Raw genomic sequence first — 144,179 nt, 5'->3', positions numbered from 1 at the left:
GCATGTGGGGCGCGGTCTTTCCTGATACCTCGGGCGGGACCGTGGGCAGAGGGATGATCGGGTGGGGAGGCAGGGAACATCGCTAAGGACGGAGAGTCTCCGGGGTGACCGGGTGAGCCTCGTGGGCACTGAGGACGGATCAGAAGAGTGAGGCCTGAGAGAACACTGAGTGTACCACGGGAGGAAAGCGTTCACAGGCGGGGGATGGGAGGGAGGAGAATGGGCAGGAGACTTGTAACGTCCCCGCACGTGGGGGGCTTCGGCAGTGGGCGACAGGACCCGGACGTCACGACCGGTCAGGTTCTTCAGTGAAGAGTTCCAAACAAGGTCCCAAACAAAACTCCCAGCCGACCAGGGCCAAGAGACTGGCACGGGCCTCACTGGGTGGCTGCGCGCCTGCCCAGAGCAAGCCAATCGGAGTGCAGCCCCGCCCGCCAAGCTCCGGATCATCCCGGACACCCTGACTTCCTGCCCGTGTTGCTATGGTCCCGCGGAGGGCTCCGTGTCCAGGGGTGGTTTGGCCGGACCCCGTCGAGAGATTCCCTTCCTTTCTCTGGTCCTTACGGGCATCCCCCTTAACTTTCGCATCGACGCTGTCCAGTCCTCTGCGCGAAAACCCAGCAGAAACGATGAATTTTCTTCCGGGCTTGCGGCGTTTTGGTTTCTGTGGCGTGCAGGTGGCAGTGTTGCTCCACAGTGTCGCCGGGACGGTTTTTCCTCTGCTCTCGCGCTTTAATAAAATGACAGGAAGCCTTTAGCCACAAGAAGCAGCCAGTTTGGTTTGGTTTTGTTTTCCTCCGCTAGTGCCGGTTGGCTGATTCAAACTGCATCTGAGCCCTTCTGAGAGCCCGTTGTGAGAACTTTCGCCGGACCCACTGACACTTAAAAATCCAATAAAATAATATAAGCTGACATAGTGAATGGTAGTGGAGGGAGTGGTTACCCTTGTCTTGCTTCCGATCGTTGAGGAATTCTTGTATGTTTAAAGAGAACTTTATTATGACAGTGAGTTTTGACTTCAAAATCATTACGTGAAGTGGAAGTGAAAGTGGCTCAGACGTGTCTGATTCTTTAAGACCCCTTGGACTGTAGCCTGCCAGGTTCCTCTGCCCATGGGATTCTCCAGGCAAGAATAATGGAGTGGTTGCCATTTCCTTCTCCAGAGGATCTTCCCAACCCAGCGATTGAATCTGGCTATCCTGCACTGCAGGCTGACTCCTTACCATCTGAGCCACCTACAATAATAACATAACATGCACAAGTGCCGAGCTAAGATCCTGCTGGGTAATTGACGCTGGACACCACCCAAGAAGCAAATGCTACTACTGCTCTTATTTTATGCCTTTGGGACCTGGGGCACACAGAGGAAGAGTCAGCTCTCCAGGTTCTCAGGGTTCCTCAGAGAGTGTCCCTATGTTCAGGTCTCAAGGCTGTCAGATTGTAGCTTGCACACTGGTTTGCAGGATACATTCCCCTCCCCAGTGGAAGAGTGAAAGAAAATGCTCACTGGGATCGAGGGTAAGACAGCCTGCAATGCTGCGAAAGACGGACTGCAGGAGGAGAAGGGGATGACAGAGGACAAGATGGTTGGATGGCATCACTGACTCAATGGACAGGAGTCTGAGCAAGCTCCGGGAGGTGGTGAAGGGCAGGGAAGCCTCTTGACGTGCTGCATGCAGTCCATGGGGTGGCAAAGAGTCGGACACGGCCGACGGACTGAAAACCAACAATAACGTATTTATTACAATGAGATACTAAACGAAAGGGGGCGGGGAGGGAAACTACATAGAAAACGACTCATCCACTCTATCAAGATTATGACATGATAACACATTTATAATGCAAAGCACCTGGAAGTAATCAGCTGTTACAGAGTACAAGTTGCTCAGCTCCCTGCAAGGTGAATTAGGAAGGGACTTTAATCCGGAGTCGACTGACAGAGAAGAGGGCAAGCTAGTGACCCAAAATAACCATCTTGTTGGGGCCAGGTTGGACAGGACTCGGACATCACGGATCAAGTCCTTCAGTGGAGAGTTCCAAGCAGTTTCAGGGAGAAATCTCCCAGCGGACGCAGGCTGGGAGACTGGCACTGACCTCAGTGCTCCCCGGGGCAGGCCCAGAACCAGCCCTCAGCAACTCCGGATCTTCCTGGACGTCCTGACTTCTTGCCCGCCTCGCTGTGGTTCTGTGGGCGGGTCGAGCGGAACTCGCGCGGTCCAGGGGTGGTTGGCCCGAGCCCCTTCGAGAGGTTCCCTTTCTTTCTCTGGTCCTCAAGGGCATCCCCCATTAAGTCCTCTGCCCGAAAACCCAGCGGGAAGGATCGATTTTCTTCCGGGCTTGCTGGCATTTTGGTTTCTGTGGTCTGCAGGGGGCAGTGTTGCTCCGCGGAGCCGCTTGCTCGTTTCTCCCCCGCCAGTCCTGTTTGAAATGAAGGTCTCAAAGCTTTTTGTGGTAATCAGCGGCGGGTTTTCTTTCTGTGCTTGTGCGGGTTGGCTGGCGGAAGTGCTGAGGAAAATGCTGAGACACATATTAAGCAAACTGAAAAATTAACAACAGAGAGAAAATATTAAGCAGGTCAAGGGAAAAGTAGCAAATAACATAGGAGGGAATCCTCATAAGATTATGAGCTGATTTCTCAGCAGAAACTCTGCAAGCCAGAAGAGAGTAGCATGATATATTTAAAGTGGTGAAAGGGAAAAACCTACAACCAAAAATACTCTACCAAGCAAGGCTCTTCTTTCAGATTCAACAGAGAAATCAAAAGACAGGCAAAGGCTCAGAGAATTCAACAGTACCACATTACAACAAAGACTCATGTAACATCTCTAGGCAAGAACAAAAAGAAAGACCAATGGAACACAATAGGAAGCCCAGAGATAGACCCATGCACCTCTGGGGCACTTCAGCTATACCCAAGGAGGTAAGAATGTACAATGGAGAAAAGACAGCATCTTCAATAAGTGGTGCTGTGAAAATTAGACAGTAAATTGTGTAAATACTGTAAGTATAATTAGGTCCCATTTATTTATTTTTATTTTATTTCCATTAATGGAAAGAGGATATTGCTAAATTTTTTTTGTTAGAGTGTTCTGCCCATTTGTTCCCCTAAGAGTGAAATTAGAATACTTCCTAACACCAAGGTGGGGGCGTGGGGGGGAGGGGAGGGACACACGACTCAGAATCAATTAAAGACCAAATGTAAGGCCAGATACTATAAAATTCTTGGGGGAACAAATAGGCAGAACACTCTAACAAAAAAATTAGCAATATCCTCTTTTCATGTATTTTACACAGCAAGTTCAGTTCAGTCGGTTAGTCGAGTCTAACTCTTTTACACAGTACCACACTAAACTGAATTCTCTAAGCCTTTCCTATATTTTCCTATGTTTTCCTCTAAGAATTTTATAGTATCTGGCCTTACATTTGGTCTTTAATTGATTTTGAGTTTTTTTTCCCCCTGTGGTGTTAGGAAGTATTCTAATTTCATGAGCCTTTGCTTGTCTTTTGATTACTCTGTTGAATCTGAAAGAGCCTTGCTTGGTAGAGTATGTTTGGTTCTAGATTTTTCCCTTTCACCACTTTAAATATATCATGCCACTCCCTTCTGGCCTGCAGAGTTTCTGCTGAGAAATCAGCTCATAATCTTATGAGGATTCCGTCCTATGTTATTTGCTACTTTTCCCTTGACCTGCTTAATATTTTCTCTCTGTTGTTAATTTTTCAGTTTGCTTAATATGTGTCTCAGCATTTTCCTCAGCACTTCCGCCAGCCAACCCGCACAAGCACAGAAAGAAAACCCGCCGCTGATTACCACAAAATGCTTTGAGACCTTTATTTCAAACAGGACTGGCGGGGAAGAAACGGGCAAGCGGCTCCGCGGAGCAACACTGCCCCCTGCAGACCACAGAAACCAAAATGCCAGCAAGCCCGGAAGAAAATCGATCCTTCCCGCTGGGTTTTCGGGCAGAGGACTTAATGGGGGATGCCCTTGAGGACCAGAGAAAGAAAGGGAACCTCTCGAAGGGGCTCGGGCCAACCACCCCTGGACCGCGCGAGTTCCGCTCGACCCGCCCACAGAACCACAGCGAGGCGGGCAAGAAGTCAGGACGTCCAGGAAGATCCGGAGTTGCTGAGGGCTGGTTCTGGGCCTGCCCCGGGGAGCACTGAGGTCAGTGCCAGTCTCCCAGCCTGCGTCCGCTGGGAGATTTCTCCCTGAAACTGCTTAGAACTCTCCAGTGCGGGACCTGATTCGTGATGTCCGGGTCCTGTCAACCTGGCCCCAACAAGATGGTTATTTTGGGTCACTAGCTTGCCCTCTTCTCTGTCAGTCGACTCCGGATTAAAGTCCCTTCCTAATTCACCTTGCAGGGAGCTGAGCAACTTGTACTCTGTAACAGCTGATTACTTCCAGGTGCTTTGCATTATAAATGTGTTATCATGTCATAATCTTGATAGAGTGGATGAGTCGTTTTCTATGTAGTTTCCCTCCCCGCCCCCTTTCGTTTAGTATCTCATTGTAATAAATACGTTATTGTTGGTTTTCAGTCCGTCGGCCGTGTCCGACACTTTGCCACCCCATGGACTGCATGCAGCACGTCAAGAGGCTTCCCTGCCCTTCACCACCTCCCGGAGCTTGCTCAGACTCCTGTCCATTGAGTCAGTGATGCCATCCAACCATCTTGTCCTCTGTCATCCCCTTCTCCTCCTGCAGTCCGTCTTTCGCAGCATTGCAGGCTGTCTTACCCTCGATCCCAGTGAGCATTTTCTTTCACTCTTCCACTGGGGAGGGGAATGTATCCTGCAAACCAGTGTGCAAGCTACAATCTGACAGCCTTGAGACCTGAACATAGGGACACTCTCTGAGGAACCCTGAGAACCTGGAGAGCTGACTCTTCCTCTGTGTGCCCCAGGTCCCAAAGGCATAAAATAAGAGCAGTAGTAGCATTTGCTTCTTGGGTGGTGTCCAGCGTCAATTACCCAGCAGGATCTTAGCTCGGCACTTGTGAATGTTATGTTATTATTGTAGGTGGCTCAGATGGTAAGGAGTCAGCCTGCAGTGCAGGATAGCCAGATTCAATCGCTGGGTTGGGAAGATCCTCTGGAGAAGGAAATGGCAACCACTCCATTATTCTTGCCTGGAGAATCCCATGGGCAGAGGAACCTGGCAGGCTACAGTCCAAGGGGTCTTAAAGAATCAGACACGTCTGAGCCACTTTCACTTCCACTTCACGTAATGATTTTGAAGTCAAAACTCACTGTCATAATAAAGTTCTCTTTAAACATACAAGAATTCCTCAACGATCGGAAGCAAGACAAGGGTAACCACTCCCTCCACTACCATTCACTATGTCAGCTTATATTATTTTATTGGATTTTTAAGTGTCAGTGGGTCCGGCGAAAGTTCTCACAACGGGCTCTCAGAAGGGCTCAGATGCAGTTTGAATCAGCCAACCGGCACTAGCGGAGGAAAACAAAACCAAACCAAACTGGCTGCTTCTTGTGGCTAAAGGCTTCCTGTCATTTTATTAAAGCGCGAGAGCAGAGGAAAAACCGTCCCGGCGACACTGTGGAGCAACACTGCCACCTGCAGGCCACAGAAACCAAAACGCCGCAAGCCCGGAAGAAAATTCATCGTTTCTGCTAGGTTTTCGCGCAGAGGACTGGACAGTGTGGTTGCGAAAGTTAAGGGGGATGCCCGTAAGGACCAGAGAAAGGAAGGTAATCTCTCGACGGGGTCCGGCCAAACCACCCCTGAACCGGGAGCCCTCCGCGGAACCATAGCAACACGGACAGGAAGTCAGGGTGTCTGGGAAGATCCGGAGCTTGGCGGGCGGGGCTGCACTCCGATTGGCTTGCTCTGGGCCGGCGCGCAGCCACCCAGTGAGGCCCGTGCCAGTGTCTTGGCTCTGGTCGGCTGGGAGTTTTCTCCGGACAGTGTCTCGAACTCTCCACTGACTTCCGGGTCCTGTCGCTCACTGCCGAAGCCCCCCACGTGCGGGAACCTTAAAAGTCCCCTATCCATACTCCTCCCTCCCACCCCCGGCCTGTGAACGCGTTCCTCCCGTGGTACACTCACTGTTCTCTCAGGCCTCACTCTTCTGATCTGTCCTCAGTGCCCACGAGGCTCACCGTTCTCACCCGAGCATCCCTCTGCCCACGGTCCCGCCCCGGGAATCAGGAAAGGCCGCGCCCCTCATGCTGTCCTGTTTCCAGCCTTCCTCCCTGTCACCACGCTAAACATGACCTCCTGTCCTCCAGCTCCCTCGCACTACTGCCAGTGCACTGATGCCACAACCTCCTGGAGACCCAGCTCACCGACCACGCGTCCTTTCCCAGCATGCACCAGGCCCCTCCTGGATAGGCTGAGCCAGGGCTGGAAGCTGTCCCCCGCAAACACACCTCTCCCCGACAAACACACCTGTTGGGCTCCTTGCACCCTCCTGGCTGCCCACTCTCTGCCTGTGTCTGAGCACCTGAGCATCCAGGAGAAAACTTTACAACTTTACAGAAATGTTTTATCTTGAATCCATGGCCGGAGTAGATCGCTGTTCAGTTTCACGGTCACCTAGCTACACTCCTACACTACACACTAGTAACCTTCCTCCATGCTAATGACCACCAGCCCCAACCGCCAATAATTCGTGGAGAATGCGGAAGCAATCCCGTAGGATTTCTCAAGTCTTCCAGTCCCAATCTGCATGTTTCTGCCCTGGCACTCTGCTGCCCCTCTCCACGCCTGCTCCTGACTGCACCCAGCCCCTCACCTCTGCCCGGGATCCCATGCCTTGCACCTTCTCAGGGCCTTTGCACCTGCAGTTATCATTGCTCTCTCCTGAACCAGCACCTGCTCCCTCTACATCGGAGCATTCCTCAGCACAGAGGGAAACCCACCGTCTTCCACCACCCTATTCTGCAGCTACTGGCACATTACCGGTTGCCCTTCAAAACAAAACTGCTTCAAATTCTGCTGAGATATTCTCTCCTCAGCCCCCTTCCATGGAGCTTTTGTCCCAGTCACTCCCCTGTAACTGGCCTCCTCATGGCCATCATTAATATCCATACTTCCTGATCCCACAGACACTCTTCAGTGCTCATCTTAGCCAACATCTCAGGTACCTTTGGCCTATTTGACTCTTGTGTTCTTTATCCCTCTGTTTTTTTATATTTCGGGGTCGTGGGGCTTATGTGACAACAGCGTCTCCTAGATGTACTCGACAAGGTACACAGTCTACACCTGGATATTGTATGGGAAGTCTTGGGTCAAATGAAAGACAAGCCAAAGGAAAAGAGCGTCCCAGTCACTGCGCGGGAATGGCCCACAGAGGCAGTGGCAGGCAGAGGTGAGAGAGCTCAAACAAGGGAGGTGTGACAAGAAATGAAGAGGAACACCAGGGAAAGGAGGGTTCCACCCCATTCACACTTGGGACTCACAGGAGGCACACTGTACAACGACCCAGCGCAGGCTTTGGGCAGAAGGGTGGCTGCAGTTTAGGAATTTCATTTTCTGGAGTTGATCTTGGTTCCTGCTGCGGTGCAGGTGAAATCCAAGGGAGGGCTCTGCAACACCCGAGGGAGAAATGTGGAAAGGAACTGAATCCAGACGAAGCCTAAGCAGGCAATGGGCTAGGAGACCTTGCGGCTGAGGCTGAGGAGTGGACGTCCCTGCCCGGGGATGGGCTGGACGATCAGACCCAGATTCAGAAGGGTCTGCAGATGCCAACAGGGTGGCTGAGGCTCAGTCAGCCGGGAAGGACCGGGCCCACAGCAAGAGGAGGGAGACAAAAATGCAAGTTTCACCACCCCCACCCACGGGCGGTGCAGGTCAGCATCACCAGGGGGAACCAGGAGAGGAGAGCACACCCTGTGAGCACACAGCCCGCTACTTCCAATACCATGTATCTTTGGTTCCTTTCAAGCCATGCTTCTTGAAAGTATAGACACCAGGACCGTCCTTATCTGGTTACCTCTCGATTCCTCCGCCATGTGCCCATCCACAGAACATCCCCTTGCTAACGTCTCCCAAGAGCTTCGTGGGCCAAACCATAGTACCCAGTGCTGTATTGGCCACGGACACATTCCATTTTCAAAACCACTTTTCCTTGGTCAGAGTCTGTGACAGCAGCCCACCCTGGCTTTCCCCAAACCTCTCAGTCCATTACTTCTAAGTCTCCTTGTCTGTCCACTTACTTTGATCCTAAATCTTGGGATTTGTTTTCCTCTGGTTTCCAACCTCTGCCCTGTGCTCTTCCACTTGACACATGATCCTTGGGTGACCACGTCACCCCCCAGAGCTTTTACCCATCTGACTTGTTTTCATCAGTATCCCCCTGTATGCTGTTGGCTTTTCCTATCACTAAATCTACGTAGGACATCTCAGCTGGGCCCCAGATTCCCCACAGGCCGAGACGTATGGGGCATCTGCACTCAGTTGTCCCATAAGCCCTGCAGGCCTGCTAGTAGCCCCAGGCCAACGTTTCCTGTCTCATGGATGGGCACTGCCATCCACCCAGTTCCTTAATCCACAATCCCGGGCATGCTGCTGGGTGTGATCTTCACTGTGCCATGACTCCCCTGGAGCTGCTCTGGAAAAGGCTGACCCGGGATCTTCTGTTGCCACAGGTGGGGATGGGTTCCTCTGAGAGGCCCTGTTCCTGCAGACACGCTCTGAAGGTGTCCTGAGCTTGGGCCTTCACCCTCTTTTGGATCTCTGAGAGAACCTGGGCGCTGTAATGCACCTGAGAGGTTGAAAGCCCTGTCTTTAACAAGACGATGAGTCAGGACACAGCAGTGCAAGCCCATCACTGGGGAATGTGCCAAAGAATATCTGGAAGAGATCCCTAAAGAACGTTTAGGGAGGTGGGTCTTCATGGGTGTGCACCAAACAAGGGATTGCTTAACTGTATTTTTCCCAATAAGCCTCCTGTTCCAATTTGGTCTTCGTCTGAGCGCGCGAGTTAATTTGATAACACAGGAAACAGGTTAAAACGGCAACTGAGCACAGGCAGCAGATAGGCTGACAGCCGATCCTCGTACATCAACATCAGCAGCTACAATTCTCAGCCATCTTTAATCTTTGATGCACTATTCTGATCTGTCAAATGAAGTTATCTCCACAGTGTTTTAGAAATGTATTCAACTAACTAGGCAGAAGGGATCCTGACAAGAACTAAAACGTACTGAGTTTCACTAACAACAGCAGGGTTTTAACTGTAAAACTTTGGATTCAGGAACACGCAGCAGAGCAAGCACAAGGTCAGTTTTCAAACCAGTGTTAATTTGGGCAAGTTGTCCCTTTCCTCAGCCTAAGATACCTGTCTAGCATAGTGGGTCATGATGAAAACATGCTTTCGCTGTAGAGAGGAGTCGCAAATTTTTGATCTTCCATTTCCTCCTGGAAGAATGGGTTCTGTTTCCACAGCTGCAAGCTCGGTTTCATAAGAGAACTTTTTCAGATAATGCTCACGCCAGGGCCACATTCCAGACCTACTACTTCAGACCCTCTGGGAATGTCCTGCCAGCATCAGCTCTCCTAAAGCCGCTCCAGGGGAGATTTGATGCACAGTTTAGGTTGAGAAGCACAATCGCATGATGCTTCACCCTTTCTGCTTTTAAATAGAATCCTGAACTGAAGAGCCATGTTTGCTACTAAAGACGTTAAAATATTTTTTTAATTATGTGTCTTCCCTTCTGAGTGGTATTTTGACATATTTATTCACAGCCATATTTAGAACAATTTCAATGACTCAGTGGTGTATTATGCCCCCAAGTCCCCTTCCTTACCAGACACTCAGGCAAATGGAGGGGAGGCACGCACCGCAGTCCTGGCGGCAGAAGGAGGATGGATGGAGTTCCGTTGTCTTGGTTACTGCTTGGCTGAGCATCCCTCCTGGGTTGCTGAGGTCAGGAAGGGGCCCTCGCACCAGGTTAACAGGTATTCCTGTGACCAGAGGTTGGAGCTAAGGCCAAGATCCATTACTAAATCTGGGAAACGGAAGCTGGGTCCACGTGATTTGAGAAGACTGGGAAAACAACTAAGTAGAATTTCAGATGCAGGGTGGGTTCTGGGAGCCTGTCCAGAGCCACTGACTTGTGGTCACACAACGGGCGCCTGTGAGTAAACAAAGAGACACACTAGACGTGTGCTCACTGGGGATTCCGTCCTGACGTGCACAGAGACTATCTCTGGAGGGAGCATCTAGCACATGTGGAGGAGGCCGGACCCAGAACGTGGAAGGAGCAGGGGCACTCCTCGCTGTTACAAAAGCAATGGCCTATCTTTTCCCACATGTCTCACGTGGACATCTGCATTACCTTCCTAAACTGCTTTACTGAGGTATACTTACACACCACAAATCACACCCATCACTTCCAGGGCAGTGACTTTTAGTAACTTCACACAGTGGTGCAGCCACCTCCACAGTGCAGTTGTGCAACACTGCCAACACCACTAAAAGGTTCCGTGTACCCATCAGCAGTCGATCCCCAGCAGGACCTGCAGGCCCAGGCATCCTCTCATCTAATTTCTGTCTCTGTAGATTTGCCCTTTGTGGGCATTTCATATCAACGGACTCCTGCAGGAAGTGGCCTTTTGTGTCTGGGTTCTTTCACTTAGCACAGTGCTTTGGAGGCTGACCCATGTGGCAGCAGAAAGCAGAAGTTCATCACTTTTCATCCATCTGTGTTCCACTGTATGGCTACAGAATAAATACTCTGTTTACCACTCTCCAGCTGACAGACTTTTAGGCTGTTCCACTATTTGGAGATTACAGACAGTGCTGCTGTGAAAGACATGTAAGGACACGTATTTGTGTGGACATGGGTTTCATTTCTCATTTCTCCATGATTTCATTTCTTCTTTGCACGGTGCACAGGCTAGACCCTTCAGTCAGTGTGGAATAGAGGTGGTTGAAGCAGACCTCCTATCCTGGTCTGGACCTCAAGAGGCAAGCATTCACTCAGACTCTACTAGATGTGATGTGACGAGAGCCGGATGTTTCTCGGGGATGTTCTTCAGCGTGGCAATGACGATCCCTTCTATCACGAGATGGTTGACCGTGTTTATTGATTTAGTTATTTACTTATTGGTCATGAACGGGTCTTGAACTGTGTCAAAATGCTTTTTCTTTGTCTGTCAAGATGGCAGGTGGTTTACGTCCTTCATTATATCAATACACTGTTTCCCATAACTGAAGTTGAGTGTTGATCCAATACTGCAGTCCTGGGAAAGATCTCGCACAGCCCTTTGCAAAATGTTTTTCGATTTGGTTTGCTGATACTGTGTTGAGGGTGTATGCATCGCTGTTCATGATAGATATGGGTCTGTAGCTTTCTGATGATAACAAGTCTGGCTTTGGTACTGGGATAATAGTGGGCTTACAGGATGAATTAGGAAATGTTTCCTCCTCCCTCCTGTCTATTCAGGAAGAATCTGTGAAGGATGGGTGCTATTTGTTCTTCAAACATTTGATAGAATTCACTGAGGAAACCAGGAGGCCCAGGACGTCCCTCTGTGGGAAGGTCTTTAAATGAATGGTTCAGTATCGTTGCTTGCTACAGGTACATTCAGATTTGTTATTTGGCCACTGCCTTTAAGGCAACTCCCATCCAGTATTCTCTGGCCTGTTGGTTCCTATGGCTCGGTCTCTGGCCTAGGATTTGACGTGCTGGACATCTCTGCACATCACAGGATTCTGGCTCCTAGTCTGTAACTGGGGAGAGTATGCTGTCTCAGAAGTGACCCCCAGATCACCAACACCCAATAGGCAGGTTGGGGATACAGACTTTGAGGTGGGGAGGGGGTGGCACTGCTGATATCCTCATTTACAACCGCCTATCCATCCTCCGGGCGCCCTCATGCAGGCCGTGGGTAATTCTGCAGTTGGGACTGGCACAGCAAGGACCCAGAGTACCCTGTCCCCTCCCCCGCCACGTCCACTTCATCTACCCTGATCCTTGTCAGTCTTCTCATCTCCTAGCAACGCAGCCTCACAGGGGATCAGTGACGCACTTGTCACCACATCTAAGGGTGTCAGATCTCCTCTCTGCTCAATGAGTCAACTCTCAAGGACAGGGACTGGCCATGCATTTCCTCCTCACCTCCCCGTCTCAATAGCCAGCCTGGCACGGCATGGAGGGGATGTAACATATACAGTGAAAACCTTCATGATTGGCTAAATGAGGGACTGTGGATGGCACGATCGACCTGGGTTGGCTGCTGGAGTGAGCCCATCGCATCCCACACTGGGGACCTTGTGCCAGGCGGGGATGACCATCCCTGCCCCAGTGCCCTGTGGCTAGCATCAGGGACGCACCTCATCCAGACTTGGTGTGCCACCAGCTGTGGACGGACACTGAAGTCACCGGGTCTTCTTACTTCACCCCAGCCTTTACAGAGGGTACAGTTGGGGATGCTCTGTCAGAAATAAACCTGCGCTCACATGGCCTATTAGTCTATGACAAAGGAGCCCAGAACATCCATCACGGAAAATGCTGTCTCTTCAATAAATGGTTATGGAAACCTGGACCCCTTTCTTACACAACATTCAAAAATAAACAACAAGAGAAGATTAAAGGCGAAATTGTTAGACCTTGAACCATAAAGCTCCTAGAAGAAGACGTAGGCAGTACGCTCTTTGACATAGGTCTTAGCAATAGTTTTTTTGACATGTCTCCTCAGGCAAGAGCAACAAAAGCAAAAATAAACAAATGGGAGTTCATCGAACTAAAAAGCTTTTACACAGCAAGGGAAACCGTCAACAAAAGAAAAAGGCAACCTGCTGAGTGGGAGAAGATATAAGCAAGTGATACACATCGGAAAAGAGGTAGATATCCAAAACAGCTAAAAGACTCATAGAATGTATTGGGAAAAACACCCAAAACCTGATTTTAAAATGGGGCAAAGCACTGAAAAGACATTTCTGCAAAGAAGAGATACAGATGGCTAATAGACATATGAAAAGATGCTGAACATCTCCTCATCAGGGATTAGAAAATCAAGACCACAGTTGAAGTACTTCCTCATACCTGTCAAGTAAGAAATGTTGGGGAGGATGTAGAGAAAAGGAAACCCTCCTGAGGGAAACCCTCCTGAGGTGTCGGTGGAAATGTATATCGGTGCAGCCACTATGGAGACAATGAAGGTTTCCTCAAAAACTGAAAACAAGAACTACCATATGATCCAGCAGTTCCACTTCTCGGTATTTTTCTCAAGAACAGAAGAAACACTAGTCACAAAAGATATACGCGCTCTTCTGTTCACTGCAGCGTTATTTATAGCCAAGGGGAGCCAAGATATGGAAGGAACCTAAGTGCCCATCAATAGATGAGTCAAAACGGAAGAAATGGTGTACACACACACACCCACAGTGGAATATTACTCAGCAATATAAAAAAAAACAATGAAATCTTGTCATTGTCGACAACATGGATGGACCTAGAGGGTGTTATGCCAAGTAAAACTAGACACACAGAGAAAGACAAATACCACACCATTTTATTTACATGTGGAACCTCAGAAATAAAATAAGAGAACACAGGAAACAAGACAGAAATAGATTCAGAGACACAGAGAACAAATTGGTGGTTACCAGAGGAGGAGGGAGTAGGGAGATGTGTAAAACAGGGAAGGGATTAGGAGCTACAAACTTCCAGTTATAAAATAAGTCATGGGAATGGAATGTACATACAGGGAATATAGTCAATAATCTTGTAAGAAATCTCTGTGGTGACACATGGTAACCAAACTTATCCTAGCAATTCATTTCATAATGTTTAACAATATGGAATCACTCTGTTGTGCACTTGAAACAAATATACTATCATATGTGAAATTTGGGCCTCCCCAGTGGCTCAGCGGTAAAGCATCCTCCTGCAGTGCTGGAGCTGCAGGAGGCGTGGGTTGGACTCCTGGGTCGGGAAGATCCCCTGGAGGAGGGCATGGCAACCCACTCCAGTATTCTTGCCTGGAGAATCCCATGGACAGAGGAGCCTGGCGGGCTACAGTCATGTGGTCGCAAAGAGTTGGACATGGCTGATGTGACACCATGCACACACGCATGGCAACTTTACTGAAGAAATAAAGAGCGGGGGCTCTGAATGGAGGATGCCGAGGACTGTGGGTCACTTTTCCTCTGGCGGCCTATGTGACTCTGAGCAATCCCCCTAACTTCCCTGTCCTCTGGTTTCTCACCTCATCAATTAGGATTGAAATCTTCCAAAATGATGGGTCTTTGAAGGAGGAGTAACTAAGGTACAGAAAGAAATATTTGAATGTGGTCTGATACCTGGTAAAGGATGAACAACCTTGAAATGCCATGTTAGCCCTGCTAAACGTGCCCACACTGACTAAATTCATGCCTCTGAGTTTCAAGAAGAAAAGGTCCCTTGGAGCTGGGAGACAAGTCCTGCAAGATGGGCTGAGCTCTGAAGCTCTCTGATGAGATCACAAGTTCAGACTCCAATAAATATACCTGTTCTCAAGCGCCTCTGTCTGCAGAAGACTCGTGGATTTCTGCAGAAATATAGCTCTGGAGGCTATCTGAGAGCACAGACTGACAGAGAGCAGAATTTATTGTCACTTCTGAAGAATCTCACAGGCACTTGCTGGCTACACAGCATTGGGCTCTGAGTGTGGGGAGGAAAAGTACATTTCATCACTCATGTCTCCTGTAATGAAAAGGGAAGCTATTTGTTATTAGGGGAAAGACGTTTGTGAAGCACAGATCTGAGAAAGGTCTTCTATTCAGAATACGTAAGGAATTTTAAAATTGCAGAGGACAAAATGTAGTGAAGGAGGACAGATCCTTGTGCCAGGGGTTGGGGTGTGGGAGGGGAAACCAGAAAGGGGCAGCACCTGGGCGTTTTTAGGGTGATGGACATGGCCTGTGTCCTGGTCGTGGTGGTGATCACTGGAATCTCTCCGTGTGTCACAGCTCAGAGAGCTGCACATCCAAAGACAAGCAGGCCAGGAATTCCATGGTGGTCCAGTGGTTCAGAATGTGCCTGCCATACAAAATTAATACACAGAAATCCCTTGCATTCCTATATACTAATAAGGAAAAATCAGAAAGAGTAATTAAGGAAACAATCCCATTCACCATTGCAATGAAAAGAATAAAATACTTAGGAATAAATTTACATAAGGAAACAAAAGACCTGTATACAGAGACCTATAAAAAAAAAAACTGACGAAAGTAACCAACAATGACACAAATGGATGGAGAAATGACCACATTCTTGGATTGGAAGAATCAGTACAGTGAAAATGCCTCTACTACCCAAAGCAATCTATAGATTCATCACAATCCCGATCAAACTACCAAAGGTATTTTTTACAGAACTAGAACAAATAATTTCATAGTTTGTATGGAAACACTAAAGACTCCAAATACCCAAAGCAATCTTGAGAAAGAAGAATGGAACTGAAGGAATCAACCTTCCTGACTTCAGACTATACTACAAAGCTACGGTCATCAAGACAGTATGGTACTGCCACAAAGACAGAAGTATAGATCAATGGAACAAAATAGAGAACCCAGAGATAAATCCACACACCTATGCACAGGTTATCTTTGACAAAGGAGGCACACATACACAATGGCATAAACAAAGTCTCTTCAACACGTGATGCTGGGGAAGATGCTCAACTATGTGTAAGAGAATGAAACTGGAACCCTTTCTAACATCAAACACAAAAATAAACTCAAAATGGATTAAAGATCTAAATGTAAGACCAAAAACTATAAAACTCTTAAGAGGAAACCATAGGCAGAACATGCTCTGACATAAATCACAGCAAGATCCTCTATGACCCACCTCCCAGAGTAATGCAAATAAAAACACAAATAAACAAAAGGGACCAAATTTAACTTAAATGCTTTTGCACAATGAAGGAAACTATAAGCAAGGTGATAAGACAGCCCTCAGAATGGGAAAAAATAATAGCAAATGAAACAACTGACAAAGAATGAATCTCCAAAATATACAAGCAGCTCATGCGGCTCAATACCAGAAAAACGAACAACCCCATAAAAAGTGCACAAGAGACCTGAACAGACATGTCTCCAAAGACACACAGATGGCTACCAAACACATGAAGAGATGCTCAACATCACTCATTATTAGAAAACTGCAAATCAAAACCACAATGAGGTATCATCTCACACAGGTCAGAACGGCCATCATCAAAAAGTCTACAAACAATAAATGCTGGAGATGGTGTGGAGAAAAGGGAACCTTCTTCCACTGTTGGTGGGAATGCAAACTGGTACAGCCACTATGGAGAAGAGAGTGGAGAGTCCTTAAAAAACTGGGACTAGAACTGCCACACGACCCAGCAATCCCACTGCTGGGCATACACCTCAAGGAAACCAGAAGCGAAACAGACACATGTACCCCAATGTTCACAGCAGCACTATTTACAATAGCTCGGACAGGGAAGGAACCTACATGTCCAAAGGCAGATGAATGGATAAGGAAGTTGTGGTACATATACACAATGGAACATTACTCAGCTATAAAAAGGAATGCATTTGAATCAGTGCTAATGAGGTGGATGAACCTGGAGACTGTTATACAGAAAGAAGTAAGTCAGAAAGAGAAAGACAAATACTTATATTAATGCCTATATATGGAATTTAAAAAGACGGTAGCAACGATTCTACATGCAAGGAAGCAAAGGAGACAGAGACGTACAGAACATACTTTTCAACTCAGTGAAAGAAGGTGAGGGAGGGAAGATTTGAGAGAATAGCAGTGAAACATGTACATTACCACATGTAAAACAGATGACCAGTGCAAGTTCAATGCATGAAGCAGGGCACCCAAAGCCGGTGCTCCGGGATAACCCAGAGGGATAGGGTCGGGAGGGAGGTGGGAGGGGGGTTCAGGAGGGGAGGACATATGTATACCTGCGGCCGATTCGTGTTGATATATGACAAAACCCATCACAATATCGTATAGTAATTATTCTCCAATTAAAATAAATTAACGATTAAAAAAAAAAAAAAGAATCTACCTGCCAATGCAACAGGCAGGCGTTCGGTCCCTAGTCCAGGAAGACTCCACGTGCCGCAGGGCAACGAAGACTGTGTGTCACAACTACTGAACCCACCTGCTCCGACTACGGAAGCCCTCGAGCCTAGAGCCCATGGTCCGCAACAAGAGAAGTCTCTGAGATGAGAAGCGTATGCACCCCCACTAGAGACTGGTCCTCCTTCTCCACAACTAGAGAAAGCCCTCGTGCAGCAACAAAGACGCAGTGCAGCCAACAATGAATAAATAAATAAGAAGAAAGAAAACCGGGTCAATCTTACTGTATGTTCATTTGAAAGATCCAATGGTAGATACAGAAGCAGGTGCATCTCTCTATATCCTTTGAATGATCATATCTTGGGTGAAGCTAACAAAAATTACATCACAGGCTTTATTAAAATTTTAGATCAGCTTCCCAGGCACTGCTCTTTTCTAGACAGCTGCTTTTCTCAGAGAACTGTTACCTAGGAACTTTAGTCACCAGAACTGAGGCCTCCACCACATTCCAGGGCAGAAAGCAAAAGACATTAGGAAGACACGGTTCAAATCCTATGAGCTTATGAGTTGCCTGTGACCACAGGCTAGGATGAACACACATCCCAGAAAGAGTCTCCTCACATTTCAGTAACTGATCCTGTATTTCTACCACTTAGTTCAGTTCCTGTAGGCCACTGCTGTCCCCTTAAACAAACACTTGGTGTGAAACACTTGGAACGACGGTAACCCAATTCACTCCCAATCTCTTTTCACATGTCACAAGGAGTCTCTCACAATGATATTTCCTCACCTCGAAAGCCAATTCTCAGATAAAAAAAAGAATTCACACACACACACCTTGTGAAGAAATACTGAGATTTTAGAAAGTGACTCACAGCTAACCCATAGTTCATCATTCTTTTCTCTCTTCTCCCTCCATCCACTCTGAGAAAGGAATATTTGGCCATGCTGTCTGATTTGCCCACCAAGTTGCTCATACCACACACAGGATGTTGTTACAAGTGAGCCTATACACAAGGCATTGACACCAGCCAGCCCTACTGAAGTCGGCTACCTGGGAGGCAGGGAGGTGGCCGGGGCAATAAATTAATCATCTCATTTCCTTCATCACCCTACCCCACTTCATTCCCTGCAGTCACTTGGCCCAAACAAATAACAATCTCGCACCAAATCGCTGCTTAAAGCACCACCACCTCAAGTTTCCTTCGTCATCTCACGTGGCTTCTGAGGCCAGGGAACAGATTTTACTTGAGATGAGTAAAGCTAGAGAGACAGCCCATTGGCCAGAGATTCTGTTTGGGAGGTGACATCTCTCAGTGTACTCTTTATGACCCCATGGACCAAGGCTCCTCTATCCAGGGGATTCTCCAGACCAGAATACTGGAGTGGGTTGCCATGCCCTCCTCCAGGGAACCTTCCCGACCCAGGGATTGAACCCAGGTGTCCTAATTCCCCTGCATTGCAGACAGATTCTCTACCCCTGAGCCCCCGGGAAACCCATGACGAACCTAGACAGCATATTAAAAAGCTGAGACATCACTTTGCTGACAAAGGTCTGCAGAGTCAAAACTATGGTTTTTCCAGTAGTCGTGTACAGATGTGTGAGTTGGATCATTAAGAAGGTTGAGTAATGCTTTCCAATTGTGGTGCTAGAGAGATGACCTTTTAGAATCCCTTGGACAGTAAGGAGAACAACCCGGCCAATCCTAAAGGAAATGAATACTGAACTCTGAATACTCACTGGAAGGACTGATGCTGAAACTGCAATACTTTGGCCACCTGATGAGAATAGCTGACTCATTGGAAAACACCCTAATGCTGGAAAAGATCGAAGGCAGGAGGAGAAAGGAAGAGACAGAGGGTGAGATGGTTAGATAGGATCACCAACACAATGGACATTACTTTGTTCAAACTCAGGGAGCTAGTGTAGGACAGAGGAGCCTGGCGTGCTGCAGGCCATGGGCTCGTTAATAGTCAGACACGACTGAGTGACTGAACCACCGCCACCACCACCCTACCTTTGAGCTTCCCTAAGGTGCCACAGCCCCACTCTCAGCAGGGCTAAGAAGCTTTCTGTGTCTGTCAGTGGTAAAGGCTGAGACTCAATGTCTTCACACTCTCAGCGCCCCCTGCTTAGGGTTGATGGCGGGTCCTTAGAACGCTCATCACTCCCTCCCAGAGCTCAGACCAGGAAGCCTTCTCACAACAGTAATGGAGCACCCTACCCTGGTACAGAATTGGGAGTTGGAGCTGTTTACCCTCTCAATGTGTTTTCTCTCTTTACATTCACTTCCACATTTCTTCCTGAGTCACCGAATCCAACTCTGCTCATCCCCAACGGGTTCCTGTAACAAGCTGCACCTGCATCTCTAGCACATCTCTAGCACCACATGCACAGGGTGGGTGCATGTACCCCCTGCGCTATGTATCTTCTTTCTCCTTTCTCTTCGGAATCTGTCGATTCCCAGATATCATAAAAAAGGCTCCAGATCGCCCACAAAGCGGGCAGTGCTGCAGGGGAGGCTGAGACTCTCATCCACCGTCTGGGTCAAAGCAGGACTGTGTTATAAGCATCACAAGCTGCCCCACTGCATCATGGGAGCCAAAAGAGCAAAGGTCTGACAGTCCTAACACGGACATTTCTGTGCATAGAACACCAGTGTCTACCTTGGGACCTGGGAGCTGTTGTTTGGTCGGGGCCTATAGCGTCAGTGACCTTTTTCACAACGCTTGCAGGCTCAGCCAGCCCTCCATCAGGACCTCTCTACTCCCCACAGCCCCCCACCTACTGTACCAAAGATATTACTTCTGACTTCAGTGCGCCGATTGGGTTTTCACCTGGTAGGGATACCAACACAACTTTTTTATGCTGAAACCTCAAGATACCTGAGGAGAATGAGTCTTCAGAAAGTCCATTTTTCAATTATAATAGAAAAACTGCCTATGTAACAATGAAGATACAACACATTAAAATACTAATAAAATGTTATTTGGAAATTATCTAGAATGTCACACTTAAGAGAAAAAAAACTTAGTATGTGGTCTATTGCCTTCCAGGTTTTGTTCTCTGCATTTAAGAAAATTACGAGATGGGGGAGGTAATGTCTTCATGATATTGTATCTGTGGTTCTATCTGTTTATCACGATGGTTATGCTACTTTCCACGATGATGAGGGTGCTCCACTAGTGTTGGTCAGAGGAAACGCTGTTTGGACCTCGGTATGGACCAGGAACTGTTCTCTGTGACGTGTGCATGTTGACATGACACCCCATGGCCTTTCAGGCACCTAGGAGACACTGTGTTCTATCCATACACAGATGCATAGTAATGTTTCATGCGGGTGGACAGGTTGATCTGCCTTTTGATCCAGACTACACCAGACACTGCACTGTATTCCAGATTGGGGGTCAGATACCACACCTGGCTGTTTCTGTCTGGCCTGGGCACCAATCTGACTCTGCTCTTGCCAGCTAGGTGACTTTGTGCAGATTCACTCACCCATTAACGTCTATGTGTCTCTGCTCCTCAGCTGCCGAAAGGGATGATAGCACTAAAGATGCTTACCTCACAGTGTTGCTATGAGCGCTCAAAGACTTCATTACGCGTATATGTACGGAGAGCTAAGCACGGTCCAGAGGGGAGCTCTTCTTCTTGTGTCTTCACTTCTGTTTCCGCTTGTACTAGTAGCCCCCTGTCCCTGCCCCCACGCTTTCACCTCCCCCGCCCCTACTCTGCTCTCTCTCCCCTGTGCCCCTGTCTTCAGACTCTCCCTCCCAAAACAGCTGAACACCTCCTCACGATTTATGCCAGAAAATACCCATACCATCACCCTTGGATTAAACAATCACGAATATTAGCAGAAAAGATAAGAAACACAATATACGGGCAATGCTAAAACTACACAAGAAATAAGGCATTACTGATGAAAGTCTGACTCCTAATATTTTCATATCTTCATCAGAGTCAGATCTTCAGAATTTGATATACGAGAATTAGACTTGATAAAACAATGGCAGAAAAGGTAATGCAACGTGGTTCCTTAAATAAGACCTAACAAAATGGGGGCACACGGTGTGTTCACGGGTTGAGAAATTCAATATAATTAGGATGTCAGTAGTCCGCATACAGATTCATCAATTTCATACAATTCCAGTCAGAAATTCCAGCAGGACTTTTTTGTACATATAGACTAACTGATGATAAAATTTCTGTGGTAAGGCAAACGAACTAGAATAGCCAAATGATTCGGAAAAACAATGTTGGAGGATTAACACTAACCTGAAATTTACTTTGCACCTTCAAGCAAAAGTTGTAAGCAGCTAAGTATCTATGAAGGGATGAATGGATATAGAAAACGTGGTGACACCGGTCAGAACGGCCACCATCAAAAAGTCTACAAACAACAAATGCTGGATAGGGTGTGGAGGAAGGGGAACGCTCTCACTCAGTTGATGGGAATGCAAACTGGTATAGCCACTGCGGAGAACAGTGTGGGAATCCTTTAAAAACTGGGAATAGAACTGCCATGTGACCCAGCAATCCCACTGCTGGGCAGACACCCCGAGGAAACCAGAAGTGAAACAGACACATGTACCCCAACGTTCACTGCAGCACTGTTTACAATAGCTAGGACATGGAAGCAACCTGGATGTCCGTTGGCAGACGAACGGATAAGGAAGTTGTGGTACATATACAATGGAATATTACTCAAGTATAAAAAGGAATGCCCTTGAGTCAGTTCTAATGAGGTGGATGAACCTGGAGCCTGTTATACAGAGTGAAGTAAGTCAGAAAAAGAGAAATACTGTATATTAACGCATATATATGGAATTTAGAAAGACGGTACCAACAACTCTACATGCAGGGCAGCAAAGGAAACACAGATGTAATGAACTCTGGGACTCAGTGGGAGGAGTGGGTGGGATGATTTGAGAGAATAGCATTGAATCACCATATGTAAAATAGATGACTGGTGTTAAGTTCCATGCGTGACACAGGGCACCCAAAGCCGGTACTCTGGGATGACCCCGAGGGATAGGGTAGGGAGGGAGGTGGGAGGGGGGTTCAGGATGGGGGGACACGTGAATCCCTATGGCCGATTCATGTTGATGTATGACAAAAACATCACAATATTGTAAAGTAATTACCCTCCAATTAAAATAAATTAATTTTAAAGGAGGAAATGTGGTGATATATACAATGGAATATTATTCAGTCACAAAGAAGAAAATTATGCCTTTTGCAACAACATGAATGGACTTCAGAGGCTTTATGCTAAGTGAAAAAGGTGAAAGAGAGAAAGACATATATTGTATGTTCTCACTTATATGCAGAATCTAAAAAAGTCAAACTTACAGAAGTAAGAGTTTAGAATGGTGGTTTCCAGGCCCTGGGGAAAATATTGAATACAGGGTACAAACTTACAGGTATGAGATGAATAAGTTACGTGGATCCAATGTATAGCATGGTGAGTATAATTAACAAAACTGTATAATACAGTGAAAGCTAAGAGGGTAGATCTGAGATGTTATTTCCTCAACGTTTTTTTTAAAGGATTATGTGAGGGGATAGAGTGCCAACCCTGCCATGGTAATTGTTTTGCCAAATATGTGTGTACCAAATCATCACATTGGCATCTTAAACTTACAGGTTATATGTCAATAATACCTCAAAAAGGGTGGAAAAAATAAGAGAGTCCTGAGTGTTTCTGGCGGGAGAGCCCTCAAGGTTTATTCTGTGGCACTCTGCCATCTCCCCATCATTCTTGAACTTTCCCTTGTTACTGACATGAGAAGGTGAACCAGGCTCATTGAACCTTTTCTTCGTCAGCCTGGGAACCCATCATTTAGTGGAGAAAGGTGTTCAGAATCTAGGATCTGGGGACTGGTGTAATTATTGCCATTGGAATGTTGCTGTTTCCAGTAACTTGGGAATACATGTGTGTACACAATCACACACACAAACACGTAGACACACATCGATAGTTATATATCAGTCTAGCCACATATGCACACCTATCGAATACAAGAAGTTTGCACGGAGACCTTTAATTCCAGTAGAATTCCTCAGAATTTGTTCTAGTTTACTTCCTTTCCATATTGGAAATTCCCTTTTCCAAAATTGACAGACGTGGCTCTCAGCATTCTTATGTATTTGCCGAGTTGATGAATGCCAGTGCATATAAGTGATCCTTCCTCCACAAAAAGGTCCTCCTCCCAATCTATGCAGAACCATCCCTGGCCCTTGACTTCCACACCTCACTCAAGCTTGAATCCATGAAGCAGTCCCTTCCCACCCAATCCCCAGGAATATCCTTCTTTCCGTCTTGGGCTCTGACTCCCCAGGCAGGGATGCCCCTTTACACATACACATGCCTTGCCTGGCAACACCTAATGGCTTTAGGACTGACTTGCTCAGGCACAAAAAAAGGGAAAGGAAAGAAAGGGTAGGGACAGGAAAAGGTGAATATGTCCTAATACAGTCAGCCAATCAACGTGAACTGGGCCAAACCCAAGCAATGTGATGAAGCCAGCCGTGTTTTTCTTTTTCCCTCATTGTCCTCCAGCTTCCCTTCCTGCCTCTGTCCTTTGCCCCAGTTTCTTTTCCTTCTTAAGTCCTGCCCTCCATCAAGAGTACCAATGTTATGAGGCATGATTCCCACATTATAACTGACCTCTGCTGCTTGGCTGACATTCAGCGTGACATCCCTGCAGCTAGGACACTCAAACTCTCTCTCTCTCTCTCTCATGATGGACCAGAAGGCTTCACTCCTAATTTCAGGGATAGGTAGGAGAGAAGGTGCAGGGCACATGTTGGAGCCTTCAGTCCTTCACCTGTGAAATGCAGATGATCACAAATTGTGGGAGAAACAGAGACAGCAGCAACCAGACCCCTTTCAATGAGTGCTACATGCCAAACCCAGTGCATCACAGGACTGCTTGACATTCAGGAGCACGCCAAGTAGATTTACATGCCACGACAGTTGCATTTGTTGCTCCTTCTGCCTGGAATGCTCTTCCCTTAGATAACCCGAAGGCCTGCTCCCTCACTTCCTCCAGATCTCTGCTTAATTGCCATCTTTCAGAGAGACTTTCCCTCATTGCCTTGTATAAAAGAATAACATCATACCTACATATACCCTTTCCCCTGATCTAGCATTATCTTTCTTCATAGTGCCTGCCACCCTTGATTTATTTACTGACCACCAATTCTACGAAAGGAGAGACTTGGTCAGTTCTGTCCTGTCACAAACTCCTCCAATAGTGCTCAGGTATATGGCAGGTGCTCAGAAAACATTTGCGGAAGGACAGTCCAGAGCCAGGCAACACACACTGCTAACATGCACAGGTACCCTGCAAGACGCGCACTGGCCGCACTGTATTAATTATGATACATACTGAGATTCCAGGAGACAACTGATACGCTCAACAACACACAGTCAGCATGTCAGGTTCAAGGCCTCGGAATCATGTCTGCCAGCTTCCAAACCCTCAGTTCCCGGACAGAGACCTCACAGCCAAGAACATAAGAGGTTTTATTTCTGACACAAAGACTCCAAGCAGCTCAGAGAGATACCCAGAGACACCAAAAAGAGCTCACTGAATTGCACAGAGAACACACAACTCGTCTCAGACCTTCAAACACAACTGAGACCATAACCATACACACTGTGACAAAGACCCTCCAAACAGACCAAAGTCTTCAAGACAGAAACAAATGAGAACTGCACAGATACTTCACATCATGGAGACTGACTCCCAAACCACTCGACACTTACCAATCTAATACAAAAACCCGAAACAGAAAGACAGAACTTTTAATATCTCAAGAACATCATATAACCTTTAGATAAAGTCCCCAGACAAATGGAAACCCTGCACCCTGTGCACAGATCCCCAAGCAGCTGATAGTTTACACCTTTAGACAAACCCATCCTTAAAGCAGCTCAGAGACATCACAACTTGGGACCCTGAATCAAAAACTCAAGAGATCTCACAATCTGGGGTGCACATGCCTACACAGAGATCTCACACCAAGGGACTGAAATGCCAGAAAGCTCCAAAAATGCATACCCCGGAATACAGGCACACACTTCCTAGAGGCTTTGTACTATGGCTCACAAAATCCACTCAGATCAAATATTCCATCACTCACAATTCCGCCCAAAGGGTCAAGGAGATCAAATGTACCCAAGCAGCACCTGTGTAGTCACACGTAGCGATACACAATCCCAAGCTGCCAGATACAGTTTACTCTCCAGGGAGAGACACCAAACTCAGAGACCTCTCCCTGGACAAGAACTGCATTCATTTGTGCAAATGACCGTGCGTGGCCACACGATACAGACTGAGCGAGAGCTAAACAAGACTGAAACGCCGTCAGCATGCTCCTCTAGCGACAGCGCCAAACCTCGCCACTAACCAGGGCAGCTATTCAACCCCTTCGGGAAAAGCAATAAAACTCAGAGAAAAATTGTATGCTCTGAAAAGTCGCGCACTGCAACGCAGGCACACGCGTACACACAGGCCTGTGGCCCTCAGTTCCAGCTCTGCGATCCCAGTGCCTGTACCAGCCAGCCAGCCAAATCGAAGGGGGCCGATCAAGGAAAGCGGGAGTCGCGGGATTTCCGGCGCCTATTCGCGCCCCATAAGAGCTAATTCCGGCAAGCACGCGGTGACCAATCAATGCCCAGAACACTTCCTGACGCCATACCCCCAACTGGCAGCCTATCTCGCTCCGTAGCCGTCCCCCTTGGATGTAACCATGTAGAAACGAAGGGGTGAAGATGGAAAAGAGACGAAGAAAGTTGCAGCTTAATACCGGTGTCCACTCAGACTCGAATGCCACGGGAAGACGGAATGGAGCGAATGGGTATGGACCCATGGCGCCACGAGTGCCTCCGCTGGGAAGTGTGGCTGATCCCCGACGTGGTGTAAAGGGGCTCTCTGCGCTGTCACACGCCCTCTTCCGATGGTACCTTCCAGAGTGGGTGGTCTTACCGCTACCCCTCAGTGGTACGTTCCAGGACAAAAGTGTTTCATCTCGCGCGCCCCTTGGTGGTGAGACTGAGGAACAGCCGATCTAGATGCCGGTGGACCATTAGAGGATGATCCTCCTCCAAGGGTGGAAAGGCAAAGTTAGGATGAAAACCCCACCGATTGCTGCTATCTTGGACCCAGAAAAAAGTCTTCGTAAACTGAAGATTACTTCTCTGTAGGGGCCACTATCGTAACAGGAAGCATTGAAAACATTTTCTCTGTGGTTGTTTGTGTTTTCCTGTTTAGTACAGAATCGGTTTCATCGGGAAAGCCAGCCACAGTCCGGAGAAAGCTTCCGACTGGGATCTGAAGGCCTGGCATGGGGAAGGCCTCTGTCGTTGACTGCGAGTAATACTGAAAAAGACAACAGGACATTCCATTCTGTTAGGAAAGGGGTTGTCTCCAAGGGGACCCAAGGATACCGTGCAGATAAAATAAAGACCACAGCTTTATCACCATCTTGTCATCCCTGAATATGTTCCCTGGCAGAATCCTCAGCCTGTCTAGCTACGCCTCTCTCAACAAGTTCAAGTTTGTTTATTCATTCCGTCATTCTTTCATTCTCTCCACAGTTTGTGTCAAGCACATCTATGTGTGGAAAGAGAAAATCAACTTTGGCTTCATGAAACATATTGTGTTGGGGTCATACAGCCCCAAAAGATAAGTAATTTTCATGTGTTCATAACTGCTGTGATTAACATTAAACCGGGATAGTGAAGTAGGGGGGATGATACCTAGAAAGAGTGGCCAGGGAAGTTCTTTCTAAGATTGTGACATTTGAGTAAAAGCCTAGAGGAGATGCCTATCTGGGAGAAAAGTATCCCAGAGAGAGTTAAGGCCAGTTGAGAAATTGGGGCGTGGAACTCAGTGTGCTGCTGCTGCTGCTGCTAAATCGCTTTAATCGTGTCTGACTCTGTGCGGCCCCATAGATGGCAGCCTACCAGGCTCCTCTGTCCCTGGGATTCTCCAGGCAAGAATACTGGAGTGGGTTGCCATTTCCTTCTCCAATGCATGCATGCATGCTAAGTCACTTCAGTCATGTCCGACTCTGTGCGACCCCATGGACAGCAGCCCACCAGGCTCCTCTGTCCACGGGATTCTCTAGGCAAGAATACCGGAGTGGGTTGCCATTTCCTTCTCCAGGAACTCAGTGTAGTGTGTATGAAAAGAGTGAGGAGGCCTATGTGACTGTCACAGCGTGATGGAGGGAGAGCCAGGAGATCTGATGAGAGGGGTAATGAGGGTCAGGTCCCATAGGGCTTTCTGGCCATAGGGAGGACTTTGACTTGAGCCACAGGAGGTTTCTTACCAGAGGAACCCCTAGGCTTCTCTCAGAGACCCAGATCACACAATGATTTTTGAGGAGCTCTTTATTTACCCCAGAAAAACCACAGGCCATCTGCAATTGAACACACCTTTCCTGGAATCCCCTACACTCAAGGAGAATCCCCCCTACCGCTCCCAGTGAACATCCGTGTCAATTGAAGATACCCTCAGGAGAGACAAAGCCAAGGAACCTCTTGGTGTGAGGGAGGTCACACTGAGTCTTGCAAAGGCAAAGAGGATGATATAACAAGCACAGAGATGGCAGAGAAAAAGACAAATATAGAGCATTAGACAGGGACAGAGAGACTACTTCTGGCAGCAAACTGTCCCCACTTAGTTAGCACCCACCTACAGGCCCCCAGCCCTGCTACTGGATGATGTACAGTACATTTTCTCTATAGGAGAAAAGAAGCTCCTCCCCAGGAACTGTCTCTAGGGAATGACTCAGTTGCCCATGGCCTGGGCTTTAATCATGCTCCCTTAACACACATCCGGGGCCTCTGCCTATCCTCATAAGGACATGTACCAGTCATAGTGAGGCTCATCTGTATATAGGGTCCCTCACAATTTGTCCAGCCCAGCCTTCCCTCCTGCTGATCTCAGTGCCAATGACTGCTTTAATGGGGGAAGAGAGGCAGGGATCTCTGCATTTGTGGTGGAGCCTTGTGCAAATTGGCGAATGTGAGGTTTCTCCCCAGCTACTTGGAGGCTCACCTCTGTGACTTTTAGCACCACCTCTCCGGGAAATATTAAGATTACATTCCATACAGCAGGTAAGAAGTTGTGTGTGTGATGGGGAGACACAGAGACATATCCTGACAGTGAGTCAGTCACAGGGTCCTTGTGGGCCTGTGCAAACGCCCCCCTACCCTCTACGTGGCCAGGGTTATGCTGAGTCTTCCCTGGCTCCGCCAAGGAGCCCAAGCTTACATCTGGTTCCTCCCGTCATCATGAGCTGAGACCTTCCACCTGTACCGGGCCTTGAGCTCCCTTCTGCAAATGCTGCCCTCCTTGTTGTGGGTTGGGCAGATTCACTGAGTGAGTGTGGGTACACAGTTTTTGTCACAGGACCCCTATCATGGGTGGTACTCATGTCAGCAAGCATTGTTCTTAACAGGATTATTACCATGGGCTCCTGTGAACTGCACATGACTTACCCTTTCTGAGGATGGCACCCCAAGCTTTTATCTCTGTAGGGAGGCATGGTAGAAATCATAGCAAATTTGAAATCACAGGTCTACTTCTAAGACCCGTGACAGTGGGGTCCATCTAGCCTTCCTCTTAAGACTATTGTCATATGCAGATGCATGAACAGCTCAGAGGCCCAACCCTCTTGGCAAAGACCCCCTAAGTAGTTCAGAGACTTCATGCCCTGGGACAGATATCTGGAATCACTTCAGAGACTGCTCATCCTCGACTCCCACTCAAAACAGCTTTAATAGATCACACCTGAGGACACAGACCCCAGCCAGCTCAGAAATTCCAACTGTAGACTCAGAAAAATTAGGATCCCTAAGACAAACAGCGTTGCTCACAGCCAGTTCTACAGGGTTAAATTGTAACCTCTGTGGTTGCTGAATGACAGTGCATCCTGAGGGATTCAGGATGAAAAACAGGATGAGGCACTCTGTGCTTTGGACAAGCTGGCCTTTATTTAGTTACACGCCTACCTCAGGAAAAGGTTCAGTGACCCCAGATTCTTGCATCTTCCCACACACAGAAAAGCATGAAAATGATTTACTTGTGATAACTGATCTCTGTGTTTCACAGTAATTTTTTACCAATATCCATGCTTGACTGCTTGTATTTCATAGCCAAAAATCATATCGACTTCTCTGCTACCTCCTCAGAGCAGTTTCCTCAGAGCTAACAGAGTAACTGTGTCCCAGGCTATAGTCCCCAGAAGACCCTGAATTCAACTCAAACTCACAACTCTTCTGTTGTATGCTTTTCTTTAAGTGGACACTACTCTAGCTAACAGCACCCCATTAGCTCTGAGGCTTCACACTTCTCCCCCACCACCCACAGGCTGCACCCTGGGACACAGAGCCCCAAATCTTCGCCTCTGGGCTTCTGTGTGGGCAGTGGCAGTGGGTTTCTGTTCAGTCAACCCCAAGAGAGTGAGGCATCCCGTCTTGAAGTCCCTGCAATCTGCATTCACCAGCATGTCATCCTGAGGAATGCAAGTTCATTCCAGGGGTGGGGATTGCCTTAGAGCTGAGGGGTTCTGAAATTGATTTCCCATGTCTGGGTCCTGAGAATGGACCTAACACACTCTAGTCACCTCTCGTCGTGGTGACTTTGTACCCTGCCCAATGGGAGGTTTAGAGTGAATACCAGATCCACAGAACAAGCCCTGAGGACCTTGTCCTCTTCGTCATCTCTCAGCACCCACTGTGGGATCCTGAATTCTGGAGCTAGAAGAGGTCTTCCCCTCACTGTGGCTATGACAACTCCCTTACATCCCTCTAATCATCTGTCATTTTCCAAAGGCCCTCTCCTGGTAACAGCTGCCACAAGTCCTCTCTCCCCAAATCCTCACCTCTCCCCTCATCTTCCACCAGGCCTCCCCTCCCACCCACGGGCCTCTTTAGCCCCTCCCCCAGCCCTGCTCCCAGGCCTCATTTACACCCTCAGCTCTTGTGTGGCCCCTCACCCAGGACCGGTGCTGCCTCAGAGGAGCCCCTCAGGACCCTGCCTACTTCCTACATTCTGCAGGACACCTCTTTCCTGCCCACACACAGGGATCTGTCATAAAGTCCCTGAAAGAGCCAAACTGAAAGTCTCTCCAGGATCCGGAGAAAATCCAGACCCAGACCAGGAGTCCAGGGCACTTCCCTCAGGGCTAGGGGGAAAGGGAGAGGGTCTGTGAGAGAAAGAGCTCGACTGAAGGACACACAGGGGTGACAGGGTTTTCTTCAAGGGGCCTAGTGAGGAAGAAGTGAGATGGCACCTTAAAAGTGCTTCAGTCCAGTCGCTCAGTCCTGTCTGACACTTTGCTACCCCATGAACTGCAGCACACCAGGGCTCGCTGTCCATCACCAACTCCCAGAGTCCACCCAAACACATGTCCATTGAGTCCGTGATGCCATCCAACCATCTCATCCTCTGTCGTCCCTTCTCCACCTGCCTTCAAACTTTCCCAGCATCAGGGTCTTTTCCAATGAGTCAGCTCTTCGCAGCAGGTGGCCAAAGTATTGGAGTTTCAGCTTCAGCATCAGTCCTTCCAATGAACACCCAGGACTGATCTCCTTTAGGATGGACTGATTGGATCTCCTTGCAGACCATGGGACTCTCAAGAGTCTGCTCCAACACCACAGTTTGAAAGCATCAATTCTTCAGCGCTCAGCTTTCTTTATAGTCCAACTGTCACATTCATACATGACCACTGGAAAAACCATAGCCTTGACTAGGTGGACCTCTGTTAGCAAAGTAATGTCTCTGGTTTTTAATATGCTGTCTAGGTTGGTCATAACTTTCCTTCCAAGGAGTAAGTAACTTTTAATTTCATGGCTGCAATCACCAACTGCAGTGATTTTGGAGCCCAGTAAAATAAAGTCAGCCACTGTTTCCACTGTTTCCCCATCTATTTGCCATGAAGTGATGGGCCCAGATGCCATGATCTTTGTTTTCTGAATGTTGAGCTTTAAGCCAACTTTTTCACTCTCCTCTTTCACTTTCATCAAGAGGCTCTTTAGTTCCTCACTTTCTGCCAGGATGTGAGAGTTGGACTGTGAAGAAGGCTGAGCACCGAAGAATTGATGCTTTTGAACTGTGGTGTTGGAGTTGACTCTTGAGAGTCCCTTGGACTACAAGAAGATCCAACCAGTCCATTCTGAAGGAGATCAGCCCTGGGATTTCTTTGGAAGGAATGATGTTAAAGCTGAAACTCCAGTACTTTGGCCACCTCATGCGAAGTGTTGACTCATTGGAAAAGACTCTGATGCTGCGAGGGATTGGGGGCAGGAGGAGAAGGGGATGACAGAGGATGAGATGGCTGGATGGCATCACTGACTCGATGGACGTGAGTCTGAGTGAACTCCGGGAGTTGGTGATGGACAGGGAGGCCTGGCGTGCTGTGATTCATGGGGTCGCAAAGAGTCAGACACGACTGAGCGACTGATCTGATCTGATCTGATATTCTGCCATAAGGGTGGTGTCATCTGCATATCTGAGGTTTTGATATTTCTCCCAGCAATCTTGATTCCAGCTTGTGCTTAATCAGGCCAGCGTTTCTCATGATGTACTCTGTATAGAAGTTAAATAAGCAGGGTGACAAGATACAGCCTTGACATACTCCTTTTCTTATTGGAACCAGTCTGTTGTTCCATGTCCAGTTCTAACTGTTGCTTCCTGACCTGCATACAGATTTCTCAAGAGGCATGTCAGGTGGTCTGGTATTCCCATCTCTTTCAGAATTTTCCACAGTTTATTGTGATCCACACAGTCAAAGGCTTTGGCATAGTCAATAAAGCAGAAATAGATGTTTTTCTGGAACTCTCTTGCTTTTTCGATGATCCAGCAGATGTTGGCAGTTTGATCTCTGGTTCCTCTGCCTTTTCTAAACCCAGCTTGAACATCTGGATGTTCGTGGTTCACGTATTTCTGAAGCCTGGCTTGGAGAATTTTAAGCATTACTTTACTAGCATGTGAGATGAGTGCAATTGTGTGGTAGTTTGAACATTCTTTTGCATTGCCTTTCTTTGGGATTGGAATGAAACTGACCTTTTCCAGTCCTGTGGCCACTGCTGAGTTTTCCAAATTTGCTGGCATACTGAGTTCAGCACTTTAACAGCACCTTCACCAATCTGACTCTGCTCTTGCCAGCTAGGTGACTTTGTGCAGATTCACTCATTAACGTCTGTGTGTCTCTTCTCCTCAGCTGCCGAAAGGGATGGTAGCATTAAAAATGCTTACCTCACAGTGTTGCTATGAGTACTCAAAGACTTCATTATGTGTATATGTACACAGAGCTAAGCACAGTCCAGAAGGGTAGCTCTTCTTCTTGTGTCTCTTCACTTCTGTTTCCGCTTGTACTAGTATCCCCCTGTCCCTGTCTTAAGACAGAACCAGTAAGAGGAGGAAAGGAAACATTAGAAAAGGACTTCAGACAGTTCCTAAAAAACTGAGCATAGTTTGCAGGTTAGTGTGGTCGCTCAAATTTTCCCTTGTTTTCAAGACAAAGAGAAGGGGGCAACTAAGATGTCTGAGGACAATCCTGGGAAAGGAAAATGGTAATTGCATTCAGAAAATTCTGCTCTCCTTTTTCTCCAGCAATACATTCCTGGAATAATGCTCCTGAGGTTCTTATTCATCACATTTTTAGCATACTGGCCTAAGGCTTTTAATTCATAATACTGAGGGAATCAATATTATCATTCACTTGTTTATATTGTATGCTTTACAGCTGAACTGATACATTTTTTTTAAAGATTCTGACCTGGAAAATGATCTCCAGGAATTGGCTGAGGCAAAGCCTGGGGGTGAAGGTGGAGATGGTCCTGATGTCAGGGAGGAGTTTGCATCATATACAGAGCCTGTTGAAGTGCCAGAAGCAGGTATGTCATCCATTCAGAAAGTAATTTATGTGGTTTCTCTTTTTCAGAATATTATATCTTTACTAATATAGAGGGAACATTGAATTCAGTTTATTTGCTCAGTCGCGTCCAACTCTGCAACCCCATGAATTGCAGCACGCCAGGCCTCCCTGTCCATCACCAACTCCCAGAGTTCACTAAGACTCACGTCCATCGAGTCAGTGATGCCATCCAGCCATCTCATCCTCTGTCATCCCCTTCTCCTCCTGCCCCCAATTCCTCCCAGAATCAGACTCTTTTCCAATGAGTCAACTCTTCATATGAGGTGGCCAAAGTACTGGAGTTTCTGCTTTAGCATCATTCCTTCCAAAGAAATCCCACGGCTGATTTCCTTCAGAATGGACTCGTTGGATCTCCTTGCAGTCCAAGGGACTCTCAAGAGTCTTCTCCAACACCACAGTTCAAAAGCATCAATTCTTCGGCGCTCAGCTTTCTTCACAGTCCAGCTCTCACATCCATCCATTACCACTGGAAAAACCATAGCCTTGACTAGATGGACCTTTGTTGGCAAAGTAATGTCTCTGCTTTTCAATATGCTATCTAGGTTGGTCATAACTTTTCTTCCAAGGAGTAAGCGTCTTTTAATTTCATGGCTGCAATCACCATCTGCAGTGATTATGGAGCCCCCAAAAATAAAATCTGACACTGTTTCCACTGTTTCCCCATGTATTTGCCATGAAGTGATGGGCCCAGATGCCATGATCTTTGTTTTCTGAATGTTAAGTTTTAAGCCAACTTTTTCGCTCTCCTCTTTCACCTTCATCAAGAGGCTTTTTAGTTCTTTTCACTTTCTGCCATAAGGGTGGTGTCATCTGCATATCTGAGGTTATTGATATTTCTCCCAGCAATCTGGATCCCAGCTTGTGCTTCATCCAGCCCAGCATTTCTCATGATGTACTCTGCATATAATTTTAAATAAGTAGGGTGACAATATACAGCCTTGACATACTCCTTTTCCTATTTGGAACCAGTCCGTTGTTCCATGTCCAGTTCTAACTGTTGCTTCCTGACCTGCATACAGATTTCTCAAGAGGCATGTCAGGTGGTCTGGTATTCCCATCTCTTTCAGAATTTTCCACAGTTTATTGTGATCCACACAGTCAAAGGCTTTGGCATAGTCAGTAAAGCAGAAATAGATGTTTTTCTGGAACTCTCTTGCTTTTTCGATGATCCAGCAGATGTTGGCAGTTTGATCTCTGGTTCCTCTGCCTTTTCTAAACCCAGCTTGAACATCTGGATGTTCGTGGTTCACGTATTTCTGAAGCCTGGCTTGGAGAATTTTAAGCATTACTTTACTAGCATGTGAGATGAGTGCAATTGTGTGGTAGTTTGAACATTCTTTTGCATTGCCTTTCTTTGGGATTGGAATGAAACTGACCTTTTCCAGTCCTGTGGCCACTGCTGAGTTTTCCAAATGTGCTGGCATATTGAGTGCAGCACTTTCACAGCATCATCTTTCAGGATTTGAAATAGCTTAACTGGAATGCCATCACCTCCACGAGATTTGTTCGTAGTGATGCTTCCTAAGGCCCACTTGACTTCACATTCCAGGATGTCTGGCTCTAGGTGAGTGATCACACCATCGTGATTATCCGGGTCGTGAAGATCTTTTTTGTACAGTTCTTCTGTGTATTCTTGCCATCTCTTCCTAATATCTTTTGTTTCTGTTAGGTCCCTACCATTTCTGTCCTTTATTGATCCCATCTTTCCATAAAATGTTCCCTTGGTATCTCTAATTTTCTTGAAGAAATCTCTAGTCTTTCCCATTCTATTGTTTTCCTCTATTTTTTTGCATTGATCACTGAGGAAAGCTTTCTTATCTCTCCTTGCTATTCTTTCGAACTCTGCATTCAGATGCTTATATCTTTCCTTTTTTCCTTTGCAACTAGCCAATCTGATCTTATGGACCACAGCCTTGTCTAACTCAATGAAACTAAGCCATGCCGTGTGGGGCCACCCAGGATAGATAGGTCATGGTGGAGAGGTCTGACAGAATGTGGCCCACTGGAGAAGGGAATGGCACACCACTTCAGTATTCTTGCCTTGAGAACCCCACGAACAGTATGAAAAGGCAAAAAGATAGGGCACTGAAAGAGGAACTCCTCAGGTCAGTACGTGCCCAATATGCTACTGGAGATCAATGGAGAAATAACTCCATAAAGAATGAAGGGATGGAGCCAAAGCAAAAAGAATACCCAGCTGTGGATGGGACTGGTGATAGAAGCAAGGTTCAATGCTGTAAAGAGCAATATTGCATAGGAACCTGGAATGTCAGGTCCATGAATCAAGGCAAATTGGAAGTGGTCAAACAGGAGATGACAAGAGTGAACATCGACATTTTAGGAATCAGCGAACTAAGATGGACTGGAATGGGTGAATTTAACTCAGATGACCATTATATCCACTATTGTGTGCAGGAATCCCTTAGAAGAAATGGAGTAGCCATCATAGTCAACAAAAGAGTCCAAAATGCAGTACTTGGATGCAATCTCAAAACCAACAGAATAATCTCTGTTCATTTCCAAGGCAAACCATTCAGTATCATGGTAATCCAAATCTATGCCCCGACCAGTAACACTGAAGAAGCTGAAGTTGAACAGTTCTATGAAGACCTACAAGACCTTCTAGAACTAACACCCAAAAGAGATGTCCTTTTCATTATAGGGGACTGGAATGCAAAAGGAGGAAGTCAGGAAACACCTGGGGTAACAGGCAAACTTGGCCTTGGAGTACAGAATGAAGCAGGGCAAAGGCTAATAGAGTTCTGCCAAGAGAATGCACTGGTCATAGCAAACACCCTCTTCCAACAACACAAGAGAAGACTCTACACATGGACATCACCAGATGGTTGACACTGAAATCAGATTGATTATATTGTTTGCAGCCAAAGATGGAGAAGCTCTGTACAGTCAGCAAAAACAAGACCAGGAGCTGACTGTGGCTCAGATCATGAACTCCTTATTGCCAAATTGAGACTTAAATTGAAGAAAGTGGAGAAAACCACTAGACCATTCAGATATGACCTAAATCAAATCCCTTACGACGATACAGTGGAAGTGAGAAATAGATTTAAGGGACTAGATCTGATAGACAGAGTGCCTGATGAACTATGGACGGAGGTTCGTGACATTGTATGGGAGACAGGAATCAAGACCATCCCCAAGAAAAAGAAATGCAAAAAAGCAAAATGGCTGTCTGAGGAGGCCTTACAAATAGCTGTGAAAAGAAGGGAAGTGCAAAGCAAAGGAGAAAAGGAAAGATACACCCATTTGAATGCAGAGTTCCAAAAAATAGAAGTGCTTAGGACACTGCAACTCAGAAGGCTGATTACCTAAAACTCAGAGATGCGCCCACAGATGCCAGCTGACTCCTAGAGTGACCTCACTAAAGCAGCCACTGCCTAGGGAAGCATGTTGAAGAAGCGTCTTGTTTTTGCTGACTGTATAGTGCTTCTCCATCTTTGGCTGCAAACAATATAATCAATCTGATTTCGGTGTCAACCATCTGGTGATGTCCATGTGTAGAGTCTTCTCTTGTGTTGTTGGAAGAGGGTGTTTGCTATGCCAGTGTGTTCTCTTGGCAGAACTCAACACTGCCCTGTTAACTGGGCAGCAAACACTCCTGGAGAGTGTTTGGGTTCCACTGGTCCTCCAGTGTTCAGGCCCGAGGCCCCTACTGCAAGATCCTGTCCATCAACTTCATTGCCTGACTGTGTGAGCCCGGGACTAATCTGTGGGCTCTGTCCCTGTAACCCGCGAGAGCTTGAGCCTGCATTTTCCACGTGGGCTGCCCAGAGTGGTCTAGGATTCCTTGCCTCCCAAGCCCCACAACCAATCACTGCTGCTGGTGTGTTCAAATCTGCAGGGGATGGGCATGGGCAAAATGGGGTGGGGTGGCCTCATGGACACCTGTAAAAGGGGATGCTCCTCAGTCTGTCCCAAGAATGATGTGAGGAGATAGTAAAAAAGCTTGACTTCTCCTGAACCACAGATGGTCAGCATTGTGGCAGCATCTATTAAAGTGAAAAATCCTTACAAAATCCTTGTCCTGTCCTTGAGGGAAGGACATTTTTTGTCTAGTAACCCCAGTGCATGACACGTAATAGGTGCTCATTGGGTGATTGGTGACTGACTGAGTTTTGTCCCAGCAGCTCCACTTTAAAATGTGTAATCAACACACCCACATTTGGAGAGTTGTGTGTAGAAGGAAGGTGGTAGCAAACAATTGTGTAAAACCTCTTTATGTCCACTAATAATCAATGGTCTTTGGATTGTAAACGAATGGGGAGGCATTCATGTTATACCATGCAGCACACACTATCCATGGAACAGAATGAGGGGACCAGTGTGTACTGATCAGATGGAACTGCTTCAGGACATGCTGTTAATAGTTGTGGAGAGGGGAAGCAAATAGGAGATGCTCATAGTGGGACCTGCTCTGTGTGTGTGTGCTATGCTGTGCTCTGCTTAGTCACTCAGTTGTATCTGACTCTTTGTAACCCCATGGACTGTAACCCTCCAGGCACCTCTGTCCATGGAGATTCCCCAGGAAAGAACACTGGAGTGGGTTGCCATGCCCTCCTCCAGGGGATCTTCCCAACCCTGGGATCAAACTCAGGTCTCCCACATTGCAGGCAAATTCTTTACCATCTGAGCCACCAAGGAAACCCCATGTATGTGTGTGTGCTTTAAATATAGAGAAATGTGTTTGAAAGGAACAAGGAGGCACTGAAAACTAACCCCAGTGGTAGGCCCTGGAAGCAGAGAATGTGGAAGTATGTGGTTACCTGTGTAGTCCATGTACTGATATACTAATGGAATCTTTCACCAGCCCCGTACTCAGGTAATATTTGAGTAACTATTAATATACAAAGCAATGTCATATGATGAAAACAATACCTGTACCACAGAGCATTTGTATGTGAGGGCATCTGGAAGATGTCCAGGAACAGGGTTCTCAAACTTACACGGTCCAGGGCCAGGCAGTTAATGTGCATAAGGGAACCCAGCTCATGTGAGGGTAGGGAAGAGCAGCACATGGCCATGGTAAATGTTCCCCGCTGATCTGCTTCTGGTGTAGGTATAAGAGAGAAAACGGGGCTGGTGCAGACCCCAGACCCTCTTGACAACTTCTTCAGCATCATAAATAGTGGTAATTGTCAGGACTGCATCAGTTGTTACATCTTTACACTGCTCTGAACTCCTTGGGAGTTTCCCTGAACATCTTTATACCAGGACACACACATGTCATAAGAGAAAGATAACCGATCCTCTGAACTCAGCATTCAATAATTAAGACTGACTTGGGGGGACTTCCCTGGTCATCCTGTGGTTAATAATTCACTTTGCAATTCAGGGCATGCGTGTTTGCTGCAGCTACTGAGCCTGCGCCACAACTAGAGAAAGGAAAGGTCCACAACGTAGTGCCACAACGAAGACCTGATGCAGTCAAATAAATAAACAAGTATTTTAAAAACAAGACTGGCTTAGAAAGTGGTTCTGCCCATGAGGAATGAAGAGGTTGGATTTATCTTCCCCCTTTAAGTAACTAAAAGTTTGTACATGACAGTTTTCATGTGTAGTACAACATTCAGGATTCTGATACCTGAGAGAAGAGGAAAAATGAGGTGAGAATTATGATTTCTCCCAGTTTACGTCCCCAAGAGGCTTTCCAGGCATCAGAGCAGGGATAGGGAACCCAGACAGAGGCCAGAACTCTCCCAGATCTGAGGAAACAGAGTACAGCATTCAGGGAGGCCAAAGCAGCCAGAAGTCCTGGAATACAGGACCAGAGAAAGGGGAGCTGCACGGAGAGGGGAGGACTGCAGAGACAGAGCACTCTGGAGATTTGCAGAGAGTTCCGTTTGGAGTCTCCTGCTCTCTTCTGGATGGAAAAATAACCACCAAAAAGTAGTAGGTAGAGAACTTCAGAGCTCTCAGGGGGATGGAAATAGTCTGTCTTCTCACCTGCCAGAGGTGACAAAACCTCATATATTCAGGGTATCGGGAAGATTTCTCAGCTAGGTATTTTCCCAGTGGTCAGCAAAATTCACCCTAGACTAAATACTGTTCTGGTCTCATCTTAATAATGCTTGAGAGTAAGCCTCAAAAGGATAAACCTATTTCCAAGTAATTCAAATGTGTCCCAGGATGAAGCTCAAAATCACTTCAAGGAATTATTACTATTGCTATTATAAAAAAATCAGAACCAAAGATGATAAAATTCACAATCTGGCTACAATAAAGTTATTAGGTATGCACAGAAGCAGAATATGTAATCAATAATGAAAAGAAAAATCGATCAATAAAATACAGACTCAGAGATAACACAGGTGATAAAGTTACCTGATAAGGAGATTAAAACAGCTATTATAAAATTATTCTACATATTGAAGAAGATTGAAGAAGATCTTTAAAAGACCCAAATTGAACTTCTAGAGATGAATAACACATGCTCTGAGACAAAAAAAATACACTGGATGAAATTAATAGCAAATTAGACATTTTGGAAGAAAAACCTAGTAAACTTGAAACATAGTGAATAAACTGAACTTCACCAAAATGAAAAGCCTTTATGCTGCAAGTGACACTATTAGAAAGTAAAAAACAAAAAACAACTCGTAGAATGGGAGACCTTTACTTGTAAATTACATACTTGATATCTAGATTGTAGAGAGAATCCTTACAGCTCAATAATTAAAAGGCAAATAGCCTAATTTTTAAATGGGCATACATATGAATAGATTTTTCTCCAAAGAAAATATATAATGACCAGTAAGCACATGGCCCCATGGACAGAGGAGCCTAGTGGGCTACAGTCCATGGGGTCACCAAATAGTTCAACAAGACAGCAACTAGACAACAACAACAAGCCCATGAAAGGATGCTCAGCATCATTAGTCATCAGGGAAATACAATCAAAATCACATGCATGATCACTTCACACCCAGTAAAATGGCTTAACTACAAACGACAGATAATAATATGTGTTGATGAAGATGTGGAGGGTGGGACACACTGCTGAAAACGTAAAATAGTACAGGCGCTTTAGGGAACAATCTGACAGTTCCTCAAAGATTAGCTTATATACAGTTACCATACGACCCTGCAATTCTGCTCCTAAGTATACACCCAAGAGAACTGAAAACAAATGTCTACACAAAAATTTTTACAATCACACTTCTGTATTTAAAATGGATAACCAACAAGGACCTACTGTACAGCACAGAGAATGCTGTTCAATGTTATGTGGCAGCCTGGAAGGAGAGTTTGGGGGAGAATGGATACATGTATATGTATGACTCAGTCCCTTTGCTGTCCACTGGAAACTATCACAACATTGTTAACTGTCTATACTCCAATATAAAATAAAAAGTCTTTAAAAATTTGTAAGCAAATATTCAAAGGAACATTATTCATAATAATCCCAAAGTGGAAACAACTGTAATGTCTATCAACTGATGAATGAGAATGTGTGGTATATCCATACAATGGAATACTATTCAGCAATAAAAAGAGATGAGGTATTGATATATGCTACAACATGGATGAGTCTGAAAACGTTATCCTAAGTGAAAGAGGCCAGTGACAAAAGATCACATATTGTACAGCTTCATTTATATGAATCCTGGAACAGGCCAATAGATACAGATGGAAAGTAGATTAGTGATTGCCTTTGCCTGTCTTTTGATTTCTCTGTTGAATCTGAAAGAAGAGCCTTGCTTGGTAGAGTATTTTTGGTTGTAGGTTTTTCCCTTTCACCAAAAGAGACACAGATGTATAGAACAGTCTTTTGGACTCTGTGGGAGAGGGAGAGGGTGGGATGATTTGGGAGAATGGCATTGAAACATTTATAATATCATATAAGAAATGAATCGCCAGTCCAGGTTCAATGCAGGATACAGGATGCTTGGGTCTGGTGCACTGGGATGACCCAGAGGGATGGTATGGGGAAGGAGGAGGGAGGGGGGTTCAGGATGAGGAACACGTGTACACCCATGGTGAATTCATGCTGATATATGGCAAAACCAATAGAATATTGTAAAGTAATTAGCCTCCAATTAAAATAAATAAATTTAAATTTTAAAAAATAGTGAAAAAACTGAAAATGTTACTCACTCAGTCATGCCCAACTCTTTTGGGACCCCCTGGACTATAGCCCACCAGGCTCTTCTGTCCATGGAATTTTCCAGGCAAGAGTACTGGAGTGGGTAGCCATTTCATTCTCAAGGGGATCTTCCTGACCCAGGGATTGAACCTGGGTCTCCTGCATTGCAGGCAGATTCTTTACTGTCTGAGCCACCAAGGAAGCCCCATTAGGTTTAATAATGGCTTCCCAAAAGATATGTGCAAGTCCTAACCTCCAAAATGCATGAATGTGACCTTATTTGAAAAGAGAAATTTTGAAGATGTAGTTAAGTTAAAGATCTCAAGATGCTGCTCCTGCTGCTGCTGAGTCGCTTCAGTCGTGTCCGACTCTGTGCGACCCCATAGATGGCAGCCGACCAGGCTCCCCCGTCCCTGGGATTCTCCAGGCAAGAACACTGGAGTGGGTTGCCATTTCCTTCTCCAATGCATGAAAATGAAAAGTGAAAGTGAAGTCGCTCAGTCGTGTCCGACTCCTAGTGACCCCATGGACTGCAGCCTACCAGGCTCCTCCGTCCATGGGATTTTCCAGGCAAGAGTACTGGAGTGGGGTGCCATTGCCTTCTCCCATCTCAAGATGAGATCATGCTAAATTCATGGTAAACCTTAAATCCAACCTTAGGCATCCTTGTAAGAGAAAAGCAGAGGGAGATTTGCAGCACAGAGAAGAAGACAATGTGAACACTGAGGCAGAGATTAGTGATGCATCTACCTGCCAAGGATGGCCAGCAGCTAGCAGAAGCTGGTGAGGGAAGGCATGGAACATATTCTCCCTCAAAGTCTACAAAAGAAACCAAACCTGCCTACACCTTGATTTCAGACCTCTGCCCTCCAAAATGTGAGAGAATAAATTTGTGTTGTTTTAAGCCATCAAGTTTGTGGTGATTCATTATGGCAGCCTCAGGAAACTAATACAACCATATTCTCTGGACCATAAAACAAATATCCATAAACTTGAGATTCAAATCGGACAAAGCATTTTGTCTTAACACAATGGAATTAAATTAGGGATAAAATTATAAAGGCATTTGAAAAATATCCAAATATTTTGAAACAAAATAACACAAATATTGTGTCAAAGAAGAAATCAAAAAGGGGAAACAAAAATTTTCAGCTTTATTGAGGTATAATTAACAAATGAAATTGTGACATATTTAAAGTGTAGAACATGATAATTTAATACATGTACATTATGAAAGTACTCCCACCATTACATCCATCACTTCACATATTAACTTGTTTCGTTTCGGTTGTGTTTTTTATTTTCTTGTGGTGAGAGCATTTAAGTTCCACTCTCTTAGCAAATTTAAAGTATATAATACAGTATTATCAACTACAGTCACCATGCTATACATTAGATCCTCAGGCCTTATTCATCTTATAACTGAACGTTTGTACCCTTTTATCAGCCTCTCCCTATTTTTCGCACCCTGTAACCCCAGGAAATCACCATTCTACTTTCTTTCTGAGTTCAACTTTTTTTTTAGATCCCACATGTAAGTGATACATGCATAATGCCTTCCAAGTTCACCTATGTTGTCAAAAAATGGCAGAATTTCCTTCTTTTTTAAGGCTGAATAATATTTAATTGTGTATGTGCACACACACACACACACACCACTTTCTTTGTCCATCTATCTGTTGATAGACACTTAGGTTGTTTCCATACCTTGGCTATTGTGAACAATGCTGCAATGAACATGGGCATACAGATTAACTCTTTGAGAAAGTGATTTCATTTCCTTTGGGTACATACCCAAAAGTAGGATTGCTAGATCATATGGTAGTTCTATTTTTAATTTATTGACGAACCTCCATACTCTTCCACAGTGGCTGCACCAGTTTACATTCCCATCAGCAGTGTACAAGTGTTCACCTTTTTCCACAACCTCACCAGCATGCATTACCTCTTGTATTTTTTAAATAATTGATGTCCTAACAGGTGTGAGGTGATAGCTTCTTGTGGTTTTGATTTGCATTTCCCTTATAATTAATGATGTTGTGCATCTTCAGGAAACCTACAGCTAACATCATACTGTGCAGAGGAAAGACTTCATGCTTTCTCATTGAGATCAGCATGAAGGCAAGAGAATATCTGACCTCACTTCTATTCAACATTGTAATAGAGGTTCTAGCCCTGGCAGTGTGGTAAGAAAAAAATAAAATATACTCACGTTGTAAAGAAATAAATAAATCTATCCTTTCACATATAACATCATCGTCTATAGAAAATCCTAAGAAATATGCTAAAAGACTACAAAATAGTTTAGCAAGTTCCAGGATAAAAGGTCAGTATTCAAAATCAAGTGCATTTCTATATGCTAACAATTAACTATTGGAATTTGAAATTAAAATACCATTTATAATAGCATCACAATATATAAGATACTTAGGGATAAATTTGACAAAAGAAGTACAAGGCCTGTACACTGAAAATTACAAAATATTACTAAGAGCAATAAAAGATCTAAATAAACAGAAAAATACCCTGTGTTCACAGACTAGATGATTCAATATTCCTAAGATGCGTAAATTGACAAGCCAATTCTAAAATTTATATGGAAGTACAAAGGACCTAGAATAGCCAAAAAATTTTTAAAAAGAATAAAGTTAGAGGACTTGCACTACCTGATTTCAAGTTTTAATAATCAAGACCAGTGTGGTACTGGAGTAAAGAGCAGTGAAAAAGAAGAGAGTCAAGAACTAGGCTTGTACATATATGTTGTTTATTTTCAACAAAGGTATAAATGCAATTCAGTGAGACAAAGAATAATATTTTCAATATCTGAATAGCCATATGCAAAAAATTGAACTTTGACCATTACCTCACAACATGTACAAAATGAATGCAAGTTGGATCATAGACCTAAATGTAAAACTGAAACCTACAAAAATACATTAAAGAAAGCTTAAAAGGAAATCTTAGTCACCTTTGGGTTGGCAATATTTCCTAACTAGGACTCAAAAACCATGGATATAAAAATATTGATAACTTGGACTTTATCAAAACTAGACATTTTTATTCAAAAGAGAGACTATTGTGAAAATAAAAAGGCAAGCCACAGACTGAAAGGAAGATTTTTGCGAAGTATGTATCTAATAAAGGACTTGTACCCTGAATATGTAAAGAACTCTGTAAACTCAATAATAATCACTCAAACAAACCAGTTTTTTAAATGGGCAAAAGATCTGAGCAGATACTTCATTAAAGAAAAATGGAATGGTAGGGCTACTTTGGAACAGTTTAGCAGTTTCTTACAAAGTTAAACATACACTTTCTGTACAATCTAAACTTCCGATTCCTATATATTTACCCAAGGTAAAAGAAAGCATTCAGTTCAGTTCAGTTGCTCAGTTGTGTCCGACTCTTTGCAACCCCATGAATCGCAGCACACCAGGCCTCCCTGTCCATCACCAACTCCCGGAGTTTACCAAACTCACGTCCATCGAGTTGGTGATGCCATCCAGCCATCTCATCCTCTGTCGTCCCCTTCTCCTCCTGCCCCCAATCCCTCCCAGCATCAGGGTCTTTTCCAATGAGTCAACTCTTCTCATGAGGTGGCCAAAGTATTGGAGTTTTAGCTTCAGCATCAGTCCTTCCAATGAACATCCAGGACTGATCTCCTTTAGGATGGACTGGTTGGATCTTCTTGCAGTCCAAGGGACTCTCAAGAGTCTTCTCCAACACCACAGTTCAAAAGCATCAATTCTTCGGCACTCAGCTTTCTTCACAGTCCAACTCTCACATCCATACATGACTACTGGAAAAACCATAACCTTGACTAGACGGACCTTTGTTGGCAAAGTAATGTCTCTGCTTTTTACTATGCTATCTAGGTTGGTCATAACTTTCCTTCCAAGGAGTAAGCGTCTTTAATTTCATGTCTGCAATCACCATCTGCAGTGATTTTGGAGCCCCCAAAAATAAAGTCTGACACTGTTTCCACTATTTCCCCATCTATTTCCCATGAAATGATGGGACCAGATGCCATGATCTTCGTTTTCTGAATGTTGAGCTTTAGGCCAACTTTTTCACCCTCCTCTTTCACTTTCATCAAGAGGCTTTTTAGTTCCTCTTCACTTTCTGCCATAAGGGTGGTGTCATCTGCGTATCTGAGGTTATTGATATTTCTCCCAGCAATCTTGATTCCAGCTTGTACTTCTTCCAGCCCAGCGTTTCTCATGATGTACTCTGCATTTAAGTTAAATAAGCAGGGTGACAATATACAGCCTTGATGTACTCCTTATCCTATTTGGAACCAGTCTGTTGTTCCATGTCCAGTTCTAACTGTTGCTTCCTGACCTGCATATAGGTTTCTCAAGAGGCAGGTCAGGTGGTCTGGTATTCCCATCTCTTTCAGAATTTTCCACAGTTTACTGTGATCCACACAGTCATATGTCCATACAAAGACATGTGCACAAATATTCATAGCAGCTTTATTTATAATAGACAAAAACTGGAAACAAATCAAATATCCGTCACTGGGTGAATGGATAAAGAAATTGTGGTATATAAATACAATAGAATACTACTCAGCACTAAAAGGAATGATCTATCAACACACACACAACTGCAAGGAGGAATCCGAAACTAATTATGCTGAGTGAAAGAAGCCAGACCCCCCAAAAAAAAAAAAAGGAATACATATTGTATGATTCCATTTATATGAAATCTAGGAAGTACAAATGAATAGATTAGTAGACTTTAGGATGTGGAATGTGAAAGAGAGGGAGCAGTGAAGAAAAACTCTAAGAATGAGGTCTGAGGAACCAGAAGGATGAAATTGCCAACATGATAAGAGAAAGATTGCAGGAGGAGCTGGTTTTAGGGGTAAGGTCAGGAATTCAGTTTTGGTTGTGTTGAGTTTGAGAGTGCCTATTAGACATCTAAGTAGGGATGTTGTGTAGAAAGTTGGATGTGAGAGACTGGATAAGAGAGAACTGGGTTGGAGAAAATTTGGAAGCCTGACTCAAGGGCTTTCAAGCATAACCGCCAGTGTGTATCACTCCATGAATGTTGCTGTGACTTCCTCACAGGTCTCCCTGTTTCCTGTCCTTAACCCTCCAATCCATCTTTCCTGCCCACGGCTGGCAGAATCCTTCTAAAGTGCAAAAATTTACCATATAATGCCCCTGCTTAAAAAATAAAGGAGGAAACTAAGGAGGAGAAGAGAAAAACATTTTCAGTAGCAGCATCCCAGTCCCCTGAGAGATAAAGTCTCATCTTAATCCAGCACCCTAGGATTTTTGTGACATGTTCTTTGCCTCACCAACCTACCTATTACCTCATTTCTCCCCTCCACCTTTAATGCAGTGCCGTCTGACCCAGCCTTCCCAAAATGGTACCAGCTCCTAGATCCTTCCCGCCTGGAATCTCTCTCTCCCTCCCTGCCCCCCCCCATTTCCTCTTAAGCTCATTATATCTTCTCATCATTCAAAACATTCCTCAACATCTCAAAGTCCATCTATCCATAACCCCACATGTATAACTCTCACGGAAAGCTTATGTCTCACCCTCAGGGCTATGATCTTCAGGTTATTTCCCCTCCTCTTTTATAATCTATATGTATACAAATCAAGTTTCCAACAATACCAGTGAAATATATTTCTGAAAATTTGACATATTCATACAGTGGGATGCCATTCAGCCACAGAAAATGAACTCTTGTTCAGTCAACAGAATGGAGAAATTGCCCAAGCATAATTAAATAAAAGAAGCATATACTGTATTATTTTTCAATTTATATAAAGAGAAAAACCAAACCATGCCCTTGGAAATCAAAATAGTCACTATTCTGAGGTAGAAGTGACTAGGAGGGGGCACAGATGCACCTCCTGGGGTGCTGGTCATGATCTGTTTCTTGACTCAAGCATGTTTGTGAAAATTCATCAAGTTGTCCATAATTTTTGTGCACTTTGGTATATTGTTATACTTGAATAAAAACAAAACTAAACTAAGATGATTAACCATAATGAAAAGCAAGGAAGTAAATTGCATAAGATTCAGGGTGAGAGAGGGGGAGCTATGATTGGTAAAAGTCACCCAGCGAACTTCTAGGGTGTACAATGTTCTGTTTCTTAACCTGTGTGTTTACACAGGTGTTTGAATTATAAATATTCTTAAAAAGTGGACATATGTTTTCTGAACTTTTCTGTTTGGGTAATATACTTTATCATTAAAATAGTTCTGTGAGTGCATACATTTTCAGGATGTATTTTGTAAAGCAAATAGCACAAAATAAAAACAAAGCGCAATGGAGTATCTATAGAAATGCTAGCTTTTATGTAAGAAAGAAGCAAAAATGAAAAAAATACACTGTTCATTTGTGCAAAAAAGAAACATAGTAAGTGTAAATCAGAAGCTAGTGGGAGTTATTACCTACATGGGATGAACAGGAATAGGATGAAAAGGATGGGAGGATGGAATGGGGTACATGAGATAGGAGAGTGACACCTCTGGGCATAAGTTATTTATGGCTTTGACTTTAAAAACCACGTTACCTTTCTACACTGTTGATGGGTCTGTAAACTGTTGCAGCCACTATGGAGAATAGTATGGAGGCTCCTTAAAAAACTAAAAATATAACTATAATACCATATGATTCTGCAATCCCATTTCTGGGCATTTATCTAGAAGAAATGAAAAATCTAATTCAAAAATACACCCCAATGTTCATAGCAGCACAATTTGCAATAGTTCAGAAATGGAAGCAACCTAAATGTCCATAGACAGATGAATGGACAAAGAAGAAGTGGTAAACATATACAACAGAATAGTACTCAGTCGTAAAAAAGAATTAAAAATGCCATTTGCAGCAACACTGATGGACCTAGAGATAATCATACTAAGTAGAGTAAGTCAGCCATGCATGTGTGCTCAGTCATTCAGTTGTGTTCGACTCTTTGCAACCCCATGGACTGTAGCCTGCCAGCCTCCTCTGTCCACAGGATTCTCCAGGCAAGAATACTGGAGTGGGTTGCCGTTTCCTCCTCCAGGGGATCTTCCTGAACCAAGAATCAAACTCATGTGTCCTGCGTATCCTGCATTGGGAGTACATTCTTTACCACTAAGCCACCTGGGTAGCCCAAAGTAAGTCAGACACAGAAAGACAAATATCATGTGATATCACTTATACGTATAATTTTTTAAATGACACAAATGAACTTATTTACAAAAAATAGATACACAGTATTATATAGAAAATAGATAAACAACAATGACCTACCATATAGTACAGGGAATTGTATTCAATATGTTGCTGTTGTTCAGCCACTAAGTTGTGTCCGACTCAGAGCGACCCCATGGACTGCAGCACACCAGACTTCCCTGTCCTTCACCATCTCCTAGGGTTTGCTCAAACTCACAGCCATTGAGTCTGTGAGATCCAACCATCTCATCCTCTGTCATCCCCTTCTCCTCCTGCCCACAATCTTTCCCAGCATCAGGGTCTTTTCCAATGAGTCAGCTCTTCACATAAGATGGTCAAAGTATTAGAGCTTCAGCTTCAGCATCAGTCCTTCCAATGAATACTCAGGGTCGATTTCCTTAAGGATTGAGTGGTTTGATTTCCTTGCTGTCCAAGGGACTCTCAAGAGTCTTATCCAGCACCACAATTTGAAAGCATCAATTCTTTGGCACTCAGCCTTGTTTATGGTCCAACTCTTACATCTGTACATGGCTGCTGGAAAAACCATAGCTTTGACTAGACTGATCTTTGTTGGCAAAGTGATGTCTCTGATTTTTAACATGATGTCTAGGTTTGTCATAGCTTTCCTTCCAAGGGCAAGTGTTTTTTAATCTCATGGCTGCAGTCACCATCCACAGTGATTCTGGAGCCCAAAAAAATTAAATCTGTCACTGTTTCCACTATTTCCCCATTTATTTGCCATGAAGTGATGAGACCAGATGTCATGATCTTAGTTTTTTTGAATATTGAGTTTTAAGCCAGCTTTTTCACTCTCCTCTTTCTCTCTCATCAAGAGACCCTTTAATAGAAAAGAATCTGAAAAATAACAGGTATATGTATATATGTATAACTGAATCACTTTGCATACACCTGAACTAATACATTATAAATTGACTGTACTTCAATTTTTTAAAATTATGTTGATGTTCTACTTAATCAACAAAGAAAACGGAGAAGCAAAATGAAATACAAACAGAAACAAATAAGTCTATTTCAAATGAATAACAAAACTACACCAAAGGGGGGAAACAAAAAAAAACTGTAAACAAATATTAAACACTAGTTAGCAGCTTTATTTTTCACAGTAGTGACTTGGCAGTTCTAAAACAACTATATGCATATCCTAGGATTGAACAAATAAGTAAAAATATTGTGGATATTGAGAACCAGATTTCTCACCGTACAAGAAAGGAGTTAGAAATATGGAAAGGGGGTACAACTAGAATGAATCTTGTGGTTTGAGATTAGAATTGGAGTGCCAGTATGAATCAATGATTTTAAGATGATACAGAGATTTCATAGATAGATAGATATAGACATATGGTTGATAGATGATAGATAATGTGTGTTTAGGAATATATACATACACACCAGCTCTGTCCACTGAGATGGACTGCAAGCAATGACTCCTAGTTACAACAATGGGCACACTTCATGCCCATATTTTGAAATCTCTTCCAAAAGGAACCAAAACTAGTTTCTTGAGGAAATGGCTGATTCCAGAGCTGGGGCAGAACAAGTATAAGATGAGCCTGGAATGTTCAAAGGATAATGGACATATCAAAAGGACACAAAAGCAAGCTTGAAAGGACTCTCCTTGTCAAATTCTGGGACAATTTGGGTATCAAAATAAATAATGAATGTAGCAGTTTATAATGCATTGAATAAAATAAGAATCCCCAAATCCATATGACAACACTAAATGAATGAACAAAGAAGGAAGAAAGGAAGGAAAAGAGAGAGAGCTCTTCCTTATTGTAGAATATGAACTAACAAATGTAAAAGGAATAATAACAGAATTAGAAAATCACCATTTGGCAGCCACCATAGGAATAATTGTTTCAGCCAAGTACAGTGGGATGTGAGTGTGAGGGAAAACCATGGCTTGTTATTCCATATACTTCTGTGTTGTTTGTCTCACAGTGTGCATGTTCCCATGCATCACTTGTATAATTAAAAATGTTTATTCTTTTGACATGCTGAGGGACACGGGTTTGTCACTGTCAGTGCTTGCTGCAAGATACTGGGACATAAATAAGTAGCACTGAGACAGCACCCAGGAGCACTGTCTCCTGAGAGACAGAGATAAGAGCTGCTGCTGCTAAGTCACTTCAGTCGTGTCCAACTCTGTGTGACCCCATAGACGGCAGCCCATCAGGCTCCCCCGTCCCTGGGATTCTCCAGGCAAGAACACTGGAGTAGGTTGCCATTTCCTTCTCCAATGCATGAAAGTGAAAAGTGAAAGTGAAGTCGCTCAGTCGTCTCCGACTCCTAGTGACCCCATGGACTGCAGCCTACCAGGCTCCTCCGTCCATGGGATTTTCCAGGCAGAAGAACTGGAGTGGGGTGCCATTGCCTTCTCCGAGAGATAAGAGCAGCAGGTCTAATTAACTGTAATACTGAAAAAAACACACTAGAACATGGTGGGATCACTCTTGCTTGAGTACCTTAGCACTGTGCTGAGACTATAACAAGCACCCAGCAGAAACTTGCATAAGGTGTAAAACAGCATATCCAATCACTATCTTTGCATAAGAAAGTGGGGAATGCAAAATATGATATACAAGTATATGTAAATATACATATATAAGCATATAGGTAGATATTAATACTTATATTTTCAAAGAGAAACACTGCAAGGATAAACCAAAAACTCATTTTTAAAAAGTGACCTATGATGGGCGTGGCATAACAAGGTGCAGGGACAGGATGGAAGTTATATAGTTTAGACTATATACTGAAAACATAAAAATGTTTTACATATTCAAAAATTGAAATTTGATTAAAATTTAATCCCTAAAAATTGAAAACAAATGGAGCTGAAAAAATCTCACTATATCACGTTCATGACATAGCTTCCAAAGACAATATACTATTTCCAACAATTTTGGAACACCGTGTTTTGAATGCATGCCCTTAACGGAATACATTCCAAGGACATATAGAGCTGCTAAGAAAGTTTAGACTTCTTTCAGGAGTCTAATTGCTGGTAGCAATACTGGTTTTGTTACTTTACTGCAAAGAAGCCATTATATAAATGTTGTTGCTGCTGCTGCTGCTAAGTCGCGTCAGTCGTGTCCGACTCTGTGCGACCCCAGAGACGGCAGCCCACCAGGATTCCTCGTCCCTGGGGTTCTCCAGGCAAGAACACTGGAGTGGGTTGCCATTTCCTTCTCCAATGCATGAAAGTGAAAAGTGAAAGTGAAGTCGCTCAGTCGTGTCCGACTCTAGCGACCCCATGGACCGCAGCCTACCAGGCTCCTCCGTCCATGGGATTTTCTAGGCAAGAGTACTGGAGTGGGGTGCCATTGCCTAACGTAGTTAGGAACCAAGATCTTCCATATAAAAGTGCCACTTTTGAAGTGCAAATTTTTAAAATTGCATAAATACCTTGGAATATTCATTTTGAATTGGAAATATCAGTATGATCCAATAGGGCATCAACTCCTTGCTCTAAAATTAGTATTCCTTAATGACAGAATTACATCTTTATGTTATCTTTCCTGTATTAACTGTATTTTGTGCAATCCAATAGCCTGAGTTAATAAAGGATACTTTTCACTTATATAAAAATGCCAGTTAATAAATATCGAAAAGTGATAGAATTTTAGAAAAATGGCCACTCTGAAAATCTTAATAAAATAACTGAACCAGGCAACTATCATCAATGTGTGTGCTCAGTCATGTCCGACTCTTTTCACCCCCATGGACTGTAGCCCTCCAGGCTCCTCTGTCCATGGGATTCTCCAGACAAGAATATTGGAGTGAATTGCCATTTCCTACTCCAGGGGATCTTCCTGACCCAGGGAATGAACCCATATCTCTTGCGTCTCTTGCATCTCCTGCATGGTGGATTCTTAACCACTGCATCACCTGGGAAGAGCAATAGATGAAATCATTAAATGAAAGGTTGATGGGGAAATTTCCTAGGGAGGTATCAGGCTATTACCACCTTAACTCACTGATGAATCTTAACATCATTAAAAGCAAAACACCATATATTATATGCCTCCTGGTATGAAATAGGAATCTCACAGCACCACCTATGAAGTGTTCTTAATAACCTGAATGCAATAGAGTCCTCAGAGCTAAGACCATCTCCAGGAATAATGGGAAGTAGATAACATGTTAAATGACGCCACAAGGGAGCAAAAAGACAAATTCAGAAGATGAGTCCTTCTACAGGAGTGATTCCCAACCTCCAGGCTGTGGCTTGTACCTCCTGTCAGATCAGCGGCAACATTAGATTAGAAATAAAGTGCACAGTAAATGAAATGCATTTAAATCATCCTAAAACCACCACCCCCTCGCAGTCCACGAAAAAATTGTCTTCCACAAAACTGGTCTCTGGTGCCAAAAAACCTGGGGATCCTTTTGTCGTGCTACAGCACAACTGCATTAAATCAAGGGCATGACACAAAAAGTGCAAAGAGAGATTAAGGGGCAAAGCGCTCCAGATTAAGGGACACTAAAGAGCCATATGAAACAGTGCACTGTGCTCTGAATAGAACAAGCCTACTGTAAAAAGACATTTGATTATAAAGACAATTAGGTAATTGTGGTCTTGCTTATTGTTAGACAGTCCAAGGAATTATTGCTATGCTTAAATGTAATAATGGAATAGTGGTTTATTAAATTATCTCCTTTTTTAGAAATGCATACTGAAGTATATATGGGTACAATTCAGTGTCTGAGATTTGCTTTTGAAATACTCCAACAAAAGAAAAAAATGGACTAGATTAAACATATATGGTAGAATATTATTCATTATCCAATCATGATCGCACGTGTGTTTATGCTACTACTCTCTGTGTTTGAAATGTTCATAACAAAAAAGATAAAGTTTGTCGAGAAAATGAAAGTGGGCCCTAAGAAAAATTCTAGAATAAGTTGTAAAGATGTATTTTTATTCAAGCCAGGGGTAAAAGACTTGTTTAGGTTCAGTGACTAGGAGAGTTAAACATGGGTGCGAAATGTACCAAATCATTCCCAATTGTTTAGACACCAAGTAGAACATTCTTTATGACAAGTATGTGATTTATTATTTTTTTAAAAGGCTGTGGAAAATTCTTAGAGAAATGGGAATACCAGACTACCTTGCCTGTTTCCTAAGAAACCTGTATGCCAGTCCAGAAGCAACAGTTAGAACCAGACATGGAACAACGGACTGGTTCAAAATTGGGAAAGGAGTAGGCTGCTGATTCAAGATGGCAGAGCAGAAGGACGTGTGCTCATCTCATCCTACGAGAGCACCAAAATCACAATTAGCTGCTGAACAACCATCAACAGGAGAATGCCGGAACTCACCAAAAAAGATACCACACATCCAAAGACAAAGAAGAAGCTGCAGTGAGACAGTAGGAGGGACACAATCATGATAAAAGCAAATCCCATACCCACCGGGTGGGTGACCCACAAACTAGAGAACAGTAATACCAAAGAGGTTCTCCCACTGTTGTGAAGATTCTGAACGCCACATCAGGCTTCCCAGCCTGGGGATTCGACAAAGGGACTGGGACTCTTCAGGGAATCTGACCTTGAAGGCCAGCAGGATTTGATTATAGGACTTCCACAGGACTGGGGGAACAAGATAATGAAGGACTCCACTCTTGCAGGGCACAAACAAAATCTTGCATGCACCAAGACCCAGAGAAAAGGAGCAGTGACCACACAGAAGACTGAACCAAAACTCCGTGCTACTGTTGGAGGGTCTCCTGTTGGCGTGGGTTGGCAGAGGCTCACCACAGGGAGGGGGGCACTGGCAGCAGCAGTCCTGGAAGGTCCCCCCTGGCATAAGCCCTCTTGGAGGTCACCATTAACCCTGGGATCAGTTCAGTCATTCAGTCATGTCCGACTCTTTGCGACCCCATGGACTGCAGCACGCCAGGCTTCCCTGTCCATAACCAACTCCCAGAGCTTGCTCAAACTCATGTCCATCGAGTCAATCCTAAGGAAAATCAACCCTGAATATTTATTGGAAGGACTGATGCTGAAGCTGAATCTCCAATACTTGGGACACCTGATGCAAAGAGCTGACTCATTGCAAAAGACCCTGGTGCTGGGAAAGATTGAGGGCAGGAGGAGAAGGGGGCGACAGAGGATGAAATGGCCGGATGGCATCACCTACTCATTGGACAGGAGTTTGAACAAACTCTGGGAGATAATGAAGGACAGAATGCCTGGCATACTACAGTCCACAGGGTCACAAAGAGTCAGACACAACTTAGTGACTAAACAACAACAACAGGAGCTTTCAGATATTGTTAATGTTCTATTTCTTGAGCTGAGCAGTGATAAGTTACATGAGTGTTCACTTTATAACTATCTGTTAATACATCTAATGCACATTTCTATCTGTATATTATATTTCACACTTTAAAATGTTAAATTTTTAAAATCACGATTGAATGGTAAAACATAGCACTCTTTCTCCCAATTCAAGGTAACCTGGACTTGTTAAGCAGGCCACAGCAACCCACTAAGGTGCTTTTGCCCACCTGGAAGTGGAGTACTGTTATTCCAGAGAAAGGAATGGGAGGAAATGAGGAACTTTTAAAATCCTCGAAAATGTGCTTATTTCCTCCCCTGCTCAGGGAGTGTAAACAGAAGGGCGCAGGCAGAAGGCAGCCAGGGTTCTCCCATTCCTGGAATGTTGGAGTTGATTAAAAATGGAGGACTGTGGCTAGAAGTATATGACACAGTTTCTCCTGCCTTCTCCCACTGCAGCTCTGCCTGTTGGATGTTGGTGCTTATCTCATAGGGGACATGCCTTTTTTGGAGAACTTTTTCTCCCCATTGCTAAGGGAGGAAAGTTACTTCAGGGTCGAGTGTAGGGTGTCAGACTTAAGTCCAGCTGACCTCTCCCACCTTCCTTTGCAAACCCTTCTTTCCTCATCATGGTTCCTTGCCATCTCCCATGACCTCAATAGAACAATCCTTTCTCCTGAGAGCCTTAGAAGGTATGACTTGGAGGTCAACGATGGCAAATCAACATAGCAGGAGCCCAGGTCAATATCTCTGTGTTCAAAAAAGTCTAAGAGCCTTAGTCTGGCATTCAGGATCTGGCCTGTGCTGGAGGACCATCCTTCACCTAGGCCACAACAAATTGCTTCTGCCATGCTTCAAATGCATCTTGCCTTCTAGAACCCTCAAGCCTTTGTACAGGCTTTTTCACTCACCTGGGCACCATTTTAATTTAATCAAGATGGGCTTGGAACCATTAATGATTTTATGTCTTGACTTTATTATGAACACTCTACAAATAGTATCTCATTTATCTTCACAACCCTATTTTGTAAGCAGTATTACTACCTCATTCAACAGATAAGGAACTTGAGGTGCAAGGAAGGTAAGAGGCACAGATTCAAACCCCAGCAGCCTGGAACCAGAGTCAGTGCTCTTAGCCACCACACTGTGTTGGCTCTCAAACTTCTTCCAATTCACTTCTACTTCTTCCACACTTATTCTGGGTATCAACCACTCCTCCCCACACTGCCCCTCTCCTACAGCTCCCAATTCCCACCTTTGCCTCCCATTATGATGAAACATCCTGACTGCTAGTTTTAGTTTTTCATTTTTAAAAACTTTTAAAAATTGAAATATATAACACACATAAAGAAAAGTACTAGAGGCATAAATATACAGCTCTCAATGAATTGTTACTAAGTAACCATCCATGTAATCAACAGGGAAATCAAGAAATAGAACCTTCTCAGCACCTACAAAAGTCTCCTTGGGCTTCCTACTCAGAGCCCAAAGGCAATCAAAATTCTGACTTCTATCACCATAGATGAGTTTCACCTGTTTTAGAACTTTATATGCTGCTGCTTCTGCTAAGCCACTTCAGTTGTGTCCGACTCTGTGTGATCCCATAGACGGCAGCCCACCAGGCTCCCCCGTCCCTGGGATTCTCCAGGCAAGAACACTGGAATGGGTTGCCATTTCCTTCTCCAATGCATGAAAGTGAAAAGTGAAAGGGAAGTTGCTCAGTTGCGTCCGACTCTTCGCAACCCCATGGACTGCAGCCCACCAGGCTCCTCCATCCATGGGATTTTCCAGGCAAGAGTACTGGAGTGGGGTGCCATTGCCTTCTCCGAGAACTTTATATAAATAGGACCAAAAGAGCATGTGCTCTTTGTGTCTGGTTTATTCTCCTCAGTATAATGTTTGCAGAATCTATCCATATTGTTGTGGGCTTCCCAGGTGGCTCAGTGGTAAAGAATCTTCCTGCCAATACAGGAGACACAAGAGATGCGGGTTCAATCCCTGGGTTAGGAAGATCCCCTGGAGTAGGAAATGGCAACTCACTCCAGTATTCTAGCCTGGAAAATTCCATGAACAGAGGAGCCTGGAAGATTACAATCCAAGAGTTGGACACGACTGAGCGTGAGCACTCACACATACACACACCATCCATATTGGTATGTGGTTGTGGGGCATTTCTTCCCATCAATGTGTAGTATTGAATTGTGTGAACATAAGACAATTTATTTATCATTCTTAATGACATTTAGGTTGTTTCAAGTTTGAACTATTAAAAATAGTGCCTTTATGAAATGCACATTATGGTATATGCCTTTTGGTAAACATACCATGAGATGGATTTTCAGCCTTTTAAAGTATATATATGTTTAAGGCTATAAATTTCTCTCTAAGCATAGCCTTAGCAGCATCCCACAGAATTTCAGATATAATATTTTCATTATCAGTCAGTTCAAAATATTTTCTAATTTCCATTGTGACTTTATATTTGACTCATAGGTTTTCTTCCCTCCCCAAAACATGATGCCCAAACATAACAATAACCACCTGAGGGCTATGTCAAAATACAGATGTTGGAGCTTCATTTCAAACCTCCTAAATTAGTATTTTGGGGAGGTATACCTGGGGGTCCACATTTCACAAACTCTATGAGGTTTTAGTGGAGAAGGAAATGGCAACCCACTCCAGTGTTCTTGCCTGGAGAATCCCAGGGACGGGGGAGCCTGGTGGGCTGCCGTCTATGGGGTCGAACAGAGTCAGACACGACTGAACCGACTTAGTAGCAGCAGCAGCAGCAGCAGATGAGGTTTTAGATGCAGGTGGATTGCAGGACCACAACTTGGTAATGGAGCAGGGATTTCCTAAGGGCAGAGAGTAAATCTGATTCACCTGAACCCATTCTGATATTCTTGCCTGGAGAGTGCCATGGACAGAGGAGACTGGCGGATTACAGTCCATGGGGTTGCAAAGATTTGGACACAACTGAGCACACACAAGCACCCTGAACCTAGCATACAGCCATGTTTAATAACCGAGTGAACCAGTGAATGAGGGAAGAAGAGAAATAGAAGAAAATTACGTACATGAAGAGAACTTGAATTCTTAAATGCTATAAATTAGGGGAACCACTATAGCATCATTTGGTCTCAATTTAATCTATTCAGGACAGAAATATTTTTTTCCTTGCCTTCGAACCTCTGCCTATAAGGCTTCCTCCTCACCTGCCCCATTCTGCTGTCATGGGTGCGTGTCTGTCTACTGACCCAGAGAAAGTAGGGGTGGCACAGGAGATGACGTCCTGAGAAGGGTTGTTCAGAGATGGGCAGCGGTCCCAGCCCCGCCCCCACACACACACCTGCCCACCTGCAGGCCTTCCTGGGAAAATGCCCATAGAACCCATTCATAAAATGCCCATTCTAAATGAGATTGTCCTGCCTCCCAGAGCTTTAAGCATCCCTCCCATATGAAAGCTTTTGAGAAACTTCCACAGACCTTTCTGCCCTGACCCCAACCACAGATCCCTCCTACCCCTGCTTCCCCTGAACTTTGTAGCCCGTGTGAGTTGCTCTCTGAGCGGCCTCTTAGGTACCTCTCCACACCTCCATGCGTGCCTCTCTTCAGCATCTCAGAAAGACTAAGAGTCTGAATTCCCCAGCCAGCTATTGTCCTGGCAGCACAGCCACCTCGCCAGCCATCCCCACCCAGTCGGCCAGCCAGCCAGCCGGCTGCTCCCCGGACTCGCCAGCCCTCCCTCCCTGCCCCACCCCAGGGAGGACCAGGCTGGCGGCTGGGAGTCTCCCTGCCTGTTCTGCCTCCCTCCTTCCTTCCCTCCCTCTCCCTCCCTGCCTCCCTCCCTCCTCCGCCCGCCCCTGAGGCAGGGACCGTGCAAATCGAGGAGAGGGGGGACGGACAGGCCGGATGGGGTCCAGCTTAGTGCCCTGGGCTCCCCGCCAATGCCCTATCCAGGTTGGGAGTCCCCAGCATCTTGGGACCTACATTTGTGTGAACTGGGGTGGTTCCCAAGCCTGGAGGGTCCCTCCGGCAGGCTCATAGTGCCCCTGTTTTGCATCAGGACCCCCCTCGGATGCTCTGAGCCACCCTCCTCAACCCGGATCTAAAACCCAGGACACAGCTATCAGGCCAGCCTCTCTCTCCACCCCACCCCCTCTTTCTGGCGTCCATCCCCTTCTCAACTCCACCTCTGCTGCTGCCTCTGGCTGTGGACCTGCACCTCTTCCCCATCCCTGAAGGCCTGGGGAGCGGGCTGAGCCTGGATGAGAGCTCCCCCAACCTGGGGCTCTCCCAGGCCATGGCCCGGGTGCTTCCAGGGAGGAGCTCGGGACCCTGAACATCTGCTAGAGGCTTGGCAGAGGCCCCGCAGGGACCGTGTCTTCTGAGGACAAAAGGCGCGGCCAGCAAGCAGACAGGAAGGGGGAAGGGGGAGACCAGCAGCCAGGCGGGCAGACAGGCAGACGGGTAGCAGGGACCAGTGTTGGCCCCCCTCGCAGCTTGGCGGAGGCATGAAGATGGGGGAGGGAGTGTGTAGTTGGGGAAACACCTGCCGGGACCCCCACCTGCCAGCTAGCTGGGCACCTCAAGGCTCTGTGCTGCCCACCTGGTGTTCCCCATCACCCCCAGCCCTGCCCAGTGCACTCCTCCAGTGCCTGCTTCCCCTGATGTCTTCGATTTAGACCAGCCCGGCTGTATCCACGGCAACAGAAGCAGGAGTGTCACTGGCTGCCAGATCACTGAGGGTCCCACAATGTGGCCTGGGCTGTGATTTATCCTGAGTGAGACAGCTTGAGCCTCCTCCCTTGATTTCAAGACAGTCCTGCTGAGAGAGCCTAGGTAAGTAGTCAGCATCCCTCCATCGAGGATGGGGGGTTGGGACTTATGTCCCCCCACACATATTCCAGAGTCTCTATCACTGCCATGCTCTCTTTCTCTGACTCTGTCTGTCTCTTTCTGCTCCATCACAAGGACTACTTGGGCACCCAAGCCTGGAGAGTCCTCTAGCCCTCCCTATCTTGCTCGATCCCAAATGTCCCATGAGGAAGGGAACCACCACCTGTTTCCCTGTACAGGGTCTATTTTTATAATTATGGTTGCGTTTGAGCACGAGGCTGTGTTAATATTTCCTTGTGTGCTATCTGTGGAAGGCGTGTCTGGAGCCTGACTGTGCTCCCCTCACAATGCCTGCACCCTGGGCAGGCTCAGCCTCCTGCAGCTTCCTCCTCTCCCTTCTCCACTCTCAGCCAGGTTCCTTGGCCAGCATGCAGTGTGTGTCTGTGTATGTGTGTCTGCCCATGTGTATGAGCTGGCAGGTGGGTAGAGAAGCTGCTCCCAACCCAGACCACCCCCCACTCCTTGCTTCCTTCTTTCCTTCCTTCCCCTGTCTCTCCCCACAGGTAGCAAAGACTTTTGCTCACTCACTACGGAGGATACTGCTGTGATTTCCAGCTAGGGGTTGGAAGCCACTGTAGGGCTAAAAGGAAGGTGAGGTGGGGGTGAGAAGCACTTCCAGGCCCTAGACTGCCTGATGCCATGAGGGGGGTGGGGCAAGGACCATGCCACGCAACACCCTGCAGGGGCCAGACACAACATGATTGCCTCCACAGTGTGAGCCCTAGCCTTAATCCAAGGCTCTCAGTCTGTTTCAGACGTCCACATTGTGTCTGGGACTCCCCAGATATTGTGGCCTTGCATGCTGTTGGCCAGTCATCCCTCTGCCTGAAGAGGCAAGAAAGCCTGGTACAGGGAGAACATGGATTCTCCAGGGAGACCTCCCTCAACTACTGGCTCTGCAACTTATAGTGAAAGTGAAACTTACTGAACCTCAGTTTTCTCATCTGTCAAAGAGACTGGTAATCCTTCCTTCATGGGTGTGTGTAGTGACAAAATGAGTTGGTGCATGTAAGTAAAGGATGTTTGTAGAAGTGACCCTGAAGCAATGTCAGCAAAGCTCATGGTCAATATTGTTGGTGATTGTTCATGGTTAATACTGTCATTACTTATTTGGAGGAAGGACTGAGCCCTCTTCTCCAGGGTCTTTGCTGAGATCTAGGGGGTGGGCAGCAGGTAGGTAAATGGGGGAGGGGCGTGGAAGGGAGGGAGACAGGAGCAATTCTGTGTTGTGACTGTTGGTCTAAGGAGGAATACGTGGTGGCTGTAGGCAGAGCCTCCTGCCCCCACCCTCTTCCAGGATCCTTCCCTACACTTGCCCCTGTCTGTGCACACACATATAGAGGCTTGAGCCCCCATGAGCTAGCAGAGGTCTGGCTTGTAGCCTGCAGCATTGCTGACCCTGGTGATGTATGCATCTCCCTGTTGAGGGGAAACTTGGCAAGAGTTTGGCCTGGTGGCTGGCAGGGCTTGGTGACAAGGCTGAAGCTTCTGAGATCACAGGGCTTCGGGTGTGGCCATGTAGCAGCCAGAGCTGTTGGGGACAGGTCCCAGGGAGTTCCCAACATGGAGCTTGGGTTGGAAGGACAGTTGGGTCCACTGTTGGTTTCTGAATGTGGAGATGTGGTGGACCACTGCTTGAGGGGTCAATTGCTGGAGGACAGTTGTCAAAGCCAGGGGAGGAGTAGAGGGAGGGGAAACACTGAGGCCCAGAAGACCTCCTCTGTGGGGGCAGGGAGGGGTGGCATTCTGGGGTACAGAGTAGACTTTTCTAAAGAAGCATTTGGTACAGAAGGGAGAGACTCCCACATGTGGTCCAGAGGCATCTAGGCCTGAACATGGGTATATATGTGCAACTGAAAACATACAGCTCTGTGTGTGCACCTGTTCATGGGCACTATGAATGTGTATGAGTCTGTGTGTATGAGCAGGTCACATGATGGTGTGCAAGTGTGTTGGTGTCTGAGTAGGATCATATTTGTACAAGGGAGTGGGTATGACTTTGCATATCTGTCTGGGTGAGCAAATGGGCATATTTGATCCTAAGCCTGAGTAAGGGTATTGTTTCTCTGAGCCAATAGGCCTGTTGAATGTCTGGCTGTGTTATATGTGTGTGGTATCCATTTGTCTTTTAATGTACATATCTGATTGTATGTGTATGAGTATGAGGGTTTCAGAATGCCTAGGTGTGCATATACTATTAGGTGATTGCCTGGGTATATCTGATTGTGTATATTTGTGTGTACCCATGTGTGCGTATGAGTATAGGTGCATCTAAATGGTGTATTTCTAAGTGAACGGGCTTGTGTGTGTGTGTGTGTCCATGCATGTATGGGAGGGTATGTGTGTGTGAACACGCTTCTGCATAGGTGTGCCTGTCATGTATTTGTATGAGTAGGCCTGTATGCGAATGTCTTTGTGGATTCTTCAACATTTTGAATTATGTCTATGTCTGTGTGTACATGTTTGAAAACATATTGTCTGTAGACAGACCATTGGGTCCACATCTGATTAGGAAAATGTTAGTGTAGATGGTCACACTAGTATAAAAAGAATTAATTGTGTGGGAAGGGGAGAGTATGTGAGTGCACATGTTTTGTACATGAAAGTATATCTTTTGGGTTTGCCTATGTGTGCACATTTGAATGTATGGCTGAGGGCTGTACACCTTTAAATATATGCACAAAAGGCGTGTGCATAGGTAAATGCCTACATTCATGTATACGTCTACTTGTATTTGTGGGTACACTTGTGTGTAAGTGCATTTCTGAGTGTGGTTTGCATGAGCAACTACTCATAATTATTGGATGCACATGTCTCATTATGTATTTTGTTTGAATTTCTGAGTGAGTTTGAATGTGTGAGTGTGGAAATGCCTGTGAGTGACTGAATGTATGTGTGATTCTAGTATGTGTGAATATTAGCTGTGTGTGCACTTGAGTGAGCATGTCTATATATTCACCTGTGTATTCACACACATCTAAGTGTATGTGTGTGTAAATATGTCCATGTGTGTGTCTGTCTGAATGTACAGGTGTCCAAACTGTACCAGTTTGTACAGTTCTAATTATTTGTATATGTGTATTTGTGTTTACCATTGTTTGTTTTGGAGTGTATGTTGTAGAACAGTATAAGTGAGTATATATACACACCCCTCTTGACTTGTAAGTGCATTTGAGTGTGTGTGTGAGGATGTCTTTGCATGAGTGTGTCTGTGATGAGTGTTAGCAATTCTTCTTGTGCAGGTGTACAAGTTTGTGAGAATATGTGACTATTCTTCCACATGTGCATGAATCTTCTTTTGTTTGCATAGTTTCTCATGTGGGTGTATGAACATGTGTCAACGTACATACATGGTGTGCATAATTGTGAGGGAGTGTGTTTTGTAAGTAATTTGTGTCTTCATGTCTGATTTCATGCATGGAGGAATGATGTACAAGCCTAAGTTCATATGAATATGCTTATAGGTGTACATGCCCAGTTGTGTGTGTGTCTGTGTGTGTTAGAATGCCATGTATGAGTACACCATCTAAATTATAAGCATGTGCACATCTGGGTGTTTGTGTGTGTGAGTACATCTTTGTGTGAGTATGTGTAACTATGCTTATGTGGTAATGTCTGGGACTGTACATGTATATATTTGGGAGCTCACTTCTGTGTATCATGTTTGTTCATTGTCTTATTGGGTGTGATACAGAGTCTGCCTGTCTGTGGACATATGCATAAATTTGCCTGTGTATACACCTGTGTTTGTGAGTGAATGTATGTCCTTCATGGGCATTATGTCATGTGAATATATGCTATGCCTATATGTCTGTGTTTGAGGATAAGTGGATGTGCATATGTGGGACCAACTGCAGTATGAGTGTTCACTGTCATGGGAGTACCTATGTGTAGGGATGAGTGTAGGTATTTGTTCACGTGCATGTCTCAGGGAAAGAGATTTGGCCTTGGGCTTGTGCAGATAGGTCTGATCATTGAAGGGGAAGATAAGGGAGGATACTTGTGAGTCTGCATTATGCTCTGTGTACCCCAACATGTATTTATGTGCATGTCTGAAGGTCAGTGGTACCCTGCTAGATCATGTCTGGCTTTAATTGTGTAGAAATCCTCGAAAATAGAAGCCATAACACTTCAGCAATCCATGACCACCTTCTGGGGTTTCTCTGGCCTTGACCATGTGTGGGGCTTTTGTATGGATCTCGGGATAATTCCTGTTATCATTCACACTCAGGAAGTGAAACCAATAATGACTGATGTCTTACTACAGAACAGGGCCTGTGACCCCTTTAGAAAAGGATTTCTTGAAACACAAAGACCTCTTTTCCCATTCTTCCTGCCACCACCAAAGGCACAGAACAAAATGGCATTGTGTGGTATCAAAGGTTGGCAAATGGTTTTTACACACAGCACCCAAATTGTGCTATCCAGGCAGAATTCTAGATCTAAATGTGAATGTGTAAGTGAAAAAGGAAGGTACATTCAGGTAGAGTGGGGTGTGTGTGGAAGAGGTTCTATATTTGATGAGAGAGAGAGAGAAGGATCTAGTTTGCGTGTATGTAAGAGAGACCCTGGGTGTTTCTGGGTAGGGTTTGTATGTGAGACATTTGAGTGTATTTGAGAGTGATGAGTGTGGATGTGGGTCTATGTGAATGATGCATTTGTGAGGCACTATGAGACCTATTGGGTGGAGGATGATATGAGTGACACTCTGGGTGTAGCTATGTGGGAAGATATGTGAGAATGTATATATTTTAGGGATATGTGGGTATGAGTGTATCTGGGTGGTGCAAGAGAGAGTGAGGGGCTATCTAGATGTATGTTTTACATTATGGACCTATCTATGTTATGTGTATAAGAGGGAGTAGAGTAAGTGTATGAGGGAGTATGGGTGTATTGGACTGGGGCATTCAAGTGTGGGTAAATTTGGATGGTGTGTAGGTGGGTGAGAGCGCAAGTGTATCTAGGCACTGGAAGTGTGTATGGAGTATATCAATATGGTGTGTATGTGTATGTGTGTGTAAGAGAGAACTAGGGCACATCTGGGTGAGGGTGAAGTGTGAGTGTGTATATAATTGGGAGTATCTGTGGATGCTGTGAGGGGTATATGTGAGTGAGATGTGTGTGGTGTATGTGAGAGAGCATGGGTTTATTCTCATGGTGTGTGTGGCGGGTGGGTATTCTGGATGATGGTGATTAAGAGAGGGGGAGCTAGATTATGTGTGTGTGTGTGTGTAAGAGAGTGTGTAGGTGTTTCTGAGTGTGATGGGAGTGTGAGAGCATGAATGTATCCAGTAGAAGGAGTGGGTAGGTGTATCTGGATGGGGTAGAAGTGATTGGGTTTGATTGGGTCAGGGAGTGAATGTGAGTGTGTTAGAGAGTCAATGTGTGTTGGGGTGTCAGTGGGTATATCTGGATGATGGGTGAGAGAGCGTGGTACATATGGGCTGTTTGTGAAACTGTGTGGATGGAGTGTGTTTGAATGTGAATGTATCTGGATGGTGGGTGGGTGAGAGCAGAGGTGTATTTGGGTGGTGTATTAAGGTATATCTGGATGGTGTGTTGTTAAAGCTTTGATTGTGTATCTGGGTATATATATACTTGAGTATGTATGTTAGTATGTGTATAATCGGATGAGGTATGTAGAAGAGAGTGTTTGGGGGACACTGTTGGGTAGGAAGTGTGAGTTTGGAATGTGGGTGCATCTGGGTGGTGTGGAGAGGATAAGAACATTGGGTGTATCTGGTCAGTGGAGTGTCTGGGCAAGTGCACCTGGACAGTATGTGTGAAAGTTGAATATATTTGGGTGGATGTGTGTGTGTGAATTTTCAGATGTTTCTAGATGGTAGTGGAGCATATCTAGATGATGCATGTGGGTGTGAATGTGTCTTAGTGGTCCACAGGGGATGAATCTGGATATTGTGTATACATATGAGAGGATGTATCTAGCTGGGGCTGTATGAGTGGGGCTCTGTGTGTTTATGTGTGAGAGAGAGAGACAGAGAAGTGTGGGTGTATATGGATAGGATTTATGTGTGAGTGGGTGTCTCTGGATTATGTGTAGGTGTCTCTGGATCATGTGTAGGGTATCTCTGGATTATGTGCATTTGGATGTATTTGAGTTAGGTGAGTGTATCTGGGTGAGGTGTGTGTAAGTATAGTATTTTTGAATGGTCTGTGTATCATTGTGGGTGTGTCTTAATACCACATGTGAAAGAGACTGTAGGTGTGCCTGGGTTGGGTATGGGGGCTCTAGATTGGAAATGTGAGTTTGGGTATATCTGAATGTTGTATGTGAGAGTGTGGGTATACTGAGTTGGGAATTTGTGTAAGTGTGGCTGTATCTAGGTGGAGTGCCTCTGAATGTAGGTGTATTTGAGGTATATATGTATGAGGTATATATATGTATGAGGTGTATCTAGATGGTGTGTGTGAGAGAGAGTGTGTTAGTATTGTGTGTGTGTGAGAGTGGGTGCATCTAAATAGTGTGTGAGAAAAAGAATAGTGTACCCACTTGGGGTGGGGCATGTGGGAGTGGGTATATCTAAGTAGGATGTATGAGGTTTTCTCTGGATGGTGTATGGGAGAGAGATAAAACATATCTGAGTGATGTGTGTGCATGTGAATATATGTGGATAGTGTGTGAGAGTGTTTGGGTTCAGTTCAGTTCAGTCACTCAGTTGTGTCCGACTCTTTGCGACCCCATGGACTGCAGCACACCAGGCCTCCCTATCCATCACCAACTCCCAGTTTACTCAAACTCATGCCCATTGAGTTGGTGATGCCATCCAGCCATCTCATCCTCTGTCATCCCCTTTTCTCTCACCTTCAATCTTTCCCAGCATCAGGGTCTTTTCAAATAAGTCAGCTCTTCGCATCAGGTGGCCAAAGTATTGGAGTTTCAGCTTCAACATCAGTCCTTCCAATGAATATTCAGGACTGATTTCCTTTAGGATGGACTGGTTGGATCTCCTTGCAGTCCAAGGGACTCTCAAGAGTCTTCTCCAACACCACAGTTTGAAAGCATCAATTCTTCAGCACTCAGCTTTCTTTATAGTCCAACTCTCACATCCATACATGATGTGACTAGACGGACCTTTATTGGCAAAGTAACATCTCTGCTTTTTAATATGCTGTCTAGGTTGGTCATAACTTTCCTTCCAAGCAGTGTCTTTTAATTTCATGCCTGCAGTCACCATCTGCAGTGATTTTGGAGCCCAAAAAAATAAAGTCTGCCACTGTTTCCACTGTTTTTCCATCTATTTGCCATGAAGTGATGGGACTGGATGCCATGATCTTTGTTTTCTGAATATTGAGTTTTAAGCCAACTTTTTCCCTCTCTTCTTTCACTTTCATCAAGAGGCTCTTTAGTTCCTCTTCACTTTCTGCCATAAGGGTAGTGTCATCTGCATCCCTGAGGTTATTGATATTTCTCCCTGCAATCTTGATTCCAGCTTGTGCTTCATCCAGCCCAGCATTTCTCATGATGTACTCTGCATTTAAGTTAAATAAGCAGGGTGACAATATACAGCCTTGACGTAATCCTTTTCCTATTTGGAAACAGTCTGTTGTTCCATGTCCAGTTCTAACTGTTGCTTCCTGACCTGCATACAGGTTTCTCAGGAGGCAGGTCAGGTGGTCTGGTGTTCCCATCTCTTTCAGAATTTTCCACAGTTTATTATATCTGGGTAGGGAGTGTATCTATGGATGTGGGTACATCTGTATGTGATGTGGATTTATCTAGACAGTGTGTTGGTAGTATATGTGTGTGTTTGATAGTGTGGGTGTGTCTTGGTGGGGTGTATGATTTGGGGAATGTGTATGAATGTGTATGTCTTTCCTGGGGCAAAATACACCTCTGCTGGGTTGTCTGTATATGTGTATACAGACATATATATGTTCGTGTATATGTGTGGAGTGTTTATGTATGTGTACGTATATGACTGTTCCTGAGCTTGTGTGTACATGTGCTTGTGATAGAGTAGTGTGTATCTGTATATGTGCATGAGGTGAGTGTGTTTCTGCATGTGAGTAAGTTGAATCTGTAAGGTTTCAAGCCAGGCTCTGAGTTTGTGTCCTAGTTCTGCCTTTATTAGCTGTGTGGCTTTGGGAAAGTCACCTAACCTCAACTATGCCCTAATTTCTTATCTGTAAAGTAGGGTAATAATACTACCTATTTCATAGGATGAGAATTGGATGAGTTAATATTCAAAAACTGCTTTGGACTGTGTTTGGCACCTTATGTGGTGTTACCCAGTACTAAAATTGTCACATGTGCCCATCTGCAAGTGTGAATGGGGTAGTTTCTATGTGCATATTTGCCCATTATCAGTATCCACATGTATTTGCTCATCCTGGCTGTATGTGAGAGTGTGTTTGTACATAAAAGTGGGTTTGTACTTATATGTGTCCCAGTGTGTGTATAAAACCATGGGTGTATGAGAATGGAAGCATGGTTCTGGGAGGTTGATGGAGGGGGTTTGGCCCTGTGTGTATGTTTCCTAGCATACACACATCTGAGTGTATGAGTGCATATACCTGTATCTGTGTTAGTACACAGTGTATTTCTATCTGTAAATGGGTTTTTTAGTGGTCAGAGTGTAAATGTATGCATGTTGTGAGTGTCTGTAAATGTAAGAAGGTTGGTATTCAGGTTTATATGTGATGATGTGGGTCGATGTGAATGTGTGAAGAGGATTTATGCCTTATGGTCATGTACTAAGATATGTGTTCTGTGTCATGTGAATGCATGTGTAGGTGTGAATCAGTGTGTCTGTTTATGTTTATAAGCAGCAGTGGCTATGTGTGTGTGTATACACGAGTCTGCATTGCTCCACATGCCTACCTGCCTCTGTGTATGTAGCAATGAGCCTGAGCCATGTGTCTGTATGTGTGAGCAAGTCTGTACTGTGTATATATGTATGTGTACCAGGGTAGGATTTATATAAGATAGTAGGTTTAAATCTCTTAGTGTAAGAGCCTGGGGTGGGGAAGGGCTTGTATCTGTAGGATGTGAGCAGAATGTACCCTGTGTCTGAATGTCAGATCTTATATCCGTGCATGTATGACTGTGTCTGAAAGCATATAAGTCCATACGATTTGGTCTGTAGGTGTGTGTGTCTGCACATGCCCATGTGAATGGCAAATGTATCAGTGCCTAGGGCTGTATTTCTATAGAAGGGTGATTATATGTGTGTTATATAAATCTTTGCATGATTTGCTGGTAGGTGGGCACCTACACACATGCCTAACTCTTTCTGTGTAGGAAAAGAGGTACGTGTGTGAGCATCTGATTGCACTTATCAGATGCAGTAAGTGTGGATGTGAGTGCATATTTGAATCTCCATGTACACCTGTGCCTGTGTGCTGTGTATCTGTTTGCGTATGCAGGTATCTATGCAATATGACTAGCTGTGAATGTGTCAAGCACACAGAGAAGGTGAAATATTTGTATGGCACACTATAGTAAACTTTAAGAGGATTTCGGGGTACTTGGATTTGGGGAAAAGAAATTCCTTACATTTTATTTATGTTATAAAAATTGTGATAAGGAAATTAAAATGCCAAGTTTTAGAAGTTATTTAGTATTGGATTTGTGTGCAGTTTTTAAATTATTTATTTATTCATTTTTGTCTGCACTGGGTCTTTGTTGCTGTGCGTGGGCTTTCTCTAGTTGCATCAAGTGGGGCTACTCTTCATCGCGATGCGTGGGTTTCTCATTGTGGTGTCTTCTCTTGTTGTGGAGCGCAGGCTCTAGGGCATGTGGGCTTCAGTAGTTGTGGAGCGTGGGCTCAGTAGTTTTGGCACACAGGCTTAGTTGCCCCATGGCACATGGAATCTTCCCAGACAAGAGATCAAACCCGTGTCTTCTGCATTGGCAGTCAAATTCTCAACCACTGTACCTCCGAGGAAGTCCCAGTATGCAACTTTTCAGTGAAATCTTTTCCAATTGTTTTCATGGCACACTTGAGCTCACTTCTGTAAACATAACTTTTTAATTCACTCGTGCAAATCTGTAATGGTCAACATTCATGCCCACTTCTGCATCTTCAGTCAGGACTGTCTTGATTTATTTTATGGTCATTTTCATCATGATTTGGTAAATCACTTAGTGCTGAGCATAGATAATTTATATCATTATTGTATTTCTTGGTAAAAACCCAAACAAAACAAATGAAGCAACTAACCGTTGGTACTTTTGACACGGATATAAATTTCCATTGTGGCTTGCCTCTTCTTGATGTCAAAAGGTGAGACCCATTCCGTGGAGGTTGTTTAGGCATAGTTTGCCCTAATGCCCTCGTAATTAGCTTGAATGTATGAAATGTAGCAGCATGGTTTGGAACGCTCACTTAAAAGCATGAGTTTTAGGGTCATCAGGTATCATTTTGGTTTCTCTGAAGCATCAGGCGCAGTTTATGTTGAATATGTCTGGTGCTTTCACACCATACCAACCTTTCTTAAGAAATGGAACAACTGCTTGGGCACGCTTCCCTTTTTCACCTCCCCTTTATAACTTACTCATTCTTGCCATGGCTAGGCAGACCCAGGTTTTATGTTGGGAATAGCTACATAACCTCTTCTGTCTCTTAGTAATCACTGTCAAGAGGAAACTGTTTGCATAAGTAAGTGGTAGCAAATAGAGGGTATTTTTTAATTGATTAAAACTTTTCTCATCAATAATCAATAATTCTTAGCCTTTGAATTTTGTGCTTCAAAGGTGAGATCCTTCTTTAAATCTAACCCCTCTTTGTTTTCTTTCAATCAAATGTGATGTTGAAATTTCTTGTAATAAATAGTCATGAATTTTGAATCCAACAGAAAATTTTCATTTTGAGTATTTAAAAATAATGAAGTTTTCCCCTAAGTAGACCTTGTTCTATTCATAATAAGTTTTCTTTAGCATTACCTTAGAACCATAGTTACATCTAAGCATTAGTTACATCTAATGTAACCTTAGTTACATCTAAGCATTAGTTACATCTAACAGAAAATTTTCATTTTGAGTATTTAAAAATAATGAAGTTTTCCCCTAAGTAGACCTTGTTCTATTCATAATAAGTTTTCTTTAGTATTACCTTAGAACCTTAGTTACATCTAAGCATTAGTTACATCTAATGCTTAGATGTAACTAAGCATCACCCAAGGAACCATACTTCATTTGACTTCTTCCAAGGTGAAGTTTTGCTTCAAATCCATAAACCTCGTCAATATACTTTCATGTATCTTTGAGTGTTGAAAATTTTTGATATATTTTATTCACGTACTCGAAGAGCCATGTGTTGAAGCCAGTAAGCATCAAATCTGCAAAGGGAGAATCATTCACAAATGAATGCTGAAATTTTTCTTTTAGCTAATAACTCCTTTATAATATCCTACACTCTTAGGTTTAAAACAATAGAGAAAGGTATACTGATTCCAGTGCTTCAGAGAAAGCTTGATAAGTGGGTGGGTAATGCCTTGGATCTAATTAAATTCACCTGGCATCATTTACAGTAGAAGTTAGACCTTTGGGCAAACTTTTATAGGTTAAGGCTCCTCCATGGATGACTCTCAGAGAAGGCAGTGGCACCCCACTCCAGTACTCTTGCCTGGAAAATCCCATGGACGGAGGAGCCTGGTGGGCTGCAGTCCATGGGGTCGCTAAGAATCGGACATGACTGAGCGACTTCACTTTCACTTTTCACTTTCATGCATTGGAGAAAGAAATGGCAACCCACTCCAGTGTTCTTGCCTGGAGAATCCCAGGGATGGGGGAGCCTGGTGGGCTGCCGTCTATGGGGTCGCACAGAGTCGGACACGACTGAAGCGACTTAGCAGCAGCAGCAGCAGCAGCAGCATGGATGACTCTCAACATTTTCAGAACAAATTCCAGCTGTAAACTTCCTGCCATCACAACAGCAGCATCAGTCCACAGACTTGTGCAGAGTTTCCACAATATTTCAAAATATTTATCTATCACTTTGAATATTTCAACCTTAGTTTTTTTGGTTCTTCTGGCATTTCTCTTAAGGCTTTCTGACCAGTACTATAAACCAAGCACAGTTAATCAACATCCTGAGATACATCAATATAAAATGAAAACTCCTTTGATCCAGTGATCTTCTGAGTTAGTGTTATCTTGATATCCTTGACCTGTCATCAGTGTGTCTCCTAGCAGAAATCATTGAAAGTGTCCCCTTTTCTATTTGGTCTCAAATGTGTGGACAATTTCCCAGCAGACTGCTAACATAAGATTCTACTGGGCAGGCATCTTAGCTTTACTGGTTAACTGCATAACCTTGTTACTAGCTGGTTGAGCTCCATCTAAGAATGTTCTAACTCATCTCAAAAAAGAGCCCAGTTTCTTAATTTGCTCTTCTAGATGCTTCAACAGGTCCGTATCTTTTTCTGTGTGATAGATTGTTTTGTGATCTGTTGACCAACATAGCCTACTGGGAAAGTTTCTTTTGATAACTTTTCCATGCAAATTGAATGTTTAGGCTGAGGAAAAGAGGGCTAATTGGGCAGCTGAACTCAAGTCTGAGACAATCCTCATTAAATTGTTTAAATTAGGAATATCCTGGATTATTTTGGAGGGGAGACTACTGCGTTTGTCTTATGAGTCTCCTGATTTTCCAGCTTTGATCAAAAAATCCAATTTGATGAGGAAAGAAATATCTTAAAAATTAAATCTACTTGAATATGAAGTATTGACGGGGTCAGCAGACCTTTGTGACTTCTGAAAATTGATTTTTCCCCCAGAAAATCAAGTTCTAGGTCTTCTGTATATTTTTTTTGGTGGAATTTGTTTTTCTTTTTTTAAAATTAATTTATTTTAATTAGAGGCTAATTACTAAGAAAGGCTTTGCGTTCTCTTTAATGAATCAGTTCAACTGTAGTCAGGCTGCACTTGTTTATTGACACATTTTTTACCTAATAAAAGATAAAAATTAATTGTGAAATCAATTATGAAATCCTGCCAAGAATCAGATTTGCCAAATTTTAAATATTAAAAGCCAGTAGCAAATAAAGCAATAAATAAGCAAAGAAATAATAAAAATGTTCTAATACTTTTTAAAGAGTTCTTATCTTTTAGAAATAATTACTGAAATTTTTATGGATGAAATGGCATAATATACAAGCTTCAGAATACTCTGAAAGTGGGAGAACTGGGTGAGGTTATAGGTGAAACAAGACCCTATGAGTTGACTGTTCATGAAGCTGGGCAGTGGGTGCACAGAGGTTCGTTACAGGATTCTTCTACATTTCTGTTTGAAATGTTCTAGAAGAGAACATTTTTTAAAATAAAGAAGCAGTAATCAAGGAAATTAACAAAATAGGTATATTCTCTTTAGGAACACCTAATACTATATATGGAGAAGGAAACGGCAACCTACTCTAGTACTCTTGCCTAGAAAATCCCATGAACAGAGGAGCCTGGTGCAAGCTACTGTCCATGGGGTCGCAAAGAGTTGGACACGACTGAGCGACTTCACTTCACTAACACTATATAGGGCTTCCCAGATGGCACAGTGGTAAAGAATCCACCTGCCAATGCAGGAGACACAGGTTCAAGCCCTGGGTCAGGAAGATTCCCTGAAAGTGGAAATGGCAACCTTCTCCAGTATTCTGGCCTGGAAAATCCCATGGACAGAGGAGCCTGGTAGGCTGCAGTCCATGAGGTCGCTAAGAGTTGGACACGACTGAGCGACTTCACTTTCACTTTTCACTTTCATGCATTAGAGAAGGAAATGGCAACCCACTCCAGTGTTCTTGCCTGGAGAATCCCAGGGACGGGGGAGCCTGGTAGGAGGCCATCTATGGGGTCGCACAGAGTCGGACACAACTAAAGCAACTTAGCAGCAGCAGCAGCAGCAGCAATACTATTTAGGGCTTCCCAGGTGGCACAGTGGTAAAGAATCCACCTGCCAATGCAGGAGACGCAAGAGACGCAGGTTCAATCCCTGGGTCAGGAAGATTCCCTGAAAGCAGAAATGGCAACCTTCTCCAGTATTCTGGCCTGGAAAATCACATGGACAGAGGAGCCTGGTGGGCTACAGTCCATGGGGTTGCAAAGAGTCAGATACAATTGAGCAACTGAGCACACGATACTATATAATAGTGATAACAGCTACAATCATATAGCCCTTCTATTTTTGTAGAAAAAAAATGCCCCAAAATAAGAATGAGATAAAATTAAAAGAAAAACAAATATTGTACACGTATGGGCAAAAGCAAAAAGTCTTACTGATTATGAACAAAAAGTGGCAATCAAAGTAATAATCCAACTATCTGGGATGTTCCTACAGGAAGCAGTCCAGACATTTACAACCTCCCTTCTCACAGGGTCCCCTTGAGCCCCATCTTGCTCCAGCCCAGGGCAGCTCTGCTAATGTTTCTGCCTGTATGTTCCAGAGTTGGCTGCTCTGTGCACTTGCACAGGTTTGTCTCTTGATATATACCTGTTGCAGGATGTTTATGTCAAGTAAGTGTATCTGAGTTGTGAGCAAGATTGTGTATAGACATCTGTGTGAGAGTGTATCTGTATATACTATATCTGGCTTTTCTCTTTGTGTTTGCTTGTGCTTGCATTTTGCTAAGGGGTGTGTGTGTGTGTGTGTTCATTGGAGCTGGTCTACTTCTCTGCATAATGTACATCAATAGGCAACTGTGTGTACCTGTGCTAGGGTATACACATCTGTGTTGGTGAGTGTAACTAATCTGTGTGAGACATCTTGGATCAGTTGGTCTCTGTGTGTTAGAGTATGTACATGTGTGTATATGTGAGTAGTTTTTCACTAGTCTATTTTTCTGTTGGTATCTGAGGGGCAGTCTGTATACACATACATATGTGTGTTTGTGTGTATATATGTGTGTGTGTCAGGGTTCAAGTGCATGTGAGCATGCTGGTGTATGTAACTGAGTGTTAACATGTGTAACCATGATTGTATATGTGATAATACAGATATGCCACTGTTTTCATACCTGTGTTGCAAGAGTTTGAATACATGAGAGGATTTGAATAATCAGGTACACTGGGACAAAGGGTATATATGAGCCTGAGTGTGAGTGACAATGAGTAGGTCTACGTGTGTGTATCTCTCAGGATTTAAGAGTTTGTGTGTGTGTTAGGGGAGTTGTAATTAATGGGTTTGTGGGCCACTGCACATGTATGTGTATATGCGTGTGTGTCTGAGTGTGTCTGTGCATATGAGCAATTCTTAGCCCTCCTGTACACAACACCCTCTTTTATGTAACATATTTTGTAACACCCCTTTACCATCTGGACATTAAGTTCTTAGATAATATAACCTCTCTGCATATATAATTTCAAAAGAAGACATATAGTATTTTATACCATATCCACATTGTATTAACGCTAATAAATAAGAAATAAAAGTGATTTATAAGAAAATAATTTGTATTTCAATACAGAAATGCTTGGACATGACACTCCCTAAGAGATTCAGTGAATTAAAGGCTTGTAACATAACAGGTAAACATGGATTTAGAGAAGGGGAAGACTCAGAAGCTGCCCTTTGTACAAAGTGCAGGAAAATGACAGGCAAAGGCCTAGGAATGAGAGTTTCTGAAATAGTGAACTACTCAAGGAAAGTGCTCCACAAAACAAAGCATAGTCTCTAGACTTAACGTGATAGCCACATTCCTGGATAATTCAGGATACATTAAATCAAAGAAACAACTGTGTTTATCAGTGAAATAGAGTTAGTGTCTAGGTTCAGTTCACGCCAAGTCCAAAATTCTGTGGGATGTGAGACATATGTTGACTGTGTGGAATTGCCCTACAGGTCTCTGGACAGCCAACATCCTCACGAAGGACTCCAAAAATGTTAGGACACACCCAGCGCTGTGGCAACCAAAAAATGCACCTATAAATTTCCAAAATTACCCCTAGGGGGCAGTAATACCTTTACTGAGAACAAAGCACGGGTGTTTAAGCAGGGGTACACTGTGCCGTGTGAATGAGGCAGCATACACAATATACTGTGTGTGTGTGTGTATGTGTGTGTGTATGCACACCTCGCATGCACACCAGTGCCCCTATATGTGAGCTGGTTGCTGTCCGTTAGTCTCTATAGAAGTAGCCTATGTGATTCTGGGTGTGTGTTGGTGTCTGTGTATCTCTGTCTAAGGGCATCTGGGCAGAAGCGGGTGTGTATGTGTTACGCATATGCACATGCATCCTTAGTGTCGGATGGTCCCAGGCTGTGGCTGCCCGTGCTCAGAACCCTCTCCTCACTTTTTATATTATCACCCCAGCTTTCCAGGCAACACCAGGGTTTTGTTTGTTTGCTGGTATTGTTTTATGGTTTTTTGTTTTGTTTGTTCTGTTTTAGTGTTTGTTTTTGTTTTCACTGAGACTCTGAGCTACACATTATCCACTTTCTTGGTCTTAGTTTGTCTCTCTGTGTCTCCCTCTCTCTGTATCCATCTTTATTTCTGCCTCTATCTCCATCACCTTTCTATATCTGTCTCTCACTCCCCATCCCTGTCTCTTTATTTCTCTACATCTTTCTCCCTTTCCTGGCATTATCCCTGTCCTTCTACTTTTTGTCTCTGTCTCCTCCCTGCCTCCCTCTCTCTGTCTCTATTTTTTCTCTCTGTCTCTCTCTCCCACTCTCATCTCTCTATTTTCCCCTTTCTGTCTCTATATTTCTCCCTTGTTGGTCTCTTGCACTGTCTCTGTTTCTCTGTGTGTGTGTGTGTGTGTGTCTTTTTTTTTTTACTTCCTCTCTTCTTCCTCTTTCTGTCTCCTCTTCTCTATGTAAACCTCTCTCCTTTCTCTGTTTATTTCTCCCACCCTTCCCTGCCACGTTCCTATGTCTCCATCTCTCTCTTTCTGCTCCTCTCTCTTTCTCTATCACTTGTGTGTCTCTCTGACTCTGTCTTACATTCAATCTCTGTCTCTGTCACTTCCCCCTGCCACTCCTCAAGGCTAAGGAGTGTGTGTGTGTGTGTGTGTGCGCGCATGTTTACATACACCCAGCTATCAGCTGGTCCACAGATGTGTGGGAGCTGTGAGGCCTTGAGGGGCTGAAGGGGCCCACCAACTCCACTTCTCTCAAGCCTCTGCCCTAGCACCTTCTCTCGGTCCACTGGCACTGGCTCTGAGACTTTGGGGTGCCATGAGAAAAGCTTGGCCCCAGGTGGCTGTGGCAGGCTCAGTTGGATTGAACTGAGAAACAGTGCAGAGAGGAGCCATTTTCCAGGGAGGGAGGGGGTAGAAAGACATCCACTCAAGCCCCACCTCTTCCAACCTTAATCCCATCCCAGCCCCAGCAGGAGTTCTGAGCTTCTCTGGCTTCTGCTTTACTGCCTTTCCTGGGAAACCTGCCCTGCTATCCTATCACACCCTACATCGCCCACCCAGCCCTCATACACCAGGAGCTCTCCTACTTACCCCCAAGCTTTCCTGTGCCCTCCCATTCACACACTGCCCAGACTGCTTTCTCAGCAAATCCTACATGGAGGCCTCCAGGTGGCCCTCCCTGAGCCACTAGCCCCCCACTAGTCCCTCAACCAATTGATTTGACAGCTTTTGACTGAGAGCCTACGGTGGGCTCTGCACTGCTCTTCTAGAATGTGTGAGTTGATAATCCCTACCCTAGAGCTTTCCTTCTAATAGGGAGGGGCAGGCAATAAATCAGAATTTTAAAGTGAATATTTATAATAACCATAAATGAAGTATAATCTTTAAAACTGTGAACCACTGTCTGTAACTTATATAATACTTACATCAACTATATGACAATATAAATAAATAAATTAAAACAACTATAAAAAAAGGTAAATTATGTAGTGCATCAAAAGAGAGAAATTCCAGGAAGAGAAATAAAGCAGGGCAGGGGGGCACAGGGGTGCTGTTTTCTTACCTAGATTACTACGGGAGCCCCCTAAGTAGTATCCCTACTTCAACCTTCGCCTCACATGGTCTATGCTCCTCACCACAGCAAGCAGGATCTCATTCAATCCTGAGCCATATCACATCTTATCTCTGTGCAAAACTCTCCCATGGCGCCCATCTCACTCAGATTAAAAGTCAGAGTCCTCAGTGTGACCTATGTGATCTGACCTCACCACCTTGCTGAGCTCTCCTCCTACCACTTTCCCCTTGCTCGTTCCATTCCACCTACCTCCTTACTCTTCCTCAAATGTACCGCGTGCAGTCTCACCTCAGAGCCTTTGTTCTGGCTATTCCCTCTGCCTAGAATTCTCTTCTCCCAGATATCCACATGGCTCACTCACCTCCCCCATTTTTTTTGCTCAGATGACACCTCTTCCATGAAGCTTTCCCTGTCCACCTCATTTAAAACTGTACTTCCAAAAATAAATAAACAAAACTGTACTTCCTCCACCCCTGGCACTTCCTATCCCCCTTCCCTCCTTAAATTTAGGAACTTATCATCATCTGACCTACTATATTTCACCTGTGTATCTTCTTTATTATCTAGAATGTCAACTTCACAAGAACAGAGACCTTTGTCTGTTTATTTCACATCTGTGTCACCAGTGCCTGGCACACAGTAGATGCTCAATAAATAGTTTTTCAAGAAATGAGTACATACAAGCATACCTATATCTTTATGTTCACACATACTTTCCACTTCACTTAAAGTAAAAACCTAAGTCTTTGTCATGGCTCACAGCCCTGCACGATCTGGCCCCAGACCCCTCTGTGAATTCACTTTCTACTGTCTTTCTTGCCTGCCCTTTTCCAACCACACTGATCTTCCCACTGTTCCATGAGTGTGCTAAACACATTCATTATGAATAAAGAAACCTATTTAATGAGTGGCTACTATTGTTAACCAAAAAGAAAAAAAACACTGTGAAATAGAATAAAAGCTAATGAGGTACATTACATATATGATCTATACTGTTTTGTGAAACTTTGTCTTCAGCTCTATGTACACATGTGTATATGTGTGTCAGGTTGTGATGTAAAATGTATTTCTTATGGGTGGCAGTTTTAAAAGTTTGAAGAACACAACCTTTGGGCTTTACAAAGGGAGAGAAGAGCTGCACCCACATCCCTATCCCACAAGACCCACCAATGGAGGAAAGAGGTAACCGAGGACATCCAGAGAGATGAAGCACCCCTCACGCAGCAAGGAGGGAGGAGGAGCAGCAGTGGGCCAGGGGCAGGGCCTGACACCAGCTGGGAGTAAGAGGGGAGGCCGCATAGACACACTAACACTGCCCTTTCTCTTTCTTCCTCACCTTTCCTTTTCATCTCTTTCTCACTGTTTCTTTTTCTTGTATTCCTCTCTCTCCCTCCCTACTCTCTCCTTCTTTCCCCCTCTTCTTGTCTCTCTGGTTCTGTCTGTCTCCCTATCTTTTCTCTTTCTCATCCCCTCCATTTCTGTCTCAATTGGTGTCCATTTTCTCTTTGTTCTGTCCTTCCTCACTCTCTCTGCCCCTGTGTGTGTGTTTTCACACTCTCTCCTGCCCTCATACCTCTATCTGTGTCTGTGTCTCCCCCATTATCCTCATTTGCAGGTGCAGCCCAGCAGAACAACTGATGGAGTCCCCTGGGGCCCATCGAGTACTGGACTGGCTGACCCCATAGGGTTGGGAGCAGCCCCTGCCCCTCAGTATGGCCAACACCACTGGAGAGCCCGAGGAGGTGAGCGGTGCACTGTCTCCACCATCAGCAGTGGCTTACGTGAAGCTGGTGCTGCTGGGACTGATCATGTGCGTGAGCCTGGCAGGCAACGCCATCTTGTCCCTGCTGGTGCTCAAGGACCGTGCCCTGCACAAGGCTCCTTACTACTTTCTGCTGGACCTGTGCCTGGCTGACGGCATACGCTCTGCCGTCTGCTTCCCCTTTGTGCTGGCTTCTGTGCGCCACGGCTCCTCATGGACCTTCAGTGCGCTCAGCTGCAAGATTGTGGCCTTTATGGCTGTGCTCTTTTGCTTCCATGCGGCCTTCATGCTGTTCTGCATCAGCGTCACACGCTACATGGCCATCGCCCACCACCGCTTCTATGCCAAGCGCATGACACTCTGGACATGCGCAGCTGTCATCTGCATGGCCTGGACCCTGTCTGTGGCCATGGCCTTCCCACCTGTCTTCGACGTGGGCACCTACAAGTTCATCCGTGAGGAGGACCAGTGTATCTTTGAGCATCGCTATTTCAAGGCCAATGACACGCTGGGCTTCATGCTTATGTTGGCTGTGCTCATGGCAGCCACACATGCTGTCTATGGCAAGCTGCTCCTCTTCGAGTATCGTCACCGCAAGATGAAGCCTGTGCAGATGGTGCCAGCCATCAGTCAGAACTGGACATTCCATGGCCCCGGGGCCACTGGCCAGGCTGCTGCCAATTGGATCGCTGGCTTTGGCCGAGGGCCCATGCCACCAACCCTACTGGGTATCCGGCAGAATGGGCATGCAGCCAGCCGGCGGCTGCTGGGCATGGACGAGGTCAAGGGTGAAAAGCAGCTGGGCCGTATGTTCTACGCGATCACACTGCTCTTCCTGCTCCTCTGGTCACCCTACATCGTGGCCTGCTACTGGCGAGTGTTTGTGAAAGCCTGCGCCGTGCCGCACCGTTACCTGGCCACTGCTGTTTGGATGAGCTTCGCCCAGGCTGCCGTCAACCCAATCGTCTGCTTCCTGCTCAACAAGGACCTCAAGAAGTGCCTGAGGACTCACGCCCCCTGCTGGGGCACAGGAGGTGCCCCAGCTCCTAGAGAACCCTACTGTGTGATGTGAAGCAGGCTGGTAGGCAGACAGGCAGGGAGAAGGTTGTGGCCACCACGATGGAGCCAACAGAAGGGAAGAGGTAGGGCTCCATACAGGAGCCTTTCTTTCTGACCTCCAGCCCCAGACCCTGGAACAACCTGGAATCTAGGCACCTTTGCCAACACCTCCCCAGGGCTAGGGACTGGGTGGGGACTGGGAAAGATGCATTTCTAGTCCTATGGGGCCTGTCTCCACCTCCTCCTTCTCCACTTCTACAGTGTCTCTCCTCTCTCTCAGAAGTGACAATTCAGAAAAAAAAAAAAAAAAAACTGAAAATGCAGGTTTTCCTACTCATAGCTGAGGAGACAGGCTTTCTTGCTCTAATGTCTCTCCTCTGACATTGTCCAGAAGGGGGAAATTTGTCCTGTAAAATAGACTTCTAGAGCTCTTATTGTCCCCTCTGCTCCCATGCACCCTCTCCTTCCAAGTCCTTTAGCAAGGCCAGGATGAAATTGATCTGCTGACGAGAGGGACCAAAGTGGGTGCTCGGTCCCCAGGGAGCAAGGTTTAATTGCTATGTTGTATGCAATGTTGTTTTAGGCTAACCCTGGTCCCAAGGCCAGTCTTTTATCCATCCCTACCGTGTCCAGACTTCCCAATTGTTTCTTGAGCATCTGTTTGAGAAACAAGGAGGGGAGGGAGAAGGGCCTCTGGGATGGGCCCAGGTTAGGTGAAGGGCAGGATGCTAGCAATATGCCTCGAGCTGAAGAGACCTCAGCTTGGCTGCATTCTCTCAAGCTGCCTCCAGGATCCCCATCCTTCAGCTCTTCCTGAGGATGGAAATCCACTCCAACCCCACTGAAGTCGATGTGGGTGCCATACAGGCAGGAGCAGCACCCCTCCAGGGAAGTGTAGGGAGAAAGTCAAACTCCCCAGAATGGCTGAATCCCAAAGCCTGGGGACAGAGCAGAATTGAACCCCAGAATTGTCTCCTGAGTTCATGCTACTATCCTGAAGATGAAAATTCTTTGAGGGCCTTGGTAAGTCATAGTGGTATAAGCTCCAAGGCACTGTGGACTTGAGTCCATTCCTCTCTGACCTCTTTTTGTCCCTTAAAGCCTCAGGGGCCTCAAGCCCCTCTATGGTAACCCTTGGCCTTCTGGGCCCTTAGCCCCCGACTTACTTGCTCTGAACAGCCCTTCCCCTCTTCTTCCCTCCACCATTACTTCCATCCCAAGTGGAGCAGAATGCAGCCAGATTCCCCAGGTGGGAGATCCAAAGCCTCCTTCCCAGAGCAGAGCCCACCCTGGGTTCACATCAAGTCTTATGGACTGGTAAGCCAAACTGGCATTCTTTGCCTGGTCTTTCCCAAGTTCTCTGTCCCCCTCTCATCTCCTGGGAGAGGGGGAGATCTGTATTTTTCCACCCCCTTTCTCTCCCCTATAGAAGCCCTTGTCCTACACTCCCTCCCTACCCTAAGACAGCTCCAGAACTGGGCAAGCCTTGACTTAAGCAAGAGGAATGGAGAAGGCACTCTAGGCAGGAGAGACATTAATGAGCCTGGTTATGCAGTGGCCCTGGAAAGGCAGGCCAGAGTGGCTGAGAGACTGGTATACAGGGGGGTACCTGTTCTCTCAGTGATAGTGATGGGGGTGCCTTTCCCAGGGAGTGGGGTGGGGGTAGATAGGGTACATTCAGGAGGATTTTCCTCTATTTCTTTTTTCTAACTGCCTGGATTCACCATTGGATTTTGTAAATGGAAAACTGAAATGAACAATGCTATATTGGATGTTTTCTCTTTCTGTCTGTGTGTGTGGGTGGGTGTGTGCTCTATCTGCAATGACCATATGTAGGGAGGTATGGTCAAGTGAGACTGTGTGTCTGTGTGACTTTGTTGGGGTGCACTCTGGCCTGGGGCACACATGTAAGCAAATGCCTGTATGTGGAGACATATACAGTGCATGTGAGCACACATGTGCACATATGCACCTAATTGAGAGAAGAAAAAACAGTATGTGCCTGCAGCAGGAAGTAGAGTGGTCAGAGAGATGGAACTTGAAAATGATATGTATGGATGTAGCAAGAGGGTAGACTCCCATCTCAAAAGATCTTCCTCCCCTGGCCCAGGCTCTGAACATAGAGGACAGGATACTTGAGAATCCCATCTCTTCCAAAAGGCTGGAGCCCCCAGGTACTACTCCCAACTCCTGTATGAGTCTCCTCTCAAAAACCCAGATAAGGTGTTCCTGAAACTGGACCACCATGGAGAATGGGGACTGGTAATTGGGGATCAAACTTGGGGGAACTGTTGGGTTAGGTAATGCCCCCCACACATATACACAAAGTAATAGCTTATGGAGGGACTGCTCGGTCTGGGATAGGAGCCCTTCAGAAGGATCCACTGTATACAGCTGGGATTTTGGTAAGCTTAGATTAAATTCAGAGGGATGGATGTCACGGGAAAAAAAACAAACAAGCCTGGAAGTCTCCCCAGCCAGCCTGTTCCTGGACTCTCAATTACTTTACTCTATGAGATGCACAGAATTGAGTTGACCATATTCCTCAGTTCTTGGCACACTGTATCATCATTGGTCCATATGAAGCCCTTATATTCTTTTTTGTTTTGTTTTGTCCACTTCATCACCCATCCCTAATACCATCCCCCCTCCCACATAGGCACCCCACTCTTGTGTATTTAACGTGTGTTTTTCCAATCCACCATTCATATGTTTTATTTACATATATGTGTATATGTGGAAAATGTATGGTATTGTTATGTGTTTTAATTTACATAAACAGTATTGTACTATAAATCTTGTTCCGTTTCTTTCTTCACTCAACATTCTGTTTTTTGAGATATCCAGCCATGTTGCCGTGTTTACACCTAATTCATTCTAGTAGTCCATCTTATACATATGTTACATTTTTCTTATTCATTCTCCTGGATGATGTGTCTGTAGGTGCATCCAGTTCTCTGCTACCACAAGACTGCAATGGGCAGTTTTCTAAATGTCTTTTTAGTGACACCTTATTTAGAGGAGGGGAAACAAGCTCAGAAAAAGGCAGTGATTTTGTCAGGGTTTAAAAGTGAGAAGCAGACCTGTGACACGAATCCCAGACGGAAGTCAGAACCCCACCACTGTGCCTCATGAGAGACCATCCATTTGCCCCCCCTCCCGCCCAAAATCTAAAATACAATCAAAAGCAGCATTTTTTTGAGGAAATTTTTTGGGGAAAAATTCCTCAATTTTTTGAGGAAATTGAGAGGAAAGGGTGTAAAGAAGTATGGAGTTGATGAAGAAATAGAAAGTCCTAGAAAGATCTAGCAGATGAACTGAATCACAATAATTTTCATGACGCAGAGGAAGTTAGTTTTTTGGTGTGATTATTATTGCTAGAGCCATTTTGCAGAAATGGGAAATGCCACGTCAAAACCTGGCCCCAAAAGACCTTCGATTTCTAAACCCCAGGCTCCTTCAGGGCCACCCGAGCCCCGAGTTTGCCGCCTCAGAGCTCGCCGCTGCAGGGGCGAAAGCAGGGCCGAGGGGAAGGGGCAGATTTAAGAAGTGCGTAGTTGCTGACAGGGAGGGGGGAGGAGGGAGAGAATGACAGCGAGGCTCTCGAGTCTATCTGAGCACATCCTGCTCACTGCTTGCGCTTGTTTTTTGTTTTGCGTTTGGGTCTTCAGAACCACTGGTACTTTTCCCATTGGATAAAACATTGGAGGGTGAGGGAGAGGGGCTTCTTCCCCTCAGATCTCCCCGCGGCCAATCGACCTGCACAGTCCAGACGGTCGCTGAGGGAGTCAGCCCGGTGATTGGCGGGCCTGAGGGAAGCCAATGGGAAAGTGATGAGGTGCGGTGTTGGCAAGCAGATTGCGTGCGAGCAGGCGGGGGGCTAGGGGGCGCAAGGGCCGCCGCGACGGCTGGCAGCCAATGGCGAGGCGGGACGGCCCCTGGCGTCACGAGGGGGCGGGGCCTGACAATTGGCGCGGAGGGAGTACGGCAGGAGCTGTGGGAGGGAGCGCCACAGCGAGGCTGAGAGCGGAGCTGGTCGCGTGAAGCTCGGCATTTTCGCTTCAGGTGTGACGAGCAGCGGCGGCCCGGCCGAGCGCGAAGGGCCGAGCTGTGCGAACGCGGTCACCATGGACCGCGCAGATGAAGGGCCTCCGGCCAAGGCCCGCCGCCTTAGTGGCTCTGAGCCCCCTCAGAGTGAGCTGCTGCTGCCGCCGCCGCCGCCACCTCCTCCTCCTCCTCCTCCTCCTCTCCTGCGCCTGCCCCTGCCTCCACCTCAGCAGCGCCCGAGGCTCCAGGAGGAAACCGAGGCGGCACAGGTGCTGGCTGACATGAGGGGGGTGGGACTGGGCCCCGCTCTGCCCCCGCCTCCGCCTTATGTCATTCTTGAGGAGGGGGGTATCCGCGCGTACTTCACCCTGGGGGCTGGGGGTCCCGGCTGGGAGCCCGCAGTCGAGTCAGGGTACGGGGGGTCGCCCCCTCTCGCGGAGAGCCTAGAAACGCTCTCTCCCTCAGAGGTTTCTGGAGAAAGCCTGGAGATTGACTTCCAGGTGACGGAGCCCAGCAGCTTTGCAGTAGAGAAGGCCCTAGAAACCTGTAGCTCAGGGGGGCGGGGGTACCAGAGGTTAGCCGGTCCAAGAGGGAGAGAAGAGACCGTCATCATCGTGGAAGACGACGACGAGGATGAAAAGGAAAGCGTGAGGAAGAGGAGGAGGAGGAGGAAGAGGAAGCCCAGGAAGGTGAAGAGGGAAAGCCTAGAGAAAAATGCCGAGAAGATAGAGTGCATCCTGCAGGCTCTGGAAAACATTCAGCTAGACCTGGAGGCGGTGAATATCAAGGCTGGCAAGGCCTTCCTCCGCCTCAAGCGCAAGTTCATCCAGATGAGGAGACCCTTCCTGGAGCGCAGAGATCTTATCATCCAGAATATCCCAGGCTTCTGGGTCAAAGCAGTATCCTTGTCATCTATACTCATGGGCCAGGAGCCCATGACCAGAATTGGGTGGGGGGCGGTGGGAGGAGGGACAGACTGGGTGAAAGGGTGTGGGGGCGGGCCCCTGTTGGAAGAATGAGGAAGTCTGGTGGAGAAGGGATGGAAGGAGTGTGGCAAAACATCAGAGAAGCTGAACTGGGGATGGTGAAAGGGGAGGGGGGGCCCATTAAAACTGGACCACAGGGACTTCCCTGGTGGCCCAATGGCTAAGACTCTGTGCTCCCAAAGCAGGGGGCCCCGAGTTCAGTCCCTGGTCAGGGAACTAGATCCCACATGCTGCAGCTAAGATCTGGTGCAGCCAAATAAATAATTAAATATTAAAAAAAAAAAAACTGGACCACATATGGGAAAGGGAAAGAGAAGGAGCATAGCATTAAAAGAAAATGGATCACAGACAGTGAAAGGGGGAGGACAGAGACACACAGCAGAAAAATTGGATCAGAGATGGTAAAAGGAGGAGTGGGGAGAGGGGGACATGGAAGATAAACTGACTCAGAGACAGTGAAGAGGGAGGGGAAGGGCATACAGCAGAGAATTGGCCCAGAAAGGGTACCCAAGTCACACATGGCTGTGCATGCCTAGGTTTCTACTTAGATTCTAGTGAGACCCCAATCCTGGCTGGAGAGGAGGGGGGCAGAGCCCTGAAGAATCAGGAAAAGGGGTATCTAGGAATAGAGATTAAGAAGTTAAATGAAGGAAATAATAATAATTCACTGTTGGTGATAAGCTTATCTCTGGGGGACCATGTAACATATTAGAAACACATGGGTTTAACGTCCTAATAGAATTACATGGACACAGACACTTGACACTGTCATACATACATATCACATGATCACAGGCCCCCAGTACCCAGGCACAGTATTATGTGGCCACAGGTCCTCAGTACCCAGACCACACCATCACCTGGACACAAGCTCTCAGACACAGACACACAACATTATGTGGATACATACCCATAACACCCAAATATATAACATCATGTGACAACAGGCCATCAGCAACCAGATATAGTATCATTTGGATATGGGCCTTTAACCCCCAGACACACAATGTCTTTTGTGAACACTCAGAGACACAACATCACTTGGGTATAGACTCCCAGCACCCAAACACACAGCAGATGTGAACCATGGCAGGGCCACCTAATATAGAGGTTTGATATTTTTAAACACAGGCTCTCACCACATGGTATCATGGGAATAAAAGTATGGGTCTTGTTGCATGACCTACTTGCTCCACATACATCACATGAGCACAGAAGGAATTCTGCTCCAGCCTCTCTTTTGTTCTGCCCTGCATAGCCCCGCCTGGCCTTCCTTCCCTCCTTCTCATTGAACAGTCACTCCTTGACCTAAACTGCTCCCTCCATCAGTTCCTCAACCACCCCAAAATTTCAATCTTGATCAGCCAACGCGATGAAGACATTTTCCGCTACTTGACCAACCTACAGGTCAGGCCAAAGAGATCTTTTCTACTAGGACTGGGCAAGGAATCTGGTCCTTGGAGGTGAGGGGGGATTGGGTGGGAGGGGCCACAGTGTGGTGGGAATTCCACCATTACCCCCACCCTGAGCAGGTACAGGATCTCAGACATATCTCCATGGGCTACAAAATGAAGCTATACTTCCAGACAAACCCCTACTTCACAAATATGGTGATTGTCAAGGAGTTCCAGCGCAACCGCTCAGGTAAGAGGTAGCCCCAGAGCAAATTCATCCCCCCATCTAACCTTGTCCAGTGCCCTCTCTATAGCCTCCTTTTTCCCCAGGCCGGCTGGTGTCTCACTCCACCCCAATTCGCTGGCACCGGGGCCAGGAACCTCAGGCCCACAGGCATGGGAACCAGGATGCCAACCACAGCTTCTTCAGCTGGTTCTCAAACCATAGCCTCCCAGAGGCTGACAGGATTGCTGAGGTGGGGCCCCTCCTGGCATTGCCAGGGAAAACCTTGCTAGGCTTACCCTTAGGGGATTGGGAGTAGGCTCTGGGACTTGTGCTCATAGCTCTCTTCCCCTGTCTCTTTCAACAGATTATCAAGAATGACCTGTGGGTTAACCCTGTGCGTTACTACATGATGGGAGAAGGAGGCTACAGAACAAGCAGAAAGAAGCAAGAAAAAGAAGAAAGGTGATGGCAGAGGGTTGATGGCTGAGAGGTGGTTTGTTAAGGGTGGGGCAAAGACTAGGCTAGTGTCACACAGTATTCATAGAGCCAAAAGGGACCTTTGAGATGATCCAATCCAATATGTTTTACAAGTGGGTAAAACATATTGCCTAGAAATGGGGAGTGATTGGCTGAGGTTATGCTCTCAGGGGCAGAAATGGGACTCTCCCCACCTAGCCTCATCCCTGGGAACCCTTGTAGCCTATTGCCTCCCCTGTTACCACCTTTCAGTGTTTGTCTGCTCTGGGTACATCACCTCCCACCAACCCTATACTCAACCCCAGACTTCCCCACAGTAAAAACAAGGATGAATATGAAGTGGTGATCATGGACGACTCTGATGACTATCACATCGTGGAAGACATTATTGGAGAGACCTCAGACAGTGATGGTATCACCGACAATGAGACCATTCATGATGTCAAGATCTCTGACTTCATGGAGACTACTGACTGCTTCGAGACCACTGACAACGAGATAACTGACATCAGTGAGAGCCTCTGTGACAGCGAGTGCCCTGGCCACAATGAGACCACCGACAACAACGAAAGCCCCAATGACAATGAAACCACTGATAACAATGAGAGTGCTGATGACAAGGAGAGTACCAATGACAACAGTGAGAACCCTGAAGATGACAACACTGATGAGAACGAAGAGAACCCTGATGACAACGATGAGAATGCTGATGAGAACCCCAGTGGTGATGAGAACCCCAAAGATGGCAACCAAAGGAGCAATGGCAACAACCAGGACAGTGACAATGAAGGAGACAATGATGGCAGTGATATTGAAGATAATGATGGCAGTGAAGATGACAATGAAGGTAGTGATGATGATGGCAACGAAGGTGACAATGAAGGCAGTGATGATGACGACAGAGACATTGAAGACTACGAGAATTACCTTGAAGACCCTGACAAGGATCACCATAACAATACCAACGAGGATGACTATGAGGACGAAGTAGAGAACATCTCTGAAGAAGAATCGTCAGTGGAGGAAGAGGAGGAGGGCAGTGAGGAAGGTGAGCTGGACCCTTACCTTTTATGTTTTGTTTTTTTCTTTGGACCCTCATCTTTTGTCTTACCTCCTTTCTCTTCTGTCAGAGAAAATCCGGCCAGGGTCAGAGTATCAAGGCATGAGCACAATCTGCTCTTGTGGAGAAAAGAAAAAAGCATTCTCAGGAAGTTTTTAAATTAAGCAAGGCCAGGAAACATCAAAACCAAAGAAACAAATTTCAGTTCTTGGTGATAGGCAGATAGGTTGTAACAGAGCACAAGACAAATGAAGCAGAGAGAAAAGATAGGAGGTAGTGGGTGGTAAATTAAGACAGGTTCACACACAGAGGGAAAAAAGTGGCAAACACATTGCAATTCAGCACACTCTGTACCCAGCCCTGGCCTTCTGGGAACTCCCAGGCTTGATTGGGGAGCTGGGGGTGAAGTGAACAGTGTGCTCAGTGATCCCAGAGGAGGGAGGAGCTAATTTTATCTCCAGAATTAGGAAGGGGAGAACTAGAGAAAGTAACATTTGAATTGGAGGCTGCCTTCACATTAAGGAGCATTATGGGGCATTCTTGGTGGAAGGGATCACATGAAAAAGAACCTAGAAGGCTGAAAATGCATAGTCTGTCTGTCAGGGTTTACCAAGTTGTCTTCTAAAGACCCTTCACCAAAAGGTTCTCACAAAAGGTTCAGTGGTCAAATATATTGGGGAAATACTGCATACAATAATGTCCTTATGTAGAGTCACATGTACATTGGCACCTGAAAGGCTCTGATAAATCCTACTCTAAGAAACCTATTTAAACATTGTGGAAGTCAGCATTTCCCAAACATTGATCACAGAAGCCATTGTTCACTGTCCACCAAAAAAAGCATTTTGGGAAATGCTGAGGAAGGTTGCACATGGAGGGTTGAGGGAGAAAGCAGTATTTAAGGTAACTGCCATGTTTGGTTCTGGCCTGGATGACTGGCCAAAGGAAGCACCATTTCATGAGATGGGGAATGGCATGGCAGTGGGATTGGTGGGATGCAGAGAAGAACATGGAGTTGGAAGGGCTTGTTGGACACAGGTACAGGTGTCTGAGAGGCAGGTGGTTAGTGGTATGTCTGGGAAGTCAGAAATTGTAAAGAAAGGAGGTAGGTAACAAGCCAGGGCAGAATCCTATATCTGGATTCTGGGGCCAGTTAATGTTAATTGGGTCCAATTAACATTAATGAAGTGTTTACTATGTGCCAGACACTGTACTAAGGGTTTTCTTGCTTTAAGTAATTTAATTCTCACAGCAACTCTTAAGAAGTAGGTACTATTATCCTCCTTTTATAGATGGAGAAACTGAGACTCTGAGAGGGTAGAGTTAGGAGGAGAACTAAGTCATGGAACATTCTGAGAAGGAAGGAATTGTCAGTAGTGTCCAGTGGTCCTGAAAGGACAAGTAAAATGAGGGCCGGGATGTGTTCATTGTATTAGCAGCTGAATAGATCATCTGTGACCTTGGGAAGAGTAGTTTCAGTGGCTTGGTAGGGGTAGAACCAGACCACAATAGGAAGAGGGAGGGATGAGCAGGGGTTAAGGTAATAGAGTCAAATCTTGGCTAAGAAGTAGATGGCAGAAGGCAGACAAGGGGTATGTTTGAGCTTGGCTGTAGGCAGGCAAATAGAGGAGAGGCAGCCCCGTGGGGGAGGTAGAAGGAGCAGGAGGACCAGCCACTCCTGGGAGTTTTGGCCATGGTATCCCTGGCAAACTTCCATTGAGGGCACCAAGAAAGGAGGAGTTGAATAAGTGAGTAGATTTAATCTAGACATATTTTTAGGTAGGGAAACTGAGGGAATTGCCGGCCTCATCCCCTCCTACTCAGTGGCATCTCCTTTCAGAAAAGGGGAGGCAGAGTTATCTGCACAACCCTAGTGTGGGAGCAGGGGTGGGGAATTGGGCCAAAGAAGACAGACTTAGGCCTATTTGAATCACACCAGGGAAAAAGAGGGAGCAGCCTCTGGATGAATAGAAGGTTTATTCAGCTGAAGTCAGAGCTCAGGAAGAGACACACACATTGCATACACTGGGAGAAAAAGCTACTTTCAGAGATGTATCAATTAGGACAGGGGCAGCCCACCCTGCCTTCCTGCTTTCCTCCCACTGCCCCTTACTCTCACACACATACTTAGCTGCTTGTTCCAAGCAGAGGTGCTTGATAAGTGATCCCAGGCCCCCCAAAACCTGACTGTGGGCTCTGTTCCCTATGAAGAGTGATATCTACCCGTCCATCTAACCACCCTCTTCCATTTTCCCCTCCTTGATTCTCTGTCCTGTGCAGGCAGTGAGCAAGGGGAGAACAGCAATGAGGAAGGAATCGAAGACGACTCAGGAGACTCCGACATGGAGAAGGTGCTTCAGGTCCAAAACCCTTGGGCCATCCCTGGAAAGAGGGGCCAAATGGGATAAACGTCTTACCCCTTCAGGGGCTGCTTCTCTTCTATATCCTTCTCCCCCTGCCCCATTTGCCCTCCCTATCAGCTAGGGCCGAGCGGCCCCGCATTGCACTTCTGGGGGGTGATTGACTTCGTACACGGGTTTAAAGTTTATTTTTATGGTTTAGTAATTGAGAAATTCTTATTTTGGGGGGGAGGGAATGGGGGCTTCCCCCTTCCTTTTAGCCCTCCTCCCCCGCAGGCTTCTGTGTGCTGCTAAACGTATTATTGTGATGCTTTGGTCAGGGCCCCTCTATCCCCCTCCTCGTGCTGTGTGGAGTGGACACCCTTAATCCCGAAGCGGGGAGGGCTGCTGTGGCCTTGGGGGGCTCTGCTGCCACCCTGTTCTCCCAAGTCTCTCTCTTTTCCTCCACCCCTCGCCTTTCCCAGCTGCGCCCGCTAGCCTGCCTCGGTGTCTATGCAAGGCCGCTTCGCCATTGCGGTATTCCTGTCCCCCTCCCCCAGAAGTCCCGCCTCGTTCCCTCTGGACCCTGGTAATCCTAATAAAAGTGTGAGCAAATTCAAAGTGCTGTTTCGAGTCTTTTGTCCCACTCGGTGCGCGGTCCCCAGCAGCCAGTCTCCGTTCCCACAGGCCTGCAAGTAGGCGCCTCGTCTATGCAGGGGCCAGGAAGATGGTAGTTGCTGGGGGGTGGGGGTGCCTGGCTAGGGGCGAGCTCCTCCCAACCGCAGAGATGTTGCGTCAGGTCAATGCGGACCATCCTGACCAATGGCAGGGCGAGGCTGAGGGAGCCCCTCCCTCTCCCGGAGGCCGCAGTAGACCCAGGCAGGTAGCTAACAGCTTCCCACGCCTTCCCCTCCGCGCACGCGCACAGAAACGCCCTGCGCTCTGGAACATTTTATTCAGTGATCTTTTTATTTATCATGCGTCAAACCTTTCCTCGGGCCTAGTATGAGCTGGGAGAGGGGGAGCTAGAGGAATCCATTTTTTTCATTCGCATGTAGTGAAATAAAAATGATATCAGTTAGGATTTAATCCAGTAATGCATAAGTGCTCTCTCAGGAAGAAGGTGCATGATCTCTGGGGCTGTACCTGGGAGAGAAGGCAAGAAAAGAGAGCCCTGGCTGGGGAGTTTGCATAGAGAGAAAAGCAGGGCTTTCTGGTGGCTCAGTCGGTAAAAAATCTGCCTGCTATGCGGGAGACCAGGTTGGATCCCAGGGTGGGGAAGATACCCTGGAGAAGGGAATGGCTACCCACTCCAATATTCTTACTTGGAGAATTCCATGGACACAGGAGCCTGGCGGGCTACAGTCCATGGAGTCGGAAAAGGTCGGACACGACTGAGCGACTAACACTTTAACTACTTTTCAAAGGAAGAGAAAAGGAAAATTACTATGTAGCTGTGTTCTTGCCTGGAGAATCCCAGGGACGGGGGAGACTTGTGGGCTGCCGTCTCTGGGGTCGCACAGAGTCGGACACAACTGATGCGACTTAGCAGCAGCAGCAGTGGGGGCAAGGCGGGAACGGTCAGGAGTTGGACGTCTGAAAGACAGGCTTTATCTGGGAGATATCTAAGGAAAGGCCCAGTGGCTTTACGTTTTGGATACAGGAAATTTATTTCCACGAACACCACAGAAACCTCCCAGATTCTTTATGAATCATAATAACTTACACAGAGATCCCAGACATCTGGGTATGTCTTCTGCCATATACCTCCCGAACTTATGGCACCCCACTCCAGTACTTTGCCTGGAAAATCCCATGGATGGAGGAGCCTGGTAGGCTGCAGTCCATGGGGTCGCTAAGAGTCGGACATGACTGAGAGACTTCACTTTAACTTTTCACTTTCATGCATTGGAGAAGGAAATGGAAATCCACTCCAGTATTCTTGCCTGGAGAATCCCAGGGACGGGGGAGCCTGGTGGCTGCCGTCTATGGGGTCACACAGAGTTGGACACTACTGAAGTGACTTAGCAGCAACAGCAGCTCTTATTTTGGGGAAGGCTTCAGAAGGTTTGATTTGTGTTTTACATCATGCCCTCTGCTGGCTAGCAGGAGCATTGATTTGAGGGAGGGAGAGCAGTGAAGAAGTTGATGCTATACCTAAGGTGAGAAAGGCGTGATGGGGAAGAATACGGGAGGTTTTTAAAATATTATCTTTTGGAAGTTTTAGATTTACAAAATCATTGCAAAGATAATACAGAGAGTGTCCCTATACCCTACCAGTATACCTTACCAGTTCCCCCTGTTGTTAACATCTTACATTTGTATGATATGTCTGTCACAATTAATGAACAAATATCAAAACATTATTAACAAAAGTCCATATTTCCTTAGTTTTCACTAAATTTTATTTTTCTCTTCCAGGATGCCATCTAGGACACATTACATTCAGTCATCATGTCTCCATAGACTCCTCTTGGCTGTGACAGTTTCTCAGATTTTTCTCATTTTTGATGACTTGGAGTCATCAACATTTGAGGAATACTAGTCAGGTATTTTGCAGGATGTCCCTCAATTGGGATTTGTCTAGTATTTTCCTCATGATTAGACAGGAGTTATGGGTTTGGGAAAGGAGGATCATAGAAATAAAGTACCAGTCTCTTTGTATCATATCAAAGGTACATGCTATCAATATGTGTTATCACTGTTGATGTTAACTTGACCACCTGGCTGAGGTAGTGTATGTCAGGTTTTTCCACTGTAAAGTCACTCCATTCCCCCACCTTCCATACTGTATTCTCTGGAAGGAAGCCACTAAGCATAGCCCGTGCTTAGGGAGTGGAGAGTTATCCTCCAACTCCTTGATGGGGAAGTATCTACATAAATTAATTGGAATTCTCCTGCACAAAAAATGTGTGTATTCTATGAGTGCTTTTAAGATGCTAGAATCAACAGGCTCTAAGTATAGAAAAAGAGGGACTGAGAGAAGTCAGAGATGACTGCCAGGTTGCTGTGGGACCTCCTGTGAAATGGTTAGAATACTAGATCTTGGATATACTCCAGATTGTGATAAATGTTTTGGGGAAAGCATGGTAGCTTGGATGCCTCTGGTTCTAACCTGGGACCACACTATCAGAAGTGGGTAGAGGAGACTCTGGCCCAGAAAGGGGAACATCTTGCCCCAGGGCCAAAGCTGAGAGTACAGGATGCTGAGTCAAGGCATCTTGGGCAAAGGAAAGAAACACCTATGTGCAGTATCTGGAGTCAGTCCTAATGAGCATGTGATGAAGTGGAGGGGAGGGGAAAGCAGCAGGGGCAAAGGACCTGGAGAAAGATAGCCTGGGTATCCTTGCCTGAGTCTACTCTGGCACACAACGTGACTCCCTCACCCTCTCTAGAGGGTCTCAGTTTTCCCATCTCCAGACAGACTAATTGTGCTGGGGGATCAGCCCAGGAGAAGCAACCAGCCTAAGATCCCAAATGGAGTCTAGTCTTAAAGCAAACCTCTGAAGTTTGCTAAATTAAATTCCTAGCCTCTCATCCTGGCTCCTCTTTACTCATCCTGTCAGAAAGGGCCTCTGACTTCAGAGACACTGTTAGGACCCAATTATTGGTCCTAATTATATTAATTAGAATATTAATTCTAATTGTATATTAATATACTGTAGTATATTAGTATTACTATAATATATTAATTCTATTAATACACTATTAATTATTAATATATTAGTATATTAATTTTAATATACTTGGCCAGGATGCTCATGTCCTGGACTGAGGCATGGGAGAAGAAAATGTTCTTTGTCTAGGATGACATCTTTTCCCTGTGCCCTCACTCCTCAGTGTGTGGTGTGGCTTCAGTTCTGCCCAGTCTGGTCCTCCAAAAGGGAGGACTGTTCTAGAAGTCCTTAAGGTCACATCCAACTCCAGAATATAGTCTTTGCTGAAGACCAATGAAGACAGGTCCATCTGCTGGGACCCCAAACAGAAACCAGGAGGAGAGTGAGGAACTGTGCCCCAGGGCTTGTTCCCATGCTGAAGCTACTTGTCTTTATATCCATCACAACTCACCCCACTCCCCTGAAGCCTGGAGCAACTTCCTGAGGGTGAGGTTCCCAGGACTTCCTAGGACCAGACCTTTAAAGTGCCACCCACTTCTGTGACTAAAAGTAGATTGGCAAGGACAAAACTAAATTCAGGAAACTAGATCCCTCCTTCTTTGGTGACCAAAAAGGCCATCAGTGGCTCCCGTGGTTGGGAATGTGGAGGATGGTTAGGGAAGCATCCTATTTTTCATTCCATAAACATTTATTGAGCACATGCTGTGTGCCTGATAGAAACTCAGTGATAAGAATACAGCAAGGGAACATGAATAGACCAAGTTTTTGTCCCCCTGGAGCACAGAGTTGAAACAAGTGTTTATAACCATTTTTGGGTGCTATGGACCTGCTTGGTGATCTGGTGAAGCCTATGCATCTTTTCTCAGAAAACAATATCTTTTGAATGCATAAAATAAAATAATTAGAGCCATAAAATATTGAGTATATTTAAATATTGTTATTAAAATATGGAAAAACAAATATGTGTTTTTGCTCCTTGTTAACCCATTCAATCACAAGATCTAATGGACAGTCTAATGACAAATATGCTTTTGAGATATGAGATTATATATTTCAAGAAATGTGCAACATCTATAATATGACATGAAAATCTCTGTAATTTCTATTAGTGATGGAGTCACGGGTACTATTACTACTATGGTGAGTTATATTCTTTGCTGAAAAGATGCTAAATTTCAATTACAGGAGAGTGGGAAAAAAAAAAATTTTCCCCCATCCAAATTCAGGAACCCCTCTAAACCCTGTCCCAGCTGGACTGGAGTGAGGTTTGTGAACCCAAATTAAGAAACCCTGATAATAGGAAGGGCCTTCCTGTATCTCCTTCCTTCTTAAACCCTTTTCGTCTGGAGGACAGAAGCCGGGGGTTTTACTCTGGGTCGTACTGCTGTGTGACCTTAAGTCAATCAGTTTGCCTCTCTGAGCCAAAGTTCCCTAAATCTGAAACAACGGCAAAGGCAAGAATTGGGACGGGAGACCTTAATTATTTATGCTCCAGGCAACTAATTTATGTTCTCTCATTGAATCGCCTATTGAATGGATGGCATTTTCAGGTAAGATTTTAAAAATTATCTTCCCATTTCACAGATGGTTAAGCTGAGGCTCTGAATGAGGTTGTCACTTGACCAATGTCTTAATCAGCAAGTAGCGGGGGCTGGTGGATGACTGGCCAGACGCCTATAACCACCTTATCCTCCAGGGATAAAACTGGGAACTACTTTCACTTTGAGCGAGGAAAACCTGGCTCAGAAATGCCTGCAGGCTAGCGGAGCGGTGGTTTACGGAGAATAAAACGTCAAGAAGCTGCGCATCTCAGATTGTCCAGTGACTCGCGCCAGGCCTCACTTTGGGCTTCGCGCCTGCGTGCTCCCAACCAACCGCCCGAAGATGTGTCGAACCGACTGGCAAAGAGCGATGACGATCGTACTCCTGGCCAATCCTATTAAAGAATGGGCTTGTCTCATAAACCAATCAAAGACCCCCAGAGGGGCGGGTTTTCTTGGGCTTGGATCCTAGCTGGGTGTGGGGGGCGGTAAAAATAAAGTGTTTCCACCTCCAGCCAATCCCAGGGAAGACAGGAGGGCACTCCTCCAATAGGATCCTGGAGCCGTCGGTAGCAGTGGCGGCCTGAGACCACCCCTAACGCTCTGGCAGGCGGGAGGGACGCATCCGGTGCATTCGCGAGATCCAGTTGCCGGTACCTGGAATCTGCTTGCGCGAGGCAGTGGCGACACCGACGGCCCGAGGTTCCCGGTGAGACTCTGTCAAGACTGGGGGTAGGGGACGCGGGGGGAAAGATGCCCAGCTGGAGCGCGTGAGAGGTTGGACCTGGGCGAGCTTTTATCCCGGCGGCCTCTCAACCCTAGGTCACCAGGTTGCGGAGGATCGTGCGGGTAGCAAAAGGAAGGCGAGTGCTCCTGCGGCCCCAGACAGCAACCAGGTGAGTACCCTGCGGAGCCCACCCCCATGCCCGCCCTCCGCGCTCCCCTCATTTCTGTCTCTTGGTAAACGGTGTACTTTGCAGACCTTTGCAGGTCTGCAGCTCACGTGATTGTCTGCTTGCTTGTCTGAAAGTCTCCGTCTCTCTCTGCCCACTCCACTCCCCCTTCCTCTGTGTCTATCCCCACCTTTCTGTCTGCCTTTACCTTTCTGTCTGGCTCCCTCTCTGAGACATAGGAGACCACCCAGACCTAGAAGGCTGAATGCTGATCCAACCAGTAAAAACTAGCTGTAAAACCTCGAGCCCCATCCAGCTGGGCCTCAGTTTTCTCATCCGTCAAATGGGAGTCTAATATTCTCCTCAGACAATACATGTGCCTCACTTTGCCCTGCTACCTGGCCCCTAGAAAAGTGTCAATAAATAATAACTGTTATGATTGAAAAGAATATAGTCTCTCTTGGCCTTTGCCTTTATTTTTTCCTGTCTCTGACCCTCCCCCCACCCAAATTGGTTCTTCTTTGTGAATGTTTCTTTCTCTGTTATTGCTTTTCCTCTTTCTGCCTCTTTCCCATCCCGAAACAGGTTAGAGGTACATTGTTTATAGCAATGAGCTTGGCCTAAGAGTGCCTATCAGCTTAGTCTGGGGCTCTTGTCTGTTCTGTGGGTAAAAAAAACGGAGCCTGGCCTTAGGCTGCTTCTGGCCTCCTTGAGGAGACAACCCTCTTTGTTCCCCAGCTACTGTGTTAAACACGTGAGACCTACCCCCGTAGGGTGGGGAGCCGCTTAGATGAAAAAGTGAATCAGGTTCCTATCCTGTATCATGTTAGTTACTACAAGAAAACCAGAGACCAGGGGTCTTCTCATTACAGCCCCGGAGTTGACCAGGTGTCTGGAACTCACCTTCCGTCATCAGCAAAATCCCCTTCACTCTCACCCTAGTTTCTGAATAGTCCTGTTGGTTTTTTTTTGCCTTGCCTTAGTGGTTCGCATACCTTTTGGACATAGCACTCCATTTTTATAATGTACATTTTGAAATATCTCCTTCACTGTTCTGAACTGAAGTGCATAGATAATAGAATCTGTCTACACACATAATTCCCCTCAAAACCAATATAGTGTCCTAATTGGATATAAGGGAGAAGTAAAGGAAAAATAATTTATAATAAAGCAATATATATTTCGTTATCTTTTTTTTTCTTTTAAAATATATATTTCAATATGTAAAGGCTGGGATATAATTCCACCAGAAGACATAATGGAGTGGTCTTGAACATAATGGAGTGGTCTTGAACATAATGGAGTGGTCTTGAACATATAATGCTTGTACCTGGGAGTGTGACAGCTACACTGTGACTCAGAAACCACGGATAGGGTGATGTGATTTTCCTAGATGATGAGTAGTTCTTCATAAGGTTCTAAACAAAACAAAGTGCAATCTTCCCTCAATTTATATGGTTGTTGAATTACTGGAAAAGTCATTATATATTAAAATCCATGATCTGGCTCCCACAAGCTCTCTGATCTTATCTCCTATGACTCTCCCCACTTACTCCCTCTCTTTCACCCATCCTGACCTCCTCTAGGCTACTTGAACATATTAGGCACACATCCATCTCAGGAGGTTGAACTGGGCCATCCCTTGTACTTAGAATGCGCCCCCCTCCAATATCCACAAAGCTCATGCCCTCACCTCCTTCAGGCCTCTACTCAGATGTCACTTTCTCAATGAGGCCTACCCTGACCTTCATATTTAAAATTGTAGCACTCCCCTAGCACATACCCTGCTCTGTTTTTTCCATAGTGCTTCTCACCCTCTTACATAACATAATTTACATCCTTATTATGTTTGTTGTTTATTGTCTGACTCTCCCACTCAATTGTGAACTCCAGAAGGGCAGTCATGGTTGGTTTGTTTTGTGTCCTGATGTATCCCTATTACCTGAAACAATGCTTGGACATAGTAGTCTCTCAATAAATGTTTATTGAATGAATGAATGAACGAACAGGTTTTTCACCTACGTGATTGTCTGATGGAACATTCTAAAGTTGTATGGGATGCGTTATGATTGTTAGCCATGTGGAGCTGTTTTGTGCATTGCAGAATGCTGAGCATCCCTGGTCAGTGCCCACTGAATGTCACAAGTAATCTCCAATTATTGTGACAGTCAAAAATGCTCCCAAAACACCCCTTGCCTGTCTGTTCAGTCCCTCACTGAGAACAACTACTTGAACAGAAATCTGGCTTTTCCCTGAGCACTCTGTTCCCCCAGCAGCGCCCTCATACCCCTCTTGCCAGGAGATTAGGACATGAGAGTAGGTGTCCTCACTCTATATGTCCTTTCCAGACATTTTTTCTCCCTCCTCCTTAAGCATTCTGTTTTTTTTAGAATTAAAACCTTCTTATTTTTAAATAATTTCAGACTTTTTAAAAGTTATAAAAACAATACAAAGAATCCCCATATATCCTTCACTTAGATTCCCCAAATGTTAATAAATTATATAACTACATTTCAATTATCAAAATTAGGAAATGAACAATGGTACAATACTCTTAATGAAAGTATAGAACCTATTTGAATTTCATCATTTTTTCCACTACTATAATTTTTCTATTCTAGGGTCAGATTCAGGATTCCACATTGTGTTTAGCTGTCATATCACCTTAGATAGTTTTTTTTAGATAAGCAGCAAAAATTTATTGTATAACATGGGATTATACCCAATATCTTATCATAACCTGTAGCGGAATATAATTTGCAAAAAAAAAAATACATAAAACAAAAACAGAAAATCTAATCCCTATGCTATACACCTTAAACTAACACAATATTGTAAATCAACTATACATTTTTTTAAAATTTCAGTTTACAAACCTGTAGAGAAGGAAAGCCCAACATATATATTATACACATTTCTATGAATATAGTTTGTCCATGAGAATACATGAAAATTTTTATTATAGTCAACAATGAGAAATTAGCATGTGTCAATGCAATTATTTCTTCAATCAAACGTACTTATTTAGGTTATCTCCAATAATACATCATTATGTACTTTTTTCTTTTTTAAATTATGAAAGTATGATAACATATTTATAGGAGACTTGAAAAATACAGAGCAAATTTACATATAGTTCCACTATATAGTAAGTACAATTACTTTTTTAAGTAGATAAATTAAGATTTTTAGTTGGAGTTTCAATATCAAACTCTCAAAAATTAATGGAATGAATAAACAGAAAAGTATAAGGATATAGTAGACCTGAAAAGCACTATGAACCAATTCAACGTAATTAAGATTTATACAATTTTCATACAACAGCAGGATACAAATTCTACTCAAGTTCCCATAGACTATAAACCAGGAGACACTGGAACATATCAACCCGGGGATTGAACCTGGGTCTCCTGCATTGCAGGCAGATTCTTTACCAACTGAGTGACACTGGAACATATCCAGGGATAGAAAACAAGGTGCAAACACTTCATGGTCTGAAAGTATTGAAATCATGTAGAGTCTGTTCTCTTATCACTGTGGAATTATGTTAGAAATCAATATCAAAAGATATTCAAAAATAACCCACATATTTTCAAGTGCAATGTGACATTTACCAAGAGAGACCTTTGACTTAGCTGTTGGAAACCTCAGTAAAGTTAAAACACTGAAAAAACAGAGGGTGATTGCAGAGAAGAAAGTATTTAAATGAGAAGTTAATATCAAAGATTCTTTAAAAAAAACATATATTTGGAAATTAAATGTCTACTTTTAAATTATGAGTGTATCTAATAAGCCATAACAAGAAGAATTAGAAAATATAAAAATAAAAATGAAAAGAGAATTTATCAGAATTTGTTGTATGCAGCTGAAGCTGCTCAATGCAACTAAATACTATATAGAATCTTGACTAAGGTATGAAAACAAATAATGGACACTAACATAAAATTTTGTGAAATTTGAATAAAATCTATAGTTTATAATTCTGTATCATATGTTAATTTACTGGATTTTTTTTACAACATAGTATTTTTTTATATTCTCAGAATTGAATTAGAAATTTCAAGCCTCATTCAACTTTTTTTTTTTTAAAAATCACTAAGGTAATAAGCTTTCTAGACTTTTAGCAGTAATACTAGATGCCAGAATAAATGGAACAATATCAAAGTTTTGAGTGAATATAAATTAAAAATCTAGCATTCTATTCATACTTAGTCAAACAAGTGGAATCAAAATGTCATGATTTCTTTGGCTATGCAAAAAGTTGTAAGTTTTCTAAAATATATATATTACACATACTACATTGTATTATACATACTATATATGTATACAAAAGCTTTTCTAAACTTGATAAAGGCTTGAAAAAGAACAACAAAAAACGAGACTGAGAAACTGGAAAAACAAACTAAATGAAATGCGAGCACTGGATATGAAATAGAAAAAGTGAAACAAGCTAGATAAAAGATCATCATATAGTCCAATTGTTTGTAAACATGTTTGCTTATTAGAAACACATCTGGAGTTAAGCTTTGGAGAAAAAAGCAAAACCTCAGCATTTGTGTTTTTCATACAATTCCAGGATAATTCTGATATGCATTTGGATTTTAAAAATTGATTGCAGGTTTTTCTATTAAATGGTAGTTTTATGATATAGAATTCTATTATTTCTGTTGACCAATCATGATACAATGGTTTTGAATGAATAATAGTTACAGCTTCCCTGGTGGCTCAGACGGTAAAGCGTCTGCCTGCAATGCGGGAGACCTGGGTTCGATTCCTGGGTCGGGAAGATCCCCTGGAGAAGGAAATGGCAATCCACTCCAGCACTTTTGCCTGGAAAATCCCATGGACAGAGGAGCCTGATAGGCTACAGTCCATGGGGTCGCAAAGAGTCGGACACGACTGAGTGACTTCACTTTCATGATACAATGGTTTTAAATGAATAATAGTTATATAATCACAATAGTAAAAGATGTTTATCAGTTTTCACAATCAATGGACAAAAAATAAAAAGATAATTACAATTGCTAGCCATAATGGGAACATGATTAACCTAACAATATAAAATAATCACATACAATTTGGGGGATTAAGTGGAAGGATGTGGTAAGTGGAAGTGCATACGTGCACATGTGTTTTCATCCACCCAGCCAGCCTGTGTCTTTTGTTTGGTGCATTTATTCTTTTCTTCTTTTTTTTTGTTTGGTGCATTTAATCCATTTACATTTAAGGAAATTGTTGATATGTATGATCCTATTACCATTTTCATAATTGTTTTGAGTTTGTTTTTTGTGGGTCTTTTCCTTCTCTTGTGTTTCCTGCCTAGAGAAGTTCCTTTAGCGTGTGTTATAAAGCTGGTTTGGTGGTGCTGGATTCTCTTAACTTTTACTTATCTGGAAAGCATTTGATTTCTCCATTAAATCTGAACAAAGAGTCTTGCAGGTAGAGTGTTCTTGGTTGTAGTTTCTTCCCTTTTATCACTTTAAGTATATCATGCCATTCCATTCTGGCTGGTAGAGTTTCTGTTGAGAAATCAGCTGATAACCTTATGAGAGTTCCCTTTTATGTTATTTATTCTTTTTCCCTTGTTGCTTTTAAAATTTTATCTTTGTCTTTAATTTTTGTCTGTTTGTTTATTGTGTGTCTCGGTGTTTTCCTCCTTGGGTTTATCCTGCTTGGGACTCTGTGCTTCCTGGACTTGGTTGACTATTTCCTTTCCCATGTTAGGGACATTTTCAGCTATTATCTCTTCAAATATTTTCCCAGATCCTTCCTTTCTTTTCCTTCTGGACCCCTATAATGAGAATGTTGGTGTATTTAATGTTGTCCCGGAGGTCTCTTAGGCTGTCTTCATTTCTTTTCATTCTTTTTTCTAGATTGTGTTCTGTGGCCATAACTTCCAGTATTTTGTCCTCCAGGTCATTTATCCATTCTTCTGCCTCAGTTATTCTGCAATTGATTCCTTCTAGTGTATTATTCATCTGTGTTTGTTCTTTAGTTCCTGTAGATCTTTGGTAAACATTTCTTGCATCTTTTCCATCATTATTCTGAATTCTTTATCTGGAAGGTGCCTATCTCCAATTCATTTAGTTTTTCTGGGGTTTTATCTCATCCCTTTGACATAAATTTCTGCTTTTTCATCCTGATTAACTTTCTGTGATGTGGTTGGTTTTTGTTCCAGCAGCTGTGGGATTATAGTTCTTGCTTCTTCTGTCTGCCTTCTGGTGGATAAAGCTAAGAGGCTTGTATAAGCTTCCTGATGGGAGGGACTGGCAGTGGGAAAACCTGAATCTTGCTCTGGTGGGCAGGGCCATGCTCAGTAAAACTTTAATCCAGTTGTCTACTGATGGGTGGGGCTGCGCTTCCTCCCGGTTAGTTGTTTGGCTTGAGGTAACCCAGCCCTGGAGTCTACAAGCTCCATGGGCCTAGGCCAAGGCTCAGGACTACTGCTGCCAGTGCCCGCATCTCTGTGATGGGCCACTGCTGACCCCTGCCTCTGCAGGAGACCCTCCCATATGAGCAGGTCGGTCTGGTTCAGTTTCCTGTGGGGTCACTGCTTTTTTTCTTGTGGGTCCTGGTACATGCAAGATTTTGGTTTTGCCCTCCAAGAGTGGAGTCTCTGTTTCTCCCAGTCCTGTGGAAGTCCTATAATCAAATCCTGCTGGCCTTAAAAGTCAGATTCCCTGGAGATTCCTAGTTCCTATGCTGGCTCCCCAGGCTGGGAAGTCTGACCTGGGGCTCAAAGCCTTCACAACAGTGGGAGAACATCTTTGGTATTATTTTCTCTAGTTTGTGGGAGAAATAGATGTGGGCTTTGATTTTATCATGATTGCAACCCTCCTACTGTCTTGTTGCAGCTTCTCCTTTGTCTTTGGAAATGGGGTAACTTTTTTGGTGTGTTCCAGAATCCTTCTTGGGTTTCCCTGGTGGCTCAGTGGTAAAGAATCTGCCTACAATGCAGGAGACCCAAGTTCAATCCCTGGGTCAAGAAGATCCCCTGGAGAAGTAAATAGCAACCCACTCTAGTATTCTTGCCTGGGAAATCCCATGGACAGAGGAGCCTGGTGGACTATAGTCCATGGAGTTGTAAAAAGTAGGATATGACTTAGTGACTGACTAAACAACAGCAAGCATCCTCCTATCGATGTTTGTTCAACAACTAGTTGTGATTTTGGTGCTCTCAGGAGAAAATGAGCACACATCCTTCTACTTCGCCATCTTGAATGGTACTCTCTCCTTAGACACTTTTAATCTGGTACAGTTCTTTAGTCTTTCTTGGCCTTTCATGCCTTTGATACTTTTGAAGAGTCCTAGGCAGTGATTTTATAAAATGTGGGTTTGTCTGATACTTCCTTGTGATTATAGTTATGTAATTTTGGCAAGGATGCCACAGAAGAGATGTGCCTTCAGTGCTTATATCAGGAGGCACATGATGTCAGTTTATCAATACTGGTTTTGTTCACATTGGCTTTGTTAAAGTTGATGTCTCCAGGTTTCTCCATTGTACTCTTTTTTTCCTTTGTAATTAATGAGTAATTTATGGAGAGTTACATTAAGATTATATGAGTATCAACCACTTCGTTTTAAATCTCAGGTCATCAAACTATACCATCACCTGTCTGTCTGTTATAGTCAGGTACAGACATACACACGTACCTGCCTCATGCCTCATGCCCCATTCCTAGAAAAATTTAGCTACACTGTTACTCTCTGTAACACTACTCCAGTCCTACTTCTTGGTGACTTTAATATCCTCACAGATGACCCTTCCAATGTTCTTGTCTCTCAGTTCTGTAGTCTGTTTTTCTATGGTATTCTTGCCTTCAGCCACACCTCAGGCGTGCACCCTGATAGTCTTCCCCGTCTTATCAGTTACCTGTGACTGCATCACCTCCATAATCTGTTTCAGGTATCCTGCTCTCCAACCAGTAACTATCGTTCTAGCTCACTCCTTCCAGCACCCCAATTCCAACAGCCCTTCAATGCCACTGGGATTGAACGTTTTCACTACCCTTTACTTTCTCCAGGTTCCCATGTCCTTCCTTTAATCAGCTTAGATTCCATGGTCCATCAAAATAATCATCCCCTTGCATACATCGTCACTTCCCTTGCTGCCTGTCACTATAGCATCCTTATCAGGCAAAACACCAGCCCTGCTTAAATCCAACTCTGCCAGCTCCACTGTAATTCCCTAGACCATTCACTGTCCTACCCTTCTAGATGACTATTTCATGCCTTCTCTCTCCTCAAATCTCCAACACCTCCTCTCCCATCCTAGGCTCAGGCTGCCCACTTGATTGAACATTTTAAACCATCAGAAGAAAACCTCCACAGATTCCCATTACTACAGCCAAATACCAAACAGCATCTGTACTCACATACTCTGCCTTGTTTTTCGTTATTATGGAAACACTGTCCATACTGTCATCAAAATCCTGTTCTTCCAGTTTGGCACTAGATCCTATCCTCTTACCTACATGAGGATATTGCTTCAGCAATTTCTCCCTCTCTCCTGCCTCAATTTCCCCCCTCTACAAGATTATTCCCACTAGCACACAGACATCCTGTTATTGCTTCCATGTCTTTGTTACAGCTTTATTGAGATATATTTCACATACCATAAAACTCACCCTTTTAAAGGTACTATTCGGTGATCTTTAGTATATTCACAGCATTGTGCAGCCATCACCGCAGTCAATTTTAGAACATTTTTATTCCCTCCAAAAAGAAGCTTCATACTCATTAGCAGTTACTCCCCACGACTCCCCCTCCCCCCACCCTAGGCAGCCACTAATCTACTTTCTGTTTCTATTGATTTGTCTCCTCTAGACATCTCATATAAATGGGATCATACAGTATATTGGCCCTTGTGAGTGGCTTCTTTCACTTAGAATATGTTTTCTTTTCTCTTGGGTAGATACCTAGGAGTGGGACTGCTTGGTCATATGACAACTCTGTGTTTAACTTTTTGAGGGACTGTCAAAACTGTTCACAAAAGTGGCTGCACTAGACTTCCCTGGTAGTCCAGCGGTCAAAACGCTGTTATTCCACTGAAAGGGGCATGAGTTCTGTCCCTGGTCAGGAAACTAAGATCCTACATGCCTTGAGGCAATGTTTAAGGGTTTAAGGGTTCAATTTCTTCATATCCTCAACACTTTTTATTTTATTGTCTGTCTTTTTTATTATAGCCATCCTAATGAGTATGATGGAGAAGGCAATGGCACCCCACTCCAGTACTCTTGCCTGGAAAATCCCATGGATGGAGGGCCTGGTGGGCTGCAGTCCATGGGGTTGCTAAGAGTCGGACACGACTGAGCGACTTCACTTTCACTTTTCACTTTCATGCATTGGAGAAGGAAATGGCAACCCACTCCAGTGTTCTTGCCTGGAGAATCCCATGGACGGGGAAGCCTGGTGGGCTGCTGTCTCTGGGGTCGCACAGAGTTGGACACGACTGAAGTGATTTAGCAGCTTAGCAGCAATGAGTATGAAGTGGTGTCTCATTGTGGTTTTTATTTACATTTCCCTAATAATTAATGCTGTTGAATATCTTTTCGTGTGTTTATTGACTATTTGTAAATTGACTATTTGTACATCGTTTTTGGAGAAATGTCTACTTAAATCATTAGCCCTTTTAAAATTAGATTATTTATCTTTTTATTGTTGGATTGTAAGACTTCTTTATATATTTTAAATATGTCTCTTGTCAGATATATGAATTGCAAATCTTTCCTCCCATTCTGTGGGCTATTTTTTCACTTTCTTGGTGGTGTCCTTTGATTCACAAAAGCTTTTAATTTTGATGAAGTTCAGTTTATCTGGTTTTTTCTTTTCTTACTTGAGCTTTTTGTGTCATATACAAGAAATCATTCCATAAACCAAGGTCACAAAGATTTATTCCGTTGTCTTCTTCTAGGAATTGCATGGTTTTAGCTCTTAAATTTAAGCCAGTGATCCATTTTGAATTAATTTTTGTGCTTGCTGTGAGGTAGCAGTCCAAATTTCGTTCTTCTACTTGTGGATATCTACTTGTCCCAGCACCTGTTGTTGAAGAGTATTCTTTCCCTCATTGGATTGTCTTGACGACCTTGGGAAAAATCAGTTGACCATAAATCATAAATGTAAAGGTTAATTTTTGAACTCTCAATTCTAGTCCATTGAATTACATATTTGTCACTATGCCAGACCACACTGTTTTGATTAAATTAGCTATGTAGTCAATTTTTAAATCAGGAAATGGGAGTCCTCCAACTTTGTTCTTCTTTTTCAAGATTGTTTTGGTGAAGTCCTTTGCATTTCCATATGAATTTTAGAATCATCTTGTCAATTCCTGCAGAGAATCAGCTAAAATTTTCATGGAGATTGTGTTGAATCTGTATATTAATTGGGGAAGTATTGCCATTCAACAATATTAAGTCATCCAGTCCATGCCTTCTTTCTTTCAAAAGTGTTTTGTATTTTCAGTGTACAAGTCTTGCACTTATTTTGCTAAACTTATCCTAGATATTTTATTCTTTTTGCTACTATTATAAATGGGGTTGTTTTCTTACTTTCACTTGCTGATTGTTTAGTGCTAGTGTGTAAAATACAATTGATTTGTTTATTGATTTCTATCTGGTCACATTTCTGAACTTGTTTATTAGTTCAAATAGGTTTTTTTTTTTTAACTGGATTCCTTAGGAGTGTCTGTGTATAAGATCATGTCATCTACAAATAGAGGTAGTTTTACTTTTATTTTCCCATCTGGTTGCCTTGTATTTATTTTTCTTGACCAGTTACCCTGTCTAGAGTTATAGTATTGACTAGAAACAACAAGAGCAGACATCCTCATCTTATTCCTGATCGTAGGGGGAAAGTATTGAGTAGTTCTCCAATAAGCGTGTTGGTAGCAGTTGAGTAAATTCTCTTCTACTCCTAGTTCCCTGAGTTTTTTTTGCCACATATGGATGTTCAGTTCAGTTCAGTCGCTCAGTCATCTCTGACTCTTTGCGACCCCATGAACCACAGCACGCCAGGCCTCCCTGTCCAACACCAACTCCCGGAGCCTACCTGAACTCATGTCCATTGAGTTGATGATGCCATCCAACTGTCTCATCCTCTGTCATCCCTTTCTCCTCCTGCCCTCAATCTTTCCCAGCAACAGGGTTTTTTAAAATGAGTCAGCTCTTCACATCAGATGGCCAAACTATTGGAGTTTCAGCTTCAACATCTAACCTTCCAATGAACACCCAGGACTGATCTCCTTTAGAATGAACTGGTTGGATCTCCTTGCAGTCCAAGGGACTCTCAAGAGTCTTCTCCAACACCACAGTTCAAAAGCATCAATTCTTTAGCACACAGCTTTCTTTATAGTCCAACTCTCACATCCATACATGACCACTGGAAAAACCATAGCCTTGACTAGATGAACCTTTGTTGGCAAAGTAATGTTTCTGCTTTTTAATATGCTGTCTAGGTTGGTCATAACTTTCCTTCCAAAGAGTAAGTGTCTTTTAGTGTCATGGCTGAAATCACCATCTGCAGTGATTTTGGAGCCCCCCAAAATAAAGTCTGACACTGTTTCCACTGTTTTTCCATCTATTTGCCATGAAGTGATGGGACCAGATACTATGATCTTAGTTTTCTGAATGTTGAGCTTTAAGCCAAATTTTTCACTCTCCTCTTTCACTTTCATCAAGAGGCTCTTTAGTTCTTCTTCACTTTCTGCCATAAGAGTGGTGTCATCTGCATATCTGAGCTTATTGATATTTCTCCCGGCAATCTTGATTCCAGCTTGTGCTTCCTCCAGCCCAGCGTTTCTCATGATGTATTCTGCATAGAAGTTAAATAAGCAGGGTGACAATATACAGCCTTGACGTACTCCTTTTCTTATTTGGAACCAGTCTGTTGTTCCATGTCCATTTCTAACTGTTGCTTCCTGACCTGAAGACAAGTTTCTCAAGAGGCAGGTCAGGTGGTCTGGTATTCCCATCTCTTTCAGAATTTTCCACAGTTTATTGTGATCCACACAGTCAAAGGCTTTGGCATAGTCAATAAAGCAGAAATAGATGTTTTTCTGGAACTCTCTTGCTTTTTCGATGATCCAGCGGATGTTGGCAATTTGATCTCTGGTTCCTCTGCCTTTTCTAAAACCAGCTTGAACATCTGGAAGTTCACGGTTCACGTATTGCTGAAGCCTGGCTTGGAGAACTTTGAGCATTACTTTACTAGCGTGTGAGATGAGTGCAATTGTGCGGTAGTTTGAGCATTCTTTGGCATTGCCTTTCTTTGGGGTTGGAATGAAAACTGACCTTTTCCAGTCCTGTGGCCACTGCTGAGTCTTCCAAATTTGCTGGCACATTGAGTGCAGCACTTTCACAGCATCATCTTTTAGGATTTGAAATAGCTCAACTGGAACTCCATCACCTCCACTAGCTTTGTTCGTAGTGATGCTTCCTAAGGCCCACTTGACTTCACATTCCAGGATGTCTAGCTCTAGGTGAGTGATCACACCATCGTGATTATCCGGGTCGTGAAGATCTTTTTTGTACAGTTCTTCTGTGTATTTTTGCCTCCTCTTCTCAATATCTTCTGCTTCTTTTAGGTCCATACCATTTCTGTCCTTTATCAAGCCCATCTTTGCATGAAATGTTCCCTTGGTATCTCTAATTTTTTTGAAGAGATCTCTAGTCTTTCCTATTCTATTGTTTTTCTCTATTTCTTTGCATTGATAGCTGAGAAAGGCTTTCTTATCTCTCCTTGCTATTCTTTGGAACTCTGCATTAAAATGGGTATATCTTTCCTTTTCTCCTTTGCTTTTCACTTCTCTTCTTTTCACAGCTATTTGTAAGGCCTCCTCAGACAGCCATTTTGCTTTTTTGCATTTCTTTTCCATGGGGATGGTCTTGATCCCTGTCTCCTGTACAGTGTCACGAACCTCATTCCATAGTTCATCAGGCACTCTATCTATCAGATCTAGGCCCTTAAATCTATTTCTCACTTCCACTGTATAATCATAAGGGATTTGATTTAGGTCATACCTGAATGGTCTAGTGGTTTTCCCCACTTTCTTCAATTTCAGTCTGAATTTGGCAATAAGGAGTTCATGATCTGAGCCATAGTCAGCTCCTGGTCTTGTTTTTGCTGACTGTATAGATTTTCTCCATGTTTGGCTCTAAAGAATATAATCAGTCTGATTTCAGTGTGCCCATCTGGTGATGTCCATGTGTAGAGTCTTCTCTTGTGTTGTTAGAAGAGGGTGTTTGCTATGACTAGTGCATTCTCTTGGCAGAACTCTATTAGCCTTTGCCCTGCTTCATTCCATACTCCAAGGCCAAATTTGCCTGTTACTCCAGGTGTTTCTTGACTTCCTACTTTTGCATTCCAGTCCCCTATAATGAAAAGGACATCTTTTTTTGGGTGTTAGTTCTAAAAGGTCTTGTATGTCTTCATACAACCGTTCAACTTCAGCTTCTTCAGCATTACTGGTCGGAGCATAGACTTGGACTACCGTGATATTGAATGGTTTGCCTAGGAAATGAACAGAGGTCATTCTGTAAATGATCCAAATGGATGTTGGATTTTGTCAAATGCTTTTTCTGCATCTACTGAGATGTTCCTGTGGAGTTTATGTTTGTTCTACTAATATGGTACATTACACTGATTAATTTTCAGGTAGTAAACTTAACTTTGCATTCCTGAAATAAATCCTAATTGGTCATTTTATTTAACACTTTCTATATGTAACTGAACTTGGTTTGCTAGTGTTTGGTTGAGGATTTTTACATCTGTATTCATAAGGGATATTGGTCTGTAATTTTCTTGTTTTTGTTTGATTTTGGTGTCAGGATAATACAGGTTGTATAAAATGAATTGGGAAGTGTTTCCTCCTGCTTTTTAGAGGAGTTTGTGAAGGATTGATACTTGCTTTGTGTATATCTTATGTCTTTTCTGTTCCCTTGTTCTTCAGTTCCTCTCCTTATGTATCTAGTAGATATTTTCTATTATAAATTTTTAATTTCCTTGTTAACTCTTTATTTTTGAGTTAAGTTCTTAGTTGTTGCCCTGAGGATTACATCTTAACTTGAAACAATCTACTTTGGGTTAATTCTAACTTAATTTCATTAGTATGTAAAAGCTTTGCTCTAGTATACCTCTGTTTCCTCTTCCCTCCATAGTATCATTATCGTACAAATTACCTCTTTATACACTATAAGCTGCCAACACAGTTTTATTATTATTGGTCTATGTAGTTGTCTTTGTCTTTTGTAGTTGTCTTTTAAAACAGATAGGAAAATAAAAGTCTTACAAACAAAAATACTTTCTGTCATAATACCTGTGTAGTTACCTTCAAGTTAACATTTAGTGTGCTTTCATTTCAGCTTTAAATTAGTATTTCTTGTAGGATAAGTCTACTAGTAACAAATTCTTTCAGTTTTTGTTTATAACTTTTTTTCATGTTTGATGGACAGTTTAGCTAGATAAAGAATTCTCCATCTGTTTCTTTCAACATTTTGAAGATGTCATTACACTGTCTTCTGGCCTCCATGGTTGCTAATGATAAATCAGCTATTAATCTTATTGAGTATCCCTTATATACGTTAAGTCATTTTTCTCTTGCTACATTCAAGATTCTCTTGTCTTCGACTTTCATCAGTTTCTGGATCTCTTCAAATTTATTCTACTTGAGCTTCTTGAACGTATAGATTGATATCTTTCAAATTTGTGATGTTTTGGCCCCTTTCTCATCCTCTTTTCCTTCCAAGACTCCCATTATGTGTATGCTGGTACACTTGATGGTGTCCCACAGGTGTGTGAGGTTGTTTCTTTTTTTTCCATTCTTTTTTCTTTCAGCTTTTCAAAAATGGATAATCTCTGTTTGACCTATCAGTTATCCTTTCCCTCTTCTGCCAGCTCAATGTATTGTTGAGCCCCTCTAAGTGAAATTTTTATTTCAGTTACTATACCTTTCAACTCCAGACTTTTTTTCTTTAAAAAAAAAATTATTTATGTTTTGTTTTTTTTTTTGGCTGTGCTGGATCTTCCTTGCTGTGTGTGGGTGTTCTCTAGCAGCAAGTTGGGGACTACTCTTTGCTTTCTCTAGTTGCAGTACACGGGCTTCTCATTGCAGTGGTTTTTCTTGTTTCAGAGCGCTGTCTAGAGCACAGGCTCAGCAGTTGTGGCAAATGGGCCTAGTTGCCACGTGGCATGTGGGATCTTCCCGGACTAGGGATCGAACCGTGTCTCGTGAATTGGCAGGAAGATTCTTTACACTGAAGTCACCAGGGAAGCTCCTCAACTCCAGATTTTCTATTTGAGTTTTTAAATGATTTCTATCTCTTTATTGATATATCTCTATATCTAGAAGAATGTGAGACATTCTTCTCACACTTTCCTTCTTTAGATATGGTTTCCTTTAGTTCTTCAAAAAATATTTATAATAGTTTATTTAAAGTCTTTGTCTATTTAGTCCCAAACATTGGCCCCCTCAGGGACATGTTCTTTTGGCTGCATTTTTCCCTCTATATATAACATACTTTACTGTTTCTTTGTATGTCTCCTAATTTCTTGTCAAAAATGGGACATTTTAGATATTCTACTCTAAAAATTCTGGTATCAAACTCTTCCACCCTCAAGGTTTATTGTTCTGGTTTGTGTGTGTGTGTACGCATGTGTGCACATGTGTTGTGTGGTTGTCGTTATTTTTCTTGTTGTCATTCATTTGGCAACTTTTCTTGACTAATTCTATGGATTGTATATTCCCTGCATTATGTGGCTTCTGAGTTCTCTGCTAGCTTTTTTTAAATTATTATTGTTTTTATTTTTAAACCTGGATTCCTAGGGGTCACACCTGGAAAGTATAATTTGGTGGTCAGCCAGTGATTGGTCAGATTTCCTTAAATGTCTTGTCTATATATCTTCCACCCTCTGCCAAGGAGATCTGTGTGAGAAGGCATGCCTTCAAATTTCAGCCAGATTGCAAGGTAGCCTGAGTTCTCACTTTCTGTTTACACAGAGCCTCACAGTCAGCCAGAAGTCATGACTTCGGCCCTCTCCTTTCCTGGCTTTCTTGTGGACAGTTCTTTAGATTCCCTGGAATATGTCAGAGCTTTTCAAAGTTCTCTATAGTTGTCTCCTTCTCCATGACTTCCTTTTAAATTCCCGCCCAAGGCATCTGTGTTTTCTGAAATTTATTCACCTTTGGGTGCTGAACCACTTAGTGGAGCGGGAGGGGGCATAGGAATAGTCACAAGGTAAAGTGTCACATACACAAAAATGTTACACAGAACCTGCTATCTTGCCATGATTTAGTTGTTTCTTTTGGATCAATTATTTTCACTTCATTTTATGCCCTTGTTAATTGCCAGAGTTTTGAACTGATTGATTTAAGTTGGTTTGCCCATATTTTCATTGTTTAAGAGGAATAGCTGGCTTATCAGTGTCCTCACTGCCATTCCATCCATCTCCTGTTGCTCCCATCTTTAAAAAACGTGACACTCTCTTTGTCCCACATCCCCTTGTAAATATGAATTTATTTTTCTATTTCTCTAACAACAAAACTCTTCAAAAGAGAAATTATTCTTCCTACTCATTTCTTCCTACTCTTTTCCCATTCTGTGTTTGTTCTTATAAAATATCTTAGACATATAATAAAAGAATATATGCATTATATACATGAATTATAAAGATAACAATAATAATGAAAACCCAGGAACTCCACCTTTACCCAAGAACAACATTAATGATAGCATTTATCCCTGTGTCATTTTCTGTCCCATTTCCCACCCCCTGCCAGAAATTACCATTCTCCTAGGTCTTGTATTTAACATTCCCCTGCTCTTTATTTATTTTTTTATTGAAGGATAATTGTTTTACAGAATTTTGTTGTTTTCTGTCAAACCTCAACATGAATCAGCCATAGGTATACATATATCCCCTTCCTTTTGAACCTCCCTACCATCTCCCTCTTGTTTATTTTTTATTCATATTTTTGGAGATGTGTAACCAATATGTTGTTTATTTGGCTTGGTTGTGAGATCCATAAAAAACTAGTATCATACTATATGTGGTCTTCTGTGACGTACTTTTTTCCCTCACTATTGCGTTTCCAAGATTCACCTGTTTTGCATGTAGCTGTAACTTGTTCATTCTCAATTGTATAATATTTCATTGGGTGACCCCAAAACAAACTATTCATCCATTTACATGTTGAGGGGCATTTGGATCATTTCTAGCTTTTGCTCTTATAGAAAGTGCTAGTACGAACATTCTTGTACATGTCTCCTGGTACACTTGCACACTCACTTTTCCAAGTTATATACCTATGTATGGAATTTCTGGTTAATAAGACCTATAAACATTCATCTTGACAAGATTATGCCAAAATGTATTTTAAACTGTTATTACCAATTTACACACCTTTCAGCAATTTATAAGAGGTCCCATTCATTCAAACACACCCTATCAATACTTGATATTGTCCCACTTTTAAATTTTTGTCATTATAGTGAGTCTTTGTGGACATAATTAGCATTTTTCAAATTACTAATGTGGTAGAGCACTTTTTCATGTTTATTGGTCATACATGTTTCTTCTTCTGTGCAACGACTGTTAATATCTTTTGCCCATTTTAAAAATGGATATTTTTATCATTTTTATTGAATAACAGAAAAGTTTTAGCTATTTGGCTTCCCTCATAGCTCAGCTGGTAAAGAATCCGCCTGCAGTGCAGGAGATCCCGGTTAGATCCGTGGGTTGGGAAGATCCGCTGGAGAAGGGATAGGCTACCCACTCCAGTATTCTTGGGCTTCCCTTGTGGCTCAGCTGGTAAAGAATCCACCTGCAATGCAGGAGACCTGGGTTCAATCCCTGGGTTGGGAAGATCCCCTGGAGAAGGGAAAGGCTACCCACTCCAGCATTCTGGCCTGGAGAATTCCATGGATACTACTCATCATTTGTCAGTTACATGTTTTGAGTATCTTCTCTCAGTTTGTGGCCTTGTTTTTTTTTTCTTTATGGTGTCTTTGCATGAGCAGAAATTCCTAATTTTAAGTGAGTTAAACAATTCAATTTTTTCTCTGTAGCCAGTTCTTTTTGTGTATTGTCTTCCCTAACCTGTGGTCATAAAGATATTCTTTATTTTCTTCTAATAAGAAGTTAAAGGTTTACCTCTCACTTTTAAGTCCTCAATCTAACTGGAATCGATTTTTGTGTGATACGAGTCATAGGGCAGAAGGCCAGTTGTGTTATTGCCCCCATGGATAGCGCTGTGATCTGAAGTGCCACTTCTGTCATGCATCCAAGTTTCACATTTGTGTAGGTCTGTTTCTGGGGTCCCTGATATTGGCCGACTTTTTGCCCCTGAATCAGTACTACACTACCTTTAATTATTTAGCTTCATAAAGAGTCTTGGTATTTAATGGAGCAAAATTTTCCCATCCTATTTTTCTTTAGTAGTAGTATATATTCTTGGCCCTTTGTTATTTCAAACACATTTCAGAATGAGCTTGTCATGTTCTACAAAAACATTGGAATTGGAGTAAATCTATAGATCAGTTTGAAGAAAATTGCTGTGTTTATCATGGTGACTCTTCCTGGCTCTACACATGATATCCTTTCATTTTAAATAAACTGTTGAATGTCTTGATAGAGCTTTATAATTTTCTATATAGGTTTTTGCGTATTTTGTATTAGTTTTTTTCCTTGTTATTTATGACTTTTATAGATGAGATCTGTTTATAAATCTCATTTCTAATCTGCTGCTATAAATGAGATCGTGTTATTTAATATGTTTTATCTCTTTTGCAGGTGTATAGAAATGAAGTTGATTTTTTATATTGTTGTTATTATAGCCATTCATCTTGCTAAACTTTCATTACCTTTAGCAAACTTTTAATTTTGGAAGAATTTCATTTATAGAAAAGTAAATAAAGAGACAGTATGGAGAGTTCCTGTATACTCTTCACCATGATATGCTTATCAAAACTAAGAAAACAACATTGGTATATGACTATTAACTAAACTTCAGACTTTATATAGTCTTCTCACTATTGTCCTTTTTCTGTTCTAGGATCCAATTCCAAATACCACAATGCATTTAAGTTGTCATGTCTCTTTTGTGTCTTCTGGTCTATGATAGTTTCTTAGTCTCCTTGTTTTTTATAACCTTAACAGTTTTGAGATGTACTATAGAATGTCCCTCAATTTGGATTTGTCTGAAGTTTTCCTCATAATTAGACTGGGGTTGGTCTTGGAAAGAATACCACGGAGTTCAAGTGCCATTTCCATCACATCATATCAGGAGTATGTGATATCCCTATGACATCCCTGATGATGTTGACTTTCACCACTTAGTTAAGGTAGTGTTTACCAGATTTCTCCACTATAAAGCTGCTATTTTTTCCCCTTTTCACTGTCTTTTCTTTGAAAGAATTTAGCTCACCATCAAGGAGAAGGGAATAAATTAAGCTCCACCTCTGGAAGGGGGTGTAATTACATATAGTATCTGGAATTCTTCTATAAAAAAGATTTATTTCTTCTCCTTTATTTGTTTGCTTATTTATTCAGTTGCTTGCTTATGTCAGTATGAACTGATATATATTTGTTTAATAATTTGAGTTATAAATCCAATACTGTTATTTGTCCTGTGGCTCAAATTGTTCCAGCTTTAGCTACTGGAGGCTCTTAGTTTGGCTTCTGTGTCCCTTTGACATGGCCCCCATCCTTTTGTTTTTAAGTACTTCCTTATTTGCCAGCTCTACAAAATACTCTCTACTTATCTTTGATCTTCCTGCCCCAACCCCAACCCCAGAATTAACCATTTCTCAAAGAGCCCTGCTTCCTTTTGAGATGTCTATATATTCTTTTGTGTTTTCTATGTTGACTGCCATATCAGCTATTAATAATGACAGTTTTGTTTTTTCCTTTCCAATCTTCATGCTTTTATTTTTTTTGTGTTACTGAGATGCCCAGGACCGCCAGTACAATGGCAAATAGAAAAGATGGTCGTGGGCTTTCTTAACTTGTTGGATATTTTAGAGGAAACACCACTAACTTTTCCATAGTAAGAATGATATTTGCTGTAGATTCCTACAGGTTTTATCAGATTAAACAAGTTCTATACTGTTCATCTCAGAGAAGGCAATGGCAACCCACTCCAGTACTCTTGCTTGGAAAATCCCATGAATGGAGGAGCCTGGTAGGCTGCAGTCCATGGGGTCGCCAAGAGTCGGACACGACTGCGCGACTTCACTTCCACTTTTCACTTTCATGCATTGGAGAAGGAAATGGCAACCCACTCCAGTGTTCTTGCCTGGAGAATCCCGGGGACGGGGGAGCCTGGTGGGCTGCCGTCTATGGGGTCGCACAGAGTTGAACACGACTGAAGTGACATAGCAGCAGCAGCAGCAGCATACTGTTCATCTATGATAAGAAGTTTTTGTTATTGTTTTTAAATCATTAAAGGGTATTCTTTATCTAATACATTTTCTGCTTCTTAGAATGATTATATTTTTTCCCTCCAATAATCTGATGATGTGATAAATGACATTTATAGATTTTCCGCATGTTAAACTACATTTGCATTTCTGGTGTAAATACAACTTGGTCATGATCTTTTCCTTTTTATATGATACTAGATTCAGTTTGTTAATATTTTGTTTAGGATTTCTGTATCTGTGTTCATGAGTTAAACCAGTCTTTGATTTTCCTTTCTCAGGCTGTTTTTATTTGCTTTTGGCATCAAGTCCTGCTTGCATCATAGAATGAGTCAGTGTTCCCTCGTTTACAATATTCTGGAAGATGCTATTGGAATGATCTGTTTGGTAGAATTCTCCTGTGAAACCACCTTGATCTGGTGTTTTCATTTTTAATATTAAGTGAATATTAAACTTTAAATATTTTCAAAATTTTTAATTAAAAACTTGAAATTTGCTTCCTTAACATGTTTATTTTATATCAAGTTTTATGCTTGAAATGGCTACATACAAATCCTGATCAAGACTTTTTAATGAAGTATTCTTCAAATTCTTAACAGTCACCATCAATAAAAATCTTTTTTTGTACAATTAGGTGATAAAGTATTTAAAACCAACTTCTAAGTTGTTTAAAAATGTTTAACAAGTGAAATGATATCTAACAGCTTTTGTTTCACTGACAAATATATTTTTAAAAATTTCTTGTGATAATGTGATTAGATTTCAGATCCAGTTGAACTCTTTTGTATTAACTGTTTCAAAATAATGATGAAGCTCTTATTTGCAGAACATGCATCATTGTTAGAACCATCACCCTGCAGCTAGCTTGGACACCATTAAAAGGGCTCATCAGCTGCAAACGGATAGAAGTATCTGATATCGTGAAGACAGTTTCAGGGCTTCTCCTTGGAGCTACATTCTCCAGAAGCCTCTGCTTGGCCTCCCTGCACCCAGCCCCACCCTATCCAGTCACAGCTTGGGTCGTGTGTGGTATTTCTTGGCAACTGGAACACAGACTTCTCCAGCAGCGCCACGGGCCCCTTGTCCTCAGTGAGCAGAAGACTACAGAAGCTGGCTACTGAAGAGGCTGTCCAAGTCTTAGAGCTCCTCATTGGCCCCGCTTAGCGCAGTGCTATAACTGAGTGCTGGATGTTAGTCATTCATGCTCACCACCTTTAGGGACTGCAAAGGGATTTGTCAGACCCCATTTCACTAAGGGCCACCCTCTAAGGATCTCAACAGGAGGCTGCCCATAGAGAGAAGTGGCCTGCCTAGGGTCTCCACTGCCTTAGGTCCTATGTGGACACTCCAGGTCTAAGGGGATTAGTATTTTTTCACCTACCTGTCATCCACTTATCAACTGGGAAATTTTGTCTCCTGTTATTTTTTGTTCTTGTGTTTGTTTTTTAGTAGGAAGAGTTTTATCTATTGCTTCATTTGATAGAGGACTAGTCAGGATTTCTTTTTCGTCTTGAATCAATTCTGCTAAGTTATAGTTTTCTGGGAATTGGTCCATTTTGTCTGCCTTCTCAAGTTGACTGGCATCAAGTTTCCTTATTTTTTTTATTTTCTGCTGTATACAATCTGTAGTTATGTCTCCTTTTTCATTGCTAATATTGGTAATTTGTGCCTTCTCACTTTTTTTCTTGATCAATCTCACCAGAGGTTTGTCTATTTTATTAGTCTTTTCAAAGAACCAGCTTTTGGCTTTGTTGCTTCTCTCTATTTTGTCTTTGTTTTCTATTTCTTTAATTTCTGCTCTTATCTTTTTTGATCTCCTTCCTTCCACATTTTTTGGATTTATTTTGTTGTTATTTTTCTAATTCCTTAAATTTGACACTGAGCTCATTAATTTTCAGCCTTTCTTGTTTTCTTATTTGCACATTTAAGGACATAACTTTCCCTCTAACTAATGCTTTTCTACAGGTTCAAATATGTCATATTTTGTTACTGTTTGGTTCCAAGTACTTCAGCATTTCCATCATGGTTACTTCTTTGACTTGGGAGTTATATAGAAGTGTGTTTCTAAATATTTGGAGATTTTAAAATTTATCTCTGTGTTACTGAAGTCTGTCTTAATTGCATTATAGTCAGAGGATGTGATCTGTGTGATTAAAAACTGATATTTATTGAGATTTGTTTTATGGCTTAGTAGTGATCAATATTTTTGAATGTCTCCTATGTGCTTTATAAGACTGTATGTTCTCTAATTGTTGAATACAAAGTTCTATATAAGTCTGTTATCAAATTTGTTCATTGTATTGTTCACATTTTCTATATATAAACTGAATTTTTGGTAACAATATACCAATAATTGTAAGGTATATTAATATGCAGTTATGATGGTGATTTGTTTATTTCTCCTTGTAGTTCTTTTTTCTTTATTTTTGAGAGTATTTTATTAGGAATATTCAAATTAAGAATTGTTATATATTCCTGGTAAGCATGTAATGACCCTCTCTATTCCTGATGATGCATTCTTCCTGTCTGTTTTATCTCGCATTAATATAGCAACACAAATTTTTCTTCTTGTTAGGATTTGTGTGTTATATAATTTTCCATCCTTTTACTCTTCAACATTTTCATGCCTTTATACTGTAATTATATCTCTTGGGAATAGCATATAGTTGGACCTTTTAAAAAGTCTAATCTAATGATCTCTTTTTTAATGATGACTTTAGTCTGTTTACATTTATTGTGATATATTTTGACTTGTTTCTACCACCATACTTTTTAACCTCTATTTCCTACTACCACCTTTTTGATGCTTCATTTTCCTCTTTTTTTTGCCTGCTTTTATAGTTTTGAAATTTGTTTGTTTGCTTTTTTGATTAATTTTTTCCTTCCTACTCTTTGCAATTTGCCAGTTTTTTTCCCATTCTTTCTGTGGTTATCCTTGAAATTTTACCATACATGTTTAACTTACAAGGTTTAAAGTTGAACAGTATTTTAACCTCCCTCTTGAAGAATTCAGGAACCTTTGAAGCCTTCAGCTCTAGTTATTCCTATTGTAACTACATGTTATTCTTTTGAGTATGTTTGTTTGTTCCTTTTTCTCCCCTAACCTCACTAATATAACATCATTAGTATATTTTACATAGATAGTATGTGTTTGGATTTACATGCATACATTCTTGCATCTCAGACATCATTCTGGGATCATTTTCCTTCATTATGATTACAGTGTTTAACTGCTCTTAGAGTACATGTCTGTTGGTGTTAAATTCTCCTAGTCTTTATTATATGTGAATTTATTTATTTTCATTCTTAAAACATAGTTTGTTATAGGTAATATTAGAAGTCCACTATCTGTCTAATTGCTATTTTTTCTCTTTTCTTGGGGGTTGGATATTCAGGGGATTCTGCAGTTTCATTCTATCAGTGTTTACATATGTATTTCTTTTTTAGTATTATACTTTGGAGATGTTCTTCATGCCTCTGGGTTTATGTTTTTCATAATTTCTGGGAAATTCTCAGCCATTGTCTCTTCAAATATTGCCTATCTTCCATTCTTTCTATATTTTCTTTCTCAGAATTCCATTGGTCATATTTTGGACCTCCTCATTCTATCTTCCATATCTCATAATGTCTCATTGATGTTTTCTATTATCTTGTCTTCCTGAACTTCATTCTAGGCAATTTCTTCAGCTATGTCTTTCAGCTTATTGATTCTCTCTTCAACTGTGTCTGATCTGCTGTTTAATCTGTCCACTGAGTTTTTTATTTCAAGAATTATGTTTTTCACTTATACAAACTTCATGTATTTCACTTTCTAATCTTCCCAGTCATCCCTAATAGTCTCTTGTTGCTTGCTCATCTTTGTGATTGTGTTTATTATTTCTTTAAACATTTTATACAATTATTATTCAACCAGTAATCATTGTCTCTCTAAGTATGGTGTTATAAATATTGTTCACATCCAACTACATAGTACAGTTGGATTACATATCCTCTGTTGTATGCCTTTTTGTTTTCTTAGTAACTGGATTTTTTTTCTTTTGCCCAGTGTTCTAATACCATTACTAGTTCTTCTCCGAAATTCTTTTAAATTTCATATCAGATCATGTCCCTCCTTTGCTCAAAATTCTCCCATAGCTCCCAGCTCCCTTAGAATAAAAGCCAAAGCCCTCACCATGGCCCTTTACACAACCTGGTCCCCATCACCTCTCTGATCTTCCACTTTCCCCGTTACTCACTGTTCTCCAACCACATTGTGTTCCTTAAGCATGTCAGGTACCCCCCGCCTCCCAACTTCAGAGCCTTTATACTTGCTAGTCTCACATCTAGAATATGCTTCTTCCCAGATAATCTGATGACTTACCCAGTCACTTCCAGTATGCTCAAATGTCACCTCCCTAGAGAAGCATTCCCTGACTGACATATCTAAAATAGCCCCATTCACCAGCACTTTCTATACCCTTATCCTTCTCTATGTTATATTTTTCTACAAATCACTGATGACCACCTGATATATTATATTTATTTACTGTGATCAGTGTTTGTCTCTCCACAATAGACTGTAAACTTCACAAAGCAAGGACTCTTGTTTTGTCCATAGTTGTCTCTCTAGTGCTAAGAACAGTGCATAGTCATATTTAATAGACATTCAATAAATATTTTTGGAATAAACTGAGTGAATTAATGAATGAGTTAATGTGGAGGATAGAGGGAGAAACGCACTGAGAACTCAACTAGGCATGAAGGCCTTTCATGCCATGCCGAGGAGCTCGAGTGTCATTGTTCAGAAGGATAGGGGCTGTAAAAAAGCAGTGAGGATAGCTTCTGGATTCTTTTGAGAAGCAGGTTCAGAGTTGATAGGGTAGTAACAAGACCCCATCTTTATGACTGGCCCTATACCCTGGGCTCTTGAAGGTGAACCAGCCTCTTTCTCAAACAGCCCTCAGACTGCTGTGTTGTCATGCCTACCTGTTTACTTGGTGAAAACCAAAGCCACTGCTCTCATTAGGCCTTTTGGTCCCAGCTAGGATCCTCCTTTCTCCAGCCTGTGAGAAACTGTTTCTTGGTCCCCAGGCCAAGCAGATCACCCCCATTAGGCTTTTTCTGTAGTATTTAGGCCGGGGGTGGTGGTACAGCCGCTGGTATAAAGCCTGGAACATAGTAAGTGCTGTCATAATGCTGGACACTTCAGGGAGGTAAGTTTCAGTTCAGAAAATTTTTTTCCATTGTAAAGGCTACAACAGGTTGTGAGGTTTTAATCCTGGCTTTTCCCCTAACCCCGTTGTGGGCCAGCATGGCTCCAGTGTTTCTGTCTACCCATGACTGTTTAGATACTAATTCTGTTTAATGTGTGGCCTACTCCCCTGGCTTTTTGTAACCCACTGATTTCATCAGAATGCTGTCAATACACACAGGTCCCTGTGGCATGCCCCTAGAGACACCCTCTCTGGGCCAACATCAGTTCATTAATCATTGTCACACTGGTTTTAACCAGCCAACTAGTTATAAGTTCACTGCAGCAAAGTTGACTGGACACCTAGTATTTATCAGGCCTCCTGTCCCGCACTGAGGACACAGAGATGAACAGGTGTGTTCTCAGACACAGAACCATCAACTCAGAGCAGTGGTCAATGCAGTAATAGTGACGATACAAGAGACTGTGAGAGCCCCTATCAAACCCACAACCCAGCTCAGGGTACCAAGGAAGGTTTCTTGGAAGAGGTGGTACGTGAACTGACTCTAAAAAAGATGAGTAGGAATCTTCTAGATGACTAGCAAGAGGAGAGGAAGGCAGTCCAGGCAAAAGGTACAGCATGCAAAGGCCCAAAGATGGGAAACAATGTGCTGTACACCAATCTAATTGCATTCAGTGTTCACCTTTTTTTCTGTGAGGTCATTCTAGGAGACCAAAATTCTGACAGGAGTTTGTGACCTCCTCTGACATGCTAATATGTAAACTCCAGAAAAGTAATGAAAAGTTGGTTGGACACAACTGTCCTCAAACTTGTCCATACCAGCTTCCAACGTTCCTGTATTCCTTAAATAGATGATAGTGTTTATATTACCTGCTTCCTTTGTACCTCCCCTGGGGCTGGGGTCATTCCCACTGTCCTAGAGGTTATGGAGTCTCCCTCAACAACTTGTATAGAGATCTCGTGGAGAGGAGTTTTTCTGACTCCTGATATCAACCATGACATAAAGACTATTCATCTTTTAGGGAATGGACAGGGCCTGCCTATCTTGTTCTCGGACATTAGGGTTAACCTCCTCTAGGATTAATTCATACGTCTAATAATCTAGGACAAGTTAGTTGTAGAGTCTGGCAAGCCCGATTTCAAAGTGTGGAGCCCCCATATCTTGGTTGTGTGACCTTAGCCATGTCACCTGTCCTCTCTTTAAGCGTCAATTTACTCATCAGTAAAATGAGTTGAATACCCACCTTGAATAGTTGTGGGTATTAAAGCATATGTGAGGTACTTGGCACCTGACCACCATTTACTGAACACCAGTATTAAAGGGAGAATTGCCTAGTGGTTAAGAACATGAGCAGACGAACCTGGATTTGGATTATAGCTCAACTACTTACAAACATTGGGACCTTGGTCAAGTTTCCTAACCTTTTTAAAAGCCTTAGTAAAATGAAGTTACTGCACCTACCTCAGAGTATGTTCTTCTAACAGGGTATATACGCGAGGTGGGAGCCTTCACAAGCCTCAGACCCCTCCCCAGCCTGCCCTCTCAAGAGACTCCCCCCTCCCCAGGGGACCTACCTTTAGCTTCCCCCTCTCTCTAAGGCTGACAAAGAGGACTGAGCCGGCCCCTCAGAGCCACAGGGCTACCTTGTTATAGGAGCTTTCTAATGTGAATTGGCTCTTGCATTTCTGGAATGAACCCAACATTTTCATCTTATGTTAAATCTTTTTTTACTCATCCTAGATTTGTTTTGCTAATAAATTCTTTAGGATTTTTGCACCTTTGGTCATCTACCATATTTGTCTGGTCAAAGTTATTAGAGGGCTCATCCAGTAAATAAATTAGTTGGTCCAGTTCATCTAAATTCTCAAATTAATTGTATCCTCTTGTTGTGTAATTTCTGCTTTATCTTTTATGTTGTTCATATTATTTATTTGTGCCTTTTCTCTCTTTCTTGATTAGTCCCTCCAGAGATTTTCTAGTGGTTAGTCTAGAAAATTTACCATAAATATTCAGTGTAAAGTCTAAATAGTATCATAATCCCCCACCCCAAACAATACAAGGATTTTATCAAATACTAATGTCTCCCAATTTACATGTTATGTTTGTCTACTATTTTAGTTCTTTCTTTTCTAAGGAAGATACTAACATGTATACTAGATGGACATTAACAATATTATTTGTGCAGTCAGTGTTTAAATAATTATTTACTATTTTATTTGCTCACCGTCCTTCTTAAACCTCAGACCTCCTTTTTGGAGATAAGTTTCCTTCTTGAAATAAATACTTTAGATCCTTTAGTGCAGATCTCTTAACAGGAAGCTGTCTGATTCTGTATTTATCTGTAAATGCCTTTATTATATTTTATTCTTCTTGAAAGATAGGTTTTGCTGGGTCCCCAATTCTGAATTACCTCTTTTTCTCTTAACACTTATAAAATATTATGGCACTGTCTTCTGATTTCCACTGTTGCTGTTGAGAAGTCTGTTGTCAGTTTGCCTTTTTTTTCAAGTGTTCTTTTTCTCTTGCTGTTTTGAAGATCCTTCTTTGATTGTTGCTTAACTCTAAGGGCTTTTCATCGTTGTTGTTCTTTGACTGTTTCTTTGTATAGCTTCTTGATCTTGCTTCATGAATGCAGTATTTTTTTCTTGTCACTCTGAGGACATTAAATAATAGTGTCTTTCAAAAAAAGTGTTCTTTTCCTTGCATAGTTTTTGTTTCTAAGTATGGGTATTTGGGTATCAGGGAGAAACTTACTGGCTACCGGATGTGGCCAGAGGCATCACAGATACCAAAAACATAACATCTTCTGAAGACTTGGAGTTTATATGATATTGAGGGAGGGGCTCCAGTACTGTGAAGCATGCGTCAGTGCCGCACCTGTCACTTGATAGCATGGTAGTGCAGTACTCTGAAGCCAGACTGCCTGGCTTCAAATCCTAGATCTGCCATTTCATAGCTGGACAAGTCATTTAACCTCTATATTCTTTAGTTTTATCTTCTATAAAAATGTGGATACTAATAGTACTTACTTCACAGAGTTATTGAGGGTATTAAATGAGTAAATATATCTAATGTGTTTAGAGACTGGCAGGTAGTAAGCACTCTTAGAAATGAAAACCATTCTCAAAAAACACAAATTTGGGAATTTAGAGGGGTTATTTGGGTACTTTAGGCTGCGGGATATCAAGTTCATTAGGCAGTCAGAATGGTTTAGGATTCTTCAATGGGAAAACAGGAAGCAGGGTTTAAGGGTAAACCCCTCTTGAGAGATGACCCACATTGGCTATTTCCTCATTGGACCAGAGCAATACCAAATGGGGGATCACTGATAGTGAGGCTTAATCTAGGGTAAGTAAGTAAGTGTTAGTCGCTCAGTCGTGTCTGTCTCTTTGCGACCCCATAGTCTATAGCCTGCCAGACTCCTCTATCCATGGAATTCTCCAGGCAAGCATATTGGAGTACGTTGCCATTCTGTTCTCCAGGGGATCTTCCTGACCTAGGTATCTAGCCCGGGTCTCCTGCATTGCAGGCAGCTTCCTTACTGTTTGAGCCACCAGGGGAGGCAATCTAGGGTAAGGGATTTCCTAAGCACTTAATAATTCTCTTTTGGAACTAAGCTGTCAGGTACTGAGAGGCTTTTTAAAGGGTGTGATGGCTCTTCAGGTTGAGGACATGAGTCTGTTGGAAAGCAAGTTTACTGTCAGGAGTTGAATCACACTCTCAGAGGTAGGACTGACCACATCAGAAATGCTTTCAGTCTTTGTTCTAAATTCTTCTGGGCCCCCTCTGAGTTTAAGGAAATTCCTAGCCTTAGTAACTATCTCAGACAGAATCTAGAGGATATGAACAGGAGGAGTGAGTCATACTGAAAGTAAGTGCTTGGTGGGGAGGCATATTTTAGGAAAGTGTCAAAAGTGAAAGTTCAAGAAATGCAAAAATTGTGAACAAGATTTTATCCAATCAAATCCAACAATATATTTTGAAAGATAACCAAGTGGAGTTTATCTCAGGAATGCAGGACTGACTTAACATTAGAAAATCAGTCATTGCAATTCATCATGTTAACAACCCCCCTCCAAATCCTGTATGATTATTGCAATAAATGCAGAAAAACATTTGACAAAATCCAATATCCATTCCTGATTTAAAAAGAAAAAACTAGGAATGTAAGGGAACCTCTCAACCTGACATGGAGCATTTACAAAAAATCCACAGCTGACACTACGTTTAGTGGTGAAAGACCGAAAGTTTTACCCTCCACCATCAGAGGCAACACAAGGATGTCTGGTTTCATCGCTTCTGTTCAGCATTGTACTGGAGGTTCTTGCCAGTGCAATCAGATAAGAAAAGGAAAGAGAGAGAAGAAAAGGCAAGACGTTCAGATGGGAAAGGAGGAAGTTAAACTATATTTTTATAGTTATATAAAACCATATTTTTTATAGAAGATGTGACTCTTTGTAGAAAATCCAATTGAATCTACCAAACAACAAACTACTAGAACTAATAATTCCCCAAGTTGCAAGATACAAGATCAATATACACAAAACAATTATATATACCAACTGTATATAGCAATGAACAATTGGACATAGAAATTTTTAAAATTTCAGCATAATAACATCTAGAAATATGAATTAGGAATGTATCTGACAGAAAGACCCGTACACCTATATTGCTGAAAGAAGACCAAATTAAATGGAAAGATACACCTTGTTCATGGGTCAGAAAACTAAGAATTGTTAAGATGTCCATTCTTCCCAAACCAATTTGTACATTCAACATAATCCCTATAAAAGTCTCAGCAGGCTTTTTTTTTGCAGAATTGGACAAGGTGATCTTAAAATTCATATGGAGGGACTTCCCTGGTGGCCCATGATTAAGACTTTCCACTGCAGGGGGCACAGATTTGATCCCTGGTCAGGGAACTAAGATCTTGCATACCATGCAGCCAATAAAATTAAAAAAATTTTTTTAATTAAATTCATATAGAAATATAAAGGCACTGCAGAACCTGAAACAGAGTACAGAAGCTTTGGTTAGGGTCCAGCCTTCCTACAGGATCAGTCCTGTCGATAGAGCCACCATAGGAAAAACAGTAGAGGGGCCTCCACAGGATACAAACAAGCGATTTGCTGAAGTAGAAAACAAAAAACTAACAGGCATAAGAAAAGATGTGCAAATGCATTGGTTATCATAAAAAAACTACAAAATGAAATTATGAGATTTCACTTTCGATCTCATAGATGGCCAAATTTTAGAAAGCTCAATCATGCCGACTGTGGTGCTAGAGAAGACCCTTGAGAGTCCCTTGGACACAAGAAGATCAAGCAGTCCATCCTAAAGGGAATCAACCCTAAATATTCATTGGAAGGACTGACGCTGAAGCTGAAGCTCCAATATTTTGGCCACCTGATGTGAAGAGCCGATTCACTGGAAAAGACCCTGATGCTGGGAAAGATTGAGGGCAAGAGGAGAAGGGGGCAACAGAGGGTAAGGTGGTTGGATGGCATCACTGACTCAATGGACATGAGTTTGAGCAAACTCAGGGAGAAGGACAGGGAAGCCTGGCACACTGCAGTCCATGGGGTTGCATAGTCAGACACAACTTGGCAACTGAACAACAATCATGCCATGTCCTGTAATAGGGATGTGAGGTTAAGGACCCTCATGCACTTCTAATGATAGAAGGGACTTGGGCAGCCATCCCAGAGATGAATGTGGCAATACATAATCCAGTCAATATCCTCATGTGCCACCTGAAGAAATTCTCACACAGATCCATAACAGGTCAGGCAGGAGAATGTTTGTTGTAGTGTGATTTGCAACAGTGGGGAGTTAGGGTCGTTCTGGCTGTCACCAGGGGATACACTCCATAGTTGGCCTTTCAGCAGTTAGATCAGTGAGTTAGACATACACAGAGCAATACTGGTGATCTACAGTAGCACTGGATGAAAAATCATAAGCTGTAAAACAAAACACTATTCTCATAAGTTACAAATGCATGCACATATATACCAAATATTCATCTTAAAAGAACTCAAAAGGGTATATGTATGTGGTATGTGTTAGTCGCTAAGTCATGTCCAATTCTTTGCAACGCCATGGACTGTGCCCCGCTAGGCTCCTCTATCCTTAGAATCCTCCAGGCAAGAATACTGGAGTGAGTTGCCATTCCCTTCTCCAGGGAATCTTCCCAACCCCAGGATCGAACCTGGGTCTCCTGCATTGCGAGCAGATTCTTATCTGAGCCACCAGGGAAGCCCCTTAAAAGGATATAAGTTAAACACATTCAAAGAGATGCCTGTGAAGCAGGATTTGGCATGGAACGGGGGTGTGGATAATAGGGAATAAACAAAACAAGCAAGGGAGAAAGGAAAAAATAAACAGAAAGCACGTATTCCTTTGTCTTAGTTTACCTACTCTCTGTGGTGTTCATCCTTTAGCATCTGCTCTTCACTAAGGAGGAAACAGCCCCACCTGTCCTCTGTTATCCTAGGGACAGAATGCTAGGCGAACCTGCCTCAGTGTATCTGTAGTTTATCTGTACTAATTTGACCACATGCTGCTGAAGCTCCTGCACATCCTCCCTCCAAGCACTGCACAGCCTCAATCAGATGTGGACATACATTCCACCGAACAAATTATCTGCTGTCTTCTACTCTTGCCCATGCTGGGAAGTGGGGGCAGGTCACGGGGAGATGAGAAGTAGAAAAGTTAGAGGGGCCCACTTCCTGTCAAACATATTGTTACCAGACGATATGTTTTACCAAATTGTTACCAAACTAATTTTTCTGGTCTGCACAGCAGCCTGCTGGTGCCCTGACTGTGGTGAGTCATGTGTGTTTCCCTGAACTCACATGTGACCTTACCCTCTGACCTTCCCAGACTTAGCTCTCATAAACTCTTAGGGAAGCTGAAGCCAGACTATGACCAAGAGACTCGGTTCAGCTTACCTGCTTTCGGGCATCTTCACCCAACAGCAACTTTAGTAACCAGCTAGGTGTGTGCTGGCCACACCCATTTTCAAAACAAAACGATATTATTGTCTAGGGCAAAACTTTCAAGGAAAGCAAGAGAATGAGAACATAAAGGTCAAGATAATGGTTTCCTTGGGGAAAGGAAGATACAAAGCAGCTTCTAAAATACTGTAAAGTTCCAGTTCTGAATCTTAGATATTTTATTACTCTTCCTTAAACTGTACAATGGCTTCCCTGGTGGCTCAGTGGTAAAGGATACACCTGCCAGTGCAGGAGACACAGGTTTGATCCCTGAGTCAGGAATATCACCTGGAAGGGGAAATGGCAACCCACTCCAGTACACTTGCCTGGAAAATCTTATGGACAGAGGAGCCTGGCGGACTACAGTCCATGGGGCCGCAAAGAGTCGGACATGACTTAGCAACTAAACAACACAACAAACAGTACAAATAAGTTTTAGAAACTTTTCTATATGTTGAATGCAGTTAAAATTTTTGAAGAAGCACAGTTTTCAACCCCAATAACATTTACACCTGACAGAACACACAGAATCAAAGAGAATAACAATAAACAAATTAGAATATCTGCCTATGGAGGCAGAGGGTTAGAAATGTAAATGGAGAATGAAGAGAAAATGGGATGCATGAATAAATAAATAAATAAAAGACATCCAGTCTAGTGGTCAAAGATAATGACAGTTTCCTTTGCCTTCTGCCCCTTAATATTGAATATGATAAAGCAGCTGGGCCTTACATATCTTTTCAAAATCAACAGGTGCAAAGTCAAATCACATGAAGATTATTATAATAAAGGGTTGCTACAGAAGGTTTCCCAAGGTGGAAGATTTTGAAGGCCCCTCTGAGTGGTCATCTCTCCAAGGTTTGATTTGTGGACTCCTGCCCAGTGTTCCTGAAGGATTCCAATGCAACGCTTGGTGCATCAGCCCATTTCACAATAAAACTAAAAAAACCAGTGGAGAAAGCAAGAGATTATAGTCATGTTCTTATAAGGGCAAAAGAGGGAAAAGAAATTGCCTCTATAGTTTTAAAAACAAGAAACAAAACCCAGCAGTTGGGAAAATGAGTGCTTGTGTAAACCTCAGCCATCTTCAGCCTGGAGGAGAATCATGAGGGTAACACCGAGTCTACTCAGCTCACTTCTGGCCACAATATTTCATTTTGGCTCTCAATCCTAGCATCCCCATCTCCACTGATGGGCAAATACGCATTTCCCCCTCAATATTAAGACCACCTGTTCCACCTAATCTCCCCATGCTCAGTTTGCTCGTTAAACTTGTTGTTTACTGGAACTGAAATTGAGATAAAGCCAGTTATCCCGAATCTTATGAAATGGCTCCCTATTACTGTGTTATGTGCCTTCCTGCCTTAACCCATGTGTCTACTAACATATCAACTGGAAATATTCCTTGCAGACTTCTCTAGTGGTACAGTGGTAAGAATCCACCTGCCAGTGCAGGGGACACGAGTGTAATCCCTGGTCTGGGAAAATTCCACATGCCAGGGACCAACTAAGCCTGCGAGCTGCAGCTACTGAGCCTGCCAACCACAACTAGAGAGTGCGTGCACCCCACAAAAGGCCTTGCACGCTGCAAGTAAGACTCGATGCGGTCAAATATTTTTTTGTAAAAATTACACAGCGTATAATTACCTTTCTGTCCCAAAGAGCCTGTCATCAATGTTCTCCTCAAACATGGCATCTTATTTTTCTTTTGAACTTTTTATTTTGTATTGGGGTATAGCCAATTAACAATGTTGTGGTAGTTCCAGGTGAACAGCGAAGGGACTCAGCCATAGATATACATGTATCCATTCTCCCCAAGCCCACCCTCATGGCATCTTTAAAAATGATAGTTGACTTACAGTGTTGTGTTAATTTCTGCTGTACAGCAAAGTGATTCAGATACATATATGTATGTTGTTCAGTCACCAGGTGTGTCCAACTCCTCAAGACCCCATGGACTGCAGCACACCAGGCTTCCCTGTCCCTCACCCTCAGCATCTCCTGGAGTTTGCCCAAGTTCATGTCCATTGAATCAGTGATGCTATCCAACCATCTCATCTATATATATACATACATTCTTTTAAAAATATTCTTTTCCATTATGGTTTATCATAGGATAATGAGTATAGTTCCCTGTGCTGTACAGTGAGTGAGTGAGTGAAGTCGCTCAGTTGTGTCCGACTCTTTGTGACCCCATGGACTGTAGCCTACCAGGCTCCTCAGTCCACAGAATTTTCCAGGCAAGAGTACTGGAGTGGGTTACCATTTCCTTCTCCAGGGGATCTTCCCAACCCAGGGATCGAACCCGGGTCTCCTGCACTGCAGGCAGATGCTTTACCATCTGAGCCACCATTTTACTATCCACTCAAACATGGCATCTTAATACCAACTCAGAATGTATGCAATAGCCTTGTCCTCCCGGTAAGAAAGGCAATTTATTTCTAAGAGCCAACAGGTCTGCCACCACGTTCTGAACCCACACCACTTTAATGAATATGTCACCCCTTTCATCTCAGAGTTCTGAACCCACCTCATTTTCTCCATGAATCTATCTCAGACTCATTTGAGATTGAGCATCTCTTGGTTTCTCTTGTTTCAGAACACTCCAGTTCCCCAAAACTGCCTTCGCCCACCATCAACAACTAATAACTTAGACTGTCCCTTCCCAGGCCCCAGCATCTGTAAGGAAACTAGACTGTTCCGTTAGTCCTCAATATGCCTCAGTGTCATCTGAGAGCAGGAAGTCTCAACTCATCAGACCCAATGTACCTTCTACTTTCCTGAAATGAAATTTGCTACTAATGGAACCCATCTACACAGTTCTTAAAAATCAAGATAATGCACTAACTTCAACATAAAAGGAATATATCAAATGATTTTCTGCATCAATTGAACTAATCTTATGGTTAATTCAATTGATGCAGAAAAATCTAAAGGCGTTTGTCCTTTAGACCATTTATGTGGTAATGTTTGATGTTCCTGGGATAAACTCTACCTGGTAATAATCTATATTTTTGAATACAGTGTTAATGCCTGTTAGCTAACATTTTGTTGGGGATTTTCATTTCATAAATGAAACAGCCCTAGAATTTTCTTTTCATGGATTCTTACCTAGTTTTTCAATCTAGGTTGCACTAAGCTCAAAAAATTAAATGGATAAGTTTCACTCTTTTGTTATTGTGCATAAGATCAGAAACTTGAAAGTTTGCTACAATTTACCTACGAAATCAAGTAGTGGTGAAGAAGGAGAGTTCATTGACTACCATTTTGGTTTCCTTTATACTCACTGGCCTATTCAAGACCTCACTTTTGTGTCTATTTTAACATGTTACATTTTTCTTGGAATGTATCCTTTTCATCCAGGTTTTCAAATTCATTGGCATATCATTCATCATTCTTCTTTTAAAAGAATTTCATTCTACATCTTGTTTTTGTAATTTTCTTCCCCCACTCCCTTTTTTTATTACTCTTTGTCAGAGATTTGTCTCCCTTATGAATCTTTTCAAAGACATTGTCTGTTGTTCTCTATGGCATTTATTTCTGCCTTACCATTGTTTCTTTCTTATTTCTTTGAATTCAGTAATATAAACTGTGGCATTAGCACAAAAATAGAAAAGTAGACCAATAGAACAGCATAAATGCAGACCTGTGGATATAAAGGAACCTAGCGTATAACAGATCAATGGAGAAAGGACAGTTGCTTTGTTGAAGGTGTTTAAAAACCTGACTCATGACTTGGAGAAAAATAAAAACAGACCCCTACCTCATACCACATACAAAAAATGGACTCTAGATAGAGGACCTAAATGTGAAAGATAAAACTCTAATGTTATAAGAGGAATTATAGGAGGATATCTTTGTGACCTAGGGGCTTGGAATGACTTATTAGATAAAAGTGCAAGATTATAATTCATATGGTAAAGAGTTGATTGATTTGATTACATCAAATTAAAGGATTTGTGCTTGATGAAAGACACGGGAAAAAGGTAAAAGATAATCTACAGATTAGGAGAAGATATTTGCAATGTTTAGATCAACAAAGGATTTAATATCTAGAACATCCAAGGACTTCCTGTGAATCAACAAAAAAAAAACACCACCACTAGTTGGGCAAAGCACAGAATAGACAATTTACCGAAGAAGAAATTTGAAAAGCCAAGAGCGTATATGACGAGGTATTCAAGATATTGGAAATCTGAGAAGTTAACATAACAGTGAGATCTGACTTTACATTTATGAGACTGACAAAATTAGAAAACAGGATAATGCCCAGTGCTGATGAAGCTGTAAGGACCTACAAACCCACCTGCATGGCTCCTGGGAGTGTAGATTTGGGCAGCCATGCTGAAGGGCTGTCTGGCAGTACCTTGCCAAATGAAATATGCATTTAACAGTGAACCATATGCTGATTTTTTATGGAATTTTATACTGAGTTATCGTCTACTTTTAGAAAAATATGAAAACGTAATAATGGTATCATATAATTAAGTCAGAGTGGGCTGATTATAGGCCTTTGCCACTTTAAAGGGTTTCCCAGGTGGTGCTAATGGTAAAGAACCCACCTGCCAAGAGACAGAAGAGACGAGGGTTCGATCCCTGGTTTGGGAAGATCCCCTCGAGGAGGAAATGGCCACCCACTCCAGTATTCTTGCCTGGAGAATCCTGTGGACAGAGAAGCCTGATGAGCTACAGTCCATGGGGTCACCAATAGTCAGACACGACTGAAGCAACTTAGCACGCACACCACTTTAAAAACACTGTTATTCAGAATATATTCATTATGTGAGTATAATATTTATTTTGAATATTTAGAATTTTTAGAATTTTCGTTATCAAATTAACCAGAAATTAATATTTCATTTACCATATGTAGATTTTTAAGTGTTCGTGAAGTTCATTTTAAGTATTCTTAATGCATCCTAATATTAAATATCAAATTTGAGAACCTTACATATAAATAGATTTAATTTATAAAAAAATATTTGTTTCCAAATCTGTATTAGGGTTCTCTAGAGAAACAAAAGCAATAGACCTAAGGAATTAGGTCACACAGTTACAGAGGCTGACAAGCCCCAAGATCTGTAGGGTGAGTGGGCAAGCAGGAAGAGCCAGTGTTTCATTTTAAATCGAAAAGCAGAAAAAAGCTTGATGTTCCAGTTCAAAGACAGTCAGGCATAAAGAATTCTCCCTTATTCTGGGGAAAGTCTGACTTTTTGTTCTATTCAGGCCTTCAACAGATTGGATGGGGCCCACACACATTGGGGAGGGCAATCTGCTTTACTCAGTTTACCAATTCACATGTTAATCTCATCCCAAAGGACCCTCACAGGAACACCCAAGATAATGTTTGGCCAAATAGCTGGCAGTCTGTGACCCAGTCAAGTTGACACATAGAATTAACCATCACAAGTTTACCCCCTGTCAACTTGACACTCATAGGCATCTCTTTAAATTATACTTAATTTCCAAATGAAGATAATACAAAGGTTATCCTTCTACTTAACATGATACAGCTGTCCTGTGTACAGCAAAAATGAATTAACCCCTTCCCCAGAAGAGGAGGTAAAGTCCTTGTATGATGTCTCCTCTTCTCTTTGACATCCCATGACTTAAATATTATGATTTGCTACGTGAATAACTGCATGTCAGGAACCAGGGGATATGTTAATTTGCTCAAACAATGAAACCACATTGGTACAGCAGCTACAACCCAAGTTACCACCTGGTTAAGCTTGCAAGGAAATGGCAGCCCACTGCAGTTTTCTTGCCTGGAGAATTCCATGGACGGAGGAGCCTGGCAGGCTACAGTCCACAGGGTCACAAAGAGTCAGACACAACTGAGCAACTTACCACTCACTCAAGCTTGCAACAATCTGCTGTCATTCTCCAAGATCATCTGTCTTCTGCACAGGCCAAATAGGAAAGCTGAATGTGGATGGGATGGGAATCACTACCCCTTCATCTTTTAAAGCCTTGATGGTGACACTAATCTCTGCAATCCCTCAGGAATGCAGTACTGCATTTAGTTTATTATTTTCCCGGGTAGAGGCAGTTCTAGTGGCGTCCTCTTGGCATTTCCCACCAGCATCGCCCTCGCTTCACAGATCGGGGAAACAATGTAGAGATTCTGCCAGCTGCTGAGTAGATCTACTGCAAGTATGCATTCTGTGACTGGGGAAAGAACCATAAGATAGGTTTGGGAACCCATGCGGCCCACTGTGAGACAGATCTGAGCTAAAACTACATTGATCCCCTGACCTCCACAAGCCCATACTCTGACTGGTGGGCCACAGTGGTCTCCTAGAAATAATGTCCGTTCAGAGTCAGTGTCCGGTAGTCCCCCCAGAGATCTGATTATTCCCTGTTACTCAATGCACAGTTACCCTAGTAAAAGCTCTGGGTCCTTTTGTGGAGGCTGAGAGAAAGATGAACAGTATGAACTCTTGGCAGTGTTCCTGTAGGAGACCTGGCCTCACCATTCCAACTTTCAGGATCCTATTCCTTACCAATCAGTTCTCTCTCACTTTAATAGGGGGCACCTTGTAAGACCAGGCGTTCAACTTGTGTTGAAATTCAACCAGCTGCAGGGTGAGAATCTGGGTTTGACTTCCAGCAATCTCAGTCCTGCAACTACAGGAGATGAGGACCTCCAGGGCACACCTAGAACCTGCCAGGTCATTTATGTGCCTCTTGTGCCACGATTTCAAATTCTTGAGCTCCTTCTTGACTTTCCCCACTTTGTAGATCAACCTTAGAAGCAACCAGACAATCTCATTATATTCATTCATTTAAGAAAAATGTTCAAAAATATATAGATCCTTGCTTCTTATGAGTAGTTGATTAGGAGTATCCACTGGTAATAGTTTGTGTATCTCTATGAGCAGTTCATGGAATATCAGTGCTTTCTTTACTACTGGGATAGTCATTGTGTGTGTTAGTTGCTCAGTCATGTCCAAGTCTTTGCAGCCCCATGGACTGTAGCCCACCAAGCACCTCTGTCCATGGGATTCTCCAGGCAAGAATACTGGAGCGTGTTGCCATTTCCTTCTCCAGAGTATCTTCCTGATCAAAGGATTGAACCCCAGTCTCCCGCATTGCAGGCAGATTCTTTACCATCTGAGACACTAGGGAAGTAGCCACCAGTCTCAAAACGCTAATCAGATTACAAAGCCAATTCAAGAAACCCCAGAACCAATTCGGAAATTCATTCTTAAAATTCTGTTCCTTTAGACTGCTTTCATTATCAAAATCAGGATTAGGGCTCTGCAGAGAAACAGAAGCAATAGGATGTGTATATATAGATAAAGAGATTTTTTTAGAAAGAATTGGCTCAGAACAGTCTTATGGACTCTGTGGGAGAGGGAGAGGGTGGGAAGATTTGGGAGAATGGCATTGAAACATGTAAAATATCATGTATGAAATGAGTTGCCAGTCCAGGTTCAATGCACGATACTGGATGCTTGGGGCTGGTGCACTGGGACGACCCAGAGGGATGGAATGGGGAGGGGGGAGGGAGGAGGGTTCGGGATGGGGAACACATGTGTACCTGTGGCGGATTCATTTTGATATTTGGCAAATCTAATACAGTTATGTAAAGTTTAAAAATAAAATTTAAAAAAAAAAAAAAAGAAAAAAAAACAAAAAACAAAAAACTATGGAGGCTAACAAGCCCCAAGATCTGCAGGATGAGTTGGCAAGGGGGAGACTCAAGAGAATCAATGGTGTAGTTCCAGCCCAAATGCCAACTGACCCAGGAAGAGCCATTGTTTCCTTTGAGTCTAAAGGCAGGAAAAAGCTGCTGTCCCAGTTAGAAGGCAGTTAGGGAGGAAGGATTTTTTTTTACCTGGGTGGGGGGAGGGTCAGCCTTTTTGTTCTATTCAGGCCTACAGATTGGATGAGGCCCACTCAATCAGAGAGTGCAATCTGCTTTTTACAGTCTGCTAATTTAAATGTTAATCTCATCCAAAAACACTCTCACATACACACCTGGAACAATGTACAAATATCTAGGCACCCTATGGCCCAGTAAGATTTACACATAAAATTAACCATTACAAGGTAATACTCTGGAGGTCCAGTGATTAGAACTGGGCACTTTCACTGCTGAGGGGAATTAAGATCCTGCAAACCATGCAGCACAGCCAAAAATAAATAAATAGAAAAATAAAAGTAACCATCACAATATCATAATGGACTTTTGGGGTAAAGATGCAATGTCATCATATCTCCAAAACCATCTCCACGTCCATGAATGGTGTTTACATCATGAGTGTTAGTCGTTCAGTCATGTCCAAGTCTTTGTGACCTGTTGGATTGTAGCCCACCAGGCTCCTCCTCGGAATTTTCCAGGCAAGAATACTGGAGTGGTTTGCCATTTCCTTCTCCAAGGGATCTTCCTGACCCAGGGATCGAACCCAGGTCTCCTGCATTGTAGGCGGATTCTTAACCACTGAGCCAGCAGGGAAGCCTTACTTCATGAGGATCATCTCAAATTTGGATTTGAATGCCCAACAAGCCCTCATTCCTCAGCTTAAATGTCTGATTTGTATACAAAATGTTTGAGAGAAGCAACAATACAAAACAGATGATTCTGTGTTAAACTATTCCAACAAATATTTCATGAATTACTTTTTATTTTGGAGCAATCACAAAGACAAGTTGCAAGAACAGTACAGAGAATTTTTTTCCCGAACCATTTGAGAGCAAGTTGCAGACCTAGTGCCCCATCACTTCTGAATATTTCAATGTGCTTTTCTACAAACAAGGATATTTTCCTACATAACCACAATTCACCCATCAATGTCATGAAATTAATGTCGATCCATCACTATCACCTAATTCTCAGATCCCATCCAGATTTCACCAGTTATTTTAATAATAGCCTAAAATTTATAGCAAAAGGACTCAATCCAGGATCATGCATTGCATTTTTATGAACATTTTGAAACAAGTCTGTGTAGTGAGTGAGGCCATGGTGACAGGAAGATGTCCTGAAAAGCTGAGATTTAAGTAATATATTGTTTTATACAGAGGAGCCTTCATCTGTAAGAGTTTGCCTTTTGATCTGATTTCCATGGGAAATGGTACTATCAGTATGGTGAAATGAAATACAAGGTACTAACCTCTCTCCTGTTTTCAACTTTGTATAAAGACAAGGGCTCAGAACATTCTTCTCGGTTGTTTCATAAGTGTGTGTGAGCTGAGTCAGAGGAAGAATATTTTCAAAAGTTTGTGAGCCACAATAAAAATTGAAAGTTTTTTTCCATGGTCAATTGGTACCTGACAGATTTGTGGAGAGATTAGCTGAATTTTTTGGTCCCTGAATATAGTTTATAGAAATTTGTAAGGATCATGTGAAAGGAGGTTAATGTGAACTGACAGAGTTTTGGGGGTTCAAAGCAAAAACTCTGGAAAGTTTTTGGAGCTTTGGAAAAGTGAGGTTAAAAGTTATTCCCTTGGTAATGTTGCTGTTATAATTTGAATCATAAAGACAAAAATTTTAATGGAGTAGAATAATGTGAATAACTTCAGGAAGGAATCATCATTTAAAAACCATTAAAATGTTCAACTGGATTTAAATGATTTCAAGAATGAAATAGAAATTCTGGCTAATGGTGAAAAAAACTCATAAATTTTTCCTTTCCATTTACCACCACCTACTTGAGAAAAAAAAAATTCTCATTAATAGCCACAATCAAGATTTTGAAGAGATTATGAGAAGTCCTGATCAGGAATTGTGTGTATCCATTTCCAGCATAAAACCTTATGTAAAATGTATATTCCAAAAAAGATGATCGAATGTGTCATTAAAATGTGAAAATAGTTTATTTATACAAATGAAAGATTTACTGTCTCCTCTAATACTGTATAGTTTATTTTTGTCACAACTATATAAAATAAATAGAGGGACTTCCCTGGCGGTCCAGAGGTTAAGACCCAGCGTTTCCGCTGCACAGAGGTCAGGGGAGGAACCGATTTGATCCCTTCTATCTCTGGTCGGGGAACTAAGACCACACATGACGTGCAGCACAACCAAAAAAACAAAACAAAAAACCAAAGTAGCACATGTGTTCACCAAGCCCTCTTCCCACCCCTTTCTCCACACCCCCATACGTCCTCCGAATCGGAGCCACAGCCAAGGTGATGTTTCCTCTGAGCTATAGTCTTGCTCCAGCTCTGGGAGCCCAAGCACCAGGACTGAGAACATCTAATGATAATAATGGCAGCTAACAGTTACTGAGGACTTGATTTATGCCGAACACTAAATACAGGAAAAGAAGTGAAAGTGAAAGTCATTCAGTCGTGTCTTACTCTTTGTGGCCCGCCAGCTTCCTCTGCCCATGGAATTCTCCAGGCAAGAATGCTGGAGTGGATAGCCATTCCCTTCTCCAGGGGATCTTCCTGACCCAGAGATGGAACACCAGTCTCCTGCATTGCAGGCAGATTCTTTGCTGAGCCACCAGGGAAGCCATACTAAGTACATAATCTTATTTAATTATCTTATTTAACTACTAAATACATATAATCTTTTTAGTTCTCACAATAACCCTCTGTGGTAGGTATTATTATTCTACTGTCCTCCTTCATTAGAAAGATATGGGATCTAGACTATACGAGATTAAGTTATTTGCCAAAATTTACACAGCCAGTAATCCATGGAGGCAGGATTTGCACCCAAGCAGTTCAGTAGCCTCTGGGTGGGTGGTTCCTCCCTTCTGAGTACCCAATGTACCTGCTCCTTCTGGGCCCCTTTCTGCTCCCTGCGTGTAGGGTAAGGGAGTTAGAGAACGCCAGGTTTGGAAAAAGAATGAGACCAGCACTTTACAGAACAGATCACCTTTAATGAGGCAAGAAGGGGCAGCAGTCAGATTAGTGAGCTGCTGCCCTAACCCAAGAAAAGAGTAAGTATATATAGGCATATATGTGGAAATCTACTGTCTTAAGGCAGCCTGTTCTCCTCCAAGGTTGTTTGGATTAGTTATCTCTTAAACAGCTGGGGCCAGAGAAGGCAATGGCACCCCACTCCAATACTCTTGCCTGGAAAATCCCATGGACGGAGGAGCCTGGTGGGCTGCAGTCCATGGGGTCACTAAGAGTCGGACACAACTGAGCGACTTTACTTTCACTTTTCACTTTCATGCATTGGAGAAGGAAATGGCAGCCCACTCCAGTGTTCTTGCCTGGAGAATCCCAGGGACGGGGGAGCCTGGTGGGCTGCCATCTATGGGGTCGCACAGAGTCGGACACCACTGAAGCGACTTAGCAGCAGCAGCAGCAGCAGCCGCCTTTTGTTTGTCCTGGTAAAATATATTGTTGTGTGTGCATGTATTTGTAATATATCTAAGGGTGTTACGTTGTATATTTCATTCTGTTTCCTGTTCACACAGCAATATGTACTTTTAATTTTTTAAACTTTTTGTTTTATAATTTCAGACTTATAAATGTTACAAACCCAATACAAATAATTCTCATATACTCTTCACCCACCTTCCCCAATGTTACCATTTTACATGATCACAGTACAACTATCAAAACCTGGAAATCAACACTGATACAATACTATTAGTCTATTCAAATTTCACCTTGAACTTTATTCAGATTTTACCAGTTTTTCACCTAATATCCTTTTTCTGTTCTCGGATCCCTCAATACAATTAGTTATCATTATTATGTCTTTCTGGTCTCCTCTAAATTACCGTAGTTCCTCGGTCTGTCCCAGTCTTTCATGACGTTGACACTTTTGAAGAGTACTGGTCAGTTTATAGAATGTCCCTCAGTTGGGTTTTCCTGATGTTCTTGCATGATTAGATTTAGGATTAGATTAGATAGATTAAATGTATGTATTTTTGGTAAGGACCTCAGAAGTGATGCAGCCTTCCCAGTCCATCATGACAGGGGGTATGGGATGTTTGTATATCATATTAGTGGTGATATTAACTTTTATCACTTGATTAAGGTGGTGTCTTCCACTGTAAGATTGCTATTTTCATCTTTGTAATTAATAACTAACTTGTGACGAGACACTCAAAATATCTTCACAAATATTCTGTGTTTCACCACGGTTTCACCCACTAATTTTAGCATCCACTAATGATTCATGCCTGATACAGTTGTTACTGTAGTGTTTCCAGATAGTGATTTTTCTATTTCAACTGTTCCTTCTACACTTTTTAAACGTTATTAGACTTCTCTTGTATTAAAGATTTTGCTTTCTCCCCTATTTATTGGGCTTCCCAGGTGGCTCTAGTGGTAAAGAATTCACCTGCAATGCAGGGACACCGGAGACTCAGGCTTGATCCCTGCGTGGGGAAGATCCCCTGGAGGAGGAAATGGCAACCCACTCCAGTATTCTTGCCTAGAGAAACCCATGGACAGAGGCTAGTTCATTCATTCATTCATTCATTCATTTGTTTACATCTGTAGGGACTCATGAGTTCTTATTTTATTTTGTGGATTATGATTCATTACACTCTTTATTTGTTTTGTTGCTCAAATTGTCCCAGATTTGGACATTGGGAGATCCTTTAAGTTGGCTTTTGTGTGCTTTTGACATGTTCCTTTCATTTTAAGCCCATCTTAACTCTCTGGTCCCAGCCCTGAAATCATCCATGTCTCTAATATGTTTAGATAGATTATAGATAGATAAATATATAGATGTGTGCATGTTCAGTTGCTCAGTCATGTCCAATTCTTTGCGACCCTATGGATTGTAGCCCCCAGGCTCCTCTGTCCATGGGATTTTCCTGGCAGGTTACTAGAGTAGGTTGCCATTTCCTTCTCCAGGGGATCTTCCCGACCCAAGATTGAACCCACGTCTCCTGCACTGCAGGCCGATTCTTTACCACTGAGCCACCAGGGAAGTCCAAATAAATAGATAGATGCTTTATATATCAGCAATATATCTATATATCAGCTTTATTGAGATATAATTGTCTAAAATATACATACTAAGTATAACACCATTATTGAAATACAATTCACATATCACACAATTCACCCATTTAAATGTACAATTCAGTGTCTTTTAGCATATTCAGAGTTGTTAGACCATCAAAACCATTTAAGCTTATGGTATTTTCATCACCTGCAAAAGGAAAATCTGTACCTGTTAGCTGTCATCTCCCATTTCCCTTCAACCTCCATCTGCCACCTCCCTAGGCAACAGCTAAGGCTTTCCACGTGGCCCTAGTGGTAAAGAATCCACTACCAATTCAGGAGACATAAGAGAGGTGGGTTCGATCCCTGGGTCGGGAAGATCCCCTGGAGGAGGAAATGGCAACCCACTTCAGTATTCTTGCCTGGAGAATCCCATGGACAGAGGAGCCTGGAGGGCTACAGTTCATAGGGTCATAAAAAGTCGGACACGATTGAAGCAACTTAGCATGTAGGCAACCACTAATCTACTTTCTGTTTCTATAGACTTCCTAGTCTGGACATTTCACATAAATGGACTCATACAACATGTATCTTTTGTTTCTGGTTCCTCTCATTTAGCATAATGTTTTCAAGGTTTGTCCATGTTTTAGCATGGGTCTGTACATCACCTATTTCTATTGCAAACAATATTCCATTGTATGGATATACCACATTTTATTTATCCATTCATCTGTTATAGACATTTGGGTTTGTTCCACTCTTGGTCTATAATAAGTAATGGCAGCAATATATTGTAAGACATATTCTTATATGTAAGACATAAAGCAACCTCAGCCACTTTACAGCACTATGGTGTACAAAATCCTTATTTTTCCTGTCTACTCAGCAAGAGTGGACACCCAGATTGCTTCTGATTCTTTGCCATCACAGATTTTGAGGTAATGAGCACTCTTCAATATGTTTCCTCATGCACATTTGAGAGAATTTCTTTGAGATATATGTCAAGGCGTGGAATTGCATAGTGTTTGTTCTTGACTGGAGTCCTCCAAAAGGGCTGCTCCATCTTCACTCCTATCAGCCATTTACAAGGATCATCGAAAAAGCAAGAGAGTTCCAGAAAAACATCTATTTCTGCTTTATTGACTATGCCAAAGCCTTTGACTGTGTGGATCACAATAAACTGTGGAAAATTCTGAAAGAGATGGGAATACCAGACCACCTGACCTGCCTCTTGAGAAACCTATATGCAGGTCAGGAAGCAACAGTTAGAACTGGACATGGAACAACAGACTGGTTCCAAATAAGAAAAGGAGTATGTCAAGGCTGTATATTGTCACCCTGCTTATTTAACTTCTATGCAGAGTACATCATGAGAAACGCTGGGCTGGAGGAAGCACAAGCTGGAATCAAGATTGCCAGGAGAAATATCAATAACCTCAGATATGCAGATGACACCACCCTTATGGCAGAAAGTGAATACCTAAAGAGCCTCTTGATGAAAGTGAAAGAGGAAAGTGAAGAAGTTGGCTTAAAGCTCAACATTCAGAAAATGAAGATCATGGCATCTGGTCCCATCGCTTCATGGCAAATAGATGGGGAAATGGTGGCTGACTTTGTTTTTCTGGGTTCCAAAATCACTGCAGATGGTGATTTCAGCCATGAAATTAAAAGACACTTACTGCTTGGAAGGAAAGTTATGACCAACCTAAAACAGCATATTAAAAAGCAGAGACATTACTTTGTCAACAAAGGTCCGTCTGGTCAAGACTATGGTTTTTCTAGTGGTCATGTATGGAAGTGAGAGTTGGACTATAAAGAAAGCTGAGTGCTGAAGAATTGATGCTTTCAAACTGTGGTGTTGGAGAAGACTCTTGAGAGTCCCTTGGACTGCAAGGAGATCCAACCAGTCCATCCTAAAGGAGATCAGT

The 144,179-nt window shown here is 43.3% G+C and overlaps 2 protein-coding genes and 1 long non-coding RNA gene across 4 annotated transcripts; all 3 read left to right on the top strand.

The window, feature by feature from the left end:
* Nucleotides 1-58,422: 58,422 nt before the first annotated feature.
* GPR173 (G protein-coupled receptor 173) lies at nt 58,423-82,989 on the top strand. 2 transcript variants are annotated; one of them, XM_025277306.3, is made up of 3 exons: nt 58,423-59,430; nt 59,991-60,078; nt 78,988-82,989. In XM_025277306.3, the coding sequence occupies exon 3, from the start codon at nt 79,085-79,087 to the stop codon at nt 80,204-80,206; it is 1,122 nt and encodes a 373-aa protein (XP_025133091.1). In that variant the 5' UTR covers nt 58,423-59,430; nt 59,991-60,078; nt 78,988-79,084; the 3' UTR covers nt 80,207-82,989. The 2 variants fall into 2 exon arrangements, with proteins under 2 accessions (XP_025133091.1, XP_025133090.1); XM_025277305.3 differs by lacking the exon at nt 59,991-60,078 and having other exon boundaries at nt 58,424-59,430.
* A 1,172-nt stretch (nt 82,990-84,161) lies between these two features.
* TSPYL2 (TSPY like 2) lies at nt 84,162-91,343 on the top strand. Its single transcript, XM_006042979.4, has 7 exons — nt 84,162-85,139; nt 86,556-86,633; nt 86,759-86,870; nt 86,951-87,096; nt 87,211-87,308; nt 87,641-88,371; nt 90,664-91,343. The coding sequence occupies exons 1-7, from the start codon at nt 84,321-84,323 to the stop codon at nt 90,789-90,791; spliced, it is 2,112 nt and encodes a 703-aa protein (XP_006043041.4). The 5' UTR covers nt 84,162-84,320; the 3' UTR covers nt 90,792-91,343.
* Nucleotides 91,344-96,343: 5,000 nt separating this feature from the next.
* Nucleotides 96,344-125,065, top strand: LOC102407787. The gene is made up of 3 exons (XR_326218.4): nt 96,344-96,589; nt 96,703-96,776; nt 118,011-125,065. It is a non-coding gene; the product is annotated as an uncharacterized LOC102407787 (long non-coding RNA).
* Nucleotides 125,066-144,179: the final 19,114 nt, after the last annotated feature.

This window comes from Bubalus bubalis, chromosome X (assembly GCF_019923935.1).
Source record: "Bubalus bubalis isolate 160015118507 breed Murrah chromosome X, NDDB_SH_1, whole genome shotgun sequence".
NCBI classification, from domain to species: domain Eukaryota; kingdom Metazoa; phylum Chordata; class Mammalia; order Artiodactyla; family Bovidae; genus Bubalus; species Bubalus bubalis.
The sequence above is the reverse complement of the archived record's forward strand: the minus strand, read 5'-3'. Positions and strand labels throughout refer to the sequence as shown.

Excerpts from the sequence above, each read along its gene's own strand:
- GPR173 (XM_025277306.3), top strand. The coding sequence starts at position 79,085 with ATGGCCAACACCACTGGAGAGCCCGAGGAGGTGAGCGGTGCACTGTCT.
- TSPYL2 (XM_006042979.4), top strand. The coding sequence starts at position 84,321 with ATGGACCGCGCAGATGAAGGGCCTCCGGCCAAGGCCCGCCGCCTTAGT. Across the intron at positions 85,140-86,555 it reads CAGGCTTCTGGGTCAAAGCA|TTCCTCAACCACCCCAAAAT; the intron begins GTATCCTTGTCA and ends TCCCTCCATCAG. Across the intron at positions 86,871-86,950 it reads GTTCCAGCGCAACCGCTCAG|GCCGGCTGGTGTCTCACTCC; the intron begins GTAAGAGGTAGC and ends CTTTTTCCCCAG.